This window comes from Aedes albopictus, chromosome 2 (assembly GCF_035046485.1).
Source record: "Aedes albopictus strain Foshan chromosome 2, AalbF5, whole genome shotgun sequence".
Lineage (NCBI taxonomy): Eukaryota > Metazoa > Arthropoda > Insecta > Diptera > Culicidae > Aedes > Aedes albopictus.
This window is the reverse complement of record NC_085137.1, coordinates 111,197,207-111,341,385: the sequence shown is the minus strand read 5'-3', so window position 1 is coordinate 111,341,385 and position 144,179 is coordinate 111,197,207. Positions and strand designations below refer to the sequence as shown.

At 38.1% G+C, this 144,179-nt stretch overlaps 3 protein-coding genes and 1 long non-coding RNA gene across 8 annotated transcripts; 3 read left to right on the top strand and 1 right to left on the bottom strand.

The window, feature by feature from the left end:
* Positions 1–3,228: 3,228 nt before the first annotated feature.
* On the top strand, positions 3,229–4,426 carry LOC109423992 (uncharacterized). The gene is made up of 3 exons (XR_009998228.1): positions 3,229–3,426; positions 3,487–3,711; positions 3,768–4,426. It is a non-coding gene; the product is annotated as an uncharacterized LOC109423992 (long non-coding RNA).
* A 6,771-nt stretch (positions 4,427–11,197) lies between these two features.
* On the top strand, positions 11,198–25,183 carry LOC109420672 (cytokine receptor). The gene is made up of 5 exons (XM_019695096.3): positions 11,198–11,653; positions 11,724–11,878; positions 22,784–24,425; positions 24,483–24,634; positions 24,692–25,183. Exons 1-5 carry the CDS (start codon positions 11,578–11,580, stop codon positions 25,028–25,030), a joined length of 2,364 nt encoding a protein of 787 aa, XP_019550641.2. The 5' UTR covers positions 11,198–11,577; the 3' UTR covers positions 25,031–25,183.
* A 13,091-nt stretch (positions 25,184–38,274) lies between these two features.
* LOC109420670 (uncharacterized) lies at positions 38,275–123,109 on the top strand. Of its 5 annotated transcripts, none has more exons than XM_019695093.3 (4): positions 38,275–38,687; positions 113,779–114,633; positions 120,556–120,856; positions 121,181–123,109. In XM_019695093.3, exons 2-4 carry the CDS (start codon positions 113,825–113,827, stop codon positions 121,295–121,297), a joined length of 1,227 nt encoding a protein of 408 aa, XP_019550638.2. In that variant the 5' UTR covers positions 38,275–38,687; positions 113,779–113,824; the 3' UTR covers positions 121,298–123,109. The 5 variants fall into 5 exon arrangements, with proteins under 5 accessions (XP_019550638.2, XP_029708746.1, XP_019550639.2 ...); XM_029852886.2 differs by lacking the exon at positions 38,275–38,687 and adding an exon at positions 44,142–44,701; XM_019695094.3 differs by lacking the exon at positions 38,275–38,687 and adding an exon at positions 44,715–45,024.
* Positions 123,110–129,281: 6,172 nt separating this feature from the next.
* LOC109420591 (trans-1,2-dihydrobenzene-1,2-diol dehydrogenase) lies at positions 129,282–136,012 on the bottom strand. The gene is made up of 3 exons (XM_019694954.3): positions 135,511–136,012; positions 129,880–130,418; positions 129,282–129,815 (listed from the first exon to the last, which is right to left on the bottom strand). Exons 1-3 carry the CDS (start codon positions 135,713–135,715, stop codon positions 129,528–129,530), a joined length of 1,032 nt encoding a protein of 343 aa, XP_019550499.2. The 5' UTR covers positions 135,716–136,012; the 3' UTR covers positions 129,282–129,527.
* Positions 136,013–144,179: the final 8,167 nt, after the last annotated feature.

Genomic DNA, 144,179 nt, shown 5'->3' with positions numbered 1-144,179 from the left:
AACAGTCAGCGAAACCGAATTGTCGTTGTAATTACTGTGGTGCCCTGTAAGTGCGGACCTGGGCCTGAGGGTATATACATCTTGGCAATGGGTAAATAGTTGAACATGTTACCTGTTTGAGTATAAGAGTGTTGTTGTGACACTCAGTCCGAGAGTGAGCAGCATAAGGGTGGAGAAGCAGTGAAGTGAACGGTAAGGCACAGGAACCGGCAGAAGCCGTAAAATATCCGTATTCCGTATCGGTCAACTTCCGGAACCATAATGGAGGATCCCACAGTGGCGACGAGGATCAGTGATTTTGGTGACTTTTTATTGGTAAGGAAGATAGTACACGTTTGAGCATCTTTGCCGAAATTGTGTTACTGCTGGAGAATCAAATGAACAGGTTGGCTCCTGTTTTGGCAACGGCAGTTAGTTTGGACACCGACAAAGGTCAAAACGGGATGCGCCCCAAGGTTGAAGTTTGGGAGCTTTTTCGGACAGAGTTTTGTGAGATTTTTGGCACAAACAAGAAATGGTATAGAAACGAGTAGTGGTCCCGGAGACCGTAACAATTGAATTTCAGCGTAGTGCGCAGTGCTGCTCCCGGAGGGCCGGAGAGCGAAATGTTGGTCCTGGAGACCGTATGGTATCGCTATTGAGAATCACAGCACTAGTCACAGCATTGCTCCCGGAGAGCGAAATGCGAAAAACAAACATCTTGGTCCCGGAGACCGTACTGGCTGGTGCAAGGCACAGCGTTGCTCCCGGAGAGCGTTTTTAGGAGGGTGGTGGTTTTGAGGACAAGGTTAAGCGAATCTGACATGATTCGCAAAAGGGACGAAGAACGAATTGCGGAAGGAAATTGGGATACTTTGGAGCAGACACACCTACAGTTGAGTGCAGACTAGTGGTTTCTGCTTTTAGTAGTGTTGCGTGTACGTACACGCTGCATTACACGAACACCACTTGAGTTACTGGTTGAAAATAGTCAACAAAGATCAGCTGTTCCCAGCAAAATCAAATGGGCATATTTTCAACCAGTAGATTTGCATTAGGTTCGTGAAACCGCGCTGCGAAACCACTCTGGAAGATGCACTGGATGCAAAAGGAGCTTTGAGGTCATCTGTTTGCATGTGAAGCTGTGGCGCTATTGACTATTAGAGAAAACATGTTTTTCATACATTTGTCCGCATAGACGGACGCAAAATGGTTTTTTCGAAGAGAACGCGGTGATTGGAGAGTGATGGCGTGGTATGGCGAAATTAAGTAAGAGTTTTGATCTGAGGAGGAAGTGATGCATTTCAAAGCGGCATAGGCGAAACTACCGGGGTACGGGGGGGGTGCCAGGCACTCCCTAGAATGCTGTGAGACATGGGGCGATCAATGATGAATGGATGAACTAATGAACATTTGTTGTGGTGCACCCGCTGGAAAAAAAATCCGTAGTTTCGCCCATGAAAAGCGGCTGATTGAAAGACTGCCACGATTACTATTTGATAGGCTACAAAATGGCTAGCTGTTTTCGGTATTGCAAAATATGAGATGTTCGTGCGTTGTACATGGAAAATGACCATAATCACTAAACACTGTGGAGTTGCGAGAGATATTTTGTATTCGTTTGAGATGGACAAGGTGGATATGATGTAGCTGTGAACAAAGTGATGAAGGCGACATCCGATGTCACTCTGTCTGATATCAGAATTGATTCGAAGATGGTCATTGAATTGTGATGCGTTGGGATGGAAACAACGATTGACGGTGAAACAGGGGTAGTTGAAATTGTGTCTAGTAAAACTTTTGTGAAATTGGAAGATTCCGAAGAATTCCGGAGAAAAGTGTGCATTAAGGCAATGTAACCATATCAATAAGTATAGTAAGAGTCGATGAAAGGCTTGGATGATTATGTTTTGAGATGATTAGCGATTTTCGATGGGGAGGGAAGAGGTGATTACAATCTCCTGCCCACTTCAGGCCGTTGAGTCCCCTGCGCCTGCACAAGGTCATGTGGATGTCTGAGTATTGTTGGGAAACGATTATTTGGCAGAGGGTTCACGCATTGAAGCGTAGATGCCAGGCGTTAAGTGATAGATCGTGCGAAGATTACTGTGAAGATGATGCGACACAGTTCGTTTGGTTGCACAACTTGTAGGCGAACGAATTATGCGCGGTCCCACAAATGCCACTGCATTTTTATATATAGGATTGACACTGCTGTGAAAGTTGGGACGAAGGGAAACGACTTTTTCAAGCCATTTCTGGTTCTAGCGATTTCTAGGAACATACAAATTGACATGCGAATTTACATGAGAGAGGAGATAGAAAAATACAAAGTAGGAGGAAAAGGACGAGCCAGGGATTGAACCCAGGACCTTCTGCATATGAATCAAAAGCGGTAGGCACTAGACCACCAAGCCCAAGAGTCTCTCGAGAAGATCAATAGCATTGAAATTATATGCACATGCATATGCCGCATTGTATGCATGGCGCGGGTGGTAAAGACGGTAATGCCGTAGTGTTGAAACCCTACACCGCAGATTGGACATTTAAGGTGGAACAGGGCTTCGTTGAAGCGATTGTAAATTGGAATGTGGCCGGAAGACTTCCAACGAAGACTTCAGAGAAAAAGAATGATAGTTCCAGCCACGCGATGGCGATGTTAATCGTCACAAAGCGACGCTAGCGGTAAAATGCCAAAACGATGAATTCGAGAAACATAAATGACGCCATGCCACTGAAAGTGTTAGGGTAATGTCGCAGATTTGAAAACGGGCCTTAAGGACAAGAATGTGGGATATGAGAAATCTTACATTTTGTAGAAAAAGGGAGATGTGGTGCCCTGTAAGTGCGGACCTGGGCCTGAGGGTATATACATCTTGGCAATGGGTAAATAGTTGAACATGTTACCTGTTTGAGTATAAGAGTGTTGTTGTGACACTCAGTCCGAGAGTGAGCAGCATAAGGGTGGAGAAGCAGTGAAGTGAACGGTAAGGCACAGGAACCGGCAGAAGCCGTAAAATATCCGTATTCCGTATCGGTCAACTTCCGGAACCATAATGGAGGATCCCACAATTACTATGCTCTACATGAATTTAGCACTAGTAATTTCCACCATACCTCACAGTTAAACTAACCGCAACGAGAGTACTGCTTTTGTGGTAGCAATAACCATGCGCGTTAATGTCACTGAAATTGCCGTACTTTTTTACCATGTTTATGGTCATCTCAACCGTTCTGTACCGACAAATTTCAGCTGATCATGCTTTGCGCTCGATTTTACTACAAGCATGGTAATTTCGTTTAGAACTTGATGTATACGAGGCGGCGCCATGTTGATTCAGATGCGAATTCTTTCGGTCGCGGATTTGTTGTTTAGTTTCATTCTTAAAGAGTTTATTGATAAAAAAGACCAGGAAACTTCACAAAATACGAATTGAATTGTTGCAGGTAAGTCTGTGGAATCTATTGCGTTAAAGCAGTTCTAAATTATTTACAACATACTTCCAGTTTAAAAATCGACCTGCTAGAGCAGACCGCTAGATCAGCAGATGCCGGGAGAGTTTCGGGAAGTGGAAAAGTTCTCACAACAACCCAAAACAGCGACAATCAGGATCAATTAGAGTCAGCTGTGTAGGATTCTCGATCGCTCCGGTAAATTCTATCCACCGAAACTTATGGCATCGATCGAGACGCTAGAATGTCTGCTGAACATTTACAAGATGCTGGTGATAGGTAAGTTATTGGACTGATACGAACTGAACGCATAACATTAATTTGATTGATTCTAGGTGCTGGTGGCCTGTGAACTGTTGAAATATCTGGCCCCAATTAGTCAATGTTTTTCGATGCTGAAGTACTAAGAGGACGGATCGGTCGATAAAACTTTCATGATACCGCAGATGGATGGCAGAACCGAAGGATTCATGGCAGAACCGGACTGCGGAAATGACGACACTCGATAGACGCTGGATTTGTTTTCTCCGCAGGTTTGTTTTTGTGGGACATTTGATTCTTGCAATTAATTATCCTCTTATATTTCAAATTTACAGATAACTAAGACTGTTCTTCCACTTTTCCAAAACACTTCGTCACCGGAATATTGCATCAAGCATTCATCTATGCCAGTCGTCCTGTGGCCTAATGAAAATGCCTTTGGAAGGGACATCGGACTGTAAAATTAGAGTCTATGACATGCAGAACCTGTTCAGACTACAACGTGTCAATCGAAATCAATCAAATACGGTTCTCTAGCGGCAGAAAAACTATGAATAAATTATGGTGGATTACAAGTTTAAGTTTTAAAAAATTCAGATGCTCTACTTGTTAAAATAGCAGACAAAGTGTACTAAATAAGTATATCAATTAATGTTTTCAAATGACACAACATAGAAATATGCTTGTTTAATATACTTGTTTTATTTTATCAAGTGGAGCATTTACTCTATGTTATTGCTATGCATCTAATACAGTACAGTAAAAGATACACTGGGCATGGTTAAAATTACTATGACCGCAAAATACTATGGTAACACAGAGTTCGTTGATTTTACTATTTCTGTAGTAGAAAAAAATGCTACAAACATGGTAAAAACAACTGAAAGCCGGACATGGTAAAAATGACTGCTCATGTAGTTGTGATAATACCATAATATAGTCTGCTGAAAAACGCTGGTACGTTGCGATCAATTTAACCCCTTGAAATGGTATTTTCGACCGCAACATTTTTTTGTGTGTATACACACGGTGTCAAAATTTCGATTATTATCGTACTTTTATGTACCTCGGATTTTTCTTCATAGAATTTCAGATTCAGACTTTTGACCATATAGTGAAAATGGAAAGTTTGAAAATATTCCATCGAGGAAATTTTGAGTTAGCTGAGTTTTTGGTTATTTTCCATACTAAAATTCAATAAATACTGTTTTAGCCCAAAATACGCCCCATACAAAGTGTATGTAAAAATTTTCGCCGATGAAATATTTTCTAGTCTTTCGATTATGAATATGTGGCCCAAATACTAATCATTTTTGAAGAAAAATACGAGGTACATGCAAGTTCGATAATAATCGAGATTTTGACACCGTGATACACTGCCGTGAATCGCATATCTGTCCCATTTGCATAAGAAAACAATTGTCCGTACAGCATTTTTTTCTAAATAATTTATCATTCAAATGTTCATAACTTTTTTATAGGTACGTCAAAAAAAAAAACGCTGAAATTTCGACCAATCATGAACCATATATTGAAGCTCCATTGGTAAAATTTTGAGGGAGATCGAGTAAGTTTTCTGAAAGTTATAGAACTTTTTGTAAAACTGAAATTTTTGATATTTGAAATTTTTTTCATTTTTTTTTTGTGTTACAGCTTATTCCTAAGGCTTTCATATGCAGCTTTGTTTGTGGTTGGGCTAAAAATCTCGTTAAAACAAATAAAAAAAATCTGAAAGAAAAACAGGATTATTTTAAGAATCTGTAGATGAATTGTCTGAAGAAATTCCAGGAGCAATATCTGAAGAAACACCTGGAAACCGCTGGTGGAATACCTAACAAACTCCATTTGAGATGTTTTTTGAAAAAAAAACGTAAAAATCCTAAACATTTTTTTTTCAAACTCCTGGAGGAATTCATAGAGAAATTTCTAAGGGTGCGCTAGAAGGAAATTCTGGAGGAATTTTTGAGAAAATACAAAGAGTAATATCCGCCGGATTTTTTGATGAAATATATGTGTGAATTCTGCAGGAATCTCTGCAAGAATGTCTTCCAGCCTTTCCGTAAGAATCCTTATAAAAATCTCTGAAAGAATAGAAAAGGAAAGAAAAGAAAAATTTCTTAAGAAATCCTCTGAGCAACTTCTGGAAGGGCAATATCTTGAAGGAATATCTAAAGGAATGTGACAATATCTTTGGAATTTCTTTAATAATCTCTTGTAAAATTTCTGATGCAAACCTTGGAGAAAATTCTTTAGAAAGCTTCTGAAAAAAGTTTGAAGGAATTCTGAAAAACATTTTCTAAACAAAAATTCATGGAATATTTTTGAGAAAGTTTATGGAAGGTTTTCTAGATGAATCTTTGAAAAATTTCCTAAAATTTTTGTTCCATTTTCTATTTATTCTATTCTACAAAAAAAAATCTGAAAAAATTTGCCAATGAATTTCTAGAACATTCTATGCAAGATTTTTTGAAAGGAATTCTTAAAGCATTTTCTAAAAAAACCGTGCAACATTTTTGCAAGCTATCCGTGCAAGATTTTCTTAAGGTGTTCTTGAAGGAATTTCTGGAGGACATTCTAAAGGAAGCCTTAGAAAAGTTTTTTTTCGAAAATACCGTAATCCGGGGTAACATTGATCAGAATTCTCGATCTTTTTTGAATAATTCTCTTGTTAGTGCAAACGTTACATGTTTTATATTTTTAAAATAAATCCTGGCCCACTGCGTATGTGTTAAGCTACTCGAAAAACTATTGTGAAACTTTAAATCATATTAAAATAAGCTTTCTAAAACCTAATTTTTGATTTTGTAGATTTGGGGTAACAATAATCATGTCAGTGATCAATGTTCGTTTTCGTTGAAAATATCATACTTACTAAATTTAGGGGCTCTGACAACATATCCAAATTCTTACAAGTTATGTACTTTTCGAGTTATTTAAGGACAAGGTATTTGCAGTACATTGCTCGAAATTTCTAGAGCACTGTTTTTTTAGAACCGTCGAACGGATTTGGATTAAAATGCATCACGCTGTTGACAACCACTGAACAATTAGCGTGATGCATTTTCATCCAAATCCGTTCAACGGTTCTAAAAAACGGTGCTCTAGAAATTTTGAGCTATGTACTCCAAATACCTTGTCCTTAAGGATTAAAATCCTCTAAACCGCGAATAATGCCTAAATATAGGCAATTGCTTAAGAATTGATAACTTACTTTGAATAAATCGTATACTTTCCTGAAAAAGAGCATTTTCATAAAGGTTTCGTTTATTGAATCTTACTAAAGGATTTCATGTTGAAGTTATACAGTGATTTCTAAACTTATATTGTATCTAGTATTCATATACCATGAATATATAGCATGAATGTTTGACATGCATCTCATTGCGTTACGAAACACGGTTAGGAAAAAATCGATTCATTTCAATGTCTATGAAATTTAATTTTCTTGAATTCTATGTCATATAATAGCAATAGCTGAATAACAACAGATTACGAAATACACCGTTCATGAACAGAAACTGTTTCAATTAACAATACCGTGATAGAAAAAAGTGGAAATTAAAAGTTTGAACAGCTCGTTCTCAGCCGTCTGTGATCCAATTTAATTTTTTTTCAGGGATCTTCTACCCAACTCTTCTACTATTATGTTTCGCAAAAAAATATTTTTAGGGATGCTCATTTTTCCCCCAGACTAGCGTGATTAAGGAACTTTTTTTTTAGGTCGTAATTTTTTATTTGCATGACTAGAAATGACTAGAAATTGGTATATTTGATAAAAAGGCATAATGTAGAGGTAGTATACGATTTGCGTATCTATCTTGAACATTCCTTGCTACAAATGAACTCGATTCCCGCCCGGCAGGTATTCTAGTGCTCTTGATAAGCATCATAGAAGGTTCGAGTCTTCAGCCAAGTGTTTTATATTGATTGGTACTACACTCTCACGTATTCTATATTGATCTAGATCTGCAGTAACTAAAATCTATAAAAGTTTAATTATATGTATGACTCTCTAGAATAATCAAAATGCATCCTAGAAGGTTGCAGTCTTCGGCAAAGTTATTTGGATTGAGTAGTACTTCACTTTCACGTCTTCAGTGTTGATCTAGATCAGCTGTAATTAATATAGCTAAGTTTTATTTTTGCCGGGGCCCGTGGCGCAGTTGGTCACACGTTTGCTTCATAAGCAGATGGTCATGGGTTCGATCCCAGCCCCGGCACTTTCGTCAGTTGCTCTTTCCCCCTGAGAGCAGCTAACACTAACCCTCTTCTGAGCCCCCTTGGCTCAAATGGACCCGGATAGTTGGACATCGGTGAACTGCAACCCATAATGGGCCCCAATCGGACTGGAAACAGGAACAATCAACAGCAACACATCAACATCCTCGTGCTCATCATTCTACCATGATATGATAGAAAGTTAAAGCAGCGCAACGGCAACCAGTTCGATATATGTAGTACAATTAGAATAGAATTCATTTAGGCGCTGTACAAAGTGTAAGTACAGCGTCCAATTGGAATCGCTCACGCAGTGCCCTAGTGGACAATAGAGCTGTGAATTAGGTTAAGTGATTGAAGAATAAAAAATAGTCTTATTTTTCTATATGATTTTCTAGAATCCACGATAAGCATCCTATAGAGTTTACAGTTTTCGGCAAAGTTCTCTGGATTGGTTATTACTTCACTTTTACGTCTGTGGTTTTGACCTAGATTTGCTGTAATAGATAAATATTAGATAAGTTTTATTTTTCTACATGACTATCTGGAGCACAATTTTGCAAATTTTGCTGTCCAAATTTGACTTGGACGCACTTGTTTTTTTTGTCGCGTCCGGATGAGTCTTTCAGCACAGACAAACAGACGTAACACTCTTCAAAACGGCTTGGCACATGCATTTAACGATCAGTTCAAATTTCATTTGATTTACGCGATCTTTCCACCAGATGCGCTAGTGCTTGATCGCTTTGACGTTTGCCAGTGTACACGTTGCTGAATGATGCAAACGTATATTAAAGGTAATTTGTGTAGTAGTGTGCGTGTCAGCAAAACGTCAAATCCAAATCCATCATGGCCGAAAGTGTCGCGCGCGGTTCTACCAACAGGTGGCAGTGTGCTCATGAAAATGACATCGGGCAAGTTTTTGATGAATTTCCTCTAAGAGTTACGTCTGTTTGTCTGTGCTATCAGTGTGTTATGCATACCGAATCGTTTGATAGCATTTTGGACAACAAAAACCCTAACACATTCAATTTTTGCTAATTTTCTTAGCGATGATCATTTTTCATTGCAGTGCCTGGTCACAATCGATTTTCGCTTCTCCTCCGTAAACCCTCGCATTGTTCCACTTGAGGAAAAACTTTAACTTTTAATAAAGGTTATCGTTTGTTTACAACGTTAGCAACACATAGACACAGAGCAGTTGTCAAAATAAGGCACAGAGAACAGACATTTAAGCTCGAACAAAAATACGTCGAAATCGTGTGTAAAGGATTTAAGTGTACCTCAACGCCACCAACGGAGACTGCCCCACATAATAAGTCGAATTGACCCCACGATGGCAGTGTTCGTCGTTAAAATACACTAGCCCACAAAGCGACACGAGCGCCAAACGGCCTAAAACGACGAGCACTGGAAACAAATATGACAACACAACAATGTAAGTGATGGGACGCTAGCGCCGCGCAACGGGAGCATAACCACATACTCCGATATGACCGTTACAAAGTTTTACACAAGGCAGAAAGCGAAGATAGACGTCTGTTCTCTGTGGGCATAGTCTTTTTAATATAGAGCCTCAAAGGTGTACTCATAATTAACGATATAGTCCTTAATGCAGTTTTTATATGTTTCGGTACATTTTGTACAATTTAAAAGAAAATAAATAAAAAAAAAATCTTCGATTTTATGCTAAACTGTGAGTTCTCTTTTTTTGATTTGTTTTTTTTATTTTTTTTTTTTATAAAACAAATATTGAATACAACAGTTCAAACAACATGAAATTACAAGAGCATTGCAAAGTTTTAGGCATTTTTGATGTGCAGATATGTATGTCTCAATTTACAAAAATACATTTCGTTAAGAGATTCAAAACTAGATTTGAATTCTGCAATGATCGATCTACTGAGAATAAAAGACGATTTATTGGACAAATAGTCGAACCGAAGTTGTACAGCAGATTGTTTAAAGGGATTGGCAAATAACAAAAATATCCCCAACTTTTTGCCCAAAAAGAAAAATATAAACTCGGTTTCAATGGAAATACGTCTAAGATGGACGCTCATATGTATATTTTAGATCTACCTTTTTCTCTTTCTTAACTGTTTGAAGGAATCATACTGGTGAGATAAACTATACAACGCCTGACGCACTATCAAAGTTACCCCGTTTTACGGTACTCTAAATGCTGCAAATAGGAAATATCTCACGATCTCGTTCCTCGAATAGTATATTTTTACATATAATAATGAGTGTACTTTTTATAGTACTTCCCCGAATTTTGTTATCTGCCGCTCTGTTTTGTTTTTTTTTTATTTTCTTTAGCAATGTGTTTTAAATTTTATGCCGAACAAGCCCGTAAGTAAAGCAATGCCGACACTGAGGAGAAAACGATTCAAAACGAACCAAAACTTCAAGGGGAATGTTTGACTGCCATTTTTTTAAATTTCGATAGTGGTAATGAATGGCATTGACGTATCTGTTGATTAAATTTTTGAAAATGTGTTTCAATTTACATATGAGCAGTATTTGATTTGCATTATGTGTAACTTTACAGATTCTTAGTGTTGCTATCTACAGAGACTAGGCGTCAATCCAAGCTCATATAATTGCGCTGAATAAAATCTTCTTCTACTATACTTCTTCTTCTTGGCCGTCCAAATGTCCCAACAAGGACAAAGCCTTTATTTCAGCTTAGTGCTCTATGAGCACTTCCACAGTCATTTACTGAGAATTTCCTCTGCCAATGACATTTTGCATGTGTATATCGTAAGCCATGTATGCAGATACCCTAAAAAAGTCATGGGCATTGCCATTAGCTACGAAACGTTTATGAACCAAAGAAGCTCTCAATTTATAGCTGTTTAAGTGCTCAAAAACCCCCAAGTTGAGACTTCTTACCACGAAGAAGAGAACAGCGCTGAGATGTTAATGAAATTTTGTTGACGGGAGCATATTGGTGCTTTCTCCCCTCTAGCTAAAACAATATATTCGAGTAGTTGTCACCACGATATTTCCGTTATCGAATTGTTGTTTTCACTTTGCTGCGCCGCCATCACATCTCGAGCGATCTACTCTACATATGCCCAAAACAGCATCTGTTCGGTGCCATAACTATACATACGAGTAGGTACAGTGAGTGAGAGGTGTCGTTCAATTGGCATCGATCGGGCCTACCCACCGAGAGTCTGCAATTGGCGAATAATAATAATATGAGTTAAATGCTAATTTTATTTATAAAAACCCCTACCGACGACTGCATTTCAATTAGTGTAAAAACAGCGGCAGTAGCCGAACGGCATCCACTACTAGGCAGTTAGTCATTTCGACTAGCGCGAGAAGAGAAGTCGCAAGAGCATTGAAACAACTGGGGAAAATAACTCACTATCGCAAACGAATTACACACAAGAGATTACGGCCTGAAGTACTGAGTGGTTTTCGTATTTGCAAATGAAAGGTCTTGATCGGTTGTAGTCAGTCACAGCTGGTTTGCCGGTGCATACACGTGGTTTTTCGAATCAAACTTGTTGTTGGTTCTTTGTGTGAGATCAAAACGTGTGCCATCATTGAAGATCGATTACGAACGATATATCACGCGTCTCCATGGCCGTTCGATGGGTACATAGTGCCACGAGGAGTGAATGTTGGTCCATCAGAAGTTCGAAGTGAATGACAATGTTAGTTGTTTGGTTCGTGCTGGTGATTTTGATGCGGCTGGCGAAAGCTGATGAACGGCCGACTGGATGTAATTTCGACGCAGTATTCCAACAGCATCTCGTGTGTTCATAATAACTAGTTCTGAGTGTCTTTTGTAGATTTGTTCTATACATCGGACGTGATAAATTTGGATCTGAACTATACGTCATACACAGTGGGATGTACGGTGAATACTACTGGAAGCGTTGGAGCAGATGCGAGCATCCACAATCTCATGATCCTTGATACGAAAAGTAACCCATATTCGACAGAGGTATGTAAGACTTGCAATTTAGCTTGAAAAAGTCGTCTCTGATAGCATCATTATCATTGAAGTTTGGAAAGCAGTTTTTTATTCAAAACATAAATGTTTATAGTGATAATTACTCGAATGTAGTGAATACATGTTCATTGCAAAAAATTAAGTTTCGAACTAGAAAACTGCTATCGAAGTCTCTTCAACCTTAAACCTTATCAAAGATTTCGATCTTTGTGTTTGTTGTTATGTTGCATGCTGTGCTATTCGTACACATTAACAAGAATTGAGGTTGATAACATTGTTTTAAAACATTTTTGTGCTCAGTAAACTTCTAAGAATTTCTAGTTCTGATGAAAATAGAATAAAGCGGGCATTTCACTTAAATGAGGGATTCCAACAATCTCAACTGGGCTTGTTTTGTCCACTAATAGCCCCCACATTTTTTATTCATATATGCCGTTGTCTTTCTTTTTCAATTCATCATTTTTATTTCTATTCGCATATCGTACGACGTAAAAAAGTTATTCTATGTCGAAGAAAGTCAAAGAAATCTCCATTATGAATAGAAAATCTTGAAAGAGTTTCTTAAGAACTACTAACAGCCTAGAGCAGTAATCCTTAGGCCCATTTTTTCAACTGCTCGTATTGCAACACCTGGGTCGATTTGTGAAACATTCAACACGTTATTCTTGATTATTTCTGGAGTAGAACAGCTTCCATAAGGAACATTGCAAGGAATTCTACGGCAACATAGAGAACTGGACATCACGTACGACCCGCGGGCCGCTCTTTAATAACTGAATATGATAATCCTATGAAGGAAAAGTTATTTTTAAATCCATGGTAGGAATACAAACAGATTTTTCTAGCAAAATTTATGGAGAACATCTTGGAAAACACTCTCAAATGTTGCCCAAATTTCGATCTCATTATTGAGGATTATTTTTAGTGGGATTTCTTAAATATCTGCAGGATAAATTCACTAATGACCCCTTTTTAAAGTTGTAATAAAATTCTTAAAATCTTTGCATTGGTGTTTATTTCCAAATTCCGAGAATGCTTCAAACTTCGAAGTTCGAAGTATGTATTTTTCGTCGTGGAACCAAAACCAATGTGTGAGTTGTATTTTCTATCCCTTCTTTGGTCAAGAATCCAACCTTGCTCCAGAGTAGCATTCTCTCAAGGACTAGCACCAGGCGCACCAACTTGGCCAAACTATTGGGGGGCAAAACCTGTTTAAATGTTTTGTTTCGTATGGGAAAATTTGTACAGTCAGGTTTTTTTTACGCGGAGGATACGTACTGCGTTGAAAAAAACACTCACTTCAAATTAAAAAAAAAAACGCGTAAAAAAGTCTCACAATTTCTCGATGAATCATGCAAAAATAAGACGATGAATTTTTTTTTCTATGGAGTTTTCATTCACGCGGCCGCGTAAAAGAAAACCGCGTAAAAAAAGATCTGACTGTAAATTATAAAATATTCGAAAGTCTCAGCGATCTTTATTTTTTTTTAATTTAAATGCCGCCCAAGCAGGAAATACGCAAAAAACTCCACGGCCCAATTGTGACATGGTCTACGCGCTGATTCTGAGGATATTTATTCCCGGACGACGTTAAGGCTGTCGACGTAAAACTTTAGGGACAATGGAAATTCGCGATTTCGCAGAAGCCGCGAAATCCGCGAAATTGGACTATGGCCACGAAATTTGAGAAATTGCGCGAATTGCCGCGAAATTTGGTAAAATTGTAAAAATACCCTGCAAATTTCGATCAATTATAAATATTTTAGCATAAATTGACTGATAACTGTAGACACTGTAAAGTTAGTTACGAGTTTATGACATATTAGACAGTATGCTTGGTTATACTTTTTATCAAATTTGTTGCTTTTTTGGGGGAATTTATGATTTCGCCTCACAAAACAAAGTAAATCATTCATATGACATGCAAATTTCGAGTTTTTTTCAACAAAACGGTCAAAAATATGAGACCGCGAAATTGCCACGAAATTCACAATAGTAGTCCGCGAAATTTAAGAAATTTTGCCGCGAATTTCCATTGTCCCTACGAGGGAGCTTTCTGGACTACCTCCGCATGTAAGGCATGCGGCGAAGCATCCGTCCTCCGGATAGTCCGTTCCTGCTCCGCGAAGTATCCTAGGGGTGTTTTACACTGAACAATTTGGTTCTTCAAACACTCTTCCTAGCATTCTTGACCCAAAATCTATACGTTCGGGTTGTTGGTGAGAACCTACAGTAGTGGGCTTGAAACCCTTGGAGGCTTACGTAGGTAGCTAGTCCAAGAAAATTTCTCAGCTCAGCTCGATTGCCGGAATCTTCGAATATACTTGATATTGAATTCGTTTTCACTAAGCTCGTGTCCCAGCCATCTAATCCAGGACTTGTCGAATTCACACTTGTCAAGGCTCAAGCTCAGATTTTTTTCACTTTTCTCGAGATCGTCATTACCTTAGAAACCGTTTTGTGCAGTGTGTAGGAAGTAAAATAAATAAATTAAATTACTCATATTATTTCCAACATCCTGGTCCAATTCTATGATGTTTAAATTGTTACGCGTTCAATGAGTCTTGCACTTTCTCTGAAAGCAGCAGGGACGTTGTAGTATACGGTTCTAGTAGGAGGTACACCAGGATTGACACCCAATTTCACCAAGACACCTGGTACTTTGAAGAAATTTCGTGTCTTGCCCCCTTTGTTCACATCTATTGATGTCTTAACCGACTTTCAACAGCTTTAGATCCCCAGCCGTAGAGCGGCTGAGCAGCGAACGAGACCCTTCATCAACAACATAAAATATCTTCACGACCGAAGGTTTGCAACCGTCAATACATCAATCTCAGCTTTAAATGCACATTGCACAGAGATTTGCTTGGTGGTCACATAAGAACTCAGATCACTGTTCGAAAGTTGGATAGGCTCGAAATGTGCGTTACCTGAATCGTACTCGTGTTTCAGATGTATCCAGTCGTTTTCGCTATCGTTTTAACAAATCTGAGCCAGAATTCTTGGCTCCGAATTGGATTTTCATAGCAATAGAAATTCCCACGAATTGCATTGCTCATGTTCGCGATGTAACCGCCATTGACAATGTTGGCATACACGCAACTTAACTTACCGATGTTAATTTCTTGATTTTTTCTTTGGCTAACCAAGCCATGCGGAAATTATACTGTTGAAAATGCTTTGACATCCATGTGCACAACAGATACATGTGCTCGATGAACAAATTGAGATTTGAATTATGAAAAGAAATCTACATACTCCGGTGAGACTCGAACTCACGACTCCCAATTCGCTAGACGGGTGCTTCTATGCCTTCAAGCTACGGAGTCACTCGACTATCTCCGTGGAATCGAGTTTAAAGCCTGCGCACTTTAGAATCGGTACACTTTTAACCGGCTGCAGATCAAAAAACGGTTTAACCTAGAAAAAAATGTTGTAAGAAGCAAATGACGCTTATTTATTGTAGGGTATGTGTTCCATCAGTAATCTCACGCTCCCATTTTCATCTCATTCGAAAACCAGCGATTACGGCACCGATTGATTCCGTTCTTTTTGTTTTCATGGGTGCTCACTTCTAACAAAAAATACAAAAATAAGAAACAAAACAAACAGCGCTTCAATCCTTTGTTTTTCGTAGGATGAAAATGGGAGCCACATGCTTAACAAGGGAACCAATACCCTATTTTGTAGGAAAAATATGAAAAATTCAGTTTTTATTTCTTCAAGATAAAAATTTGACCTGATTGTAAAATTCATGCCATTCCATTCTGCACAAACAAATGATCGACAACATTTGCAAATTCCACAGCTTACGGGCTGATATTTCCACAAGAAACAAAATTATATTCATCAAAGATATGCTCAAAACAAGTTACGACATTAAACTCTTGACAAATATGGTTCACAAGACCGTCACAAACTTATATCCTTATTTCCCATTCACGCTATATTTAAAACATAATTTTACTCAAAGTATTTTTTTATGAAAAAATATTTCCAGGGATCGTTTTTTGGTTCTACAATTCCCCAATTCAAGTGGCCCAACTTGATTCATATCGAAACCTTTATTATTTTCGAAATTATAAGCAGTTTTCCCTCACAGTAGTCAGAAATTAACAGTCATAAGGCTAACTCCTCATAATAACCCTAAAATAAGATAGTTTTCATGGATAAAACACTGAAAATCATATAGATTATGGAACTACATATAGATGTGATTCTATGATCACAAATAAAAAACTTCTGAGTAGATTCAGTTTTTTTTTAAATCGTTAGATATGTCACGCCATCAAAACACATCCAATGAATTTCGTCAGCAATAGTCCATACAGCTTTCGAGCCACGATTATTTATATCGCTCTGCATAAAATCATTGGTTTCTTGTATACCAATACTATTCGTATAGTATCCTTCTCGTATGTGTATTTGCCGAACTAAAGTTTATGCGAAAATAACTTTTTTTAACTTAAATATCTATGCAAGCCTTTGATTTTCCATAAAACCTTTCAACGGCTTACCATAGCTATATTGGAAATTTTAAAACACTCATGGAATATTTTACCTCCCTTAATCAACAATCATAATACCAACAACTATTCTAAACTGCATAATTGATGGGTTTGGTAATTATATATTCCTACACAAATCTTGAATCTGACAATGATTAGTTTTTGCTCAATGTGTGCAGAAAAAACTGGCACTATTGGCACAATAGATACCCTTCAATTGCCTCTAACAACACTTTTTTCCAAGTTACGCCGTTTTAGAGCGGCAGCCGGTTAAAAGTGTACCAATTCTAAAGTGCGCAGGCTTTATAACTGCGAAGGACGGTATTTTCTCTTTGTACAGGCATCTACCCATGTGTTCCTATTGGTATTTCTTCAGTATTTTCTTAAAACGCTATCTATAAACTACTTAGACTCAATTCTGGCCATTTCACAACTATCCTCATAGACTTTGTCCATACAAAATTTTCGAAATTAGTATCAAATATTAAAAATCTTTGTTAGTATGAAGCTTAGATTGTGACCAGACCACCCTCCGCCCCCTAAGAGTCTACATAGTTCATGGACGGGCTCTAAAGTATTCTCCCTGGAGAATACTTATCTAAAGTTTAAGTTTCTTTCTAGAATGTCTGACTGGGCTTCTCCAGACATTACTTAAAAAAATCTCAGAGTAATTTCTAAGAATTACCCTTACCGTTTCATTCAGTTTTTGTTCAAGGATATTCTAGAGATACCTCCATGAATTTTTTAAAAGTTTTTTCTTTAAGGTTTTCCAATGTTTTCTTGGCTAGAAATTCACATAACTTTTTCGCAAATCTTGCAGTTTATTTTCCTGGACGACGGGTTCTGACCGATTTCTTCAAGAACGCTCTGTAGATTACTACAGCGATTTCACAAAAAAATCTTAAAGGAATATTGCTGAGAAAAACACATGAAATAGGGTTGGGACAAAACGTCTTCAAATTTCAGAAAGCTTAAAACATTTAAGATGAGCTGTGTTAATTTACGAATCAACAGTTCAGCTCCCACCCAGCAGTCAAATAGTTCATTCAAGTTGAAAGTGCCTTTTCTTCATACACTATTGTAGACTATTCAAATTCAATGTTTAATATACACGTAATGAAACTTTACTTTCGCACTCTCGCGGATTTGGCACGAATCCAATTTCACAATCGCGCGGATTTGGCACGGATTTAAATTCTTCTCGTGCGGATTTGGCGCGGATTTTTTCCCACGCTTCTCGTAACAACCCTGAAAATGATTTCTGATAAGATGGGGAAAATTGCTTAAAAATTGGGTATGACAGAAAAAAGATCCGCTTAGCAATTAATTCTGAAACTTCAAAATTTTACCAAATTTTTAAACGTTTTGCCTCTTGTTGTATATTATTGTGATGTTTTCGATACATAAAATTTATTTTGACATGAGTTTTATCAATTTTAGGGTGATATGGGGTGAGTTTGTTTTTCATGGTTAATATAATAGCACAGACAAACAGACGTAACACTCTGATAATTCCCATCGTACTTCGATTTAACGATCTTTTTCAAAATTTGATAGTTGGCCAACTACCCACCTGTGGCGTTCACATCGTTTTTGTTCGAGTTTGACGTTTGCTCACTACCGCCACCTAGTTGATGGTCGGCCAAATTTAGTCATTATAGCGTTGGGCGAATATGTTTCCGTGACTATGATTTGAATCGAAAAATGTTCGAAGTGTTACGTCTGTTTGTCTGTGATAATAGGTAAAATTTTCCATAAACTCCACAAACTATCTGTAAGCAAGAATTATCGCTTTTAATCTACTATACAACAATAATTCAGCTTGCAGACATACATGAATGTATTTTTTTGAACAATTTTTATAAGGTTTGGTCGACTAATGCAAAGAAATGCACATGTTGTGAAGATTTTTAAGGATTACTTGATTTTACTTGATAACTCAAAACACTCTCATGTGTGTGTATCGCAATGATCACCTCCATCTGCTTGTACTAAAGCATGCTGGAGGTATATTCTATCATATACACATTGATAATTCCAAAATTTCAATGTATTGTAAGTGGTACACACGGGTGTTCAATCATAATGTTATCTTTTAACATCAAAATCCACTGTCGTATTGAAGTACCCATTTTCAGTATCAAAAGTATACAAAAAATAAAGCGTCAGATCATCTAGCTGTCTTCTGCAATATTTTTCGTTGGAATGCAAGGAATATATGTACTGAAGACACCAACATGATTTGACGTTCAGGGCTGTTACACGTGGCGCGGATTTTGCGTATTTCGCGGTTTTTGCGTTTCGCGCGGATTTCGCGCGTTTTTGCTCATTTCGGCGCGGATTTTGCGGAAATCGTTTTCAAATGCACTTACAATAAATATTTAGACATGACGCTCAGCACAATCAGTAAGAAATAATGAACATTTTTAAGTTAGAGTTATGGGGCTGGGTGATCCTGAAAGCTGTTTTTATGGAAGTTGTAAAAAAATGCCTACCGGAAATTTCGGAGGAACATTTGTTTAAATTTTGTTGTCACATTTATTAGTATCTCATAAAGAAAATCATTGGTTTTCTAGACTGTATGTGTCGTGAGAAATCAATCTGATTGGTTTTCTGACACAGTATGTCGTAAAAATTTAAAAAAATTCTTGAAAAAAGATACAGGTAAGACGTCCTGAAGATTTTCATGATTGCATTCTTTGAAAATTCCATGGAAAAAGCTTTGGAAAAACTAGCGTTTTTTTTTAAATTCAGAATTTCTTCAATTCACAATGGATGAAATTAAAGAAATTCACGAAATTCCTGAATCAGTTATTTGTGGAATTTTTGTGGAATCGATTTTTTTTGCTACAATTCTAATAGAATTATCCTTAAAATACGTAGACTTCTGTTGTAAAATTTCTTTTTGATTTCCAGTCGAAGCACTCGTTGTGAGGGGAGTTCTTAAAAGAATTTTTGGAAGATATTGCAGAATACTTTTAAGCTTTCGGAATCCTAAGACTGAGGACATTCTTGCTAAAATAGTCACTAAATTTCCAAGGGTGCGGTGTGGCCAGAAGCTGTTATCATAAGTTTCTCTTGGATTAATACTTTTTTATATTTGTATCTTCATAAAATAAGCTTCTGTAGAAAGTAATCCATGAAATTCGCAAGAAGTTTCTGATATTTTTTTTTCAATTCTCTCGAACGATCTTTTGGTATTTACTACAGATTTTATTTCAGAATTTCTACCATAACGTTGGTTATGAATCGTTTCAAAAGAATCGCCAAGAATGCTCTTTTATCGAAGTTGTTTCAAGGATCAGGAAAACTTATTCTCGTAAAATAGCAGACAAACTGATTGATAAACAATCAAACAACTATCGATTCAAAACTTTTTATTCCAAATAAAAAAGACTAGCCTGTTTGCAACATTTTCCAATTCTTGTTTGAAGTACAAAGTTTTTATCTAAAGTCATAGATTAGGAATAGGAATGGTTAAACCACAGAGAACAGACATCCAAGTCAAGTTCCGAAACTGTGTAAGGAATTTAACGGCCATTTGAAATCGGCAACACATGTGGCAATAGCGTGGCGCTGCAATCGGTTAATTTGCCATACTAATTTAATTCACCTCTTGAAATGTTTCAATTCACCACTGACTGTGGCAATATGGTGTTTGGTGGCGTTGGTGTTGTCATCGTGTATTGGTTTGTAACCTTACTACAGTAAAGATTCAAATCCTTACACAACCTTCCGAATGAAATTTGTTCTAGCCTGGATGTCTGTTCTCTGTGGTTAAACATTAATTTATCGTTAGAAATGCTCTTCATCCAGAGTGCAACACAAGTCTGGCTTTTTATGAGCTTCAGACATCAAAACCATATGTTTTTGTACTGGCGCGGATTTGATGACCTCGGCGCGGATTTCAAATGGCTTGGCGCGGATTTTGCGGTTTCTAAATCGACACTTTTGTAACAGCCCTGGACGTTAGTCTCTCTTGCAATCACTCATTTCATGTGTGCGCATAATTTAACACCAGTGTAATTTTATTTTGAAAGTTACCATTATAAGTGAGCACCATGTGTACTACTTGTATTTCTTTGAAAATTTGTTATTATCAATGTGTATATGATAGAAAATACCTCCAGCAAGCTTTAGTACAAGCAGATAGAGGTGATCATTGCGATACAAAAACGTGAGAGTGTTTTGAGTTATCAAATAATATCAAATAATCATTAATAATCTTCACATTTTATGCATTTCTTTGCATTAGTCGACCAAAACTCATAAAAAATGTTCAAATAAGTACATTCCTGTATGTCTGCAAGCTGAATTATTGATGAATTATATTTTAATAGCATCCATTCTTGCTAACAGATAGCTTCTGTTGTTTAGGGAAAATTTTACTTATTATAATACTCATGAAAAATAAACCCGCCCCATATCACCCTGAAATTGATGAAACTCATGTCAAAATAAATATCACAAGTCAAAAACATCACAACAGCATACACAAAGAAGCAAAACGTGTGAAATTTTGGCGAAATTTTGAAGTTTCAGAATTAATTTCTAAGTGGATCTGTTTTTCTGTCATACCCAATTTTTAAGCAATTTTCCCAATCTTATCAGAAATCATTTTATTCCTTAAAAACCAAATATTTACCAACACAGATCACTAAAACAATGTAAAATGGATGTAGTGCATTTATTGAAAGATATATTTTATCATATTTGCATGTAGTTTTCACTAGAAACTGCAATCACTATATGGTGGATCTTTTTCTGTGCCGGTCACTGTAGTAACGCCACCTTCGGTGCCTGCAACGTGACCATTGAGGTGCTCATAGTAATGCTGCTGCTGCCACCTCTCGAGCACCTCATGCACCTCTTCCTGCTGGCACTTCTTCCTCCGGTAGACTGAGCTCTGCCTGTTCCGCACCTGTCTATAACGTGCCTCATTCGCTCTCATACGGTGTTTGCCACATTCTCGCCCATGCTGCATTCTTCTCGTTTTTCAATTGTTCACATTCGCCGTCGTACCAGTCGTTTCTGTGATTCGGAGTCGCGAAGCCTAGTGCTGTAGTCGAGGTCGCACCACCTATGGCGGATCGGATGTCCCTCCAGCCATCTTCAAGTGTAGCTGCGCCAGGCTGCTCTTCCGTTGGTAGGACCACCGCTAACTGCTGCGCGTAGTCTTGAGCCTTCTACGTTGCGCAGTCGATCGATTTTGAGTCGCGGCGTTCGACTTCGACGCGTGGTAAAAAGCGCATTCATACAGCGACTAGGTAGTTATCCGAATATTCTACCCGCGCTTTTATGCCGCCGGCAACGATTTTCACGTCACGCGGCGAGCAACCATCGTATATTTGCTCCAATTTTCTCGTCATCAGCTCTCCCTTCATTCATATTGACAGTGAACGTTGATAATGCTGTAGTTGAAGAAACGGCCCTTTACTCTCAACATGCAGATCTTTGCGTTGCCGAATTTTGCCCAACTCTATAAATCCTATTCCCAGTTCATTGGTTGTGCCACAGCTTTTGTCCAGTCCAACAAAGTTCCTGCAACTCTACGATGTCGAAATTATAGGGATGTAGTTCGTCGTAGACTATCCTGTCACATCCTGCGAAACCAAGTGACTTGCAATTCCATGCTATAAGTTTCAAATCGTAGTCCTTTTTTCGTTGTGTATGTCTGCCGATTGTATCAAGTCGTATTTTCTCCTATGTTTTTCGTAATAGAAAGTTTTACGGGTGGCTTATTGGGCCTACGGCAACACTTCTGTCTCGCTGGAGGGCCATCGTGCCAGTCCTGTTTAATGTCCCAACCAACACTGCAGTGCACTGGGACGACCACGCTGATAGGATCTAGCTGGGCGTGATGTAGCATTTCTTACTCAGCCGCTGGATACCAGAACAGACGCTGTTTGAGCCGCACCACCTTGATGAACAAACGCTCGGGGCATACCTCCTCAATCTAGCTGAAATCAGAAGGACAACGGTGCCCAGGCTCCACTACCAGCTAAGCACACAATTCTTAGCTGGCGGTCTTTGTCATCGCTTGACCCGTGGAAGCATGAGATAGGAACTTGTGAGGATATGAGCAATGTTGGACGCTCTCCTTATCGACTCAACTTTTTGCAGCCCAAATTGATCATCATTAGAACATCCGAAATCAGTCCCAATGGATCAAATACACTCATCACTGTTTCGCTCTGCTATCGTTAAATAGTGCCGCGTCAAACCTGGTCCAACAGATCCTTAAAACATTATTAGAATGCTGTTTGGGAAAATACATGTTATGGGAGAAATAAACACTAATAAATTCATCAGAAGCCGTAACTAACCAATATTTACAAGCCAGTAAAATTGTTTCACCAGTTTATCTCACCTTGTTCTTGAATTCCAGATCGTCAACGAAACGACAATAATCCACGAAGTGGACCTTCGACACAACAATGAATCGACCATTTGTGGCGTTAAGACCTACATTTGTCGCTTCAAACGTTCCATGTTAGCGATGCGTACCATCCGCGTTGCGAGGCCTCCGCCGGCAATCAAACCGACTGACTTCAAATGCATTTCCTACAACCGAAAACGATTGGTTTGTCAGTTTGAGCGTCAAAATAGTTGCGGTCTTTTTACGGAGTACAGTTTGTCCATGATTCGGCTGAGCGGTCATAGTGTGTGTAATCTCAACGATACCGGAACCATGCTAAGCTTCGACAGTGTTTCGGATTCGTGCGTATTCTCGTCGGGACATTCGATGTTTTCTTTCAGGATCGAGGGTAAGAATATAATAGGAAAGGCGGAGTCCACATTTGAGGTGGATCATTATGATATTGTGCAACCAGAAGCACCGAGTAATTTGCAGGTGTTGTCCTTGAACGAGACTGATGCAGAGATAACGTGGGATTTGAGCTATATGTTGTACAACTTAAACCGTTCATTCGAAGTACAATTTCATTTAATTACAAAGTATGATGTAACAGAGACATTCGCAACCATGAATCTCACAAAGGGCGAGCAAATGAAGTACCAGTTTTATGATCTCTATGCTTATACAAGCTATGAGCTAAAAATGAGAGTCCGAGTTGTTCCCAAATCATTGCGGCATTTTGAAGAAGAATATTGGTCTGAGTGGTCTGTGATTGAATTTCAAACTTTAGGCTGCAGGCCTTACGATGCTCCACGAATTTTACCCGGAGCTTACAATTTCAAGGAAAGGAGAGATAATCTAGTGGCAATTGATGTTTATTGGGAACAAGTTCCTGAGTATAGATATAATGGTCCAGGATTTGGATATGGAATATATGCCCTGTCGCAAACAGGCCACAGCCTAACGACAAACAGTTCGAACAATGGAGTTGCTACATTTCAAAAAGCAAGGATCGATGAGCAGTATACAGTGTACTTGTATTCGTACAACGATGAAGGTCGATCAGAAAATATGAATACGATAAACGTCTATCCTCTCAAAGCTGAGTATCAACCTAAAATAAAAAGAATGCTTTACAACGAAAGTTACCATTTACAGTGGTTTTCGCCCGACGATAGTGAAAGCCTTTCCAACTATACGCTCATGTATTGTACTTATAGTACTACGGGAACATGTCATGGCTCCGTAACTTTTGATACTATACCTGCAAATGCAACATCTTATTTCTTGAATTTGGCCAAACCACTTACTTTCGCTATATCGGCAAATTATCGTGAGTATTCAACAGAGCTCTCTTGGCAGTTGTGTACGGTTTCCCCGGCAATGAGCATTAGTCAACTGGCCTTCAAAGTAACCGACGTGTCCGAACACTCCTTTACGCTGCGCTTGCAGCTGTCATGTATGGATCAATCCTTGATCGAGAGATTCGATGTCCGCTATTGGGCCGCACTGGATGCTAACATGGTGGTAAATAAGACCTTTCGGCCTTATGACACGATCATTCCAATCGAAAATCTGTCGATCGACACTGACTATGCGGTGATCGTCACTGTATACGACGAACGAGGGAATACATTTGAAGCGAGAAGCTCAGTGCGCACCAAGGACAAAGGTTGTTTTATTAGGATAAATTTATTAGCAATTTACTTAGTTGAATCAAAATTTTCAGATATCCTCATGCAACTGGTGCCCTTCCTCCTCTTAGGAATACTAGTAATGGGTATTGTGACTACGACAGCCACGCGTAAAGTGAAGAGGATAATGGATATAAAAGTCGAAATACCAATCGGATTACTCGGAATCCATGAAATGCCAATCCAGGTAACAACCTTATAAATATATCTATTGCAACACTTAAAAATGTATCTTCCACTGTAGATCGAATCATCACACGAAGAACACGAACCCATACCAGAGCATTTCGGCGATGCAATAGAATTAGAAGAGCTTTCACCCAACGAAGATCAACCATTTGTCAAAGTGAAATCCATTCTCAAAAAGCCGGAACAGTTTGCTTCTCCGACGAATCCAGAACAAACTGACCACTCCATTAAACCTAAACCAACAGTACAGATTGTTACCGGGGACAATTATATTATGCCATCGCAAATGATGGATCCGGCGAAAACAATGCCATCCATTATTGCAATTGGAGGAGCCCAGTCGTCCGGTTATGTGGATGTTAAACTAATGATGAACCAACAGCGGGTGGTTTGATGATCGCGGTTGAACCGATCCGAGTAGAACCTATTCCTAACTCAAGTACAAACCGTAACTCTTAGTTTATAACTGATTCATAATTCATTAGCAGTTTTCCTTACTGACGTTTGTGATAAATATTACTATAAAGTGAGTCTCTTTTGTTTGTTAGCTCTTCGAAGAATCGAGTATTTATGTACAGGCTTGACCTGTGTTGATGACTGCCCTGCCGGAGTTTCAAATAATTCAGTCGACCATTTCAGAATGATAAAGAAGAAGCGTCGTGCGAAAGATTTCCTTCCTGGGTGATTGCTCCAGACGTCATCGACCAGTTGACCCAGACTTAGCTATAGTTGACCCAGCAAACTTTGTAGGGAAACCTGGGGCAAAATGCCTCTACTCTATTTCGATATATAAATTTCCTTCAAACACAACCAGACGTAAAATTTAGCTTGTCAAGCCCAAGAATAACTACAATATTCGAATGAAAAACTTGGAAAACGATGATTTTCTACATCTGGAAAGATTGTCTAAATTGAAGCGCACGGAATTTAAGGCAAAACTTGAAGCATTTCCTCACTTTTTGGTTTTTGATTTTTTATTAAATAACGAAGCAATATTTTCAAAATCGGTTTTCGTGCACATGTAGAGTATGGATCAAGGTATCTTCTGATTTTTTTTGTGGTGGAAAATATTTTTCGTTTTTTCAGAAACCATTTTTGAACGAAATTTCACAAAAAAATGGTTTCTGCAAAAATGGAAAACATTTTCCACCTCAGAAAAATTCAGTAGATACCTTGATCCATACTCTACATGTGTACGAAAACCGATTTTGAAAATATTGCTTCGTTATTTAATAAAAAATCAAAAACTAAAAAAACGAGGAAATGCTTCTAGTTTCGCCTTAAGCGATGCGCGCTCATTATATGGAAACAAACCATTAACTACCATCCGCCTCCTGCACCCTCTATTGCTATCGTTAATAGTCAAATGGAGCCTCCTGGTATTTCATTCAAATTCGAAGCGGGAAATGCCAAAGATCGTATTGCTCCACCTTAAGTTGCTTTTTGCACCCAACAGTTTTTCAGTACCTAAAACGTAACACTTTTTTGAATTGTTTATTTGAAGTGGTAAACTTAGCGTCTCTTAGTCAAATTAGAAAACTATCTTTTAAAACGCAAGACACTTATAAAATCATCTTAATGCTAGTTATGCTTAGTAATCGATTCATTTATTCGTTAGTTATAGGGCAACAGAATGAATGTGCTTGTATTTGTAAATATCAAAAGGCAGGTTTCAGAGGCACATTGTTCTTCATTTGGGACATTTGTTCCCATCTGTTCCCGCTATACTCCCCATAACGTCAGTGTAGCATAAAAGAAGGGCAAAGCTCCCATAGAGTTAACAGTTTGACCGACTCAAACTTCTTATCAGAGCCACTCGGAAGAAAGATGTTGGATAGGAAGAAGGAAAAATTTCTGATGAATGTTTTTTGCAGGTTGGCCACCAAAAGAACACGAAGAACAATCTCTTTTTGAAAGAAGGAAAAATCTCAGATGAGTGAGCAATATATACCCTACCTGTAATACCGTAAACCGGGGTCAAATTGATCTCCGAGTCGAAATTGATCAGACGTTTTTCAGTTAGATGAACCATACTTTGGAGAGTTTCCTTTCAAGTATCGTGCTGTTGGAATCTGATACTAATCGATATTCGTAAGGACGATATTTAAATCGGGCTTTTTCTAACAGAAAACCGTCTGATCAATTTCGACCCGGAGATCAATTTGACCCCGGTTTACGGTACCTGTAATTGCAATTCCTACCAAAAGGATATTCTGATTATTTGGCTTGATGACTTTTCGGTTCAATGATCATTTGGCTCAATGCCAATTCAACCTAATGACCATTCGGCCTTATGGTCATCAGCTCGACACCATTCCTAAATTATGCAAAAGTTTCTGTTTTATTTGTATGAGAGCAACCCCTTCCCAAGGAGTGAGGTTGTACCACGGGTCTCACAGGGGTTCATCTTTTTATAGCTCTACTTTTCCACTGGAACTTGGCCTGCCTCTCTTCAACTTAGTGTTCTCCGAGCACTTCCATAGTTATTAATTGAAGAATTTACCTGCCATTGCATGAATTTGCATATTGTGAGGCAAGCACAATGATACACCACAGACAAACAGATGTCTCACTCTACTCACTTCTCATCGCTACACTTTTTAACGGTTAGTTTAAGTGTTTTGTAGTTCGCAAATTGCTCGGTCACGGCGCTCGCATCGTTTTTGCTCCCGTTTGGCGTTTGCTCACTACCGCCACCTACTGAGTGGTTTGCGTAACACAGCCTGGTTAGCATTGGGCGATTATGTTTTCGTGACGATGATTTTTATCGCAATTTGTTCCAAGTGATACGTCTGTTTGTCTGTGGATACACACTATGCCCAGGGAGTCGAGAAAATTTTCCCGACCGGAACGGGAATCGAATTCGCCGTCTTCGGATTGGCGATCCTTAGCCTTAACCTCTAGACTAACTGTAGACCCCACAGGGTTTTTTCCTCAGAAACCTCCACGTGAAATATTGGGTTCCATTTGCTTGATTAGTTCTCGAGCTATGCAAACGTTTTTTACGAGTTCTATTTATATGGAAGCTCTCTAAAATTGGACATTCAACTTTTTCAGCTCAATGTAGTAGTTTTCACGTGAATATGCCTAAACTGAGTCTATATTTTCCGAATTTAATGTTTTTTTATTACAACAATCAAGCTAAAATACACGCTTCGCAGTTTCGGATACTTTCGGTCACCTTACCTCGCCAGAGAGAACGTTGCAATCAACTGTGGTAACGTTACTGCATGTAGGTGGTAGCGTTACTGCATATAGAGGTGGTAACGCTGTGAAATACTCACCACACGTTCCAGTTCACCACTAGGGCACAAATATTCATCAACTCACAAGCTTAAATTTAAACTTGAACAGATTATTTAAATTATGTCGAACGTATTTGAGCCGGAGGGCCTGCTTTGTTCATTTTCACAACTCAGTGAAAATTATTGCAATTGACTTTTTTTATGTACCTATACATGTGTGCGCACCTAACTTTGCGCAGGTCCAAACTTTGCGCATTCTTGTAAAATAACGAAGAAATTAACTGAATGTCAACATTTTTACCAGTTTAATCATTGCAGTAGCATTGTGCAAACATAAACATTATTAGACGAATAATTAATTGCCATATAATCTTTGTTTATGTTGAATAATAAACAAAAAATACACAAAAACGTCAAAATTTGCCTCGCCTTAACACGGTTGCCAAGAAGAAAATCTACTAAAAATCAACATTTTCCTCGATAAAACTGTACAACGATGATTAATTTTGCAGTTAATTGTTAAAAAGGTGATATTCTAGTAATATCAATCACAGTTCGTAATATTTTTTTCAATTCAATTAGGAAATAGTGGTGCGCAATGTTTGGAACCATTATTTGCACTGTGTTCCTAATTTTTGCGCACTTTTAGTAAATGCATGTTGAACGTGAATACATGACTTACGAACCATTTAAATATTATGTAACACTAGAACTGACAATTTCAGGCCTGCCTATGTAGCAGATTTTGTATAGAAATTAGTAGAAAATTGTATGAACTGTAGCACTACGGCAGGCATTCTCCGTCTGTCTACAATGTAACGTGGTTTGTGAACAGTCCTTCATTTGGCTTTCCCGGCGATCAATGTTAGGGACGATTCAAATATGACGCCTATCATTCTTTTTTTTCAAAATTTTAGAACCCCCTTCTCCCTCGAGCCGCTCCGTCACGCTTCATAGTATACCTAATACATGACATATCACACTTTTTAAACAACCCCAACCCCCTCCCCCAAAAGGTGGACGTCATATTTAAATGACCCCTTATTGTTCCTATCCGTAATGGTCACTTCAATTATCAGAAAGCTTTTACCTTTGATCTCTAGCCACTGGAAAACCTCTCATGAAGTTTGGATTGTCCACACGGTAGGTGGCTAGTACGAACCGCAGACGAATCCAAGAACTCCGGAGGTCTCCGTTCCCCCTGCCTCGTAGGACAAAGTATTTCAACAAAGATCAGTTAACCCTTTATAAGGCAGTGGCAACTATATTGCCACCTTATACACATATTTTTTTCTGTTCGTTTAGAACATTTTTACAATTTCTGTTTTAACTGATGGACACATTAGGCCTTTGTGAGCACTCATGATTGTTTTGAGCCATAACAAATATGAATTGGCTTTTTTAGAACAAAATGTCTCTCCAAAAACCGCCATTTTTGAGTGCATAAAGGTTTATAAGCTCGAACTTCTGTTGTGGTGAGCGAAATGAAAATCGAATGATGGAAAATAAAAGGCCTATGTTCCTTTTACTTGTGGACAAAATTTCAACTTGATTGCTTCATTACTTTTATAAACTCGGCCTTTTAAAAAAATGTACTATAATAAATGGACATGTACTAAAATTTTCATATCGTCCAAAAAAATTGACCAATCGAGTTCAAATCCACACAAGTAACTCATGAATATGAGGGCAATAACCTGTCAAAAATCAGCATGATTGATAAACGCATAACAAAATAACAACATTTTAAGCTTTGTTGACAAAAAGTTGAAATTTAGACCAATATTTTTCATACAAAATTGACCATCGAATTTTTTGAAAATAAAAACGTTTTTGTTCATTACACCACATGTACTTATGACACATTCCACGCACTTCTACGCCAAGGGTGTGAAATTTCAAAGTGATTGTTTTGCTCCAAGCTTTCCAGAATATGAAAAAGGGTAGATTCAATCTTAGGAAAACAATTTGTTTTACTTAAAATTTGACTGGTAACGTATTTAAATAGTTAGGTGAAGTAATAGCATTTTATGTAAGAAAAATGAAATTTTTCATCGATAAGTTTTAAATATGCCTGCTTGCATATGACACATTCCACGCACTTCTACGCCAAGGGTGTGAAATTTCAAAGTGATTGTTTTGCTCCAAGCTTTCCAGAATATGAAAAAGGGTAGATTCAATCTTAGGAAAACAATTTGTTTTACTTAAAATTTGACTGGTAACGTATTTAAATAGTTAGGTGAAGTAATAGCATTTTATGTAAGAAAAATGAAATTTTTCATCGATAAGTTTCAAATATGCCTGCTTGCATATGAAAGTTCAAAAACATTATACCTATTTTTTTGTAAATGTAGTATAATAATGTATATTTTATACACCCAAAGGCAACTTTTCATCAAAATGGGTTTAGATATGTTTTAAGCACTTTTTGCAATAGCCGCAATTTAATGGTGTCCCGTTACGAAAATAGCACATTTGTTGTAATTACTAATTTATTACGAACTTTAGAAAAATGATTTTCAAGATTCTCTTAGTACTCGTGGAGACCTTTCTTCCAACATATGGGTTACCTCGATCGACGCTTTATCTTAGGCGTTACAATGGGTACGTAGACATGGTGTCCCGTTACGAAAATTTTAAAGACATTCATAAGTGGATAAATAAGTTTGGTTTGATCAAATATTTAACCAAAAAACTGTAACCATGAAGAAATGATATTGTAGGTGGTATATATTTACATTATCCTTCTTGGTGTAACGGCCCTACTGGAACAAAGCCCACTTCTCAGCTCACGAAAACTACGTAAAGGAATGGCAGGTATTCTGATGAATCAGTATAACAAGTGATATTTTATTAAGTTTTATTGTGACAGCATACTCTTTGAATGCTATAACCTTATCAACATGTCCTATGAATTACCATTGATTGATTGATTTGTCTTTATTAAAGAGACTTTCTGAATGAATTACCACCATGATGTATAAAAAGGCTTATAGAATCAGACAACGTTCAAAACATGAAAATCCCGAAGTGATAGTTGGCATTCCTTTTTTACCCCATTAATCACCGTATAATTTACTTTTATGACGACCCAGCTAACACAAAGTCTTAAATGATGTTGAATAGGATGCTAAAGTGGAGGCCATATGCGTACCTGCTTCCATTTAAACGCGTGTATGGTGTGCGTATATCGCCTCCACTTTTGCATCCTATCCAACATCATATGCGATCGTGTGTTGACAGGGGACAAACATATTTTGAAGCTTATATTCTTATAGAAAATAAAAAAATGTAAAATTCATCACAAAAATGGCATTGCATTACTTTTTGTGACTATTTAAATTAGTAACCATTGATTAAAAGTCTAGCGACCTCCCTCTTGTCGTTTTGGTTGTCAACCTTTTTTTCTTCTCGAAATCCGTTTGTTTGTATTGTTACTGGTTGTCGTTAGCTAAATATCAACGGAAGGCCCCCATAATCCCATCGCTTCCAAAATAAAACATTGTTTTCTCTAACCTCGACCAAACCGCGAGTTTAACGGTTTCCTAAAACTAACATAGTATAAAAGCAAAATCCCCTTTAAAATGTAAAATTTATTTCAAATAAAATTGGTTCCTTTATTGCCAAGGCACACAGCCTTCAAATAAAGGATTAAAGCAACATGCGACATATGCTTGAAAAGACTTTGTTGGAAGATTGTACTATAGATATCATTAAATCTTCTTCGGATCATTATAATGTAGAATGTGGAAAAACCGCGAAGATAGATACGTCGCACAACCATAGTTTTGAAGATACAATTAAACTTCACGTACCCGACCCCCGATAACTCATTTTCAAAATACTGGCGTTTCGTCAATTTTCATCCGATTTTTTTTAAGTCGTTCTTGATCGATCATAAATTGGTGCTTATTTATTACACTCAAGTGGCGATGTATTATCCGGAACCATTTCGGAGATATTCCGGGTTGTACTGTGGTCAGACGGTGGGGAAGGGATCTGTTTTACCAAATGGCTAAAAGTGATTATTTCGTGTGTGTTATTGTGTTTTAGAGGCCCCCGTGGAACCTGCTCCAGGTGTTACGGAGCGGCCATATTAGTTGATACATACTTAAGTCATTTTTTTCTATCCCATTGTTTCGAAATCATGAAGATTGACACGTCGCTCAGCATGTTTTGGTTGCCAACTAGAAATGTCCCCGATGACATCCCTGTGGCACCTGTGCTATATGTTCCGGGGTGGCCAAACTAGTTGATACATACTTCAGTCTATGGTTTCTGACTCAGTCATTCGAAATCATGAAGATTGATATGTCGCACGGCATGTTTAGGTTGAAAACCAGAAGTGTCCCCAATGAGGCCCCGCGGAACCTGTCACGGGGATTCGGATGGGCCAACTTATTCTGCACTTATTCACTGCACTGTTCGCAACAAAAATTTCGCTGAAAATCGATGGTTCAAACGCAACAATACTCGAAATAATCACTTTTAGCCATTTTAACAACCCCCTGACCCCTGCACAATCCGGAATATCGCCGGAATGGTTCGGATATTGCACGGCCACTTGAGTAATATAAACTCGCACCAATTTATGATCAATTGACGGCGACTTCAAAAAAATCTGATGAAAATTGACGATATGCCAGCATTTTGAAAATGAGTTGTCGGGAATCGGGTACGTGAAGGTTAAATAAACCCCGAAACAGGTTCCCCAGGGCCCATTCCGATGGCCACCATAGAGCCAGAGCGGGTTTGAAGGCCTATTTGTGTCCTATCGGACAGCTACCATCTGTCTGAAAAACATTGCCGAAGACACCAACATTCTATCTAGCAAATCATTTGATCTACAACTAGATGTCTTTAGCCGTAACGGGACACCATTAGCAAAACACTGTTTTCACGCGAGCGTAACGCTGCGCTTCCAAAACTAAATCAAGAATATTTCCTAAACTATACATTTCTCAGCAAAACTCACTTCGGCAATCTTGTTCACATCAATCCAAAGAAGAAATGTCTAGAGGACTCTATTATTCAAAACCTCATAACAGAGCTGATATACGCATTTCAGTTTGAAAATTTTGAAAAGAAGATTTCTGCGATGGTGTCCCGTTACGAAATGTAACATGTTATATTATGTAAATTGGAACCAAAACCCCATAGAACAAGTATTGCATCAGGAAGTACATCTAATAAGCTTGTTATAAAACCAATTAAACCATATGGTCATGAACATTGCATTCGATTGCAGACGTCATTTGTTCACGAAAGTTAGTTCCTCGCGGTGTCCCGTTACGCTGGAATGTGTCATTCCAATGTAGAACGAGTGGATACCATGCCTGGTTCTCTCGGCCTTATAAGGGTTAAGGGCACACTACCTCCTACCTGAATAACTTTAGTTTAAAAGAAAAACATTAAATAATAGTATTTTTGATGACTTTTCGAGCAATTCATAGCATGCGCAAAGTTAGGCACACCATGTGCAAAGTTAGGAGCAATCGAAGATTTTGTGCGCAAAGTTAGGCAATGAAATAGTTTTTCTATTTCAAGTATTTTTTGGTTAATATTATATTTTTTTTTTAAATTGCAGGCTCAAAGAAGGATCATTAATCTATCGTATGAGCATGTTGTTCATGATATATTTTTTTGTTTTGTATTTTTTATAACGATTAGAAATTAGATTTTTCTTAACTGCGCAAAGTTTGGTGCACACACGGTACTTTGAAATTCGTATAGTATCTAGTCGTCTACAAAAAATTGGTCGATTGATGTCTAAATTATAGCGTAAAGTGCCTAAAATGGGATCCACTGCGCAAGTGAAAACACAACCAGTGAATCAAAATTCAACCATCGCGCAACAATAATGACAATGTCGCAACCTGTATTTGTTGCGACAAACAAACCCATGCGACATAAGTTTGTCCCAACCTGAAAATAATGGGATTAACATCGTACACCACGAGTTTAGAGATTTTTAAGCCTTGCATTGCGATTTTCGAACGGTAACTTCGAGTCGGTAAACACTGCAACCCTGGTGAAGCTTTATCATCAAACAGTTTCGACTTTGGGTTAGCAATAATTGATTATTCACGAGTTGAAAAGTACGCAACAAATTCATCTTCCGTTTTGTCTGCAACAAAAAAAATCGAGATCATGTCATTATCTGTTACCAGTAGGGATAAAGAGTAATCGTCGCACCTTCTTTGTTGCTTGTTTTGTGCCTCTTTTGTCTGACAATTCTCTTCACTGAACACAACCAATTTTCTACAAGCTGAAGCAGAGTAGATTGCTCTTACTGATCTGATGTTTTATATTATTGTTATGTTATTGTCAGCTTTTTTTAATACCGTGCGGTTGTTATGGTGAAGTGAATGTGTGTCCCTCCAATTAGTTTTTCATTTATTTATTTATTAAATTGATGTAACTTAAACATAACATATTTATTTTATTTATCGCAACCAGCCTCTAAGTTTGGCTGATTTTACCCTTCAGGACGCGCGCCGTTGTTAAAAGTACAACACTCTCAAAAAACCTCGCTCATCGTATACAGCGCAGATCTTCTATGCATATAATGCGTCTCTATGGAGCAATATTCAATTCAATATGGGTACATTTTTTATGAAGTATTTGCGTTTTATTGTGGAGCATTTGTATTTTTATGTGGCATTTGAGTATTTTTATTGATGAAAAACTTTAATTTTTTTACCGGTACATTTTCTATAAAGTTTGGAACGTTTTCAATTATTTATACGAAAATGGAAACATCTTTATACGAAAGTGGAACCATCTCGACAGGGCTCCCATTTTGGACACAATTTTTAGAACACGATGAGATTACGTAACGTATAGTGATTAGCCATGTATAAAATTTCAAGTCAATTAATTTGGAATTGACTGAGTTATAGCCAAAAGTGCCCAAAATATCAGCCACCGTCGGGCAGCTCGCATTCTTTATGGAGCACTTTTTGATTTTCTAAAGAGCATTTGCAATTTGCTATGGTCCCAATAACATTTTGCCATATTTTATTTTTTTAACGAAACTTTAACTATTTTTATCTGGCATATCGAAAATTTAGAAATTTTCTTCAAACCGTTTTTAGCTGCGTTTTATTTTTTAACTTTCCACGTTTGTGCTCTTATATGTATGTAATGACCATGAATCTCCATCTCTTCAAAATAGTCGTTTATTTTATTTGTTATTTTTATTTATTTATTTTCATATATACAACCATGGGTTACTGGCTGAAATTCAGTTAATAAAAAAATGCCAGCGAGTTCGCCTGCTGCCGAGTAATAATCCTCCATGAATTCCTTAACCATTCCGGATGCGCGCCTGTTTGACCCTAAAACTGCATCGCGCTCACGTTTTATACGACGAGCGAGGTTTTTTGGTTCCTTCTAAACTCATCCATACTACTTATTTTCCTACGAAAGTTTTATCTCAGATTCCTCCTAGAGTTTTCTTGTGTGATTCATTCAGCTTCATTTTGCTTCTGGAATTCCTCTAGGAGTGCCTTCAGATATATACTAGTTTTTTTTTCAGATTTCTCCAGAGACCCCTGTCGTGACCGCAGCAGCTTTTCTTGTACCACTTCAGGACTACCTATAAATTACTGCAGCAGTTTCTTCCGGTGTTCCTCCAGGAATAATTTCTGGGAATCCTCCAGAAGTTTCTTCTTGGATTCATCAAGAAGTTAATTCCTTTTTTGAGAATTTCTCCAGCAGTTCTTTCTGTGATTTTTTCTAAAGTTTCGTCTGTGATTTTTTGAGGAGCTCTTCCTTAGATTCCTCAAGGAGTTTCTTGGAGTTTTTCTTGGATTCCTCCAGAAGCGAGGATTCATTCAGGTGTTCTTCTACAGATACCTACTGGAGTCCCTTCTGGGTTTCCTCCAAGATTTTCCAAGATTGATCAGGAGTTGCTGCTGGAATGTATCTCAGAGTCCCTTCAAAGATTCCACCTTCTGAGAATTTCAACCGTGATTTCTACCGGTATTCCTCCACAAGATCCTTTCGTAATTCACTTCCTTACTTTTGGGATGCCTTCAAGAGTCTCTTAATATTTTTCATTAAGTTTTTTTTCAGGAATTCCGTCTTTTAAAAATTCCGAGACTCCTCCAAGAGTTCGTTCTGGAATTCTTCCAGAAAGATTTTTCTAGGAGTTCCTTCTATGATTCCTCAAAGAGTTCCTTCTGGAAATGATCCAGCAGATCTTGCCTGGATTCTGTCTAGAATTTCTTGCGGGTTCTTTTTCATTAACTTTTATCAGGTTTCCTTTTTCGAGAATTCCTTCATGAATTTCTGCCATACTTTCTTCTGCAATTCCTTCCGGATTTACTCCGGAGATTGCACCACAAGTTCCTTGTCGGATCCTTTCGGAAATATCATCCGGGATACATATTCCAGAATTCTATTAGGAACTCCTTCCAAGATAACTTATGGAATGTCTTCTGGCGTTCCTTCTCCATTTCCCAACATTTCCTTTATGGAATTTATACAACAGTTTTGTGTAAGTTCCTCCAAGTGTTCGTTCTGAGTTTCCAGCAAAAACTCCTTCTGAGATTACATTTCTCCAGAAATTTCTTCTGGGAATCCCGGAAACAGTATTTCTGAAGACATTTCAAAAAGAATCCCATTCCCTTAAGGAACCTTTATAGAAATCTCAGAAAGAATTCCTGAAGGAATCACAAAAATAATTCCTGGTACTCCTGGATTCATGCTAGGAATCTCAGAAAAAAAATCTCCTGGAAGAATAACAGAGGGAACTTCTGAAGGAATCCTTGAAAAAAATAATTGAATCGCCTATATAAAATCGCCTTGGAGTTTTCCAGAATCACTCCGGAATTTCTCCGGATTCTCATAAGAAACTCCTTTAAAAGTTCCAGAAGACTCTTGAAGAAATTTTAAAAGGAAGGAATGGGTTCCTGGTATTCTTCTGAAAGAATACCAGAAGAAATCACGGTTTAAATTTCCAGAAGGAGTAAGCTTTGGAGGAACTATTGAATAAATCCCAGAAGTAACTCCTGGTCAATCTTGGAAAATCTAGAAGGAATCCCAGAAGGAGCTCCAGGAGGTATCCGTAAAGGGGCTCTTGGGTAAATCCTCGAAGAAGCTTCTGGTGGAATCTAAGAAAGACTCCAAGAAACTCCTTGAGAGTCACCGAAAGAACCGTCTCCTTGAAAATCCTTGAAAAATCACAGAAGAAACTTTTTAAGAACTTCCAGAAGGAACTGCTGAAGGAATTCTTCAAAGAATAGAAATCCTTAAAGGAACTTCAAGTTAGGCTAGTTGAAAAAAATGTATTTCTTACACACGTGATGAAAAATAAAGTCTGCAAAAGATCTAAACTTATGATGATAGTGTGTAACAAGGGGCCGCGCACAAATAACGTCGCGCTTTTAGGGGATAGGAGGGGTTTTGCAGAGCGTGACGATCCATACAAAAAATATTGAGGTCCCATACAAAAAGTGTGACATAGGAAGGAGGAGAGGGGGGGGGGGTTTAAAATGGTCGATTTTTGCGTGACATAATTTGTGTATCACCCCCAATACACAGAACGTCTAGTTTAGGTTGTGAATGTAAAAATTGATTGAGGTACCAATAAAAATAACAAAAAAAAACATATTTTTAAAGAAGAATTCCAGCATTCCAGTTTTGTGAAGTCCAGTTGTCAAAATTACAAGTTTTATGCTTGTCAGGCTGTATTTTCAATGTAAGACAAATCACTTGAATTCATAAACTGTTGTTTTAGTAGTGTACTAAGAAGCATTTTTTATAACATCAATGATGTTTTATAGGCGTCTATTTTTTGTACTTTTTCGGCTCGATTTTAAGTTGTGCTTATAAGAAATGTACTTGAGAAACTATTCATAAATTAATTTGGTCACCCTAGTAGCACGCATGTTCGAAAATATTACAGGTAATCACGTGCTTTCCATATACACGTTGCACACTAATGAATCGGTTATGCAGAAGCCTGTAAAAGTTTAAGCTGAACAGTTTTCAGAATGATTGGTAAATAAATACATTCTTGAATAAAATCATTTAAACGGGATGGTTGGAGTCATGGGCAAAATATGTAGTATCACCGTTGAAATAAGATCATCTTTCAAAAAAAAATGCTGGAGGTCCTAATTTCCAATTTTCCTAACAAGTTCGAATCAAATATCAACAAAACATAACGATAAATCATCGGGGTTCGAAACGTGACACCAACCAACACCAGCGAACACCCAATGGAAAATCATGCGCACCATGGCCCAACCATTTTCCAGCCGAATCATGCGTACTGCCCTCGAACGGCTGTCATCTTCATCTGTCTCCGGCTATTTCTCTCGCGGGTTTTCCTTTCCCTTCGAAGGTTGGATTCCAAAACCGAAATCGATGACCTCTTCAATGCCCCCGCGTACGGACTAGACTACAGTCGGTATTTGTGCTTGCTCTTCGGACCGTTTCCATTGCGGAGTGTGTCAACTTTACCTTTACATCAAAGTGCGAATCATTGGAAGATTGTCCACTTGGGAAAAAGGCTGTAGTTCCATTCCAGAGGAATTAGGGATTTTATTTGCAAGATCGGGTTGGTCTGGAATTGGTGCAAGATTTGAATACTGTGCTGAAAAGGTGTTTTATTGTGAAACAATATTCTGAGGTCTATTGATAGTGCCTAGTGTCCATTTTTGTGACGAGCATCGTACAGCCAAGAGTTTTCGGCGAATTCTTCCCGGATCTGTTTCAGTGGAACAATAGACCAGCGGCCACGATCCAAATTCCCAGTGTAACCTAACTCCTAAGGCCTTGATCAGTCGCCCCTAAGTAAGTGAAAAGTTCTTCATTTGACTTCTACTGTGACCTTGGAATGTCAGTTTGGTGTTAACCGTTTGGTCGTTGGTTGTTGCATTGGACCTATAAGAAAAAGCACGTAAACACTGAATGTTGTAGCTTCGAGACACTGACATCACAAATTGGAATAGGAGGACCGACTATAATTGGCGCATAAAATCAAATATACGGATCGGCTTATCGGAAAAATTGCTGTAAATAACTAATAAAAACCGCTTTACTAATCATCAGTAGCACTCACATCTAGCTGTAGTTTGTGTTCGCTATAAACACTACATACAAAAAAACTCATTCAGTTACTAGACGCAGTCAATATGGAGAAACAGCAAGCAGTGTAAGTCCCTTTCGAATGTTTACTTCCTTTCCCTTCCCACGAAATGTTTCCTGAAGTTATGCAACTTGCCACGCAGTGTCGGAATGATTGTCGGCATGACGCAATTGTTGTTGCTTTTGAACCGAAAAAAAAAACGTCTGAAACGCTGGTGATGACATGATGTTGCTTGTGGCTTGAATCTGTGTATTAATTAATGATCAAATAAATATAATAGAATGATGTAATTGGACTGATTAGAGATGGGTTTGATGCCATTTTTCAACCACGTTTCCAACTGTCTTCGATTTCAATGATAAACGTCAAACAGTCTTAATTTACTGGAACTTGAAATGTTAATGAAAAACAAACAATATTCGCTTGATACAATTATGGAATTATTTTGAAAACTAATTTGAGAAAGGAAATTGGTGCAAAATGCCGTGTGCTATGGAATTGATAGCAAGGCATCAACAACCATGCACCTCCATGCGTTTCTCTATCTTCTTGAAAAAACCTGAAAACCACCTGAAAACCTTACCAAAAAGCAAGAAGAACCAGAAGCTGTCAATTAAAGAAGTACAACACGCTAACGCCGCTCAGCACTAAATTGAATAATTTCCAGACTACACCAAAAATGTGTAACCCTTGCACGTTTACAAAATCAGCTCCAGTGTCCGCAAAATCGTTAAATTCGCAAAAATTTTTGTACGCAAATCTAGCTAGGTTTACCAGTGACCTTGGAAAACAAAAAAAAAATCAACATATCGCATCTAGACGAGTGTACGAGCTGTTTTTTGAGAATGTGTAACTGTTACACATTTTTGTGTGGTCTGGAAATTGTACGTGAACCTACTCTGTGATTGACCAGAACATTCAAAATTACACAAGAAATTCCAAACTTTATTGAGTCAATTATAGCGCCAGACACCTTCTTATGGTCATCGATGAAAAGAAGGAATTTGAGAACGGCTTGCGTTGCCACTAGATACCGAGATCACCTCTGCTTCTCCACGATTGTCACGAGAGGGAGTTTTTGTTAGTGGGTTAGTCACATGTTGTGGATTCACTTTGATAAGTGATGTTAGCAATGCTATTTGAATCTAAACTTATACTTTTCTATAACTAAACATAACACATGTCGACCTGAAGATGACGAATCATTCAAATTATTTTGTAAATCGGGAGTTTAGATCGGCACTTGAAGTTACGAACCGTTTATTTATTTTTTTTTTTTGGGTTAATGCACGCATCATACACCGTGTCCAATAAGTTCTCATACAAAATCAAATTGAATTAATTTCACATCTGTAATTAGGATTATCAAAGTGAATATATTAATTGAAAGGCAAACTAACACTGACCAAATGCAGCATATGTTTTGGAATTAACTGTCCTTTATCCTTCTCTGCTGATCGCTTATGTGTCGTAAGTCCATTTCAGCTGGCACGCACGCAATTTCTTTGATATTTCGTCACATTTTAACGAGTAATGGTTTAAAGTTGAAACAAATTAGGCTCCTGTCCTCACCATTGCTAGTAGTAACTATGACCAAAAGAGATAAAATATGAGACTCTGTATTGGTGGAGTTCGAAGCCATTTTATTTTGTACAAAATAAAACGTAAATCAAACAAAAATGTCCATTTACCTGTTTGAATGAGATTTGTTGTGTTAATGAAGCAAGGCTGTATCTTATCTTGTTGATTCACAAAATTCTCACTTATAAAACGTACTTGTATCCCTTTTGCGGTAAATGTTATCAAAAATTTACGTTTTATGATGTTTATCTTCAATATAACGATCATTTTCAAGGAAATCAGCTCAAGTGAAGCTTACTAGTAAATTTCTTACCATATCATCACCAAAGTTGTATTGTTTCATCTTTAGTACATCCATTTGGTACAATACTTGGGATAAAAACTCAAAATTTAACCTTATAGACTCTATTTAACTACCGTAGAATGAAAATCTTTTCGAACATTTTTCTTGCGTGCCGGAGCAAACGGATTTCAGAAAACGGATGTGAACTGCTAGGCTTATAAAAACAAATAGAAAATAATGTCATTTTAAACCTTATGCTTTATTCAATCAGTATTATGTGGCCCTTCAATACATGCATTCATTTTGAAAATAAGAATCACAGGTGTGAAATAAAATTTTATTTTCTAAATTTGTATTTTGTATGAGAACTTATTGGACACGGTGTAATTTCAATAATATGGAGCGAGCTCACCACTAAATATCCATCCAAGCTGCATGTTTCGTGCAACTGGCTGGCATCACCACCACTAATTTTTCTAAACTGCTCAAACTACACACGGGGAACGGCGACGCTCACAAGCAAAGCAACGACTACGATGCGACTCAACAAAAATTCTTTGAAAAATATCCTTTTAGAACACTACTGGTAATACTACTTAAACCTTTTTATTATTCATCTCCAAGGAGGCGATATCTTCGAAAAGTTAAGGAAACACTGTCCTTTGGCAATCAACACTTTTTATATGATTCAGCTAAACTTTCATGCAGAAATCACCTCAACACTAGGATCTCTCTATTCTGGAAAACATCTTACATAGAAGAATTCTTCGGAAATTACGTTTGGTAGGCAAGGTTTTTCAACCAGCACTTCGAAGAATTTCTCCAGTCCAGAAATTTCCAGTCAACACATGATCGCATATGATGTTGAATAGGATGCTAAAGTGAAGGCGATATGCGTACACTTTACACGCGGTGAAATGGGAACATGTACGCATATGGCCTCCACTTTAGCACCCTATTCAACACCATATATAAGACTTCGTGTTAGGGTTTTCGGAAGCATTGCAGAGAGTTTCAGAGGACTTCCGACGGGCTTTAGAGGCGTTACGCGTACGTTTTCGAGAGTTTCCGAGGGTCTCACGTACGTTGTAGGTGTCCGAGTGGCTCTCAAGGGGATCTCGTAGGCATTTCAAGGAGTCTCTGAGCTTTTTTAGGTTGCTTTCAGAGGCGTTGCGGAGGTGTTTTTGGGGGGGGGGGGGGGGGGGGGTTCCGGAGGGTCTCATGTGCGTTACATGGGATCCGAGGGGTTTTTTGGAAGCATTTCAGGAAGTTTCATAGCGGAAGCTTCATTTCAGGCTTTTCAGAGCCTTCTCGGCGGGATTCAGAGGTATTAAGAAGGACTTTTCAGGGGTTTCGAAGGGTCTCAAGTGATAATCTAGAAAATCATTTGAAGGCGCAGAATGCATCTTTCCTCGTAAATCTGTTTCGTGGACCATTGTGCACTGATACCTAGCAATGGGTATAACTTTTTTCATATGTGTTCATATTGCTTTGGAGTCTTAGACAAAGTTTTTAGGTAGCTAACAAGCCTATGTAGTCATTCAACTATACTGAAAAAATCAGCTTCATAGCTGGACAAATCGAGAAAATGCAAATGCAATTGCATTATGTAATATTTTTTTACAAATATCGTCGGCATAGAAATGCATTTTCCAAATTTATGTAATATTTTCGATTGGAGCTTATGATTATGATGCCGCTGGAGCTCCTAATACAAAAACTATTCCAGTTTTGTCTAAAATAACACAGATGTTGACCAAAATATAATACATAAGTGACGCAGTGACGATATGTATTAACCTTCACATACCCGACCCCCGACATCTCATTTCAAAATGCTGGCATTTCATCAATTTTCATCCGATTATTTTGAAGTCACCCTCAATCGATCATAAATTAGTGCTAGTTTATTACACTCAAGTGGCCATGAAAAATCCGGAACCATTCCGGGGATATTCCGGATTGTACTGGGGTCAGGGGGTTGCCAAAATGGCTAAAAGTGATTATTTCACGTGTTATTGTGTTTGAATCTTTGCTTTTCGGCGAATTTTTTGTTGAGAATAGTGAAACACAACTGCGATAACCAGATTTGAATAAGTTGACCCATCCGGATCACCGTGACAGGTTCCGCGGGGCCTCATTGGGGACACTTCTGGCTTTCAACCTAAACATGCCGTGCGACATACCAATCTTCATGATTTCGAGTGGCTGAGTCAGAAATGATAGACTGAAGTCAGTATCAACTAATATGGCCACCCGGGAACATCTAGCACAGGTTGCACAGTAGTGTCATCGGGGACATTTATGGTTTGCAAGTAAAACATGCCGTACAACGTATCAATCTTCATGATTCCGAGAGAATGGGGCAGAAGAAAATAGACTGATGTATGTATCAACTGATATGGATGCTCCGGAACACCTGGAACAGGCTCCGCAGAGGCCTCTCAAATACAATAACACACGAAATAATCACTTTTAGCTATTTGGCAAAACAGACCCCACCCCCACCTCCTGACCCCAATACAATCCGGAATATCTCCGGAATGGTCCTGGATATTACATGGCCACTTTAGTGTAATAAACTAGCACCAATTTATGTTCGATTGAGGGCGACTAAAAAAAATCGAATGAAAATTGACAAAATGAAAAAAAAATTGAAAATGAGTTGTCGGGGTTCGGGTACGTGAAGGTTAATGCTCATAAAAACGCAAGTCAACACCTGGACGCACTTCCGTTTCACCTTAAGGACAATCCGAAAAAATATTGTTCACTATCTTTGACTGTTTCAATTTTTTTGGGTTACAAAAACTATAGACATACGTGGACAAAACTGTACAATAACTCTTGGAACGGTTAAGCTAGACCATACTCAGGGTGTATGAGTTCGATTTCCGGTACAGCCCAGGATTTTCTCTTGATTCGATCTAAATTGACTTCTCTGGACATAGAGAAATGTCTGTTACTGGACAATAAATGAAAAATAGCCAAATTAAGTAACAATTGTCTCAGTTATTTACTTGGGGAAAAGTTCAAAGAATTCTTAGCTGCAAAGAACAATGTTATTCACACCATCAACGCATCATACTCAACGACCCTTCACTGAAACGTAATTCACTGCATCGCAGAACATGCACAATAAGCAAGTAACTAGAGAAAGCCTTTGTTATCGCTCCGCCACGTGAACGATAACAATACTCAAGTATCGAATATCGGTCCACCTAGTATAACCGCTGCACTGCACTCACTGGTAGTAGGTAGCAGGTATTAAGTTAGTATACAACCATTCCCCGACCACATCCAGTCGAAAAAGTTTGTCACCAGAAAAACCATCCGATTTGTCAACGTCAAGCTGGTTGCTCATCTAAAGTAGTGCTGCATACTAAAACTCACATCAGTTTGGCCCGAGTAAAGAGTGAACCAGACTCGTTTTATCCCTCCAAGAGCTGGTGCATGCTCTTGACATTAGACGACGCGACACCAAATTGAAACTAGCTAGTTCGACGTTCGATATCGCCGCCGTCATCACACTAAGTTTAGTATAGTTTCGGAATAGCAATCGAATCGAGTACACACTACTACTGGCAGTGGCTCCACAGTCTACGAGTAGATAAACCCGGAGCTAGTTTGGCTTATTTAGTGCAGTTTCGGTTTTCGCTTATCGGAGCAAATATTTCGCGATTATCGGAGACGTGTGATTTCGGGAAGTAACCTGTTGCAGCAATTGCCCCAGTTGAGAGTATTTTTACCATTCTGTATCGAAGTGAATTGAAAAGTGACACGTTAACAGTGGATACCTTTTGCGTTTTAAAATAGCAGCAGTGACGGCACGAGGAATTTGCCCTTCAAACTTCCAAAGTAAGTGCGAGAAAGTGCGGGGTACAAAATAAGGCATTCAAAATTAAGTTCAAAGTCAATATCCCTGAACTTCACACCGCTTTTGCTGGCGCGTGCTCTACGTAGGATCGTTCGATTTTGAATCGCTTTGGGTTACATAAAGACTTGTACTTAGCCATATACGATACAGCCACAGCTAGATTGCCAGCCAACTATAGAAGCGGTAGTGAGCGGTGTGATCGAGTAATTGACCGAAAACAACATCGGCTGAGTGACCAAAACACGTAACGAGCAATTTGACGCGGTCTCGTGAGATCGGGACAATAATAGAACCGCCCAGAAGTGTAAGTCTGTACATCTCGTAATACATTCATTGTTGGGAATAAAACAGAAGTTATCATCTTTTTGAATGATTCGGGTTGATTATATTTATATCAGAGCTTTAAATCTGGGTGGTTTGCATGAATTTTATATGTAGCCCAAAGTTTTATGCTCAATCTTCAGTGGAATTTGAAAAACAAAATGTTGGTTCTTTGTTACAATCATCAATTTTACGGTATATGAACAGTTGAGTCACAAGAGTGGCGTTCTTCCAGCACAACACCTCACTAAATACCAATTCTTTGCACAGTTCAAAAGGTTATATTCATTTACTACGTGGCTTCGACGTTATTTCATCGTTAATTAGACGACTACGAAGGTGACAGCCTTCTATAACCTTGTGGTCATGAGTTTCAGGAATAACATGGTGTAGTCGGAGGTGGTTGCCTACACCTTTCCTCCGCACCATTATGGGTCGGTACCGGCTCGGGCATATTAATCAAGCTTCCGTTCCACGAAACTGGAAACCCAAACAACAACAACGTCACAATTTGTTATCGTCATGTTTGGTGAATTTGAAGTGAAAGACTTTCACTGATGTGATGCTGGAAGGATAATTTTTTGCTGACCTATTTATACTAGAGAAGAAATAATGCCCATAATGCCCCTGCAAACGTTTTTTATTTATTTTTTATTTTTGGAAAATTGGATGGAAGGATAGAGTCCACAAGCCACTTTTAGTAGGACTAGGAATGAATGAAGATCTAGATTTTTCAATAACTATTGCTAGTATTCTTTGACAAAATGCTTATGGAAGTGTACCAGGAATTGAACAGACAGTAAGGTTTCTCATTGAACATGAAAAAACATCAGGATTCCAAAGAATTTTACTCCAACTTCCTCACCATATCCACCAATGTTTCTCCTTGATTTTTCTCCTTACATAAACTATATAATCAATGTGAATTTCCACCGTTTTCTACTTGTGATTGAGTAGCATGATCTCACTCATGCTTTTACAATCTAACGTGATTAATTATTTCATACATTATTACGTTTAGCGTGGAGCAGTGAAGAAGTGCCCCGAGCAAAGGCGGATAACAAAATGATAACAAGCTCTGTTACCTGGTTATCATTCGTTTGATAATTGAGTTTGTTATCATTTAGGTTGAATTAAGAGCCAACATAACAAAAATGATAACTCATATTTACTTCTCGAATACCAAAATGATAAGAAGTTAGGTTATCATTGAGTTCAAGTTGATAACTAATTGTGTTACACAATATTTTGTTCAACATTTCATTTAGTTATCAACATGAAAAAATACATGTGACTGATAACTGGTTTTGTTATCAATTAGTTATCATTTAGAGCTATTTTATCGACCAAAATAGTAAAAATCTACTTTACCGACATCGTCACCTATTGAAAAAAGTTTCTTATAATTTACAACCAATATTTTCAACTATTGCGCCCAGGCGGGTCTCGAACCCTGTTCGAGTGATTGTCGGTCGCAGCCGATAGCCCCTATACCAATGGGACTCATTGAGAATGAGAGTAATAAAAGGCTACGCTTTCGTACTGCAGTCGCATTGTGGGTGGAAAGCGGAATCTATTTTTAGATTCGAGGTTCATCAGACTCTCAGTTTTGGGAAAGCTTTGAAATGTGCGTTTGGACACAGATAACATATTTTGTTATCATTTAGTATTTTTATGTTATCGCGATAGACCAAAATTATCGATAACTAAATTTGTTATCATCTGGTTATCATCAATTGAAAAAGATGATAACAAAAATAACAAAATGATAACACCGATAACACAGTTTATTATCAAAGTGATATCACTTTGTTATCCGCCTTTGCTCGGGTGGACAGCCATAACGACGCAGTTAGTACCTACCCACAGAGACTCTTGGTCAGCGCGATCTGAGCGTTTGTTCTGCTGTGTTGTTTTGATTACATGCTAAGCGGTGGTGGTAGCAAAGAGTGGTGAGCTCGTTTCATTCTGCTTCTTCTATTGGTTTTACATTTCAGGATGCTTTTCCCGAGCAAAGGCGGATAACAAAGTGATATCACTTTGATAATAAACTGTGTTATCGGTGTTATCATTTTGTTATTTTTGTTATCATCTTTTTCAATTGATGATAACCAGATGATAACAAATTTAGTTATCGATAATTTTGGTCTATCGCGATAACATAAAAATACTAAATGATAACAAAATATGTTATCTGTGTCCAAACGCACATTTCAAAGCTTTCCCAAAACTGAGAGTCTGATGAACCTCGAATCTAAAAATAGATTCCGCTTTCCACCCACAATGCGACTGCAGTACGAAAGCGTAGCCTTTTATTACTCTCATTCTCAATGAGTCCCATTGGTATAGGGGCTATCGGCTGCGACCGACAATCACTCGAACAGGGTTCGAGACCCGCCTGGGCGCAATAGTTGAAAATATTGGTTGTAAATTATAAGAAACTTTTTTCAATAGGTGACGATGTCGGTAAAGTAGATTTTTACTATTTTGGTCGATAAAATAGCTCTAAATGATAACTAATTGATAACAAAACCAGTTATCAGTCACATGTATTTTTTCATGTTGATAACTAAATGAAATGTTGAACAAAATATTGTGTAACACAATTAGTTATCAACTTGAACTCAATGATAACCTAACTTCTTATCATTTTGGTATTCGAGAAGTAAATATGAGTTATCATTTTTGTTATGTTGGCTCTTAATTCAACCTAAATGATAACAAACTCAATTATCAAACGAATGATAACCAGGTAACAGAGCTTGTTATCATTTTGTTATCCGCCTTTGCTCGGGTTCTGAGTATGACAGTTTTTCAATGATTGTTTCAATACAAAATTATAAATTTCGATTCGTTCTCCACTGGCGTATCATAAAAACTGCCCGAAAGCTTAATTTTTACTCTATCCTATACTCAGTTTTGAATAATCTTTGAATATTTGCACAATCATTAACTGGAAGCTTCGTTTGCCAATTATCATTCTCCTTTTCGTAGATTCATTATTAGATAACAACCCAACTAACATTTATTGTGAATGTAAACGTCAACAAAGCGTCCTCAATACGGCTTGATGCTGAGTTACTGTGTTGTACAAATGGATGGAAGCTTCTATGCAAGCCCTATACCAATGAATCTGGCGAACTTAAACCACATGTTTTTGTTGTGCGAGCAGCTTCTATACCACGCAGCAGTGTGTAAAAAAATCGAAGGCTGAAAGTGAAGATTGACATTCTCATTTTTTCATTCGTGCTTGGCCACAATCATTGTCAGCTGAATGCCTCTCTTTTTTCATTCAATTCTCTGTCACGAATATTTTTTCGCACGTCGTAAAATGTCCAATTTCTGTTAACAAACGCAAAATCCGACTTAATGGACAAATAGAGCAGTTAATTAGTATTGTAATTAACTACTATACACAAGTTTTGAGGCGATTGGAAGAGTAATCGGGAGTTACGGTCAGGTTATATTTCTCAGTGAAAATTGTCAGTGACAGAAAAATGAATGAATAAGTGAGAAAATTCATTCACCAAAATGAATTTTATGTTGATCCCTCAGTTGAGATTCTTCAAAATTCACGTTGAATTTCACTCACTGAAAATGAAAATTTTAAACTCTGCCACGCAGTCATAGCTTTTTTCTCGGCTCCTATGTGATGATGATGATGATGATGATGATGATGATGATTGTGTACCCACCATCAGCGCATCAAATTTACCTCAAATAATAAATATTATTATTATGATATATAGAATTTTAATTGACCTACATTACAATTACAACTTTATTTACCTGAACAGCGCTGGAACAAATAGTTATTATAGTTATTAGTTATAGTTAAAATAGGTTAAAATCAAGCAAATAACACTGAAACAAATGGGGTATTTGTAGTGAAAAAAAAAAAAACAAAATACAAAAACAAAACCAAAAAGTAAACCAAATTTTGATCTAATAATTTTCCTGCTTTTAAATTAACTAAGCTGGAGAATAACAAAATCAAAATTTGTTGTGGTAGATCTTACGCCGTAACGCACCATTATGAGGTGATCTACCCACGTTACGGGTTAGCTTTTTTCTCGGCTCCTATGTAACCACTAACTGAATAACATCTTGAGAAGGCGCTTTTTCAGCCTTTTCACAGTTGCTAAATAATAATTATACGGCATACACAAATTAATCGATTAAATACAATTAGGTTACGGATACCGTGACGCAATACATGTGGGTCTGGAATTATCGCTTTTAAAATTGAATAATTAAAGTACTTGCCGCTACTTGGAATCGAACTCCGGATCTCCATATCCACTGGTCCCGATGGTGTCCTCGCTGCCACACTGCTATTTATAAATAGCATAGAAAATAGCCCGTTTTGTTTTACTCCAGACAAGGCTTCATAATTGTGCCACAAGAAACCTTACCCAACTTAATCTTGCTGCAAAAGCTTGTGAAACGTCAAACGCAATAATGTTTACATTGAACAAGCTGTGTGATTGCGCCAACAGATTCTTCTTCACAGCTTCTAGCTGAAAGAGTGCTCTTTAAACGGCTACGAAGCGCTGCTGTTTTGTGTTTTGGCAACATTACAAAACGTACTGTATAAAAGCAGCTGTTGTAGTGGCTGGGACTCTTACTCGATTTACACATCTTCCGGCAAATGTTCCGGCATTGAATTAAAGTGCTATAAAAGCAACCCAAATAATTTCACAGCACAGAGATGGATAGCTGTAAAAAAATTGTGTAGTAGCCATGGTAGTAGCTATATATCCCACTTTAAGTTTGTTTTGACAATAATGTTTACATCCGACAAGCCGTGTTGGTAAACCAACAGTTTCTTTATTACAGCTTCTAGCTGTAATGAAATCGCATAACGGCCTTTAAAGCGCTGCTGGTTTGGGGATTTGTCAGTATAACAAATTGTACTGTATAGTAGCAGCTGTTTTGTTAGTGGAGACTCCTATTCGATTTGTTCAAGTTTTCACATCTTCCGGGAAATCTCCCGGAGTTGGAATAGAGTGGAGTAAAGGCAGCCCCAGTGACAAGCAATGGATTTCTGAAAACCGAGTTTGGTAGCTGTATGGTACTTGTTTTGCAGTCGTGTATTAGCTTATGATTTATATTTGACTAGCTGCCCTTTTATTCAGCGTTGACTGCTTTTATTCGATGGTAACACAACAGAAAGCAAATGACTGAAGCTTATAGCGCTGAAAATATTAGTTGGGAAGCACAAAAGTACTATGTGCCTAAAAATGTCAAAGAAATTTCTTTTGCCAAATAATCCTGAATGAAAACTCATGACATTTGCGCCCTCGAGCAGTAGAGTTTAAAAAAAATCTAAAAAGTGTCCCCAGTGCCAATACGCTTTCAGGCTTCAATATTTAAGAACTGGATCAATGGTCCCTAGATTATATCTAAATTGGCCGGGTCTCCAAGCTCCACATTTTAGGACCTTATACAAAATATTACTACACGAATGAAAATAAGAAACAAGAAAAAGGAATAAGTGCTAATTAGCACTATTTGTTTTGCTTTTTTTATATTTTTTGTTAGGAGTAACCATGTATGTTAACAAAAATAACGGAACTAATCGCTGCTTAAATCGTCTGTGTTTGAGATATTATGAACATAGGAGCATAGGCTGAAGATGGGCACTCTGTGGTTGTGCTTATAATTGTGAAGCACGCTGTCAAAATCTCGTTTATTATCGAACTTTCATGTACCTCGTATTTTTCATCGAAAAATTTTAGTATTTGGGCAAAATATTCATAATCGGAAGACTTGAAAATATTTCATCGGCGAAAATTTTTCCATACATTTTGTATGTTTTTTGGGCTAAAATAGTATTTATTGTATTTTATTATGGAAAATAGCCAAAAACTTAGTAAAATCGAAATTTCTCCGATGGAATATTTTCAAACTTTCCATTTATACTATATAGCCAAAATTCTGACAATCTTTGAAGAAAAATCCGAGGTACATGAAAGTTCAATAATAATCAAAATTTTGACACCGTGTGAAGCAACTCCTACAACATACAGCTACTCACATATTTTCAAAATACCTCCAACATTTGCCAACATTTTTTCGTTTGTATTAGTAGTCGTATTCAATTTAGTAAGACAGTTTCCAGGGCAGGAAAAAATATTCGCCTTGACCATCTTCAAAACAAAGAATGAAGAACCAATAAGTTTCTACTAAATGTTCGTGTTTATTTCTGTTGAAAAAACCTTCAAAATATAAAGACCTTCAAGAAATAAAAGGATTTCTGGAATACTCTTATTTATATCTGCCGGATCTCGTCCGCGAATAATTCTCAAGCATTGTCATATCAAATGTGATTAGAAATGAATGTTCATGGGTTCAATTCACAGCCTGCCAATCAAAAAGTGGTATTTTTCTGAAATATAAATTGAATTTAAAGCAATGACTCTGGAAATTTGATTCACCAGAATTTATTATCAGAGCAGTATTATAACTTATTTTTTATTAGCTTTTCGCAGAGCTTAGCACAAAACTATTAACTTTTACAGTTTATGCTAACGTAAGAACTTCACGACACATACGAGACGCGAAATGAGACAAGACATAACACTTATCGTTCTAACAATCGTCAAGAAAAGGTTAAAATTACCTTGACGTCGACCGGTTTCGGGCGTGATCTAGCCCATCTACAGGACAATGTCCGACTGACTGCGTTGGTTTTCGTACGTTGTTCGTACACGTCCAAAAACGAAGAGATGCTACTGTATTGTCAGGTCAGTTAGGCCGAAGAGGCACGATACGATTGGGGGATCATCCTCATTCATCAATGGCTCTTTGCTGTTTGTGATGATCATGGACTCCCACGCATTCAAATGTGAAATCTTTTGAACACATTTTATCAGTTTTGCTTCTTCCCAATTTATGTTGTGGTTGTTGTTTGAGGTATGGACAGCGACGCTGGATTCGTTGGGCTTGTTTGCGTCTACAGCATTCTTGTGTTCTTTTATTCTTGTTTTTATCTTCCGGCGCGTTTGACCTATGTAGACTGCGGAGCAGTCTCGGAATGGGATCTGATAAATCCCTGACTGCTCATCTGGGGGTACTTTATCCTTTAGATTGCAGAGTAGTTCACGTAACGTATTATCGCTTCTATGTACTACGTGCAATCCATGTTGTCGAAGTGTTGTTTTTATTTGGTTGGTCACTTTGGGGTAGAACGGTAAACTGATTCTTTTGGTTTCTTCGGCTCCTGGCTCCAACGTCGTTATGTTTTGGCGGTGCTTTTTTCGCTTAGGTATGTTTTTGCAGAATTTTCTCCACAAACGTTCTCACACACACACACACACACACACACACACACACACACACACACACACACACACACACACACACACACACACACACACACACACACACACACACACACACACACACACACACACACACACACACACACACACACACACACACACACACACACACACCGATCAGGCTAAGGCCGGGGTGGCCTCTGCTGTACATAGTAGCCGCCTCCATTCCACTCGGTCCATGGCTGTTTGTCTCCAGTTCCGCACTCTGCGTAGGGTCCGCAGATCGTCCTCCACTTGGTCGACCCACCTAGCTCGCTGCGCTCCACGTCTTCTTGTACCGGTCGGATGACTCTCGAGAACCATTTTAGTCGGGTTGCTATCCGACATCCTGATGACGTGACCCGCCCACCGTAGCCTCCCGATTTTCGCGGTATGGACGATGGTTGGTTCTCCCAGCAGCTGATGCAGCTCGTGGTTCATTCGCCTTCTCCAAGTCCCGTCTTCCATCTGCACTCCGCCGTAGATGGTACGCAACACCTTCCGTTCGAAAACTCCAAGGGCGCGTTGGTCCTCTGCACGTAGGGTCCATGTTTCGTGCCCATAGAGGACGACCGGTCTAATCAGCGTTTTGTAGATGGCTAACTTCGTGTTACGGCGAACTTTATTCGATCGTAGAGTTCTGCGGAGTCCAAAGTAAGCACGATTTCCTGCCACAATGCGCCTCTGAATTTCACTGCTGGTGTCGTTGTCGGCGGTCATCAGTGAGCCAAATTCTTCAACCGCCTCGATTTCATCACCGTCGATATAAATTCGGGGTGGCGGGCGCGCTGATTCCTCCCTGGAGCCCTTTGCCATCATGTACTTTGTCTTCGACACATTAATGACTAATCCTATTCGTCTGGCTTCACTCTTTAGTCGGATGTACGTTTCCGCCATCGTCTCAAATTTACGAGCAATAATACCAATATCATCAGCGAAACCAAGCAGCTGAACGGACTTCGTGAAAATCGTTCCACTCGTGTTTATCCCCGCTCTCCTAATTACACCCTCTAAAGCAATGTTGAACAGCAAGCACGAAAGACAAACGCTCCTGAAATCCCCTTAACCCCTTCGAAATACCCCTGACCATCCTTTAACTCCTGAGACCCTTAAAAAAACGCTCGAAATCCCTTGAAATGCTTTGTAACGCCCTTGAGACCTCCAAAATACCATTGAAACGCTCTTGAAATCCCCGAAATAAATTTGAAATGCCCCTGAAACGCCTTTAAAAAGCTCCAGAGACTCTGTGAAACTGTAAACTGCAAAACCCCCCTAAATACCTCTCGTAACGCACTTAAAATGAATTATATTATATAGAACAGCATTTGAACCGATTCAAATTGGATCATATATTTATATGAGGAATTATTTTTGATGATGAATGATTGATGATTGATTAATTTTGTTTCTTATGATTAAGATTATTGATTGATGATTTAATTGTGAAAAGATTTTTGATTTATTTTAATCCTTTATCATCATTAAATTTATTATTAGTCATTAACGCTCTGCCATTTGCATTATTTAGTGGACTTGAGTTCAGTTCTGTGCCTTCAGGCCACGGAGATGGTCAAGTGGCTCGTGGGAGTTGTGGGTTCGATTTCCACCGGAGCACGTGGATTTCTCTTCATAATTAAAATCTCAATTTGTTCATCAAACACGTGTTTCTGTTGGATACATAAATGAGGGGGTTAGAATCAAAGGGATGTAAGTGACGAAAAACTACTTTCGAGTAAGGGAACGTCTACAAATTACGTCACGCTTTGAGGGAGGAGGGGGTTCAGCAAAATGTGACGACCCATACAAAAATTTGAGAGGTCTCATACAAAAAGTGTGACATAGGGGGGAGGGGGGTTGAAAATGGTAGATTTTTGCGTGACGTAATTTATGGACGTTCCCTAAATGAGTTTTGAAGTTTTTCACTAATATTTCATCCCATACAAAATGTATGGAGTTTCAAAATCGACCCAATTTTGTACGATTTATTGTAATTTTTCTAATCATCGTAAAAATAATCTATAAAAAAGTTCCTGAAAGCTTGAAATCTGAAGAATTTTTTTATATGCTCAGCTCAAAATCAACAAAATGATCACTTATACCCCTTTGATTCTGGGCCCCTCAAATGTCAGAGTAATCAAACGTTAGCGGATAAATTTCGATATCAAATCTGTTTGAACACGTTGCTTATTTTTATCTCTAGCATCGGGTAATGAATCATCATTCCATATGATTTTATTTCTTCTAGTTCTAACGTAATGTTTGAACAAACAATCGGATTCACATTCGAATGCATCAATTTGATAAGAAGAACTCCACTATGTTATACCGTAACCACGCTGACATCCGCTGTGTAGGGCAATCGCTCGTTCATGGCGTAGGTAGTGTTCGAGGCCGTAAAGCTATCACGAGCCCATTGAGTGATATCCTACGCTACTGCAGTGTATCCCCATCGCATCGTTCATTCAGCCGACAGTGATTTCCCCACCAGGCAGCACAGGAGGGTTCCCGTGTGTCTGCTGCAAGTCATTTTCAAAGGTCATCACGAGCTACTTTTGGATCGGTGTAAAATTTGCTCCTTCGTCGTGCATTGGGTGTAAATATACCCGGCTCTGTTCATTCCCCGTGGGAACAGCCAATGCAATGTTGAGCAAGGTGATATTTTTGATTGCCGTCGTCAACGGCCTGTGAATTCACTGCCAGACACGGTGTCTGTTGCGGTTTTCCTTCGACTGCTGGGAAGCTTCTCCTTAACCACGTAACGGGATGATGGCTGTGTGGTTATGGTGACTGGGTTCCCAACTGTTAATCTTATCGCTGATCATGATGTGTAACATGTGAGTTTATTGTCGTACGATTACTCTTCAACTGGGATGATGATGAAATTGATTCGGTGAACAAATGCAATGGTAGGAAATCTACAATGGACAGCAGGTACTTCAGTCATCTGTTTCACATGCATCACGTTATTGATTCGTGACGAGCATGGACTCGTGCCTCCCACTATCGAACATACGCGAACAAACTGATCCACTAACTCGGTTTGTAGTCCGCATGGAAAATCTCGCGTGTAGTCCATTGGCGTAACTAGAGGGGGGGCCAGGGGGGCCAGGCCCCCCCCAGAATCCGCTAGGCCCCCCCCAGAATTTTTTCATGACTTTATAAATGGAAATTAGAAAAAATCTGAAAGCCACTGTCGTGGTGACAAACATTGATCTATAATAGACATTTATTTGGCATAATATGTGTTTAAATTAACAGTTATTGGAGACAATTCTCAACTTGTTACTCTTTACAAGATCATTGTCTAAAATGGTCTATGTAATTAGTTAGTTTTGTTTGGAAATATTATATAACCAGAATTATATAAAAAGCAATACTTTCTACATCTTTTTTTTAAATCGCTGAGAAATTAAAACTAAATGATAATTTCCAGGAATTCCATGAAGAGTATCTTTAAGAATCTTTAAATTTTCAGCAGCATTACCGCAAAATATGGCGAGTTCTTCTTTATGGAATTCAAGTATCATGTGGGAAAAAAATCTGGTTGAATTTGCAATGGAATTCCAGCAAAAGTTTTTCAATTCCTAGTGAGAATAGATGTCACATAATAAGAAATGATCCATGTAGCTGAAGCGTAAACGCGAGTGTATTCATTAAAACCATGCTGGAGGTGATTTCTAGTCGGTCACTATTATTTTTTTTTATTTCGTGGGCCAGGGGTATTTTTGCGTCTATCAAACAACGCACAAATTGAAATGGTCATTGAGGAAGCTAGTGCTGCAATGGATAATCTTGAAGGTATTTATGATTGGACTTGTGAAAGACTTGGTATTCATGAGATAATTGTGAAAGAATTCCTAGATGACTTTTTGAGAAATTCTTGGCTTCTGTGTCCCTCTAAAAGTATCTAATAGAATTTCAATACAAATCGCTGGAGGAATTCCTCTAAAAATCCTTCAAATTATTCAAAAAATCTTCAAGTAATCCTAAAAACAACGCTGGGGTGAATCCCTGAAAAACATTATGAACGGACTACTGATTTTTTTTTTAACTTACCGCTGAATAAATTTTTGAAAAAATCCCTAGTGAAATTTCGGAAGAAATCATTACAAGAATTCTCGGAGCAATACCTGCAGGAATCCCTGGAGTAATTTCTGAAAATATACCTGGAGGAATCCCTGGATGAATTCCTGGAGGAATCCGTAGAGCAATTATGCGAGGAATTTCAGGAAAAAAAATCTGAAGAATCCGCATCAGAAATCTCTGTAGAAATTACTAGAAATTTTTTAGATGAATCTTTGGAGGAATTTCTGGATGCATTCCTGGAGGAGTTCTTCGAGAAATCGCAGGAAGAATTCCTAGATGTATTTCTGGAGGAAATCTTCCCGGAAAAATTCCATGCGGAATCTCTGGAATAGTTCCTGGACTAATGTCTGAAGCATTAGGGGATTTTTTGACGTAGGACTACGTCTCTCTTTTCTATACCGGGTGTCATTCTAAATTTTCAGAAATCGGACGCGTTACGTTTGAAGTGGAGATTTTGAGCGTTATTAACTCAGCAATTTCTTGTTGAATTTTCAAAATTTTGGCACCAATCGATTGCAAATCTTTACACCAATTATGTCCAATAATAATATTTGCTGTTTTTCAATAACAAACTATTGAAAAATTGGGAAAAGTGCACCCATGTTTATTCCAGCCAATCACGATCGAGCACATTTTGGAGCACTCCCGTCGAATATAAAAGCTACTGCTTCTTCGCATCTTCCCTCATTTGTCTTTGTCGTCTCGAGGTGAACGCAGCTGCCCACGAGAGCTGCCCACTTTCTTCGTTTGCGTTTTCGCTCATTCTTCTTTTGACGGCCGTGTCAGCTCGGCGTTGGTGGTTGTCGACAAGGGAGCTGTTGCACATTCGCCTTCTAACCGTCTAACGCGGCAGACCAAGGAAGGAATACTTTTCATCGATTGCTCGGCGGTGGTGGCAGAGGCAGCAGCAAAACCCACCAAAGAAAGATCCGCCACAACGAATTTGCGAGTTGCGTCGCTTTTCCTCGGGGCTCGGTCTTTTCATGGATTGATTGACGACGGCGCATTGCTGATAGCATCAAGAAGAACATCCAGGTCAGCAAGCGGCGGGCCAATTCTCAACGGCTTCCAGCATTCAGCGCGAATAAAATCAATGCGCATTGGGTGGCATGACGAATTGATTTCAATTTCTTCCTAAAACCGTTCATAATTCAAACGGTTCTTTTCAGAACCATCGAAAATGCTTCCTAGAGAGTTAATTGGATGAATTTCCTGCATCGACCGAGAAAGTGTAGTTTAACCAAATAGTGAAAGATTGAATTCTTGATGGTGATTCAGCAACAGTGAAGGCGATCAGTAATCTCATCCACGGCAGCAAGCGGCGGGCTAATTTTCGACGGCGTTCAGCATTCAGCACGGAGAAATCTAACACGCATTGTTTGGCATGATTAATTCATGTCAATTTTCTGTCTGAAATCGTTCAATATTCAAACAGTTTCAGAACCATAGAAAATTATTCCTCAAGAGTTGTGAATCAGATAATTATTTCATTCCATCGTTCGGTAAAAGTGTGGTGCAACCGAAAAGTGAAAGATTGTATGTTTTGTGGCCCCGCAACAATAATGATGCCGGCCACTAATGGTTCAACCAGGAATTTAGCAACGCTTTATCCCATCCAGACCACTTTTCGTGAAACATTGTTTAATTAAACCATTTTTCGAATTAAAATGATCTAAATTTTCCAATATTTTGGTTACTTATTCGTTAGATGAAAATTTTCTCATTTCTCGGTTGATTAACCGTTTCAAGCGTCTGGTGCATGCGGGGCGGAACATGCAAACGAAATAAACTGGAAAGCCAGTCGAATGAGAGGAGCTTCACCTGCCAATTTAGGGACATAAAAGCTGTTCCCTCTGATTTCTTTCGTCATTTTCGTTGGATCAGTCAAGGATGGTGGATATCACCTCCACAGCTGAGCAGTAGCACATTAACCCAGTCGCGACTCTCGGCTATCGTGCGGATAGCACCAGGAATCTCATTCATGGCAGAAAGCGGCGTACCAGTTTTCGGTCGCATCCTGTATTTAGCAAGGAGAAAACCAACACGCATTGCATGACATGATGTTTTCATGCCATTTCCTTCCTCATTTCGTTAATTGATCAAATTTTAGGACCACCGGAAATTATTCCTCAAGCGTTGTAAATCAGATAATTTCATTCCATCAATCGAGAAAAGTGTGGTTTAATCGAAAAATGAAAGATTGAATTCAGGACACTAATTGTTTCACCCAGAATTTAGCAACGCATTGTCCTATCAGAACCATTTTTCGTGAAACATTGGGGAGCGTTTATAAATTACGCCACGTTTAATGGGGAGGGGTGATGGATAGGGATGAGAAAGGGTTGAACATTACTATTTTTGCGTGCCGTAATTATGGGACGATCCCTTGTTTAATTCTAGCATTTTTCAAACTAAAATGTTCTAAATCTTTCTATATTTTGGTTACTTTATTTGTTTAATGAAAATTTTTCTCATTTATTGGTTGAAAATCGTTTGAAGCGTCTGAAGCATGCGGGGCGGGGCCTGCAATCGAAATAAACTGGAAAGCCAGCTGAATGGGAGGAGCTTCATCTGCTAATCTAGGGGCATAAAAGCTGTTCCCTCTGATTTCATTCGTCATTTTCGTTGGATCAGTCAGGGAGGGTGGAGGTGGATGTCACCTCCACGGCTGCGCAACAGCACGTCAACTGTGACGAGTGATAACACCAGGAGAGATTCCACTGAGAGATGAGATATCCACTGACCACGGCTGTAAGCGGTGGGCCCAGCAAGGATAATGGAAGTTCCTCCACAGCTGGGTAGCTGCGCACCAACCCAGCGACAACTCTCGACTATCTATCTGATAGAATCAGGAATCTCATTCTCGGCAGCAGGCGGCGGCAGGTTTCGATGACTTCCCGCATTCAGTGCGGATAATTTACAATTATCTTTTTAAAATCAACCGTTATTTGAACGGACCTTTTCAGGACCAGAGAAATTATTCCTTAGGAGTTATGAATCGGATAATTTTCGGATATATTGCAGCGATCGGTAAAAATGTAGTGCATTTGAAAAGTGAATGGTTGAATGCTTGGTGGCTCAGCAACAGCAAAATCGATCACTATTCTTTCTACACGAAATTTCTGACACAATGTGAGCGGGTCATGCAAACGGAATAAACTGGAAAGCCCGCCGAATGGGAGGAGCTTCATCTGCTAATCTAGAGGCATAACAGCTGTTTTCTCTGTTATCTTCCGTCATTTTCCTTGGATCAGTCAAGCAGAAGGGAGATGTCACCTCCCAGCTAGGCAATTGCACACAAACTCATCGGCTATCGTGGTGGCAGCACCAGGAATCTCATCCACGACAGCAAACGGCCGCATTCAGTATGGGTAAAATCAACTCGCATTGCGTGATGAATTCATGCAATTGCTTGCCAAAAATCTTCCGTTTTAAAAACGGTCTTATCCAGGATCAGTGAAAATGATTCCTCTAGAGTCTAGAGATATGATTCGGATAATTAAAAGCGACAGACTCGGCCACTAATATGTTCTTCCCAGATGAAAACAACGTATTGTCGAATGAGTTTCTCGTTAAACTTTAATTAAAAGGATCTATCTAACGCCGTTCAATTATCTAATAATTTTATCCGCTCGATGAAAATTCTCTCGTAGAAGAGTAAATTGATCATTTCTCTTCAAAACGAAATAACTTTTGAACTAGTCAACATCTTTCCAAGTAACCGAGCCAGCTGAATAAAAGCTTCTTGAGCTAAAGTTAGCTTAAAGCAAAAATGTTTGTTGGGTTATGAATGCGTTCAGCGAAATCGATCACACAACAACTTTACTCAACACACCAGTTCACCCATTTGTATTATCATAACAACAAACATTGTATTATGAGAATATAAAAGTCGGAATCTCGTTCCAGCCTTTGTCCTACGTCAACATTGCGGTTATGCCTCAGACATTACCCACTCCTAGTTTTTGTGAAGTCATAAGCAAATTTTCTATGCAATTCCAAGATGTATTTCTGGAGGAAATCCTAGAAAATTTTCTGGACAAATTCCTGGCGGATTCCCTGGAGAAGTTAATGGAGAAATTTCTGAAGGAGGCATCCCTGGAGAAGTTCCTGGAGTAATGCCTGGAGCATTAGAGAAATTTCTGATGAAATTCCAAGATAAATTTCTGGAAGAATTAACAGAGGAATTTCTGGAGAAATTCCAGGAGGAATTTTTGGAGAAGTTGGTACGTAGAGCCATAAAGAAGAAGAATAAGCAGAGGAATCCCTGGAGTTGAAATTCATGGATTAATTCCTGGAGGAAACCTGCAAAAATTTCCAGAGGAATCTCTTGGAAAAATTTCTATAGAATTTCCTAAAGAATATCCTGAAAGAATATCGGAAGCAATCTCTGAAGGATTTCCTGCAGAAATTCCTGGAGGAATGCTGTAGGAATTTCCGAAGAAATTTCTGGAGAGATTCCTTGATCAATTTCTGAAGAATTTCCTGCAGGAATTTCTGAAGAAATACCTGCAATCTTGGCAGAATTTCTGGAGGAGCCCCTGGAGACATTGCGGTAGTAATTTCTGAGGAATTCCTATATGCATTCCTGATGGACTTTCTGAAGGAATTCCTGGGGTATTTCTGAAGAAACATCTTGAGGAATTCCCACAAAAACTCTTAGAGAAATTTCTACAGAAATGCTTGGAAAGAACCCTGGAGACATCCCTGAAACAAATTTCTGGAGGAACCTTAGGAGAAAATCCTGGAGGAACTTCCGGACAAGTTCCAGGCGGAACCTCAGGAGGAATTTCTGGACAAATCTCTATAGGAAATCTTGGGGAATTTCCATGGAACTATTCATGGAAGAATTCCACGAGGAATCCCTTAATCAATTCTTTGAGGGATCCTTCAATGAATTCCTGGAATAATCTCTTGAGGAATTCTGGAAGGAATCCATGGAGAAATTTCTGAATAAATTCCTAAAGAAATTCCTAGAGAAATTCCTAGAGGAATTCTATTAGGAATTTCTAATGGAGTTCCAGGAGAAATTTCCAGAGGAATTTCTGGAGGAATAACAGGAGAAATTTCAGAAGGAATTTCTGGAAGAATTACTGGAGGAATCATCGGTGGAATTTCTGGAGGAATCCATGAAAAAAATCCTGGGGGAATGTGTAGAGGAAATCGTGGAGAAGAAATTCTTGGATTAATTCTTGGAGGAAACCCTGGAAGGTTTTCTGGAGGGACTCCTGGAAGTATTCCTGACGGAATTGCTGTACGAATTTCCGAAGAAATTCCTGGAGGAATTCCTGGATCCATTCCTGAATAAATTCCCGGAGGTATTCCTGAAGAAATACCTGGGGTAATTTTTGGTGAAATTCGTGGTAGAACTCCTGGAGGAGTCCCTGGAGAAATGCCTGGATGAAATCCTGGAAGAATGCTAGGAGGAATACCTGGAATAATTCTTGAATAAATTCCGGAAATAATTTCTGGGGAAATAAATCCCTTGAAAAATATTTGAAGGAATTCCTAGAGAAATCTCAGGAGGAATTCATTCAGGAATCCCAGAAAGAATTATTGGAATATTTCTTGGATAAACTCCGGGAGGAATTCTTGGGGTTATTTCTTAATGAATCCCTGGAGGATTTTCTAGTTAAATTCTTGGAGAAATTGCGGTAGTAATTTCTGAAGGAATCCTGGATGAATGCCTGGAGGAATCTCTATAGAAATCTCTGAAGGAACTCCTGGAGGATTGCCTGGAGGAATCCCTGGATAAATTCCTGGAGACATGCCTGTATCAATTCCTGGAGGAATCTCTCGAGAAATTCCTTAAGAAATCCCTGGAGAAATTGGACTAATGCCTGGAGTAATCGCTAGATAAATTTCTAGATGAGTTCCTGGTGGAGTTTTTAAGAAGAATTCTGGGAGGGACCTTTTGAAGAACTTCCGGAGCAATCTCGAGATGAATTCCTGGAGAAATCCCGGGATAAGTCCACGGATAAACTCCCAGGAGAAATTTCTGAAGAAACCTCTTGAAAAATTCCTAGAGGAATCCTTAGAGAAATTTCTAGAGAAATTCTTGGAAGAATCCCTGGGAAAATTCTTGGAAAAATCCCTGGAGGAATCCCTGAAGCAATTTCTGGAGAAACCTCAAGAGGAATGCCTGGAAAGTTCTGGACAAATTTCTGTAGCAAGTTCTGGACAAATTTCTTGCGGAACACCAGGAAGAATTCCTGGATTAATTTGTAAAGGATTTTTTTGGGAAATTCCATGAAACTATCCCTGGAAGAATTCTTGAATGAATTTCTGGGGGAATCTCTAGAGAAATTCTGGAAGCAATCAATGGAGGAATTTCTGAAGAAATTCCAAAAGAAATTTCTGAAGAACTTCCAAGAGAAATTTCTGAAGAAACTCCAAGAGAAATTTCTGAAGAAATTCCAAGAGAAATTTCTAGAGGAATCCCCAGAGGAATTTTTGGAGGAATTCCAGAAGGAATTTTTGAAGGAATTGCGGTAGTAATTTCTGATGGAATTCCTATGGGAGTTCCTGGATCAATTCCTGGAGGACTTTCTGAAGGGATTCTTGGGGTAATTCTTAAGAAACCTCTTGAGGAATTCCTGGAGGCATCCTTAGAGGAATTTCTAGAGAATTACTTGAAAGAATCCCTGGGGGAATTCTTGGAAAGAAACCTGGAGGAATCCCTGAAACAATTTCTGGGAGAACCTCAGGAGGAATTCCTGGACAAATCTCTAAAGGAAATCTTGGGAAAATTTCGTGGAACTATTCATGGAAGAACTCCAGGAGGAATCCCTAAATGAATACCTTGAGAATTCCTGAATGAATTCCTGGAAGAATCTCTAGAGGAATTCTGGAAGGAAACCACGGAGATATTTCTGAAGGAATTCCTGGAGAAATTTTTAGATGAATTCAGAAAGGAATTTCTGGTGGAGTTCCTGGAGGATTTTCTGCAGGAATCATCGGTGGAATTTCTGGAGGGATCCATGAAATAAATCCTGGAGGAATGTGCAGAGGAAACCCTAGAGAAGAAATTCCTGGATTAATTCTTGGAGGAAACCCTGGAAGAATTTTCGGAGGAATTCATGGAAGAATTCCTGGATCCATTCCTGAATAAATTCCTGGAGTAATTCCTGAGGAATTACCTGGGGTCATTCCTGGAGAAATTCTTGGTAGAACTCTTGCAGGAGTCTCTGGAGAAATGCCTGAATGAAATCCTAGAGGAATGCCAGGAGGAATACCTGGAATAATTCTTGAAAAAAATCCGGGAGGAATTTCCGAAGGAATCCCTTAAGGAGTTCCTGGAGGAATCTCAAGATTCATTCCTGATGAAATACAAAGTTCGATTTCTGAGGGAATTCCAGGAGAAGTTTCTGAAGAATTCTCAGGGGAAATACTGAAGAAACCGCTGAAATTCTTGAGGAAATCCTGAAATCCTGGATTAATTCCAGCAGGAGTTTCTGAAGGAATCCCAACAAAAGTTCTTGCAAAAATGTTTAAAATAATCTCGGAATTCGTTTTTGAAAGAATAACAGAAGAAATTTGCGGTGAATCCCAGGAGGAACTCTTGAAGTATTTTCTGAAGAAACCCGATGAGGAATCCCGGAAGTAACCCCATGAGGAACTCTTTATGGAATCTCAGGCGAGCCTCAGGCGAATACCTGGAAGAATTTTTGCAGGAATATTCCTGGATAAAAAAATTGAAGAAATCAATGTCTGCAGTAATTGTTGAAGGAATACTAGGATCCATAAAGGTTTTTTGTACAACTTTTTCAAGCAAATCTTGGAGTATTTTTTAAGAATTTGTAAGTAAAATTTTCTAAAAGAATTTCTGGAATACATTCCTGCAGAAATACTTCGAATCATTCCAGATGTAATTATTGGAGCAATCTCTAGTGGAATTCTGGAAGGCATATATGTAGAAATCTCTGAATTCCTGCAGAAATACCCTTAAGGATCTCTGGAGAAATTCCTGAAGGAAACTTCAAAAAAGCACTGGAACAATTACTGGAGGAACCTCTAAAGATATTCCAGGACAAATCCCCAAAAAATGTCTAGTAGAATCCCTAGATGAATTCTTGATTGAATTTCTGGAAGAAGCCAAGATGGAATCACTAAAGCAAGCTATGGAAAAAAAAATTTGGAGGAATTGTTCGTACTCATATAGTTTACGAAACTATGAACAAATCTGAAACAATCATTTTGATTACTCAAAACTACAATACCGATTTGCATATTCACATATCGGGCGCCCATCCCGCTTAAAATTCATCTCAAGTCAGGCCCCCCCTGGGCCCCCTCCAGGAAAAAATCCTAGTTACGCCAATGGTGTAGTCTGATAAACAACAGGTTAGCAATCCTGGTTGAACACAATAAACACGTGATTTGCGTGAATCATAATGACATACGGAAGATCCGAAGATCGGATTGAGATTTTTTATTTATTTTTTAGCATGTTAGGGAACGTTCAAAAATTACGTCCAAGATTTGGGGGAGGGGGGGGGGGTCTAGAAAAGTGTGACAGTACGTGTATTAGGTATAGAAAAATAGCGTGACAGAGGGGGGAGGGGGGGTCTAGAAATCCCAAAAAAATGATGGACGTAATATTTGAATCTTCCCTTATGTCAATCTATAAATAGTACGTAATTAATAAAGAATTCAATCAAAACTCACTATCAGCGTTGTTTACGTCCCCAAATCATAGACATGTGAGGTTCACATGTCTGGGATTTCGGTGAAAAACATCACTATTTGCGATTTTATATTTTGAAATCTGTTTACCAAGAGAGTAGTGTCATCCATCGTTCGCGTGATTCTGTTTTGTAGAACAAAACCATTACTACGCGAACAGTGTCACGCATTAAGTAACCAGTCAATTGAAAATCCATGTCATTGCATTGAACGACTCGGTCAATACGTATATGCTTTCTCAGGGAAAGGATTGACGTCACGGATAAGGAGATTCCCTTACACTTTCTTTCATCCGCCATCCGGACGAGTTCGTGTGGTGCAATCCCAGCTGATAACCCCGGCGATCTCATACATTGAGCTCATACTAGCTTAACCTAGTCAGCTACGTAGCACGCAGCTGTTCTCTGCGGTTATCTGTGGTTGTAAACTGCAGCTAGGTCAGTCATCCCGCGGTGCGCGGCTAGGAGCAGATCAGCCGGAATTGTTTACTATTGACACGATGAAGGCGAAACGTTACGACTGATTGGGTATGTAGTACGATCACGGCAACGTGACGAGGACCACGCCATTCTGATGGTATGCAGTGCAAAGTTATACAGGAATATTTACATGACATAAACGTCATCTAATTTGTTTACCATTATTTGAAATTGTCGATGGGTTTATGTAGTTTTTTTGTGGTAAAAAAGATATTAAACCGACATTTTGTAGTAGAAATACGAGAGTCTCTATGAGTGGTGAGCGAAACATCTAATTATAATTTTTCTGTTGGATGTTACTCTTTGTGTTTCTGTATTCTTGCCATCATCCTTCTAGGGTGTCCACAGTTAAATTGCATCACGGAAAATAGTGTATAACTTTTGATTGCATGCATCAAAACGGCTGATTTTTCAACCAGCAACAGTATATTATGTGTAGACGATGCCATCAAAATTTCATCGGTATAGGTTAAGTATTGTTGGAGATATCTACGACGCGAGAAATTTAGATTTTGGAATTTGAAATGTAACTGTGGACACCCTTCAATATACAATTGTAAACATATTTATGGAAACGTTAGTTCGTTTAGTTACCCGGGTAGATCAAATTGTTATACTTGTCTAATCGACATAATAGATAAAAGATATGAAAATATTATCCAAAATGTACTTCTGAAATATTTAAATGTCAAATTTGGCAATTGATCGATGTTTCAGCAACAATTTTAAGAAATTATATTTATTTATTTTTATCTCTTATATCTCAAATCTCAGTCAAATATCTCGATTTGATCGTCAGTACTCTACCTTTATTCTGGTATTTACTTAATGTAAACTTTAGTCTCTTATAGCGCCCTTTTTACGCTCATCGTAATGCACACCGTCGTCCTCCAACGAATTCAGACTATTTTCAAATTACACCCAAAAACTAAGCTCATCCGGATGAAAGATAGCCGATAAGCCGATGCGGTGGACATTAGGGTAAATGGGTATAATGCGCCCCACCGTGGCAAAACGCCCCCCCCCTTCATTTTCTAGCGATTTCAGCGCTTTTCGCATGCGTGATCGATTACATATCTTAAATATTGAAGAATAATTGCCAACAAGCTCGTTGATTGGTACAGAAAAGCAATAAAAATATCAAAAAGTCTGAAAACGAGGGTTTTGGCGTAATGCTCTGCCTCTTGTAAGCAGTCTTCATTGTAAACGAAGCTAGTTCTGCCCCCTCGTGTTATTTTGCAATTTTTATGCCGTTAAACAGTTGTTGAAAGACCCTCCTAGGATAAGCATGTGGTGGAATTATCCCCTGGGACAGTTTTATCACGGGGCTGGACGTGTTTCCCTTGATGGGACGTATTGCCCCAGTTGTTTTGAAACGGCAAAATTTGGAACGTTTTCGAAAAACGTTTTAAAGCTTCCATAGCCGCCCCTGCAAAGGCATAGTTCGTATGCAACACTTCATTAACTTTATGAACAACGATTTGCCGTGGACAATAGATGTACTCAGGCGCTAGCTTCAGAGGTATTGTCGCTTCTGCTTAAGAGGGGCATATTATACCTGTTTACCCTAAGTGGTTGACGGGGCGTTATGAAAGTCACAGCAGTACATATTTTAGAATTTTCGCTACCGTGCGTCTCCACTGCACAGTGGGCCAGGACCCAGATTCACAAGAAAAGATGCATTCAGCTTCTCGTTTAGCGCACATAATTCGCCCAAATCTTTTTTTATGGTGGCAGCGATAGCCTTCTTAATCCATGCTAACCTTGGACGACCAGCGGGCACCTTCGGGAATAGTTGCCCTTGCCATTTTAGGTCTAAGACTGTTTCACGGTCCACCTGAACACTCCTGAAACCAATACATTTTGTGTGCAGGTGATATGGGAACCTTATTTGTACGATGGTGCAAACATTATCACGCATACGGTTGCTTGAATGCGTGTTTTTTTAACAGAAATCCCAATCTAAGCATTCTAAAGGGAATCTTACTGACAATGAACTCTCTTAGAAGGAATGGTTTCTATCTGGGGACTGCGAATAGGAACGGTTTTATTTTTCAAGCTACCTAACGCACACCAACGCACTTTTGACGCTCGGTTTGAAAACACGCAAGAGTGTTTAATTTTCATGCCACCGCCACCGTCAGCGCAATTGTCAAACACGCCGTCGCGACGCTGTTTGAAAAAGGTAAACATGATTAATCTCCCCATGACTCCAAAATGTTTCTCTTGTTCTAAGTTTATCCATTTCTAATTTGCGGTGGACATTTTAATGTTTCGTCGTTTCAAAATAAACTACAATGCACTAATAACAGTTTTTATTATTTGCCTTGCTTTCCACGTGACCCAGAGCACTTTGCGAGGCACTTTGTCATGTCGTGTCTGACTTGATCAGAAAAAATATTGTTGCAATACTTTTCTGACGGGTGGAATCGCATAAGAACAGTAGCGGTTGGAGCTGTGACAGTTCAACGGAGATATTTTGACAGCAGTCCATGGAGATATTTTGACAACCGTTTTGATTCTATTCGCATCCAATGAGAGTATATTACAGGTGGGGAAGAAGAAGAGATGGCTATGTATTAGTAAGCAAAGAAAAATGTAAACACAAATAGTGACGTTACTATTCTTATGGGAGCTCGCTTTGCTTGTAGTGGTGACATGTTTTGCACCAGACACGGATCTCACGCACACGAAGTATCTTCTTCCCCACCTCTATTAGACTCTCATTGATTCGCATCCCTCAGGTTTCTATCATATATGTTTTCAGTGGTTGATTTTTCATTTTTGAATTCTTTGTTATTAACATTTTTTGAACATATCATTTTCTGACAAACGCAACAAACTCGCATCTCTTAAATAAAAATATATTATTTTCAAAATTCAATTAAACGCTTGAAACAAAATTCACTTTTAAGTTTTTTTTTCATCATTGAAAGTATAAGGCGACAACTTTTTTTTCCCTGCTGTTGCAGGAATTAAGCCACTCAGGCCTGGTAGCGAATCACTACTTAGTGCCTTGATCATTATTTTCGAGTCAGTCACTATAAAGCCCCTATTTTAAAGGCGTTTCAACTGAAGTCACTTTTCCTGGCGAATAGTCACTACGTTTTTTTTGCCAAATAAGCGAGTAAAATAAAGTTTGTGCGCTAAAAAGTGAATATCAAGCTTTGCTTTACTAAATATATTAACATGTTTAGTGTGGGTAAATTCATCAATCACCATTATAGATTGACTTTGATAAGTAGTGTTTTGTATATAATATATCGGCGTTAAGTCAGAGGGGTTCAAGTGTCTTTTTCTTAATTTCGAGAAAACTACTTTAAAGTTAACTACTCTGTAAATGTTGAATTTTTCAGTGAATTTTCTTGAAATTTTCACATAAATCGTGATTATTTTCTATCAATGCATCACTCTGCAATGATAACAGAAACACATAATATGAAGCTTGAAACCGAGCGATTTCTTAAAAAATGATTATACATGGTCCACTCTGACTGAACCAATTTCGAAAAAAAAATCCAATTACATTATACCCATAAGTTCATATATATGTGTTGGAAAAAAATTCAGAATAAGAATTAAAATCAATAGGTTTGTTGAATATGTAAACGAGTTTTGTAAATCTGTGACTTTATTTTGCTTTCTGATTATAATGGAGATTACATTTTCCATTTTTTATGTTCAGTCAGAGCGAACCAAGTACAACAGTTCAATATCCCATGAATGGTAGTTATCAACTGATGTATTAAGAAACACATCACTAGAAAATATATCAGCAAAGAATTAAAAAAAGAAGGGAAAATCGTCTTCAGCCAGAGGCTGTATAGACTGAATGAAACTTAACACTAGACAAGGGACACACGGAGCATGCACCAGTGGATTACAGAGAAAGAACTATTCTCACGAAAAGTTTCATTGCCCGGAGCGGGAATCGAATACTCGCCCCATAGCATGGTGCGATTAGAAGCTTGATGACCCTAATCGCACGACTACGAGGCTTCACAATTTAGGATGTATATTCATAGTTCAGTGTTTTTTTTTGAATAATATACCACAGACAAACAGACGTAACAGCTTGAACAATTTTCATGGAAATCCATCGCTCAGTCTACACTACCATCACCTGGTGGAAAAGTTGCACGAATCACTTTGTTGTGCAATATCGTCAACAGAAGGCGCTAGTGTGAAACGTCAAACGCATAGAAAAACGATGCGCGCGCCTCTGGTTGTGAAAGCCACAACTATGAAAATTTAAAATGATAGTTAAAAGCGTGGTCGATGGAAATTTCGCAAGTGTTACGTCTGTTTGTCTGTGAATATACACAGTTTATTATAATTTGTTCAGACGAATGGTGTTTCCTAAAAAATCGTTTAGTCATAATTAATCAAGTACTATCATTCAACTGCCGGTAAAATAAACAAAGATATTCAATAAAGATAGGACTACGAAAAAATAGGAAATTTCAACTTTTCATTCTCCGCAACACTTGGTCCACTCTGTCTACAAAAAAATTCCGTAATATGCGTTCAACACTTTAAGCTCTAAAATGCGATGTTATTCAGAAAGATGAGGATTTTCACGTGCTGAGTTCTTCAATACAATATCCATTAAATAATGCGTTTAGGAGTCATCCGATGCGGTAACATAATAATATTTTCTGTAATTTATTTTGGCTGTTGAATTTTATCAGAATCACATTTTTCCAATTCTCTTGACATCAAGCATTTGGTCCACTCTCACTGAACATTATTTTTAACTTTTGCAGATCAATCAAAATAAAAATATGCTATATCTCTCGTTGTGTGTAAAATTGCACAAATTCTTGATCACATGCCTTAAAAATAACATTTTCATCTATATTGTTGCTTGGTCCACTCTGACTTAACGCCGACCATGTATGGCGACTACAATTCGAATAAAAAAATCCTTGAGATGAATCTTTGCCATAGAAGTTTCAAGTCAAAAACTTTGCCGTAAAGAATGTTTTTTTGAATAATTTTTGAAGGAAGTATTACTAAATAACCTTGAAGAAATTCTGTGAGTATCCTAAAAATAAGGAAAATACGTGCAGAACTCTTGAAGAGGCTCTTGGCGGAGTTTACTGGAAGTGCGTTTCTGTGCAGAATAATTTCTGTGTGAGTTTCCTGCAGCATTTTGGCAATAACGACGGAAAATTGTTTTAGGGTTTTTTTGGTCTAGCAAAAAGGCGCAAGGTTTCTGTTAATTTCTTAAGGATTCCTTGTGAAAAATTTCACAACAACTCGTCTTTGGGGTTGGCAGCACCCTCTCAGAATCTAATGAAACTTTGTTATTCTGAAGGCTTTGTATTTTAAAACAACTATGCAATTAGTTTTTCCTCATTCTTCTAGACTAACATTTGAAAAGAGTTTAACTTTTTTTTAATCAGTGTACTGCCGTGGGCAGCATAGTTGTCCCATGTTCTATGGCAATCCCTATTAACGTGGGACAACTATGCTGCACACGGCAGTGTAACTCATGGGCAAGATCTAGAAAAAGTGATGTATGGGAAGTGACTCTTAGGAATTTTTTTTTATCTGTATTTCCGAGATTTTTAGCCCTAGGCTAGTTCATCTCGGGACCCACGCTTTACTTCCCCTCCGAAGGAAGAACTCACATTTTTGCGAGTTTGTCGAGACGTGAAATTCGATCCCAGGTCCTCGGCGTGATAGTCAAGTGTTCTAGTCATCACACCAGGTCCGCTCCACATTTTAGGAAATTGACTGAATTGAAGAATCGATTCCTACACAAAAAAAAAGTCAACTTGCAATTTTTTTTTATTGACTATTTTTTTCCCGAAGAAAGACAATATAATTGTCTAAAAGTTCGCCATATATGGCAAGATGGGCACTTTAAAGGAAGAAAAGTTTCTCTTACAACAATATTTTCATGTCATCTTTCTTTATCGTGTTTCTCGCAAACCCATACAGTAATCGTCCCAGCAGCCCTCCATAATCCAATTAACGTTTAAAAAAAATACTCTTGTAGAATTCCTGAAAAATTCAACACATTTTTTCACGTGTTGCAGGCGTACTTTTTCTACTCGTTTTAGCGAGCCTGCAAGAGACTGGTGCGCCACGAAAACAGAGTTTGGGAAGTGCGGAACTAGTTAACTAAATAAACGAAACGAGCAAAAATTTTGATGTATAATTATGTGCTGATATTAAGACCATGCTTCAAAACATTTTAAGTAGAACAGTTTTTGAGTTTTACTTGAAAATCGAGTTCTACAGTTTTTTTAAATATGGAATTGACTTAAATTCGAATATCTTGCGTTGCAGTTAAGCAATTTTCAATCTTTTTGCAGTAATAGACAGCTGAATATAATATGTTTCGATCATCTACTTTTTAATTAGGACATCTTGTCTCATAGTTATATGTAACCTACAAAGTCTACGCTTCACAATAATTTCAAAATTTTTGTATGAACAAAAGCTCACGATGAGAGAGAGGGTTCTGCGATGACCAAAAGCTTGGACTATGTGGTTTATGAACGACCCTTAACTAAATTTCAATGATTACAGGTCTGTTGCATATGCCACTTACCATGAGCACAACACCTCTCATCATTGTTTTATGAAGTAAAATCATCGTACATCTAGCCACATTCGAAATGTTGTCACGTATCGCGGTTAGTTTGTTTGCCTTTGTTCGAATAAATTGACCAAGGCGTATTAAAAACATTCAAAATATTTTAAAAATAGCTTTCGCTCTTAACGGAGTCGACTTCGCGGCGATGAAGAAAATCCGCAACAGAGAAATACGCGATGGAAAACTCGGTCAGTATGGTTCAATGGGGGTCAAACATTACGTATCGCTTTCCTTTGCGATCATGAGGACCTTCACTTTTCAAGTAAAAACCTTGTTTGCTTTTGTTTTTAGTTTAGCTGTTTATGATTTTTATGATTCTACATTGTTACTTTCCTTTATAGCTTAGTTTTGTCTGCCTTAAACATCAAATGTGATATAGCCAATGCCGGGAATTGGTATTATCTCCCTATCAACATCACGTTATGCATTGCGTTGTCCAATAGATGATTGGTTGGGAAATTTATCATTCTGTTTTTCGATGAAAGTGTTTGACCTCCAGCCACTTTGTTTCAGTACACTCAGGCCTACTGGCGCAACAAAATCCAGTAAACAACCCCTTCGTGAGAAACGCTTCAGTAAACTCGTTTCGCGATGTATACATTTTCACTCGGGATCAAGAACGAGCTACTAATTGAATTTCTGATGTGTCACAGTAGCGGGATCGAAGTGCAGCTGTCGCATAAAGCAACAACAGTAGAAATAATGTGAGGTCTGCGAACTCGTCGAGGGAATGTGCATTGTACACAGATGATGCCGCCACGAGAAGGTCTTCCGACTTGCCGAGATACGTGCAGTGGACAGTGAACGGATAATCCCTTGGTTGCGGAAGTTTTTACGCAAAGTTCATCAGCATCAGCAGTTGAGAATAACAAACTTGTGTGTGTTGTTTATTATTTGTTATTTTGTTCCTTAGTATTATATGAGTGCTTTCTATTAAACATTTTCTATTTTGTTTTACTACTGAAATTTAGATTGATACTAAGTCAAGTGAAAATAATAATATCTCCCTTCGAAACATTCCTCTCACGTATCTATCACTCGCCCATCATTCGCAAATCACATAGCAATAACGTATGACACGGGCGAGCTATTATCAATATAAATAAGTCCTTCAACGCTCTACATCTCCTTTGCTTGGAAATCAATGTCATTCGCAATCTTCCCATCAAAGCAATTCTTTTTAAATTCTGTGGGAAATCTTCCAACAACTGATTAATGGCAAACGCTGCAATTTCAATTCTCTTGTCTCAGAGCTTGCTTCTCAGTTTGATGTTCCACAAAAACCTCGATAGTTATGAGCTGTGATTTTTTTAAATTAGTAGTTTTTCGGTTGCATATTGTCTGACATTCATAATAATACTCAATTCCCAGAAAAGCCGAATTATGTTTTTTTTTTTCTTTATTCTAAAAGTTCTCAGCCCGCGACTGGAGGAAAGCCGAAAAAACCTAATGTGAAAATATTCTGGTCCAGACCGAGTCTTCAACCCGCGAGGATAATGATCAGTAATGTTTTCGATTTTAACAAAAACATATTTCATTAGTACCAATTAGTAAATAAATCAACCTGAAAAGCATAAATTTGAAAAATTACTTATTTTTAAACTTAGTATGCCTTATAATGCCTTTGGACTGCTCTTTACGGAAATATACAACAATTATTTCAGGCAAAAAGTACAGTGATCCTAACCAGTATGATCAAATCTATTTCCCAAACATTGACAAAACTGGTTTGTTCATTATTGTTTTGCTTTCTACTGCTTCATTACCTCTTCGTCAAAATATCAGTCGGTGGAAAATCTCACGAATTCTTGAACTGCCATTCGTTATAGCACTTTATTCTGGCGGCTGTTGTACGAATCGAATGTCCACTTATCTGTACACATTGGCGTATGAGTAATATGTATCGCGCAACCGGTGACAATCATTCATACTGCATTCAGTCGAGGCGTGCCAGTTCATTAGATATTCTCACATTAGATGCCGATTGCAAACCGCCTGTTTGTCTGTCATCGGAGTGCCGACCCTGTATGCATCCAATTTGAACTTTCAAACGAGAGTGAATTGAATTCCTGTTTCTGCGAGAAGAAATCAGCTACCGGCAAGTTGACGACATTCTGTCCACGTCAGACAACTCTTGTCATACGAATACTCATTTTAAACCTACTACAGGGTGCGGCAGGAAAAAATGCGAAAAGTTCAAAGCACTATTACACGCTAAATATGGGATATATATGACTATTTTTTCATGACAGTGTATCAGTCAATGTCTATATTCTAGCACTGAAAAATAAAAATGAACACATTTGATGTTTAACATGTGATAATGTAGGCCTAATTAGCGGATATCAATAAACTGCGCGCCCAATGGTCATTAAACAAAATGACTATAACAGTAACAAAATTAGCTCAAATTCGATGAACAACCAGACCACACTGATCCAGAGTCATGTAGTTTCACATACCAGATGAAATAAGTACATATATTTGATGATATTGTAGAGAAAATCAAAAATTTTGTTTTATCAGATGCGAAATTTAGCGACCTGTGCGATTTTCTGCGGTTTGAAAATTCTGGTTGTCTTCATCTTCAGGCGCCGCCCTGTAAAGGTTAGTGACCAAAATGGGAAATTTTTTAATTAACTTTCCAGAAAACTAGCCTATTATAGATCATGGAACGTTGAAACATAGATTGGTTAATGTCAAATGGACGAAAATGAGGTTGAAGTTGAAAAACACTTTCGCATTTTTTCCTGCCGCATACTGTATCTGCAGTGTTGAGAATACTCACTTGCAAGAGTGTTACTCACTTGCTTCTATCTCAGTCCAGAAGCATGCTATCAAAAATATTGTTTGAAGAGCTTTTAGATTGTAGTTTAATCTAAAAGTTTGCCGAATAAAGATAAGATCGCAGACGCATACCAAAGTTGTGAGAGAGCTGTGAGTACGAGGTGAGTAAAATTCGTGTAATTCATACTCACCTTGTGCTCACAGCTCTCTCACGGTTTTGGTATGCATCTGCGACCTTTACTTTATTCGACAAACTTTTAGATCAAAACTCTAATACCCAATTTTTTGATTTTGATCTAAATATCATTTTTCGTCATCTAAAATCGATTTAAGCATGTTTTGGAAGATGATTCTTTTCAATTCTCGCTTTCGTGAATTTTAGTTTTTGATTTTTCTAATTTTTATTTTTGAACATTTTAAGGAAAATAATTTTAGAGTGTATTCGATTCCCTTAAACTATTAAACAAGGATAGAATGATTTGGGAAAAATTTAAAATATGTTAATTGTAGCTATTAATACAAAATAAACAATGATTTCTAAAAGGTGACTAAAACAGCAGTTTTTCAAAGATTTTTAAAAAATGTAAATACGCTTTAAAATACACCAAATACCATTTTGAGATATACAGAACAGTCCTAAATATCAGCCAAAAATATAAAAAAAAGATTTTCCACGAAACAAAAATTACAAAAATGCTCAAACTATACCCCGTCTAAAGGCGGGATTGGGTATTAGAGGGTTAAACTACAATCTAAAAGTCCTTCAAACATCATTTTTTGATAGCATGCCTCTGGACTGTAGTAGAAGCAAGTGAGTATAAGTTTTCGCAAGTGAGTATTCCCAACACTGACTATCTGCCCATGGGGAAAGGTGGATCAAAATGAACTAGATGATGATGATGAACCTGGGCGTGTTAGTTAGAATACCTGTAAGTAAAAAGAAAATCGGGTTAAGTACTGTTCCTTTTAATTCCACTAAGAATTTGCATCCTTTGACAGATACGTATTTCGACCTCAACTGTAAGGTCGTCTTCAGTGTCTCGTACTTGACTCGACTCAAGTTTGTTCGTATCTGTCAAAGGATGCAAATTATTCATGGGATTGAAAGGAACAGTACTCAACCTGATTTTTCTTTTACTTGAACTAGATGAGTTAGATTTTTCAATATGGACAAGAATGCCCCAAATTGCCGGGGCGCGTGGCGCAGTGGTTACACGTTCGCTTCATAAGCGGATAGTCATGGGTTCCCCGGCACTTCGTCAGTTGCTCTTCCCCCCGAGAGCGGCTGGCACATGACCCTCTTCTGAGCTCTCATAGCTCAAACGGACTGGAAAAGGAACAACAGCCACACATCATTTCATCATCGTGCTCATCATTCTATTAAGGACAGGGTAGAAAAGTGAAAGCAGCACAAAGGCAAACCAGTTCGATATAGTAGAATACATTTAGGCGCTGTACGTAGGTGCAGCCGCCAATTGGAATCGCTCACGTAGTGCCCTAGTGGACAAAAGAGCTGTAAAATAGGTTAAGTGGTTGAGAATAAAAAAAAATGCTCCAAAATGCAGAGTTGTTACAACTATGCAGATTTCGCGGATTTCGTGATGTTCGTGGATTTGGTGTGGACTTGCTCATAGGATGTAGCGCTCGCGTGGATTTGGCGTGAAATTGTGTTTTTGCTGATTCGCATCAGCGTGGGATTGTCTTCTTTTCATTCACCAACTTAGAATCTCTTCTGAATAATTTTGAGATCCTTGTGAATGAATTACCATATTTTTTTCTGAAATAATTTCATTATTTCATCTATACAGGATTCACAAGATTTCTTTCGAAATGCTTGATTTTTTTTAAACTCCTGTAATAACATCGAAAGAAATTTACAAAAGTGTTTTGGAAAAGAAAACTTTGGGAATTATTAAGCTGAATTCTATCCTTGTACTGACTTTTCGAACCTCTAAGCAGAATACCCTCTTCGAATGAGTGTAATTAGTTTTGTACCTTTTAATTCCGCCCTTTTTCGCTTATCCTTTGATAGATACGCGTATTTCGACTACCACTTGTAATCTTCCTCAGTGTCATGTCAGTGGATAACTGACACTGAGGAAGATTACAAGTGGTAGTCGAAATACGCGTATCTATCAAAGGATAAGCAAAATAGGGCGGAATTGAAAGGTACAAAACTGATTGAATTCTAATGTAATGCACTGGTTGATTACTGAAGGAAACCCTTCTTCTTCTCTTAAGAAATTCTGCAACAATTCCTGCGATATTTCCATTACGGATATGAAGTGGTATCAACTTGTCTGTAACTGATCTGAAAAAGGTCGTATTTAAAATTAGTCTAAATTGAAACTTTTAAAATTTCAAAATGGTCCAATCAGTTATAACATGATCTTAATATTGGAAAAAATACTTAGCTAAATGCTGGCTTTATATGATAAAGTTAGATAAAACAAATTGTTAGGATTAGATGTCAAACACTGTTTCCTAAGGCCCAAATTTGCGATCGAAATTATTTTGGGCCCAAAGATTTTATTTCAGAGTGATCGTGTCTTCGAATACGTTGTTTGGTATTTTAGAGCACATCTTTTGAAAGTATCATGTATGAATGGGATAAAAGATCGGTATTTGCATAGCTGTATACAGTAGACCGGCTCACATTTGTATGGCGAGAAAAAAAAAGTAGTCAACATTCATGGGGCAACCCTAGGATTGATTCTATAGGTGAGAAAAAAAAGGCTAAATATATGGTAAATTGGATGACCTCTAGTCCTTCGTTCAGCACGTCGGTTCGTCACGCTCGATTTGGCTCAGAATGTAATAGATGGCATTCGATACTCTCAGGGTGTGGCTTGTTCGTTTAACTTTTAGTTAAAATTTGACACCTCCATTATTTTGCATCCGGTTAAATATAACCCTACTCCGAGCAGGGTTAATTTGACAGTTCGATAGTTAATTTTTGTTCTCAATGATTTGACTGCGTAGTGTATTTTGTTCCAAATTACTACTCATCTGTCAAATTTCAAATGGGCCGTCCTCGTAGTTTTTTTAACCATCCGATGGAAAATAACTACCGAAGTGTCAAGTTTTAACTAATAATTCATCGAATAAGCGAAATGGATCACACCCTAAAAAAATTTGTAGAATATAATAGACCATATAAATAAAACTGAGTAAATACTCTTTACTCAGATCTCTGTGAAGATTCACAGAGATTTGTTCCACGGCTTCACATAGATTTAGTAAAGAGTGTTCACTCAACTTTATTCATATGGCCTAATACCACAGTAAAACTTGGAGATCGTAGCAGGCTGTGCGCGCGAGCGGCTACGTTTTCAAAACTGTCACGCGTTTTTTTTTTTTTTTTGCTCCGCGTTGTTTTGATTATGGCCGGCCGAATTGAAAAACGGCTGGTGGTGCTATGCCTTTCGCAAATTTTGCCACGGAAAATGCTTCGGATGATTCGCGATTGTTGTGAGGATTTGTTTTTATTTTCGCGTCATTCCCGTGTCATTTTTAGTGATATTGCTACTGGATGCGGGAGACGCAAATGGAAGTCAACAACTTCTTCTACAGGGCGCTTCAGGAAAAAATGCGAAAAGTTCAAGGCACTATCACACGCTAAATATGGGATGTATTCGACTATTTTTTCATGACAGCGTATCAGTCAATGTCTATATTCTAGCACTACAAAATAAAAATGAACATATTTAATTTTTAACATGTTATAATGTAATTCTTAAAAGTGGGCATCAATAAACTGCGCGCCCAATGGTCATAAGACAAAATGGCTAAAATTGAAAAAAGTTTAGCTTTAATTCGATGAAAAACCAGACCATACTAATCCAGAGCCATGTAGTTTCACTAGTATGTATGAAATATGCACATACACTCCCGATCAAAAGTTTGGGGTCACCCCCTCAAAAACATGTCATTTTTTTACGCCCAATTGGCGGAGAAATTTGCGTCCAATTTCAAAACCCTAGGTTTCATTCAAAAGATAATAAGTCAAAGAAACTTTGAACATGATTTAAAAGAAACTTTTCAAAGAATTTTGTATGTAAACTTAACCCAAAGTTGCCAAATTTTCTAAAAAAAATGAAAATAAACTTACGGCAGTGTCGCTGGAAATTGGGTCGACCAAATTTGAAGACCAAAGCGGTAATATAACCCATTTTCTATTAGCTTTCAACTGCTTTTTACAGAACTTAGCTAAAAAATCTATAAAAAAAGTTATTGAGTAAATTAACTCTTCATGTCATCGACCAAAAGTTTGGGGTCACCCCTCAATATGATGTATCAGCCAAAAGTTTGGGGTCACTTTCGTAAAACATGGAAAAGTGATTTGCTGATATCTTTGTCATCTATAGTTCAATTTTAATTCTTTTTGGCTCATTTCAAAGATAATTACCGAAATTTACGTTTGATGTCTTTAAGTTAACGTATTTAACGATTTAACGTATATAAAAATGTTATGTAAAGTTAACACATTTCACCACACTTCAAAAAATGAGGCAACTTTACGTTAAGTTTTAGTATGTAAATTTCAACAAATATGTGTGGTTCAATGTCTATGCAGTAAGAATCATTCATTTTGTTTCAAATAAACCAAGAAGAATTAAAATTGAATGAAAGATGACAAACATATCAACAAATCACTTTTCTATGTATTTTGAGGGGTGACCCCAAACTTTTGGCCGATACATCATTTTGAGGGGTGACCCCAAACTTTTAGTCGATGACATCAAGGATTAATTTACTTAATAACTTTTTTTCTAGATTTTTTAGCTATGTTCTGTAAAAAGCAGTTGAAAGCTAATAGAAAATGGGTTATATTACCGCTCTCATCTTAAAATTTGGTCGACCCAATTTCCAGCGACACTGCCGTAAGTTTATTTTCATTTTTTAGAAAATTTGGCAACTTTGGGTTAAGTTTACATACAAAATTCTTTGAAAAAATTTCTTTTAAATCATGTTCAAAGTTTCTTTGACTTATTATCTTTGAATGAAACCTAGAGTTTTGAAATCGGACGCAAATTGGCGAAGATATGGGCCTAAAAAAATGACATGTTTCTGAGGGGGTGACCCCAAACTTTTGATCGGGAGTGTATAGGGTGACAGTGGGTATTATCGGCAGGTTTGTTCTCTTCGTCATGGGGGGTTTTTGTGAGCCAAATTGCCTAAAACTTGGCCATATAATTCAGCTTAGTTGGGAAGGATTTGAGGCCAACTCTGAGTTCCATAGGTTTCAAAAACCCCCCAAAGACGAAGAGAACAAAACGGCCGAGAATAGGTAATTTCCCCTATATGATGATATAGTAGATAAAATTAAAAAAAAAAAAGTTTTATTAGATGTTTAATTTTGCGACCCATGTACTTTTTAGTAGTTTGAAAATTCTGATGGTCTTCAGCTTCAGGCACCGTCTTGTAAAGGTTAGTGACCTGTGCTAGATGGTCCGAGGTGGCCATATTAGTTGATACAGACTTCAGCCTATTGTTTCTGACTCAGTCTTTCGAAATCATGAATATTGATATGTCACACGGCATGTTTAGGTTGAAAACCAGAAGTGTCCCCAATGAGGCCCCGCGAAACCTGTCACGGAGATCCGGATGGATCAACTTATTAAAATCTGGCTATCGCAGTTGTGTTTCACTGCTGGCATCAAAATTTTCGCTGAAAATCGATGGTTCAAACACAATAACACATGAAATAATCACTTTTAGCCGGTTTGACAACCTCCTGATCCCAGCACATTCCGGAATATCCCAGGAATGGTTCCAGATATTGCATAGCCACTTGAGTATAATAAACTAGTACCAATTTATGGTCGATTGAGGGTGACTTCAGAAAAATCGGATGAGAATTGACGAAATACCAGCATTTTGAAAATGAGTTGTCGGGGGTCGGGTACGTGAAGGTTAATATAGCCAGGATTTTCATCGAATTATAGGACATATTCTACCACCCGTGACGTTACAGTATAAATTACACTCACGTCGTGGTGAGTCGCCTTGAAAGCTCTTTCACGACTTTGTGTGAATGGCGACTTTGTGTTGATGAAGCTACAATGTAAAAGTCCTTCATACATCGTTTTTTGATAGCATGCTTCTGAACTTAGATAGTTGAAATTGAGTATAACTCTAAGCAAGTGAGTATTCCCAACACTGTTTTCAGGTATAGAAGGCAGAACAAGATCATTTCTGGCATTTCTATGGTATTTTCCAAGCGTTTTTTTTTTAGACAGAGTTCATGCTGCAATTTGTAGGTAGTATTAGACTGCAAACGCATGTATTAATTTTTTTGGAACAAATTTGTCGACTAAATCTTGCTGAGATCTTGGAGATAATTGTGGGTTATTCCAGGTTTACTTTCAGAAAAAGAAATTGAGCAACAATACTTACCAAGTAGTATTTATCAAGGTAATCTTGTTGGAATCAAGAGACGAAGCTGGGAATGCCTCGTTGAATTAAGGCACGACTCGTGCGGAAACTAGTTTAATTTTGAGTTGAATATATTCTAGCATTTTGAAAAATCGTATCTATACTCAACTGTGCGGTAGCAAATGAACCAGAAAATGTAATAACCTTCTAAGACAAACTACGCTTTCCGCACATATTCATAAGATGACGTATGTAATTACATTTTGCGATCTAAAAAAGTTAATTCGAAAATCGAAACAGAATGAATCAATACGCAATTTGTAACACAGATATGCTATTACGCAGGTATATGTTACACCTGGCTAAATTTATGATACACCCTTTAAAATCGCAATATTGCGTATTATTTCGATTAAATTTTCAACGTTTTGCAAGATATGCTAATCAGGATTTGACATAAGGACCATTTTGGCATCCCTATTGGCTTACACCCAACTCCTACAAAGCAGATCTCTTCATCCCAAACGCGAGTATGAGAGTTGCCGCATAGTGCCCGTATACGAACCCGTATACGATATTATCAACAAAGAAATCCACGAGAGGACCGGAGAGCATGACTTTCGTTTGTTGATGAGAGTGCTGAGCAAGAAAAACATTATGCTGAACACCCACATCAAGCAACGTCACAACATAACTTATACCATCGCAACCGAAGAGACTAGTGTAAACCCAATGTAAACCAACCGTGAGGAGAGAAGGAAAAGTTTTCCCTCACTAACACCAAAACGCCGGCAATAAAAATAACAAGAACAGAGAGCGGCATACACGGTGGCAAGAACCGTATTACAAACCACCCACCCGCGACCGACCCCATCCCAGAGAGGTGGCTGATCACGCGGCCAGCGAGTGATCGGTGCGTGAACAGCAGCAAGCGAGCACACAGCTGCTTTGTTGTTGGTTGGATCGGATGGATGGTGGATGGTGGTGTGTTGCTTTTTTTCCTTTCTTCGAACCAACATCATGCAGCTTCGGTATTCGGCTTGCGGCGGCGGTGGGTGGACATGGAGGGTGAAGGGAGCTCAGGTGTGAGTACAGTTTGGCGTGCTCCTCTTCCGCGAGGCCCCACTCAGACTGTCGCTGGCAGGTTTTCCACAGTTTGGGAACTTTTTTTTAGCTTGCATTTGTTTGGCGTGATGTGAAGGCATGATTATGTTCTGCTCTTCAATGGATTCATAGGCAAATTAAAGATAAGCCCATATCGATCTGCTTCACTAACTCGTTTGTTTTCGTTAATGCTTGCACCCTTGTCAATGAACCTTGTCTTTACCTACAATAGTCAGCGTTTATCTGGGAGGTCTTGTCAATCAGATTTTATCGATTTTTTCTCAGATTCATCGCGAGTTCCACTACACTGGTGGAAATAACTACATAATAAAGTCAGCAAGCCAATTTTCATAAAAAATAGTCATGTTAGGAGCTCAAAATCTCAGTTTCTAGCAATTTAATTACAACGGAAATTGGGATGTAACCTTAAAATGACTTCCAAACAAATAGATTCTTTATTTATATCAATCTGAAAAATGCGAATAGACATTTGTATGGATGATGGTTTGTAATTGGTGCTAGTCTAAATTCGATTGTAAAAACCCTATAAGATGCCAAGTCGTGACTTTTTGGAATTTCTCTAGAAACTTTCATCGGAATTCCTCCAGAAGTATTTTCCAGATTCTTTTGCTTTCAGAAATACCTTTAAAAGCAATAGGAAAAATATCTTAAGATTCCAACAATTGATTGATTTGTCTTTATTAGAGAGACTTTCAGCCCTTGGCTGGTTCCCCAGTAAACCACAGATCGTAATGGGAAGTGCATTCAAAATTGTATATCTCGCGGTCAGAAATCAAAATCGTAAAAACCGTTGAATCTTGTGATAAATAATGTCAAGCCCAATTGTATATAAATCGTGTCTGCGATTTGTTTTGGAGTAAGTTTGTTATGTATAGAGCAAGTCATAAATAGCGCTAATTGAAGTCGTCGCTGCTTGCCTACGCTTACAAGTCATATATAATGTTAGTAAGGTTTGGTTGGGAATCGTAACGACTTAATGAATTTCGGCACCGCGACGAGGTGATTAGGTGGTGTTGGATGCAAAACGAAAAAAGCATCCCACTTGCCTTGCTCATCATCGCCTGGCCGCTGATTATGTTTTGGGACTGGAAATATTCTGTCTGATATTCGGGCAATCTCTGGGAGTGTTCATAGTTACCGAATGAAGTCATTTGTTTCACATTTATTCCTACATGAGCAGTAAATTTTTCCCGCGACGACGACGACGACGGCGACGACGACGACAACGACGTCGTCGAAACGTACGCTCGATGCGGGACTAATGTTGTAAACAAAACATGTCGTAATGAGTGCAAATCCAACTCGCTACGAGCTGTATATAAATTGACAACTCATCATTAGGTATGCTATATATCAGTACAGCATTGTTATAAATGGAATCGCAATGACTTAGAAAAAAATTGTAGCAGTCATATTTCATGGGTGGTTTAGAAAGCTTAAGTTTATATTGGCCAAAATTTGCACTCTTCTCAAGGCATATCAGTTAGTACAATGGTATGGGCTTAGACTCACAATCTCGAGGTGCCGTGTTCTAGGCTATGTGTCAACTTTTTTTATAGCTAATTTCGGACATCGTAATACATATCACCCGGAGTCGTATTTTATGTTTTCGATCGATTATTTGGGACATCGTAATGATGATCATATGAAATCGCGAAATGTCGTCTGAAGTATGTATATGGCCTCCACTTTGGTACGTATATAGGGGCCATCCATTAAGTACGTCACGGTCTTAGGGGGGAGGGGGGGTTTGTGAAAGTGTGACAAGCAATGTATTAAGTATAGGAAAAACCTGTACGAAGGGGGGAGGGGGGGTTTAAAATTCCCAATTTTAGCGTGACGTACTTAATGGATGCTCCCATAGCAGTTTTGTGCAGTTTATACGATTAAAAAGGTTCTTATATAGTAGTGTATAACACAAATTATACAGACCAAAATGTTTACTGGGTACTTTCTTCTTCTCCTTCTTCTTCTTCTTCTTCTTCTTCTTCTTCTTCTTCGTCTTCTATTTCCTCATTATGTAAAATCTCGACAATCGTTTTTTTTTACAGAAAGATTGTTTCGGCGATAAAGTTGCTATATTATTGAAAGAGGACTCAAAAGATATATTAGACAATGTTCAGGCTGAACTACTGAGATGTTAACGATTGGGCTGGAACAAGTTTTGATTTTTTCCTATGTATCATTATGATTATAAAATTCAAACATTTGTATGGATCGTACACTTTGACCTTCTCCTGAAAAGTCTACGTGATTCATGAACTATTCCATTTCTTATGGAATTTTACTGGCATAGTATACAGGGTGTTAGGTTCGTGAGTGCAAACATTTTAAAGGGCGATAGACGATCATAAATGGTGATAAAAATTGTTCTGCGCATATGGTCAAATCTCAACCGTTACGTAGTTATTGAACTCTCCATGTTTTTTACTATGCTTGCCTTAAACTGGCTATAACTTGAACATTGTCAAACTTATCTCAATTTTTTTAAACCCTAATTCGAAAGATTATTACATTTTCTATAAAATAAGATCTTTGAACCATTTGGTTTCATTATAAAACTTATTTTTCGGGAGCGAGGAAGCTCGAAAGTAGTGTCTCTGCGCTTGTTTTTGACAATTATCTTCGAAAAATGCGTGAAAAAATAAAATTCTTGGTTAGGCAATGTTGTGCTCCCTTTTTCGCTCTACAATTTGATCTTTGACACCAAACTTCTAGCTGTTGTCGTTGTCTTACAATTTTGATTTAAACATCGCAAACGCCGTATTAATTTTCCTATCTTCCCTCTCTTTTTAACAATTTGCCTCGCGATTTTGAAGATGGTAATCTCGATTTCTATCGCACAGAAGAGGCTGAAAAAATAATCAGCATGTAAGTAAGAATAGACAATGATAAGTTTTTGTTCCATAATATGAAGTAGAATCTGAGATTACCATCTTAGTAGCAACAGAGCAATGGCGGATATTTCCTCGACCGTCCCGTTCGCCCTTAATCAGAATAATCTTTAAACAGCGGTTTGCGCTGTTCAGTGAATCCCCCTATTATGTTTTACCAAATTAAACTTTATAGTTTTAGCTATTTTATGTTAGCACGCAACTTCGAGGCTGACTTGTATGGCAAATATTGCACCTAAAAATGCTATATAGTTTGAATTGGTATAACGAAATAGGGTAGTTGTGCCCTTATTAAGCATGTGACTCCCATTTTCATCCTACGATAAACAAAGGATTGAAGCTTGTTTGTTATTTTTTTTATTTTGTATTATACGAATCAAAATAAAATCTACTTTGGCGACTACTTTTACCCGCAATCAAAGATACGCGCGAGATTGTCTCCTAAGGAAACACACCAGTTTTCAAATTTTACATCACAGCGCTCTTTGATAATTCTTGAAAAAGGGTCGCCACATGGCCGGGTGATGCGATTACTGCTGCGACTGCACGTGCTATTTGCACCGCGATTGAATAAGGCCTTAGAAAGTAGTCGCCATAATTGTGTTTTTCGTGCAACGCGCAATATTTTGTTTCTTATTTTTGTATTTAAAAGCATTAACTCGCATATTGTTCCATATAAACTGAGGATAACTCAAAATGGTGACGTGCTGGAGCAAATCTGAGTCCGGATTCGGGTTCAGCGTACAAAAATCTGTCAGAGGCACATCCGTTTGCTTTTGAGAGAGACCAAAAGCAAATTTTTGTTTTGCCGTGTTTTCGGCCAAGCGTAAACTAAAGACAAAAGCCCGTTTTCATCGGGTTTTCATTGAATAAATGTTCAAATATGGTATTTTGATCGCAATGGTACTTTTCCCAAACTCGAAAAAGGGGAGCATAATGAATGAACTCGAAATTAGTAAAATGGTAAACAGATCTAGTTTGACGTTTGAGGTCGACCTTGACGTGATGGAATGCGATAAATTCCCCACTGGGGATTCAAAACTTTTTCCATCTGACGCAAACGGTAAAAAAAACACTCAAAGCATGAGATCTTTAGGGAGCATCCATTAATAATACAGCATTATTTGGCCGTTTTCTGACCCTCGTAGCCTATTTCCCCATATCTAATACATGGTTCGTAGCTAAATCAGAAACTCCCCCCTCTCCCCTAAAACGCTACACGCAAATAAAAAGTTACTCAAAAATGAGCAAGATTCGCACAAATCTGTTCTAAACTGGGACAGATCAAAAACTGAGTAAACCGCATTTTCAGGGCTTGGAGCTGTAATCTAATCAGTTTAACCATCTGGGGCCGCAGGGGTCACATATGATCCCGAAGATGAAACCGAGCATAACAAACGTGTTGAACAAAGAGGTCGTTCAATGAAAGGTTTGTCAAGTCCCAGGCAACTTTTCTGGTGCATTGAAGGTCTCTATATCGACAGCCACCCCAGGATGTGTACGGTCGGCCAGAGCGTTAATGATTAATCATAAATTTAATCATGATTAATGATTAATGATTAAGATTAATCAAAAATCAGTAATCATAATCACCAAAATTTCTCATTTAATCATTAATCATTAAACTTAATCACACTGATTTCGCAATTTAATCATTAATCAGTAATCATAATCATAAGAAAAAAAATTAATCAATCTTTAATCATTCATCACCAAAAATTTTTCACCATATAAAATATATGATCCAATTTGAATTGGTTCAAATGCTGTTCTTCTTGATAATTTTTTCAATAATCTCCCAGACAGAGTCACCTTTTACTTTTGGAACTTCAAAAATATTTTAAACAATAATTATATTTTAATCATTTCCTGTTTTTTGTGATTGATTAATCATGATTAATCATGATTTTTAATCAATGGGCCATTTTTAATCATTAATCATAATCAATAATCACAGATAAAATCAATTTTAATCATTAATCATAATCATTAATCATCCCAAAAATCAAATTAATCATTAATCATAATCAATAATCACCGAAATTTGAATTTTAATCACCAATGATTAATCATGATTAATGTGATTGGTTAATCATGAACGCTCTGCGGTCGGCTATGCTATCCCAGTGAACATTTTGGTCTGTATAATTTGTGTTATACACTACTATATAAGAAACTTTTTAATCGTATAAACTGCACAAAACTGCTATATACGTACCAAAGTGGAGGCCATATACATACTTCAGACGACATTTCGCGATTTCATATGATCATCATTACGATGTCCCAAATAATCGATCGAAAACATAAAATACGACTCCGGGTGATATGTATTACGATGTCCGAAATTAGCTATAAAAAAAAGTTGACACATAGCCTAGAACACGGCACCTCGAGATTGTGAGTCTAAGCCCAGACCATTGTACTAACTGATCTGCCTTGAGAAGTGCGCAAATTTTGGCCAATATAAACTTAAGCTTTAAACCACCCATGAAATATGCCTTTGCTGCAATTTTTTTCTAAGTCATTGCGATTCCATTTATAACAATGCTGTACTGATATATAGCATACCTAATGATGAGTTGTCAATTTATATACAGCTCGTAGTGAGTTGGATTTGCACTCATTACGACATGTTTTGTTTACAACATTAGTCCCGCATCGAGTGTACGTTTCGACGACGTCGTTGTCGTCGTCGTCGCCGTCGTCGTCGTCGTCGCGGGAAAAATTTACTGCTCATGTAGGAATAATTGTGAAACAAGTGTCTTCATTCGGTAACTATGAACACTCCGAAAGATTGCCCGAATATAATTTTTGGTAGACAGAATATTTCCAGTCCCAAAACATAATCAGCGGCCAGGCGATGATGAGCAAGGCAAGTGGGATACTTTTTTCGTTTTGCATCCAACACCACCGAATCACCTCGTCGCGGTGCCGAAATTCATTAAGTCGTTACGATTCCTAACCAAACCTTACTAACATTATATATGACTTGTAAGCGTAGGCAAGCAGCGACGACTTCAATTAGCGCTATTTATGACTTGCTCTATATACAACAAACTTACTCCAAAACAAATCGCAGCAGCGATTTATATACAATTGGGCTTGACATTATTTATCACAAGATTCAACGGTTTTTACGATTTTGATTTCTGACCGCGAGATATACGATTTTGAATGCACTTCCCATTACGATCTGTGGTTTACTGGGATGGTATCCCTTAGGACCCTATTCAATCGTAAATGTAGAAGAATTAGACTTCAACGATTGAATTCATTGGATGACCATTGGCCAATGAATGGGGTTCAATAATTGTTTTGTTAAAGCGCCCAAAACCAGGTTCATTGAAGATATCCGCCTGCTTACCTCAGCAACAAACTCATGGAGACGCTTGGTTGTTCATTTTCGTGAAACTTAGATGCTCCGAGCATATTTGGATGACATCCATGGAAAATCAACAGCGTCACAATAGACTCATCTAACGAAACATGTGAATGAGTGTAATCAGTTTTGTACCTTTTAATTCCACTGGTAGTGGATAACTGACACTGAGGAAGATTACAAGTGGTAGTCGAAATACGCGTATCTGTCAAAGGATAAGCAAAATATGGCGGAATTAAAAGGTACAAAACTGATTACACTCATTCGAAGAGGGTATTCTGCTTAGAGGGTTCGAAAAGTCGGTACAAGAAACATGTGAGATTTGCTCCTAGCTTATAAAATAAAGAATGATTTTCAAATGTGCTTCAGTAAGGAGAAATTTCCTGGAAAGCTCTTAAAAGGTGTGTAGGAGCACCCTTTCCTATTTATGAAGATTGATTAGTTATGCATAAACCATGAATGAACGAAAGTATGTTTGGAAAGCAAACTTTCTGATCTAAATGTGTATTTTTGATCACAAATTGCAATCACATTTTCGAGCCTTGGTTCAAAAGAAATCGTCTCGAAATGAACCATTCGGTAATGCTAATCGTATATAGAATTTAAAATCATTCATAGATATGAATGCTTGCCATGCTAGCAACCCTTTTTTCATGTTGTATCGGCCAAACCCAGCATCTTTGTTTATAAAGTTTCGCTGTTACAGAGACATTGAAAACTCTGCTGTTTGTAACTCCCTTCTAACAAGCTCTCAAGCAGCACCATATTTACGTCTCTCACTCACTTCTACGACTTATATCGTAGATGTGAAGCATTTTCCAAATAGGATACGGCTCATTCTCTCCATGTCTCGCAAGTTGTTCAAAACCACTAACACAAACGCCTTGTCCAATGCCCTATACACTACGACGACATCATCGCTCGCAGTAGCAGCAGCAGCAGCAACAAGAGAATCGAAGCGCTTCGAATCTAAAATATTTTACGATTATTATTACGACTCGAAGCGGTGTGGCGCGGCTCGCCGTTGTTGTATTGTATATGCTATGCATGAAAATTACCCAGCCGGACCTCGCTGAGGCGCATTACGTCTAGTGAACGCAACGAGTCAAGTCGTTCGGGAAGAGACCAAGCAGTGACTTACCTCAAATATTAAACTAAAGCTTAAGTGCATTTGGCAGAATTAAAACAGTTTCCGCTCACACGCCCAAGCAGCCGTGAAAGTGAAGAAAGAAGCAGTGAAAGTGCTATTACAACGACTGGAACCCGATTGTGGTTGAGTTGTAGACAGAGAGTTCAACTCCAAATAGGGGAAGATATGTTGGAGTGATTGAACCTATGGGAGGAATACCTTTGGTGGAATCTAAGTTTTCAAAGCGCAATAGTGATTATTTGTAAATGGTTTGAGCAAAGTTAGAAGGGAAGTGAGTGAAAGGTGATCCAAATTGTATAAACGAAGCAATTACTTTTGTGATATATAGTTTAAACAAAACGAATTAGCAGTAAAGTTATACGCTTCAGTGCTAGTCAAAGTGAAGCGTATTGAAGGTTGATTCAATAGAGTGAAGGTTTACTTGAATAAAAGTGTAAACAGTTTCGACGCACAACTGACACAATTGTGAAGTAATTATAAGCAAGAAATTTGTTCGAAGAATATCGCACAAAGAGTTGAAGACTAGCAGAAATGGCTGTTCAAGTGGATAATTTGCTGTTATCAGAAATTGGGTAAATATCAGTTGAAGCACAATAATCGAGAACTCGGCTTCCATCGTGTGGAGTCTGGTTTTGCCTTAGGGTGGAGAAAACTGATTGATAAACATTCGCGAAACTAGGAAGTCGTATGACCTTGAGAATGTACCCTCAAGGAGAGTCGGTTTCATTCGAGTCTACACGGTATAGATAAACAACAGCGTCGAGCACATGGTTGCCTTGCAATAATCGAGTACATATTAGATATGAAGGGAATAATATTGCTTTTTGCTTTTCCAGTTACTAATTGGTTCTGATCAGTGCTCGCCAGATTAACGGTATTTGTTCGAAGCTAAAGAAGCAAAAAGTTTGCTCAGTCGCGCACCGAAGACAGCCGTTTTCTACTAAGTAGCTTCTACATACGTCTGCTTTGTGCGGTTAAGTTGGTGACCTACATTAGCGATGCAGTGAGCTCTTGCTTGTCGAGCGACGCGACGTTCACTAATCATTTGAAACAGTTTCGATTTTGCCCTGTGCTCAAAATAACCACGAAAAAACTGACCCTACGAATCAATCATCGCATATATATATCTGGGCGACCGGTCCCTTAGGGGAGAGTGTTATAGAACCGCACCGAGTGAGCTTCTCCGAGAGCTTTCCTTTGTCACCTTAAATAATAACTACGCATTTTTTTGCCCTGATTTATGTAAGGGGCAGTTCATTAACCACGTAAACTTTGGGGGGGGGGGGGGGGGGGGTTGAGGAAGGTGGCGGTTCTGGTCAATGTCTACGCTCCACAAAAAAATCAAAATTTTTGTATGGACAAAAGTCTACGAAGGGGGAGGGGGGGGGGAGGTTTCTGAGATGGCCAAATTTTGGTCTACGTGGTTTATGAACAGCCCCTAATGTTACGTTTGTAATACCTATATACAGTAGCTATGCTTGTCAAACACGGACAAGCACTTCTCATATAAATGCTGATAACATTTATACTTGCACAAATCATGGAAGGAATTAGATGACTATAAGCCTGGGACAGGAAAAGCATTGCGCTCCTGTACACTGTTTGGGTTCCATTTTGGTCCCTTATCTATCATGAAAAATTTCAGCTCGATCGGTGAAACTAAATTTGAGCACCAGCCGTTCTAACTTTTCATACGATTTACTATAGGAAAAATTACTTTTAAATAAATCGCCACATGTTGCCCCTTAACTCCTAAAAATTAAGTCGATGAATAATTTCTGTTGGAAATTTTACGAGGAACCAACCTTTGGAAGACCGCAAAGCGATCTGACGCATGTGAAAAAAGTTTATTGAAACCAGAATATCAAGGCACCGCTTATATGTTTATAAGGAATAAGGGCCTGTCCATAAACTACGTAGACTCTTAGGGGGGGACGGGGGGTCTGGCCAAAGTCTACGCTTCATACAAATTTCGAAAAATTTGTATGAACAAAAGTCTACGAGGGGGGAGGGGGGGTTCTGAGATGGCCAAAAATGAGTCTACGTAGTTTATGGACAGCGCCTAACTATAAATATTAAAATCTCATCATTATATCGATTATGGCTTAATAACTTCTTCCACAAACGTCGCATGGCTTTGCGGTCTTCGCAGGTCTGATTTCTGGTGCAGTTTCCGACAAATGTAATTCATCGACTTATTTTTAAGGATCAGGGGGTGAGCCCAGGCGATTTTTCTTCGAAAAAAGTAATTCTACCCATAGTAAATCGTATGAAAATTTTGAATGGCGGGCGCTAAAATATAGTTTTTCTCGATCGAGCTGAAATCGAGCACAGTTGATACGGCACCAAAATGAACTCAAAATGTATGTATACAGGAACGAGAATTTATATTTTTATTTGTTTCCACATAACTGTGTCCCAGGCTAATGAGTATACCAATTGCCATTGCAGATTTCTTTATTTTTTTATATGTATTAACGAGATTTTTAGCCCTGGGCTAGTTCATCTCGGGACCCACGCTTTGCTTCCCTTCCAAAGGAAGAACTCACATTTTGCGAGTTTGTCGGGAGTGGGATTCGATCCCAGGTCCTCGGCGTGATAGTCGCGTGCTTTAACCATCACACCAGGTCCGCACCGCGCTGATTTCTTTGCCAACATAGACCCACTCAACTTCCACACTGGGCCAAATTGTTGCCAATATTTTTATTTCACAAGTCTCATAATTAACTTAAAGCGTCCATGCCTAAAAAAGAAATAACAAACATAAAAGGTGAAGCCCTCAAAACAAAGATGATTTATTTTAGTTTCATGGAAAAATTACATTGAAATTATTTATTTTTATTTTAAATGCTTTTTCTCACCTTTTCCGTGTTAACCTCCTTAAAAATCTGCACAATGGTGGTAAATTTTCGGCATGTTAGTCCAACAATCAGGTCGTCTATGTAATTTCCTGAGTGCCTTGATTAGTCTGATTAAGATTCCGAAGAAAACATTCCAAAAGTTGTTCTTATTGCGAAATGAGGGGCAATTTGGTGAATCGAGTGAACGCGAAATTTGAGTGTATTTTCGTAGATAAACACTACCCATCTATGACGATACCACTGAACGGCTCCGGCTGCCGTGACAGACCATCAACATAGGTAAAACCTCTATAGATCCCTTGTGTGCGTTTTTGAAAAGCAGCACGCGGTTATTGAGGCTGTCATCATTGTGTAAATTTATTCTCATCGTCTTGTTTTTTAAAAAAAAAACGATGTTCGAACTTCTTGCCAAATCTTCGAATTCCAAGTAGACTAATCAATGAACCCAAGCTTTAATCTTCTGAGAACACTTATTTATGCCATGATAAACAACATCTGTGCACAAAACACATAATGGTTTTGGAGATATTAATAATTTTTGCGACTGTCGTATCTGACCACGCTAAATTTTCAACGTGTTTGTGCAAGATTTTGTTCCTTCTCTTGTCCTCAATCTGAAATAACTTTTCACTCGTTGCAAGAAAATCGATGAAACTTTCACCATTAAAAGAGGACTAGTGTAGGATCAGACTGCTGTAAAAGAATGAAGATGGTGATCATTGAGAGCGTCCCTAGAAAATATACCATGCGTCCGGATTCCAAGTGGACAATGCTTTAAACGCATAAAGAACTAATCGGAAAGATCTACTCTTAAGATGCCAGTATACAGGGTCAAACATTTGACCAAAAAGAAACCAATGCTCAAACATCTTGTTTGACTCAATAGAATTTTCATTAGTGTCAAACAGATTCTTAAGTTCTTAAGTTCCTCCTTGTTATATTTGACCCTGTATACTTACAACCTTAAGTAAACTTTCTGATCAAAGTTTTTTAAATTCAAAAGCTGATTTGTCCCTCAAATGGTCAGCCGATCTGACTGAGCCGTTCAAAGTACCAACATTTTACAAACAAAAAAACAACCATGCGTCTCCATAGGGCTATCTGGAAGTGAAGGAGGCACCATCAGTGTTGCGAATACTCACTTGCGAAAAGTTATACTCACTTGCTTCTATCTCAGTCCAGAAGCACGCTATCAAAAAATGATGTTTGAAGGGCTTTTAAATTGTAGTTTAATCTAAAAGTTTGCCGAATAAAGTAAAGGTCGCAAACGCATACCAAAGTTGTGAGAGAGCTGTGAGTACGAGGTGAGTAAAATTCGTGTAATTTATACTCACCTTGTGCTCACAGCTCTCTCACGGTTTTGGTATGCGTCTGCGACCTTTACTTTATTCGGCAAACTTTTAGATTAAACTACAAATCAAATATCATTTTTGATAGCATGCTTCTGGACTGAGATAGAAGCAAGTGAGTATAACTTTTCGCAAGTGAGTACTCGCAACCCAGTAAACATTTTGGTCTGTATAATTTGTGTTATACACTACTATATAAGAACCTTTTTAATCGTATAAACTGCACAAAACTGCTATATACGTACCAAAGTGGAGGCCATATACATACTTCAGACGACATTTCGCGATTTCATATGATCATCATTACGATGTCCCAAATAATCGATCGAAAACATAAAATACGACTCCGGGTGATATGTATTACGATGTCCGAAATTAGCTATAAAAAAAGTTGACACATAGCCTAGAACACGGCACCTCGAGATTGTGAGTCTAAGCCCATACCATTGTACTAACTGATATGCCTTGAGAAGAGTGCAAATTTTGGCCAATATAAACTTAAGCTTTCTAAACCACCCATGAAATATGACTGCTGCAATTTTTTTCTAAGTCATTGCGATTCCATTTATAACAATGCTGTACTGATATATAGCATACCTAATGATGAGTTGTCAATTTATATACAGCTCGTAGCGAGTTGGATTTGCACTCATTACGACATGTTTTGTTTACAACATTAGTCCCGCATCGAGCGTACGTTTCGACGACGTCGTTGTCGTCGTCGTCGCCGTCGTCGTCGTCGTCGCGGGAAAAATTTACTGCTCATGTAGGAATAAATGTGAAACAAATGACTTCATTCGGTAACTATGAACACTCCCAGAGATTGCCCGAATATCAGACAGAATATTTCCAGTCCCAAAACATAATCAGCGGCCAGGCGATGATGAGCAAGGCAAGTGGGATGCTTTTTTCGTTTTGCATCCAACACCACCTAATCACCTCGTCGCGGTGCCGAAATTCATTAAGTCGTTACGATTCCCAACCAAACCTTACTAACATTATATATGACTTGTAAGCGTAGGCAAGCAGCGACGACTTCAATTAGCGCTATTTATGACTTGCTCTATACATAACAAACTTACTCCAAAACAAATCGCAGACACGATTTATATACAATTGGGCTTGACATTATTTATCACAAGATTCAACGGTTTTTACGATTTTGATTTCTGACCGCGAGATATACAATTTTGAATGCACTTCCCATTACGATCTGTGGTTTACTGGGAACACTGGGCACCATACAAGCACTACAAGGAGGCTCTGCGACAGTTAAAACACCAATATAACGTATTTTCGGTTTATTATTTTTTTTTCTACAACCTATTAAAAGGTTTACTTGAAATTGAAGCTGTAGCAATAGACTATATCTATTTTTGTAAAACTTTGAAATCCAATAAGTTTACCGTTTCAAAATGATCGTTAAGAGATTGCTGTAAAAATTTAAATGACGTATCTTAACGCTAAGTATCCCCCGAAGTGCCTGTGGCCAAAATGTTTGGGATAGGCAACTTTTTATTTCTCTCACAGAAAAGTTCATCATGCTGTGACTTTTCATAGAGTGCGTCAAAAATTCTCTAATATGTGCATCATTGGTACAAATTTGAGCTCAATTGATTAATCTTTCGCGAAACTAGAACCGCTCTCGTAAAACACTGTTTTTTGGACAACTAATTTTTGAACTGTCATATCTCGGAAACCAGTGAACCGAATTGAGTGAAATTCTGAACGTTTATCAACAATATATAAATGCTTGAAAAGTCTTTAAAACATAGGTACTTTATGAACGTTGAAAAAAGTTATCATGGATTGACACTTTTTGAATCTTTCTCGAAAAATTGTATTTATTTTGCATCAATGTCATTAAACTTAAGTATTGATATCGAAAGATTTTCTACTTCTGTTTTCAAGGTAATATGTTATTATAATATTTTAGAGCCTATTTGGATTGAACGATATAATATATTGTCGATAAACGTTCAAAATTTCATTAAATTCACTGGTTTCCGAGATAAGACAATTCAAAAATAAGTTGTCTAAAAAATAGTGTTTTACGAGAACGGTTCTAGCTTCGCGAAACATTAACCAATCGAGCTCAAATTTGTACCAATGATGCACATATAACAGGTTGACAAACAGTCAAAATTAGAGAATTTTTTATGCACTCTATGAAAAGTTACAGCATGTTGAACTTTTTTGTTAGAGAAAAAAAAGTTGCCTATCCCAATGTATGTAGTACGAGGACATACAAATGTGCGCCAACATTTAATAAGAGCGTAATTATATCCACTTTCTTACACAGCTGTGGTCAGTATTTCAGCTCTCCCTCGAAGTATATGTTCAGTCTGTGCAACCTCGAGTTGAAGACGGTAAGCTTGGCCACTTTTTAGAATAAATGCAAATAAAGTTTGCATGGATTTTTTTTCGGTTAAAGCCAAGAGTGCACCTGTAAGTTTGTCGATAAAAGTATCAATTAAATTGTTTTTTTTTTTTTAATTTGGATATCAAATAAAAGTAATTGAAACTGGCACAAATTACCTACAAATTAAGGTCGATAATTGATTCTTAAAAATAAAAACTGGAAATTTCGTATTTTCCCTACAAAACTCAGTAGATATGTTTCATTTGCTTCGAATATTTATTTCATAGTCTAACCGTTTTTGATCTGCAGATGATTGTAAGTATACCGATTCTAAAGTGCGCAGGCCTTAATTTGTCTCTTTAGATTTTCCTTCAAGAATTTTGATAACAATTTCCTGAAGGATACGTTTAGAAAATATTCTAGAAATTTTTTCAGAGATTTTTACAAACATCAGACTTCGTAAATGAATCATCTCAAAAAATCAAGAGAATTTGCGGCATGAGTTTCACTATATTATTATTTGATATTTATTTCTTAAAGTTAATCTCAAATGTCATGTCATGATGTCCATATTTTATCTTTTTAATGGTAAACAGAATAAGAGACTTTCATTTATACCTACAACAGATGGAGATAATAATTTTGATGTGAATATTCTACCAACCAGTTTATTTTATGTTACACTTCCCTACTTTTTTACGAGTTTCTTGCTTCTCGCTGCTCTCAGACGAGATGGGCGACTTCCCACGGCATGGCATTCGCTGATCAGCTGCTCGGTGCGTGATCAGCAGCGTCCAAGCAAAGTCCACACCACCGTTCGCGAAGGAATTATATATCCATCATCCCACCTACCAACCAACAACGGTAGCAGCTACCAACAACAACCGGGCCGTCGAAAATATTGCTCGCCATTATTTTCCCCAAAGCCAGCGACCGGCTTTGAGTTTCGTTGAATGCTATGCGGACTGCTTGCTGACTTTCTTCGATTTGCTTGCATGTTTGTGTTGTTGTTGGTCGGCTCGCTGCGAGGTGCGGCACAAGGTGCGAGAAGCGAACAGGAAGAAGCTAAAAACGGAACGTCGTCGCATCACGAATCCCCCTTTGTACCATCAGAGAGCAGCGAAAGGCTGTTGGTTGTCGGCTGCGAATAAGTTGTTCTGCTTGATGTTGTTGTAAACAACAACAACACAACGCACTCGCGGTCGGAAATCAGTTCGGTGCGGAACCAGAAGTGTTCTAGACGGTACGACGATGTGCGTGCGATGCCTAGTCTGGTTAAATGCGGGCCCTAGGATAGTTGGAGGAGAGGGGTTGTTGTAGTACTGGTGGAAGGGATGAAATTTTTTGAGCATGTCAACTCGATTTGAGATTTTACCAAATTCTCGTGTGTGTTTGGGTTTTGAGTTTCTAAATGAGGCTTATTCCACGTTTCACAAATTTTCGTTCACATTTTTTTGTTGGAACTTTTTGTGTTTCTTTCACAACGACTGGAATTCTTTCTAATTGAAATAAGCTGTCATTATCTCTCCACGTTCCTGAACATAGAGACTCAGAAGGTCAATTATCTAAGCTTTGCTTCCACATAAAAGATAACTCTACAAGTCTGAGTCATCGATGTATTTGATTCAGTTTCAGGATTGTACTACATATGTGATACAGTACAATCTGTACGTAAGTTGATCACGTTTGAGGGAAGTGATCAAGCCTTAACGGAAGCTAATGATAATTTTGTATTATGTGTGAATATGAACATGCGTAAACAAGTTTGCCGAGGACTCATTATTGCGATTCTATTTGAATCAGTAAGTTTTGAGTTTCCATCTAAAACTGTGTTCGGTTCAATAGAAAAATGGATGAGGTGTCAGTTGGCGTAATTTACGATTGCTATGCATTATGCTTTTCCAACAAGATTGTGAAGCAAACGGAGACGCTTGGTTGTTGATGCATATGCCATCAATATTAGCTCAAGCATTAACAACCAAGCGTCTCCATTTAGGTTTCAATCTAACTTTTGACTAACAGATGGTGCATATCAAAATCCTTAGAAACTCTTTCGAGCAAGTTAGTAAACCCCAGAAATGCCAATTTACTGTAACTCGTTTAGCCCCAGATGATCGTCAACAACACATTTCTCAACCGAATTCCACCAAATTTTGAACCATAATTCGCATAACCCCCTAGTTTTAAAAATATGTTAGATCAAATTTGGACTTCTAGACGGAGTAAGGCCGGTGGGTCACTGGGTCAGGTCGGATAAAAAAGTGACGAAGTACGATTTGCACCCTCAAGCCTTTCTTATAAACTAAGTATTCCAATAGAAGTTTGCATATTTAGTTTTTAAATGATTGTTGGAGTTGCCATCGGTTCGATGATTCGAATTTCCAAGATGGTTTCATTGAGTTCGTGGGATATTCAACACTTCTGAACTATCGAAGTCTACGTTAAAGAGTGTTATTTGCAAATGATTTGAAACACGATATATAGTTCGCCTATAGCCATCTTCAGAACATCTGTTGCCTTTTCACCAGTCTTCATAATTCCCGAATACTTTGATATATTGTCCGAATCAGTCCTTACAGAACATGTGAGATCGAATTAATCATCACAGCTCTTTTCTGGCACCAATACTTAAAAATATGGCCAATGTTTGTAGAGCAGAAATCTTGACAACCTGACTGAAGTCAGGCCTTGACTTCAGAGAACCGTAGATGGTCAACAATTAGAGTTATTTTTACGTAAAAATGTATGTTAGCTACAGAAACCAATATTACATCGTCATGCCTTGACTTCAGAGAACTGTAGATAGAAAAAACGAGAGTAACTTGTACACGAAAAACTTCTGTTAACTACAGCAACTAATGTTATTTCACGTAGTTGCAAACAAGCAATAGTTATGAGAATAGAATAGGGAATAGTTATTAGAAACCTTCTTATTGACACATGATTCAGTATAAGTTTATGTGGCTCATAGGAATTCTACGTAAAGCAAAAATCATGCATTTACAGTTCGTCCTAAGTTTATTGAACTCAAGGACGTCCTTCAACTAGGTCATCCCAGATACTCAGGAATCTTGACGAGGAACTCACTTCAACCGGTTCGATGTTTGAACAACAGAATTTGTTTGCGTAAAAATAACTCTAATTGTTGTCCATCTAAGGTTCTCTGAAGCCAAGGCCTGACTTCAGTCAGGTCGTCAAGATTTCTGCTATACTCGTTGATACACACATGTTCTGTAAGGTCAAATTCGGGCAATCTATCGAGATATTCAGGAATTATGAAGACTGGTAAAAAACCTTAAGCGTCTGAGATGAATGAGCGAACTATATATCGTGTTTCAAATCATTTGAAAAAATAACACTCATTAACGTACACTTCAATAGTTCAGAAATAATGAATATCCCAAGAACTTAAAGAAACCATCTTGGAAATTCAAAACTTCGAACGAATAGCAACTTCAACAACCATTTACTTAGCCACTAAATATGCAAACTTCCATTGGAAAACGAAAACTTAGTTTATAAGATAAACTTGAGGGTGCAAATCGTACTTGGTCATTTTTTTACCTTTGCTCCGTCAAGAAGTTCATGATATTGAAAGTAACCGTATGGATGTGTACCTTGTAACACAAAACTGAACAGTTTTGTAGTAACTTTAATATTTTTCACAGATATGTATTCAGGTGCAAAGCAATCTGTGAAAATTTCGAGATGATCGAAATATTTTTTTAATTATTTACGATTTTTCAAAATTTTATATGTCAACAATTTTTTAAAGTTCAAATGCCGTTCCCTCAATCCTACTATTTTTATCTACTAATGAGACTATTATGCGAGAGGGGGAAGAGTAGGTTTCAAGGTGTCACAAGGATATCGACGGGGCTTCATGAGACTTACAGGCTTGCTTACAAGCTTTCAAGAGGGTTCAAGCTTGGTTTCAAAAACTTTCTGGAGGTTCAGGAGATTCCAGGGGGTTTCAATGCGATTTCAGCAGGACTTTTTAGGTTTTTAAGGGGCGCTATAGAAGGTTTCTAGGCACTTTAGGATGTTTCTGAAGGCTATTTAGATCATTTCAAGGTGTTTTGAGGAAAATTCATGAAGGTTCCAGGAAATTTTCATGAGTATTTCCGGGTGTTTACGTGATTTTTATGGGCCTTCATGGGTATTATGTGAGTTTTCAGGGGTCTTAGGCAAGTTTCAGAGGGTTTTCCGATGCATTTGACTTGTAACCAAAAATCGTTGCAACTAACGGATTGGCGACGATCGAACGAACGATGAATAATCAAATTTTAAAACCAAATTTAAAAACCTACCATGCGTCTCCATTTTTTCGAACACAGTTTTCACCAAAAGTGGAAATTAAATTCCATGCTAAAAGCAATTTATCATGGAAAAATCGGTTTCTCACAATGGAGGAAATCAACAAATTTTGGTATTATGTTTTTAAATCTTCTGAAAAGTACTTCTTATAGATTCATCTCCGGTGGAATTCATTGCATTATTTGTTAGATAATTAAGAGAATTTGAAGTCATCAATATGGTGGAAAATCTAATAAAACGCATTAGAAATATGTCGGGATTTCTGGAAAATCATTGGGGAGTTTTCAAAAAAAAAAATCAGAGAGAAAATTTGCGAAAACTTTATTAAGATACTGAAATTGAATCCTTGAGAGATAAATTCCTTCTTTTTATTCAAATATACGGACATGTTCAATGCTTCCAGTGAGCTAATCGCTCTTTGAAGGAAGCACGACACTAGACAACGGACTAGCATGCAACGCACAGTGGCACAGCCGAAAATTTTTCCTGTCAGCTGCGGCGGGAATCGAACCCACCCTCCTCAGCACGATGTGACTAAATGCTTGGTGACACTAGCCATACGACCACGAAGCCAGGACTGACAGATTTTTAGAGAAAATTAACCTTCCAGGACGCGCGCCATCAACCAACCGAAACTGCACCGCGCTCGCGCTGTATACGACAAGCGAGGTTTTTTAGTAGTGTTGTACTTTTTACAACAGCGCGCGTGCTGAAGGGTTAAATAGTTTTCAATAAAACATAGAGCGAAAAGGATGAAATTCTGGTAGAACATTGCACTATTTGATGGATTTTTTTTTCTAAATTGAAATTCTAAGTTGAAATTCGCAGTACCTGCTTACCAGTTTAGTGCTCTATGAGCACTGCCACAGTTATTAACTGAGAGCTTCCCCAGTCAATGACCGTTTTGCATACAAATAAACTTGCGGGAGACACCCCACTGCCGTAATTCTGCAAAGTGACGAAAGCGCCATTCCAAATTTCGACGACTTTTGGTATATATCTGGTGAAACAATAACACTGTGGTATGCTTGCTATATTAGAATGCAAGATCTAGTCGTAAGCTAGCATCCATGGAAGAAAACTTAGTGACCGACCAGATATTTGATGCACAACAACCAAAAATGTGCCGAAATTGTCAATGTCGCTTACGTCACTTTGCAGAATTACGGCAGTATGGAGATGTTTGTCAAAAACACAGAAAGCAGGCAGTACGCAGTTTGCCAGAACAGCTAGTTATATCTAAAATGTTCCTGGAACATCTGAATAGTATCAAAATTTGATATTACAAGATCAAACGATAGCTCGCTGCTATGGGTTAACTCTCACAAGAGCTAAACATGATATGACGGTGATGTTTCAGGAGTAAATTTGAGATATTATCTATGTTTATATAGACCTTTTATCTCCTATTTTAATAAAAAATATCACTTTTTGATCGCCATATCAAAATATAATCACTTTTTGATCGTCATATTAAAATATACTATTTGAGATCTTTTCCTCTATTCGGGTAGGGGCCCTCCCAAGCAACACACATGTTATATAAGAGTTACGACAGCGCAAGTTTTGGTTGTATAGAAGTTAATTTTACGTAATTCTAACATTGTGTTGGAAAAACGTCAAATAAACTTCTATACAACCAAAACTTGCGCTGCCGTAACTAATATATAACATTTGTGTTGCTTGGGCTATTATAACCTGTTTTTTTCTATTGAATGCAGCAAGCTTAAGGTGCAGATATGACGAAGCCACTCTTAGAATTTTCTAGAGCACAAATCTAAAGATAATGACGGATTGCACTGAAAGCTTGATCGATTGGTCACCACCAGCGGCTAACCAATCGATCAACTTTTCAGCGCGGTGCGACATGTGGTTCTTCAGCTTTGTGCTTTTGAAAATTCAGGCTTCGTTCTATAATCACATTAAAAAACCTATGTCTTCTCGTGTAAATCTTCAACGCGCCAATGTAGATTTCATTTTGATCTCCATAGCAATAAACACCAGTGAACCAGATATGAATTCATCAATCACCTAATCGTCGCTCAACAGGCATGTCACCCATGGCGACCTTATTTGTCACATTCAATTGGTTTTAATTCAATTTGCATCTGTACCCCTTATCTGGAGAATGATTCAAGCCAATAATGGTTGAATTTTGTTTTCTTCCATCTGTCTACATGTGAATAGGTTTCTCTGAGAATCGTCATCGGACAATAACAGAGAACACCCAACGCTCGAAGTCTCGCTCCATAACTAGTTGCGTGACCGGCCTCCTTTATTTGGTTTCTAGCACTACCTGGCCAACACACGTCTTCTAAAACTTGGGAAGTAGACAAGACTGACATCTCCGGGTGTTCAAAGTCCAACCAATTTAGTACGATGTTGAAGTCTCTCTCAGATAGCTTTTAAGCCGTGTGTATTGGAACCGGCTAGTTTCCGCATGTGCGCATCTTAACCGCTAATCTGACGAATCATTGTTGTTTTGTTTGGTGCCGGTCGCGTTATAAAACCCGTTCTGGAATATGATGAATAACTGATAATCTGGTTTTTCTTATGCGGAAGGTTTTATCTTCTCGTCCTCTTTGTAGAAGGTTGATAATGTATATTTTGAATTTAGTATAATAGGATACGTGAGCAGATGCGTTTGATCAAACCATTAGCATTGAAAAGCGATAGTTGAGGTTACAAAAATAGCTCGGAATCTTGCGTCAGTGAAATCCATAAATATTTACTTGAAGCTTAAACAAGCTTAAGCTCGAGACAGGCGAGTAGAGCACTTCATATTCGATTGCTATTGAACTGGTTTTCTTCGATCGCCATCAAGCGCATGCCAATGTCTAAAGCTTTGTAGATTTTTTGCAGGTCGAATGGCAAATCAGTAGTGCAAATAATTAGAATGTCTCAAGCTCACGTTTTGCGTGACCACAGCGCTGACAAACATCAGTTTACCGAACAAATTGGTATGTGCATGTAAATAAACAAAAATGAGCACATTCTCACCAGCGGAAAAAGTAAAACTGTCAACGTTTCGATTGGCGTAGCGATCTTTTTCAAAGTATTTAATTCCCACGGAAACATTTATTAGCCTTCATCACAAAATATCAGTCAGCTTACTCCCTTGAACGAGGCCATCATTTATACACAGCTCTGTTTTCCGATTCAAGCTGAAAAATAACAAAGTCGCTGCTAGCTTCAAACTTATTTATAAACAGAAGCTGAAATACACACTTTTTCTCGTTCCACCCCCTGCTGTTTGGCACGTTACGCCGCGCCATGGCTTTAGGTTTCTAGCAGAAAATCGAACGAATTCGGATTTATTTTTGTCAAATCAAGCTCAAGTGTTTTTCGTTGCTAGCACCTTTTTGCCTTTCTCGTACACCAAGGTGTACCGAAAGGCTATATGTTCACTCCAAAAACGAAAATTTGATAGAGCCCCCGGAGGGGTCAAGTGTTATATACCAATCGACTCAGCTCGACGAGTTGAGATGATGTCTGTGTGTATGTATGTGTGTGTGTATGTATGTGTGTGCGTGTGTATGTGTGTGTGTGTACAAAAAGGTCACCTCATTTTTAGATAGTAAATATGAACCGATTTCAACGACCGATGGTTCATTCGACGGGGTACATTGTCCCATTGTTTCCTATTGAAAATGGTTCAGATCGGTCCAGCCGTTCCGGAGTTATGGCCATTTAGGTGTTCCGGACCGGTACCCCAGGAAGGGGCCAGATATGAAAACGCAACAAACCCATGCATGCGACACATCAAACCACGGCATTTTCGATTATCTGTTGAACGGGATGAAGGAAAATAGTCTCTGACTATATCTGAACCGGTAGTGTTCCGGAACCGGTTCCGGGTGTCCCGCCGGAAGTGGCCAAATAAGAAAGTGATCATAACCCATGCATGCGACACGTCAAATAGCGGATTTTTTGATAACCAGTTGAATGATAAGCAGGAAAATAGTTTCAGGCCATGTTTGAACCGGTAGTATTTCGGAACCGGTTCCGGATGTCCTGCCGGAAGTGGCCAATTATAAATGTGAACCAAACCCAGGCATGCGACACATCAAAGAGCGGCTTTTTCGATAACCAGATGAACGGTAAGCAGGAAAATAGTTTCAAACCTCGTTTGAACCGGTAGTGTTCCGGAACCGGTTCTGGATGTCCTGCCGGAATTGGACAATTAAAAAAGTGAACCAAACCCAGGCATGTGACACATCAAACAGCGGCTTTTTCGATAACCAAATGAACGGTAAGCAGGAAAATAGTTTCAGACCATGTTTGAACCGGTAGTATTCCGGAACCGGTTCCGGATGTCCTGTCGGAAGTGACCAATTAAAAAAGTGATCCAAACCCAGGCATGCGACACATCAAAGAGCGGCTTTTTCGATAACCAGATGAACGGTAAGCAGAAACATAGTTTCAAACCTAGTTTGAACCGGTAGTGTTCCGGAACCGGTTCCGGACGTCCTGCCGGAATTGACCAATTAAAAAAGTGAACCAAACCCGGGCATGCGACGCATCAAACAGCGGCTTTTTCGATAACTAGATGAACGGTAAGCAGGAAAATAGTTTCAGACTATGTTTGAACCAGTAGTACTCCGGAACCGGTTCCGGATGTCCTGCCGGAAGTGGCCAGATAAAAAAGTGAACCAAACCCAGGCATGCGACACATCAAAGAGCGGCTTTTTCAATAACCAGATGAACGGTAAGCAGGAAAATAGTTTCAGACTATATCTGAACCAGTTGTGTTCCGGAACCGGTTCCAGGTGTCCCGTCGGAAGTGACCAATTAAAAAAACAAAACCAAACCCATGCATGCGAAACATCAAATTATCAAAAATGTTCGTTAACCAGTTACACGGGCAGCTAGAAAATAGTCTCTGGCCACACTTAAGGTTACCGGCAGTGTTGCAGAATCAGTGGATCCATTGCTGAAATTACGCAGGTGAACAAAATCGATGCAAGCGTTTAATATGTGTAAAATAACAAAATCTTGAAAAAAATTTAAGCGATCTTGTCAAATTACATCCTTTTAGATTCCTGAGGCGTCATTTTACAGTAGGATGGATCAAATTTGTATGGAAAAAATTAAATTTTATTGCACCAATCCCCTTCTACGTCTGAAATTACTGCGAACAATTTTGATGCGACTGGTTGAGTCCTCGCGCTCTGTAACACGGTAGAAATGTGAATAAGCTTTAACAGGGGAAACTTCGATTGCTTGCACTTTTTTTTTTGTCAAATTTTACATGAATCTTATAACTAATGATAATAAAATATAGGCTAAAGTGCGCAGAAAAAAATTGCCGAAATGTCTTGATAATGATCGGCATCCAGTGCTAGTGAAGGTGGTCAAGCAGTCAACTGAGAGATTTGATATTTTGCAGCTCGCCCTATACGTTTAACATAGCGTCGGAATATGAGCCATCAATCAGTTTCCAAATTCAATTATGGCTTTGATAAAATTCTTGCTTTTCTGAATAAGGCTGACACAAATTTCGATTTTCTCTTGAGTCCAGAGGGGTCCCCCCTTGGAAATTTTGGTCGGAATTCAACATCTTGAAGAATAGCACAAATAAATAAACCAATAGATTTATCAATTTTAAAGTGAAATTAGAATCTTCCAGAAGTTTTTTTTTATCAAAACCGATGAGTTAAGGCGAAACTGGAAGCCTTTCCTCATTTTTTGGTTTTTGATGTACTATTAAATGACGAAGCAATATTTTCAAAATCGGGTTTCGTGCACATGTAGAGTGTGGATCACTTGAATCAGGGTATCTTCTGATTTTTTTACGCGGTATAAAATGTTTTTCGTTTTTGCAGAAACGATGTTTAAACAAAATTTCACAAAAAATGGTTTCTGCAAAAACGAAAAACATTTTATGCCACGTAACAAAATCAGAATATACCCTGATACACACTCTACATGTGCACGAAAACCGATTTTGAAAATATTGCTTCGTTATTTTATAAAAAATTAAAAACCAAAAAAAAAAAAATAGGAAATGCTTCCAGTTTCGCCTTAAGCGGTTTTGCTTAATTTTTTTAAGAATTTTTTCATCAAAAACATTTATTATTTATCAACTCCACCCCTCATTGACGAGTCAACGAGCACTGTGACAAAAGAAGAAAATGAGATTTATTCCGTTCTAGAGTATTCTCAGGATTCAGGAACACTTCGGCTTATGGCCGGAAAAAATGTTGAGTACATATTCGACGAGAAAGGCACTATCACCACTAGGTGGATTAAGCTGGGTTTTTCTCATTACAACAGCTTGATAACAAAACCAAAGTGTGCAGGCAGTTATCAACCGGGGTTGATGTCTCTCGGTTGTTTGTTGATGTCCCCATGTGCTTAGATCTGACCTAGATTCCGGCTGATACGCACAACGTATGTGACCTCCTTCACACTCTACGATTAGAATCGATGCGCAGTCAGTGGGAGGCTTGATCGAGAAGAATCGTCTTCTTTGCGGACTAGAAATTTTTAAGTTTGTAAACACATTTGCCGACTGCCTTAAACTGGTGGTGGTTTGTCACACGAAACCTGCTATAAATAGCCAGTCGGTACTCGGTAGCCAGTGTATTCATAGTAAAGTGGAAGTAAATGAGCAACTTTCCAACCGGCCATCAGAGTTTGGTTAATAACGTGTCGTGAATACGTGACCATTTACATAGACAGTAGTTGGTCATAGTTAACCATGGGTTGTCACACGGGACGCCTTGAATTGACTGATAAGGATAAGAAAATAGTTGTGGCCTGATGTCTCGCCGATCATCATGGTTACCTAGATTGGTGGCTGTTGTCAAGCGGCAATTATGAAAAGCGGCACGTGCAGTCACTGTACCGGCGTGTGGTTAGGTATGTTGAAGGCACGGCCTGCTTTTCAGCACGTTTAATTTTTTTGTTTGATACTTTCAGACGTACCCATTAGAGTGTTACTTTACTACAATATTTGTACAATTAGGATAAAATAGTTATTTTTAGAGTTTTGCAACGAGTTGCATACAATTTTTTTTTGCAATTACTGAAAAGTGCTGTGAAATTTGATGTTCTCTAGCTACACAAGTGATTTCCTAGAGGATGATCACGTGGACGTCCAAGCTTATTATCGAAGTAATCAAGTAGGCGATTCAATACGAACTCCAATGACTGTCACACAACACTTTTCAAAACTCGTCGTCCCGGCCGCCGCTTCTTTATTGACTCTTGTTGGATTTAATCACCGTTAACTAGTATATTTCTTTATTGTTGATATTTCTCGGTGAACGAATAATTAACGCCTGCGCACTTTAGAATCGGTACGCTTTCTACCGGCTGCAGATCAAAAACGGGTTAACCTAGAAAAAAATGTTGTAAGAAGCAAATGAAGCTTATTTATTGTGTTTTGTAGGAAAAATATGAAAAAATCAGTTTTTATTTGTTCAAGATAAAATTTTGACCTGATTGTAAAATTCATGCTTAAGCCCATGCGTGATTTTATAAAGGCTTCTATTAGATAGATATCGTTATGCAAACGAAAAGTGTTGCATAATGTGCTACATTATACAACCGAAAAGTGTTGCATAATGTGGTACATTATGCAACACTTTTCTGATGCGTAATGAAATGAGGAAAAGTAGGCCTTTATGTTACACTGCCATGTGGTGTAAACTTGCCTATTACGATTGAGTAACGCAAAAATATCTTTAAACATGTATGTTGAAGTATGCAAAACAAATGCAAGTTTAGCATAACTTTCAGCTGGGCAAATATTCGAGGAAATCAAAATTTTCTGATAGATTTCCAAATGGATTTTTATTTTTGCAAATTTTTAATACGAATTTCTGCAGAACTTTAATTTTTTCTCTGATAATTTATGCTAAAATTCATAATGCAAAGTACTACAGAAATCTCAACGTGACGTATTGGCCACACACGCGAAAAAAACAGCAAAATTACGAAAAAAAAAGTTGATGAATGCGAATGAAATTTGGCAATCATTTCAAAACACGTCTGCTCGCGGCAACGCTTACTGTGCGTTCTCTCGAAAGATATCATTTCATCTAAATCAGTACACAATTGATTGCCACAAAAGTTCCCATGATTGAGATTGTTTATAAATTACTAACCAACCCGATATTCAATAAGACAAGTGAGATTTACGCTGACATTATGCGTGCTATCGGATTATTTTTGGCCAGGTTTTGAGCTTTCTCATAATCGGTTAACATTATTTTGTTATCCTCTTTTAGTGCAGGAATAGGCCTTTGAGTTTTTTTTGTTTTTTAACAAATCTCTGTCCACAAACCATGAAAACTTAAAAAAAAAAACAAATACAAATATTAAAAAAAAAATAATACACCGTCTTCAACCAGAGGTTGCACAGACTGAACGAACACTAACATGAGACAACGGACAACACACGCCACACCCAGTGGTCCAGTGGAGAATTTTACGTTTGACGAGAAGTTTTTTCCGACTGGAGCGGGTATCGAACCCACACTCCGAGGCTTACGAAACGGCTAGACAACTGATGCCTCTATCCAAACGGCCACAAAGCCCAAAAAATATGTTTTTTTATACCACTATATTGCACCAATTATTTGTAAATAGCTTTCTACTGATTCAAAGAAATTTAAAATCGGTCAAGTGGTTCGAAAGTTACGAATAATCATTTTTGACAAAAAAAAAGATTTTTTACACCACCTTGCCATGGAAATGGTAATTTTAATGACAAAACAAATAGGATCTAATATTTTGCGATAAAAAACAATTTAGAACAAAAATAAAAGAATTAATCGATTTTACCATGGACATGGAAACGGTAAAAAACACGCACGCAGAGAAATAAATTGTAAACACAAGAAAATTCTAGTTCAAATCAATCGATTTTTCAGTTTATCATAGCAACAAACTGATTTCTAGCTTGAACTGAACTGATCCATTGCTTGTTAGTACAACTATTTTCATTTGTCCAAATTTTTGACAGTTTGTTAGAACAAACAGAAATTCGGTAGTTTCAACATAAAATGATGGATTGTTTTAAACGACTGCACTTTTGTCACTAACAATGCCGGAATGTGATTGTGTTGGTGACGGCAGTTTCTGCGGCAGCTCGGAAATCTATTTTTGGACACTCGGCAAGCGGATGGAAAGGAGAGCAGCGTTTCTATAACGATTTTTAGTGGATCGCGAAGGATTTGGCGATGTACTTCTAACCCAGCAAACATTTTTGTTGTATGTAAGTTGAACAAACCACACTGAAGCAAACTTTAGCTTAAGAAACTGCTTTCAGCTTGTTCTATTACTTGGGAAGGTCTTTTATAACTTATGCCGACCCCTTAAAAATTTAGAAATGCCTTCTTGTAGAATCAGCAGAATTATATTAGAAAATATCCAATTCTATCCAATCTTTCACGAGTCTTAGTCCGAAGCGTACTAATGGCTTGAAAAAAAAAAAAGATTTTTCATACGGTGTGTTCAAGTTGTTGCTTGCAGTTTTCATTATTTTAATTTCAGGAATTAAATTATTATAATTTCAGGAACAAAAAATATCAAAATACGGAAAATCATAAAAAAAATCAAATTTTGCTGAACTTTAATAATCCGAATCGATAAAAAAACAGCTCAAAAACATGTATTCCATACAAAAATCAATCTGTATGAATGCTCGAAAATTTGTATAATGCAGACAAATCTGTATGAATAGCATCAATAGTTTTGAGATCCATCTTAAAATCAAATTTATTGCATTTCAGTTTAATGGGAAACGGAAACTATTGCGAACCTATTTAATTTGGGAACGCTACTTGGAATTTCTATATCCCAGGTTGAAATGATTGTACAATGAACACGTCTACAAAAACAGTTTTCGCCAATAACTTGATGCCAATAGCTAATTGATGAAAGAAACAATTGCTGAGTAACTGAGTAGCTTCAATTCAGCTTCCATATGTTATCGGCCCATCACAATTGGCAGAATCTAAATTGCCCTTCAATCAGCCAACCGAGCAATCAAACATCCAGCAGTCTTCTGTTGAGTGTGGTTGATGAGGCCAATAACTTCCAGGCAATGCTTCCTGCAGGCAATTCCCTGAAGAAGGCCAGCCGGCTACTGATTACGTACAGTAAACCTAATCACTCAACAGCACATTATTGGAATACGCCGAAAGCTCAAGCGCACAATGGCGAATTACTGCACCAATAAAATCTCGTCTCCAATAATGATAAATCGAGGTGATGATCGTTACATCAACTTTTGGTTGGTCGCCCGACTTTTTGTTTGATGAGAATCGCCCTGATGCGAAAGTTTATCTTATCGGACGAGTCACTTCAAAACGAGGCAAACAGTCGATACTACACACACAACCAGTGGATGTTGTTGCTTGCCCGTCAAGGCTAATGATTGGGGAATTGGTAATTTCGTTTGGGTGCATCCCAGTTCCGAAAATCAATAGTCATTTGGAGTAATGAATTTGGCTAATTGCTCAAAGTCATAACTGTGAGATTTCATTACATGTCGGGTAGAGTGATGCGCTTGTTACTGTGTAGCAGCAAACACCCACATTTGAGAGAACTTTTTTAAAAGACACGGACACCGTCTTCAGCCAGAGGCTATACAGACTGAAACATAACACTATACAACGGACACGGCCATAGTTTTGGGGTTGGGGGGAAGGCTCTCCCAAATTTGTCAATAATCAACTTTTTTTTTAGCTCAATGTGCTACTTTTCAAGTGAATATGCCTAAATAAGATGAACTGATTCGATATTTTCCGAATTCCATTGATTTTGAGATGCCTTGTCTGAAATAAATTTCTACCTTTGAATTATTTTAAATGTTCGCTAGGACGAGGTACTAGGGGGCTCGTCAATTGTTCAACACTCCGAATGTTAAACAGTTTCTGAAATTCTTATTATAAATTGAACTTAGCAAAAGTTTATCTCAACCATTTGGAAGAATTACTCTTTATCTGTCGATTTCAAGCTAAGTCTATCTAGAATCTAAGTCCTAGATGAATAAAAAAATAAAAAAAAAAACGACAGATACAACTTTTTATGATTTTTTGTGTTCACCTTTTGTTAACAAAAAAATTACGCACACTCACAACACAAGTTAAAGTGATGACTCAATAATTAAAATGGTTTAAAACTAAGGCTGAACAGATGAAACAAACAGCACTAAATATGTTCATTGAAGTTAGTATATTACAAGTTTTATTTTTGTGCTAAATATGCTATTTTAACTTGTAAATATTCCCCTAGTATTAATTAATGCACATTTATAGGGCTCTGGCAGAATAGAGGCCCGCAATCCTATTTCGATTGCCAACATTCAGGCCATTTCGGGCCGTGATCAAGTACTAGAGATGTAAACCTTTCCCTGGCACAGACTTCAAGTTATACAACTCTAGTGATGAAACCCGAATCGGGATGCCCCCTTAGGATTAGAAATTCCTAGACAAAACTCAAGCTATGAAAGCAACCAATGCTGCAAACAAAAGGCAACCTGCCAGAGAAAATACGATTACAGGATTGACTGATGGACCAATAACATTTATGAAACCTCGTCATCCTGGGTTCGGAAATTGTTATCCACTAGGGTAACAGGGCAAAGTTTATGTTATGTGTCGTGTATGTTCGTATGTGAGTTTTAATTTATTACGCATTTGTGCAATATGCTGCAATATGTTATATTTTAATATGCATTTGTAGTGCTTCATTATTTTTTGTAATAAGTACAAGTTTGTGAACTAAAAGTATGGCTTCAGTATTTTTCCCAATAAAAAGAGGAAACTTTCAAACTCGATGTTGTACATCGAGTTTGAAAGTTTTCATTTTAATTTGATTTTTTGAAAGAACTTCCAATTTCAACTTCCTAAAAAACGTTTCAACTTGCCCAGGTGTACCTCAACACATTACAAATTTTAAGATTGTTTATTTAATTCGGTAAATTTGGTATCAGGTGGGTACACTCCAAAACGTAAAACACCCGTAATTCGACTAAATTTTAATTATATATCCACTTTTGCTTAGATGGTGCGTTATGCCCCTCTTCCCCTATGTTAAAAAAAAGGACACAACACCGTCTTCAACCAGAGGTTGCACAGACTGAACGTTTACAAACATAAGACAACGGACAACACACGAACCACCCAGTGGACCAGTGGAGAATTTTTCGTTTGACGAAAAGTTTTCACCGACTGGAGCGGGAATCGAACGCGTACTCCGAGGCTTACGAAACGGCTAGACGACTTACGACCCCAACCGCACGGCCACGACGTTTTTGTGATCCAGTTTTGTGCAGAAGGTGTTTAGAAGTTTTGGCGTGATTAAAGAAACTTTGTTAAGTTATGATCTTTTAAGGTTATGATTAACTATGCATCTCCATTAAGATGTGCTATGAATTTTCATTACGAACGCATGGCTGCATCTTTTGAAACAGATTACAGAATTGTTGCTATGCGTACTTGAACCCTTTGCTATAACTTTACTTTATAACATCAATAGCTCCATAATATCTGAAACCCAACAAGCGAACAGGCAAATCATAGGTATTCTTTAAGCCGGTCAAAAGAAATACGCGATGTCTTTGCGCAGTAGCTGTCGCGGTACATACCTACTTCATCAGCTCACCCAAACACTCATCCTCTCACTAAACCGCGCCCATTGCTAGCAGTTCATACTACCTACTACCCAACAGCGTCAACCAAAGTTTTCAAGGTCCTTTAAGGTCAAGCAACTATTACCGCAACGCGATCAGTTATAACTACACACAAGCTCTATTACTCAACCGCTCCGACCTACTCTAGTTTCGCTAGTAGCACGATCAGTCTTACGAGATAACTGTTTCCAATATTACACAGCTTTACTGGATGCGTTTGTGTCTTTAATATCAAATTACAATTATACCAGGTGTTCTAATCGTGTTCTCCCGTTTTTCTCTCCTCTCCACCCCGCAGACGTTCTATATCGTTGGACACAGCGACACGCCTGAGAGAAGCCGCCATGAGTAAGCTCATCCGCCAGGTATCGATCGAAACCCCAGCGCCGAAGATCAAAGATTGCGTGTTCAATCTGGTCGTTCCGGTGCCGGACACACCGCCCTCCGGGGCCCGCATCCTAGTCGTCTACGCCGGGGCATGTTACCGCAAGAATCAGTCCTCCTCGATCTCGTCGATTAGCAGCCAGCTGTCGGATACGGGCGACATTACCACATCGCTGCACATGCTGGCCAAACAGATGCAGGGCGGCAACTTCTCCAGTATTAGCGAGGAAGGTCCGGACAACACATCGGCTCAGGCCCACCAGACTTCGGTCGCCATCCAGCACAATCCGGCCGCACACCACGGCGTCCGGGATGGTGCTCTGTTTCCAGGTTTCGAAGTGGCCGGCGTCATCGAATCGCTCGGCTGCGAACACAAAGAAGACTGCTGCTTCAAAGTGGGCCAACGGGTGGTGCTCTATCCGTATGAGGGTGTCCCCTGCGGATACAGCGAACTGATGGTGGTTCCCGATCTGAAGTATCTGATTCCTATTCCGGACTCGCTGCCGCTCAGTGTGGCCGCCACATTGCCGACCGGCGCCCTGCTTGCCCAGAGTGCCATCATCTCCGCTCACAAAATCGTCGACGATCTGCTGAAGAAGCGACCGAACGAGAAGGTGAAGATCCTGATTGTCGGCACCGGAGGGCTAGCGCTGTGGGCCATCCGAATTGCGGCGCAACACTTCTACACACCTGCCACCAAGGACAAAATTCAGATTACGGTGGCCAGCCTGCGGGACGAGGGCTTCGTTATGGCGAAGAAGTGTGAAAAGTGAGTATTGATTCCTGCGTTAGAGGTTTGCATTTGAAACGTTGGCCGCGAGAGAAGGGGAACTTTTACATATTTTGATTTTACGACTCTGATAGCCCCAATCATTCACATAACTTGTTTAAACGGAACTAGATGATTAAAAAGGCTCATCACGGTTGTTAAAATAATGATAGTTCACTGACAAATTCTTGTAAATATGTAACAACTCAAGCAAGTCAACTTTCCCGTTGTGATGGTACACATTTTATTAGTTTTGAAAGAGTTATATTCATCTCATGTGAGCTGATAACTAAATGGGTCAATCAGTAAACGATTGAAGACCTACAGGCTAATCATAACGTAGAATATCCGTTTCTATTTTAAACATTTATCCTACAAATTTCAAAATTGTCATTGTTAAGATTAATATCGATTAAACAATTCACTAAAGAAATTCCTGCATGATTTCTAAAATTCTCCTCCACGAACCTCCAGTGACATTCATGTAGAGGTTTATGATATAATTCATTTGAATTTGTAATTTTTAAGTTATATCTATTTGAAAATAAAAGATCACATATTTTCAATGGATTCTGAAAAAGAACTACCGAACTCTGGATACCTTAGGACCCATCAACTAAGAACGTAAAATGATTCTGTCCTCTTGCTGGAAAATGAAGCACTAATTTTATTTTGAATGACTACAGCAATTTGTCAAACTTTGTTTGCCATATTTTAAGCGGCATTTATGACTTTATTTCTGGTGTTTTTGTGGAAAATTTAAATAGCAATCTCTCAAGAATCTTCTACAGAAATTTCAGAAATTGTTCTTAAACTTTCAAGAATTTCGTTTGATTTTTCTTCAGATTGTTTACCTAGAGCCTGTGCTCCATATGAAATTCTTTTGATTCTATGTGCTCATATTCATCACATTTTAATAACAAACGAAGTAGTCATCTATTGTTCCGTTCTGTTTGTCAAAAAGTACAAAAATAGAAACATAGCAAATTACGAACTATTTGTTTTAAGTAGAATGAAAAGGGGAGAACTATACTTAAGGTAGGTACGATTCCGCTACCCAAGTAAAGAATGTACTCGAAAAAAATATGCATCGCAAATAGTGTTTAATTTTTGATTGTGTTAAAAAAGTGACTGATTTTTTTTTACCAATAATACTATAATGTATATAGCTAACACCACAAACATTTCATCAAACTCAGTTAAGTACTGGCAAATATACAGGGTGTTAGGTTCGTGAGTGCAATCTTTTTAAAGAATGATAGAGGACCATAAATGGTGAAAAAAATTGTTCTACGCATATGGTCAAATCTCAACCGTTACGTAGTTATTGAACTTTCCATGTTTTTGACTCCTATTGCCTTAACTGCCTATAACTATAAAATGGTCAAACTTATCGCCGTTTTATGACCCTTATACGAAAGATTATTGAATTTTCTATCAAATGACTTCTTTGAATCGATTGGTTAACTTAAATAACTAAGTTTTCTAGAGCAAATAGCTCAAAAGTAGTGTGTTTTAATTTGTTTTTGTCAATTATCTTTGAAACATGCGTAATAAACTAAAATTCTTTTTTCTGCAAAGTTGTGGCCTCTGTTTCACTCTACAATTCGTTCTTTGACATCAAATTTCTAGCTCTTATCGTTTTCTTGCAATTTCGATTTAAATGTGCGGCACAGTGCGCAAAAAAGTGCTTACCATGACAGTTGCAAATTTATGATCTGTAATGCGATGTTTAAATCGAAATTGCAAGAAAACGATAAAAGATAGAAGTTTGATGTCAAAAAACGAATTGTAGAGTGGAACAGGGACCAAAACTTTGCCTAAGAAGAAATTTTAATTTAATACGCATTTTTCAAAGATAATTGACAAAAACAAATTAAAACACACTACTTTTGAGCTATTTGCTCTAGAAAACTTAGTTATTTAACTAAACCAATCGATTCAAAGATGCCATGTGATAGAAAATTCAATAATCTTTCGAATAAGGGCCAAAAAACTTCGATAAGTTTGACCATTTTCAAGTGATAGCCAGTTAAGGCAATAAGAGTCATAAACATGGGAAGTTCAATAACTACGTAACGGTTGAGATTTGACCATATGAGCAGAACAATTTTTTTCACCATTTATGGTCCTCTATCACCCTTTAAAAAGTTTGCACTCAGGAACCTAACACCCTGTATAGTTGAAACAAGAGGAATGACGTTTGAAAATCTTGTGCACCCATTAGGAAACATTGTTTTGGTTAATCTTAGTTAGTTTGTCAAAACATCTAAAAATTTGGATGTAAGTTTCCAACATAAATTTGATGGTGAAACTTTCATGAAAATCGGCCCAGTACTTTGTTTTCTAAAATTTAAAATTAAAACCGCTTCAACGCACTAGAACTGACTGTAGAACTGTCAATACTGCTCCGATTCCTATTTAAATTTCACAGCATTAAACTATTATAATAATATGTTTTTAGTAAAATGATGAGCTACACAGTAAGAAAAAATCACTGAATTCAGTAATTGTTCACCGAAATCTCAACCGTTGAGCGTTTACTGATTTTACTGATGTTTTCCGATAATAATGTTAACCGAACGCTCAGCGGTTGAGATTTCGGTGAACCATTACCGAAGTCGTTGATTTTTTCTAGCTGTGTATATTTCTTGAAAACATTCAAAGTAGTATTGTCGGACCGCCACCAAACCGGACTTCGCACAATCAAGTCGCGACGCGACCCAGCTCACGATATTTTTGAATCAAGTCAAAAGTAGTGCGCATCCTTCCCGTTGTTGTCAGCAACACAGCGCACTAGATGCGATACAGTTGCGACACTCGTGGACCAAGAAAATGACAATTTTTGATTGAATGTCTGTCTTGATTCCAACCGGATAGACAATACAAAAACTATTTTTGCTTATTGCGACTTTGTGCCACAAATACGACTACAAAATTTTCACGGTTGAGTAAAACTGAATGAAATTTCTACATAGTATGTCTGTCTATATGTATACTTTACATACAGATTTTACAAATTTACATTGAAATTGATTTAGTATTTCTGGCTCTATAGTTAAAACTTATTGTTTTTTTTTTTTCAATTATTGATTTCACACGATTATTAAAAGTGATTTCTCTTGCTTCTTCGCCAATAAAGCCTGTATCCGCAATAATCGGGACACAGAAATACAGCTATAACTCTGCAATAGATAAATTAAAAATTCTAAAATTTGGCCCAATAACATCTTAGGATATGTTCATTTCACCTACAAAATTGCATGTGAATCAGTTCAGCACTTTTTGTTGTAGCAATGAAAGAGTAGAATGTGCGCCATTGTACAGCCCCTAGTTTTGCTTGCCAGCGCTGTAACTTTTGAATTTGGCAAAGGAAATGGCTGAAATTTTGAACAGAAACCTCCCAATCTACATTTGTTGCATAGGCAAAATTTCAAAAAAATCGATGCACTATCAACAATTTTATAGTCGAAGCATGTATTGGGACTAAACGTGATTTTAGTCCCTCAGACATCAGTCAGCACTCTTTAATGTTTCGATTGTACTATTTAAATTACTATACCAACTATCATCAAATTTTGCAGGCATAATATACACATAATCAACTAACTTCTGTGAAAATTTCATGAAAATTTGCAGAGAAATTCAAAAGTTATGAATAGACACACATCGCACATGAAAACACGAAAAATTTTCACTAGCACTCACCCCTATCAACACCAGTAGCTTTCAAACCAATTGATCAAAGTTGATTAAATTTTGTAAGAAAGTGTCTCTACAAGTATCATAATTGCTAACGAAATTTCATGATTATCATCACAGAACTTTGAACTGTAGCGTAAAACAACCATCTATTATGCGAATGAAAATTGGTCATGATTGAACAAAATGCCAAAAACCACGTCTGTTTGTTTTTCATCCACAGTTAAAAGTAATTTGACTCAAATAATAAACATACACCAAAGCAGTGGTGCTCAGGCTGAGGGATACCGCGGGCCAAATTTATAATTCGAGATCGACCTGCGGGCCGCAAATAATATCGCTGCACAAAAACAACTAAAAGAACAACACATTTATTGAAATTTTGAACTGTAAGGGACAAACTTTATAACCTACTCCCATTTGGAGTTTCTATTTATCTTAAAGTGACAACAATTGACTCATAAGCTGTGGATTTTCCTGGTTCTACTATATATTTTGCAGAACTTTAAGTTTTTTTTGTATTTCAAGGAAAAAATCAACTTAGATTCATAAGTTTGGTTTAGAAAAATGTTTGAGTTTTAACTTTGAATTTCAATATTTCAAACTTAAATAAACAATTTTGGAGTCGTCCCTGAAATTTCCTGAAGCCACTTCAGGAATTTCTCATGCAACTTTTATATGAATGTCTTCTGAATGGCTCCAAAAATGTATGCTGAAATTTCTTCTGGAGTTGCTTCAAAAGCTTCTCTTGAAACTGCTTTTCCAATTTTTTCTTGGAGATTCTTTTAGTATTACTAGAAATCTCATGGAACACCCCCAAGAACTTTTCTTGGATTTGCCTTTGGAATTGCCCTGAAGTTACTTCAGGAATCTTTTCCAAGCATTTCTCCTAGAATGATTTCGGAATTTTTCCTGAAATTTTTCCTTGTCATTTTCCTGGAGTTTCTTGAATATTTTAGTGAAGTAATTCCATAAGTTTCTTATGGAGTTGCTCACGAAGGAGTTCATTAAATTTCTTCTAAAAATTTTTCTGAAGTTTTCTATGATCTTCTACAAAAACCAGCATTTTTCATAAATATTTCCCAAAGTTCCTCTAGGAATGTCCTCAGAATTCCTTCAAGTTTTTATTCAAGGCTTCTCCCGTAATTTATCCTAAAGCTGCTCCAGATTTTTTCTCCTTGAGATTCTTCACAATTAAGGAGAAACATCAGAGAATACAAACATGGCTGCCACAATGGACAGAAGTATAGGTTTCCAAACTTGACCATTTTGTATGAAGAATGATTAGTGTTTACTTTATTCTTGCCAGAACTGTAGGTGGTTTCAAGTGGAGAGCAATCGAGGGTCTCTCAGGAGAGGGGTTTCAGAGGTGTTCCAGGAGATCTCAGGGGGCTTCAGGGGGGGTTTCAAGGGCGCTCTGAAATTTTAGCTGAAGTTCAGAACTAACATGAAATTTCCTTGGCGGAAAACTTATAGAATTATATTTAAAAACTTCGAAGCTTTTAAAAAATTACCATTCTACAAAAAAAAGGTGAAAAATTGATTCAGAAATAATTTGTAAACAATCAATTTCAGAGATTAGGTTCATTTTTCAAAGTTAAATGTATTAGTAAAGTAAATAATTTTATGGAAGCATAGATTGCCTTAAACATTCGCATTTCGAAATAATTTCCATATTTTTTGTTTTTTTTTTTCAATAGCGGTTTTAGAATAACTTTTAAATAATTATATAGAAATACATACATTTTACAGATATTAAATTGCAAGCAACAATGGCGTAGCCAGCTTTTCCATTTTCTCCATTCATTACGCTCTTTCTGGTATGTTTAGGAGAGTGAAAAAAAAAGAAAAAGCTGGTTGCGCCAATGTCAATTTATTTCAGAGCTGCAGTTAGAATTCTACTTAGGGCGATCAGTGCTCAAGGAGCCTAGATACAGTCTTCCGAAGTAATCTTCATTAGCATTATCTTCAGAATATTGCGTTATTTGAAAACATGTTACATAGATCGCATCACTTACCAATGTCACTATAGTTTATATAACTTTCCATTCCTTCTCACTAATAAAAACTTCTTCCAACGACAACTGTGGACACCAACCCATGATCATCTGTGCCACAGGCCCCGGCCATTATACCCCTTCACCTTACGAAGTTTTATGTTATTCTATACAAAATGCAATTTTACTGATCATCATCCACCGATGTCCCTATCTCCACCAGAGTCAACGTGGTCCAGTGGAACGAGGATCTGTACGAGAAGCAGCTGATCGAGCGCACACACGACGCCTGCGACGGACTGGTGGACATTGTGATCGACTTCGGCACGACGTCGCGCAGCTTGCACCGATCGATGCAGTGTCTAACCAAGGGCGGCCACGTGTTCATCAGTGACGAGATTGCCGAAAAGCTAATGGCTCGGTTCGCCAAGCGGGCAGAGGAGCGCGGAGTGTTCGTGGAGGTGGTCCCTACCGGTACCATCGAGCAGCTGCACGAACTGGTTAAGCTGGTGGATTCCGGCGAGGTTTGTATTCAGGGGAGGGCAATTGAATAAGAGAGAGTTTTAAGACACAGTATACAGTAAACACATGTAATTGTAAACCAACGAAGATAAAAACCGTTGCGGGATTAGATCCCACAACTCTATTTGATTAACTGGCGCTCTTACCAACTAAACCACAATCTGTAGAAGCGTTAGATAAACATGCAACATTGAGTTTTATACGATTTTATATCCTTGTATACTCGTGAATTGGACACTGTGTCTTATGATTGAAATTTCTCCGACACTCTCATCTGATATTAGTCAGAAAAGAGTGTTAATAGCTGTTCTTTTCCATTTTTTCAGATTGAACCTCCACCACACACAGTATTCCCCTCGGACCAGGCCGCAGAAGTGGTACGGAAATTGGCCAGCTCAGAGATTCCTGGACGTGCCATATTGAAGTTCCACGACGTCGAGTAAGCGGGTCCCACCTTAAGTAAAGTGCAAGAGCAAACAACTTTCTCCTCGTGAGCCCCATCCTCACTTTACAGTTAAGAAAAAAAACACACACACATTACTTATACAAAAGTAATTCTACGAGAAATAAAACAATTAGAGATGAAATTACAAGTTTAAATTGAAACTGTTAGCAGTATCCGGCAGAGTGGAGTATCGTAGTAGGCTAACTCATTCTCATTGGATGGTAATCTCTAAGCTGCAGGAAGCGTCATCACCGGCAACTAGCCTACTTAGCCGAAGAGAGATGAAGTGAACGAGAAAAGCATACTCCAGCTGACTAACTAAACCAGATGATTGCTTATCATAGATTCGAACGAAGAAAAAACAAAATTACATTAAAATCTATAAATGTATAATTTAACTTTAAACGGAACCTAAGCAGTAAGTAAGAATCCTAATGATTGCAATTAATCGAACCCCCGATTGGAGTATTAATTTTTGTTTTGATTCATTTAATCTCAATTTGGTTATGCGAGATGACGTGACGGAAAAATTCCAGTGTTCATGCTGATGAATGACGTGCATGTTCAACATGTCTCAGTGGTTTGCTTGCTTGGAAAATGTTCGCTGGTTCATTGCAGATGAACATGTTGTATTTGAAATTACCACTTGTAGTTATCGAACGATATCCATTCAGTTCATCATGCGAGGTAATGTAAGATTGATGGAAAGCTTAATTCATGTTAAGTTAGTCGATATCGTTGTCTTTCCTTATTACCAAATAAAAATACGCGTCCGCCATTATCCTTGACACTTTTCATTCATTCAAAAGTACCATATTTTATACTTTACTGGTAAAGTAAACTAGACGACGAGAAGCTGCTACGCAAACACGAACCGGTGATCAATTTTCAGGACACGTCCATAAGCGACTAAACTGTAACTAAATTATCACAAACTATACCTATGCAATGGACAAGCACTGAATCAATTAACGAAAGTGAGCACAGAGTGGGTCAGGACTAGTTTTAGACATGACAGTTTCTAATTCGTTTTTCTTGGACATGTCATATGTCGAAAGCTAAGAACTTGATTTGCCGCCTAGAAGTAAACACATTTTATGTACAAAGAACTTAATAAATTTAAACGTAAAACTACTCAAGATAGGGTTTGGTCTATCAGGGATTTACAGACACTTTCACAAAAACACAATACAAAAAAACAGAAAATTCAAATGCCTATCCGTAGTGAATAATTAATGCAAAACTTATGGAAAGCTATCGGTTTTCTAACCCTCTCTAAACTCTAAACATATGCAAATACCAAACCACACTGCAACAACTGAAATGCAACCAAACAAACTTCGATCGATCGAAATGGGAACGATGAAACGAGAAAAAATGAAACTTTGTTTGTGATTGAGTTTTCCCTCAACAGACATCCATTGATTGTGTGTCGTAGGAGGGTGGAAAACCGTTTGATTTAGTCTATCATCTTAATTTTGGTAAGCAACCCCATTGACTATTGGTTCTTCATTTAGGGACGATGATAGCGCAGAGCTATAAAACATATAAATTTAATATATAAACAAAGTTATTTAAAGTTGTATTGAATTAAATCATGATGGAAATCCGCGCGGAGGAACGCAAACAATGATGGAGCGATGTGTTTAGGATTAAAAGAGTACACTTAATAAAAAAAATAGCTTAAACAGTGTAGGAAACACTGATAACCGATAAGAGAATGAAGGAGATGAAATATAAAATGAAAAAAGCAACATGTGTATTATTGAATAATAATAAAGAACTGTATAGGAGTTTCAAGAAAATCAAACCAATTTGTTGTTGCGAGGTTTGCTTTTATCCGAAAGCCTGTATGATGGTGGTCAATAGTGGTCTGATCAAAACCTATTAGGGTGCCTGTACCAGTTATCGCACTACCTAAGGAAAACTATTTCTACAAAAATAAGAAGAAGACCGACGAATGTCATCGATATGTCAAATGATGCATTAGTTGTCAAGCTTTACAGGAAAAATGTAGAAACTGAGCCAAATCTAATTTAAGTATTTATTACGGCGTGTGCCAATGATAGGAACCCTGTACCAGTTATGGACACATTTGTTAATTTGGGCTCCACTTCGCACTATTTACATGCATTCCTTATGGGATTAGCCAACACGCAAAAAAATATTCCCGTTAGATGTACGTGATTCATCACTTGAATTGAAATTTGCTTTCCTTATTCCTAGTTTATCGGATTCCGATAAAAGCCTCTAATTCATTGGTAATCTCTACGTGATATTCTCATTCGAGCTACATTTTATCATATTCATGCTACGTGATTGGTCACGTAGCACTCCAGCTTTAAGTGACTTTCCTGTGTGAAAACTACCAAAATCAACATGGCGCCGGACATCCTCGCAGACCTCTGGACATTAGTCGCATTTTTCGGAGATTATCAAACGTAAGTAATCGAAATAAATAATAAATGTACTTTTCAAACAATTACATCAATTATTCCAGAGTGTGATATTGGACTTAATAATCTGTTGACGCTGTCCCTGCAGGATTTGGAAGTACTTGGAGCGAACGGGTACGGATTGATCGTACGAGATACTTTTTGCGCGTATCAGCTCGCGGAGAAAACTAAACGTAAGTTCTCGTGCGTAAAATATTTGGTTTTCAAATAAATTAATTATTCATTAATTCTATTTTTAGACAACCCAGAATGCACAACTGATGCTCAACGGAAGTACGCTTCAAGACTTATTGGAAGCGGTGGCGTCCGGTTTGTTACATGCAGAAAAAGCGATAAGAATTTGTGATTAGAATAAGTGTTTATTTATTTTGATTTCTTTTTATTTATAAACTGCTCAATAAACTGAATGCGTTTATTTATCAAGTGTATTAATCCGGGTGAAATCAATAACAAAATACTCCATGATGATAAATAATATCAGTAAAATCCAGTGGTAATTATTGGAGGTTCATGTTATGATAATCTGGCAGCTGTTTAAGATAAACTGGAAAATCACGTATTTGTTATCTGACAACTTTTTACATTGAACTAGGATCTGGCTGGCTTTGCATTACCGGACCCCCAAGTTGATTTTACGTGAAAAATACAGTGGAAAAAATCTATGTATGCTTTCACGTAAACCTAAGGTGAATATTATTTTGGGTGAACACTATGGCGAAATAGGGTGCAAGGAAGCCGAAAAGTTAAGGAAAATTATTTATTTCTAACATAATTTGAGCAAATTGTGAAGTTTGAATGATTGCAACCATCTTTTGTGAACGTTGTTCACGATTTTTTTCTTGTTGATTTTAATCATTAAAGGTTGAACATCAACTAGGGCAGTGGTGCTCATCCTGCGGCCCGCGGGCCGCATGCGGCCCTCCAAGCCTTAAGATGCGGCCCGCGGAGTACTTTAAGACGAATCGAAATTTTTGAACGATTATTTGAAATAACTCGTTAAATTTATTAAGAAATCAAACAAAAAAAATGCTGATCAATTTTTATAGTGTTGAACACAAATTAAATGATAAATAAACAAAAAGAACAATCCGTTCTGGTAGGATTCGAAATCGCAACTCCGAAATATTTCGGCATTTCAGCTAAGTCACGAAGCCAGCTTATAGTTATTTATAAGTGGTACGAATCAAATGAAAGTTTGTTAAAAATGTAATCTTGAATCATTTAAAAATTTGTTGCAGTTTCTAAGCGCAGTCAATGCAACGCTGAGCAAATATTTCACATTTCGCCTTTCTCAAGAACATAAAAACACAAAGCCCGAACTTTTTGACAAAATTCTCAACAAATCTCAACTAGGTTGCCAATATTGTTTAATTTTCACTGTTTGTTTAAATTTCTATTATAAGACTCACACATTTTTCGAAACAAAACTTACGAATCCAATTTGAATTGTCCAAGCGAAACTCCTGAACGAACTCAAAGAAAAAAAATCTCAGGCGAGATTCATAAAGCGACTCCTGTGCCCTTTTGGAGAAACTTTTGGATACATTTTTGGAGAAAGTCCGGGAAACATTATTGGAGAAATATTTATACAACTCTTAGCGAAATATATGGAGAGAACTCAATGAGAAAGTTGTGGCGATACTGCATGGAAATTATATGAGCATTTCCTAGAAAAATGATCCGGAGCCACTCTAACAGAAATTTCTTAAACAACTTTAGAATAAATTCCTCGAAGAACAAAAAAAGAATTTTTGCACCAAGACACAAAAGATGCCTAGAACGCCTGAGGAAAATTTGAATAATAAATTTGAAGCAACTTATGCAGCAGCTTTAGAAGATTATGTTGAAGAAATTTCCGGGAACAATTGTTAAAAATCTAATGTTAGAAGAAATTTAATGATGAAGTGTTTCATCAACTTTAGAAGAGACTTATGGAAAGAATTTATTAAAATCTTGAAGAAACTCCTGGAAAATTTTCGGAAAATTCCGGAAGCTATTCTAGGAGAAATTCTTGGAAACGATTAATGAAGAATTCCTGAAGTAACTCCAGGGCAGTTCCAAAGGCAAATCTAAGAGGAGTTCTTGGAGGTGTTCCAAGAGAATTCTAGAAAAACTAAACAAAACTTCAAGAAATTTCTGGAAATCCTTCTGGAGCAACTCCACAAGAAATTTCAGGAGAAAATCCAGCAAACCTTGTTGGAGCGATTCAAAAGAAATTCTTGTAAAAGCTGTTTGACAAGTTCTTGAAGTGGCTTCAAGGCAATTCTAGGGGCAACTGCAAAATTGTTTGTTTGAATTTCAATTTGAAGCTCAAACGTTTTTCTCAACCAAACTTATGAATCTAAATTGAACAGTTCAGATTTTTAATAAATATGCTTTAGAATTGTTTTTTTTTTTGTTGTTTTTGTGCATCGATGGTTTGTGCGGCCCGCAAATCGATCCCGAATTGCAAATTTGGCCCGCGGTATCCTCCAGCCTGAGCACCACTGAACTAGGGTATCGCGCCACTTGGGCGGTGGCTTCTATATTCGTCTGTTTTCCACTATAACTCAGTCAATTTTGAACCAATTGACTTGAAATGTTGTACACGGGTAGATACTATACCTATCTCACCACATTCCAAAAGTTGTGTCAATTGGTTCAAATTTGACTGAGTTATAGTGGAAAACAGACGAATATAGAAGCCACCGCCCAAGTGGCGCGATTCCCTATGGCGAATTTGAGGTGCTATAGCCATAACTGGTACACTGAGCCTAAATCGTATTATGTTGAACTGATTGAGACCGCTTGTGGAGGATTTCTTTGTCGGCCAAGCAAGCTTTCATGCTGGTCAGTTGTCCAAAGGCTGCTTCTGCAAGCTTGGCGTCTGTTCCCTAGGATGACCGGCCCAAAACAGCGTCTGTTTTTCATGTTATGAGCGGCAGATCAACGTTCGAATGCCAGTGAAGGACTCTAAGCTAAACTGTGAAGCATGGTCCTCCGGAATGTTAGGAGGTTGGTGTCTGGCCCTGCAAGCCAGCCGTAAAAAAATCCAAACTGAGGCTAATGGTATCGACCCCTGCGAGCAAAAAGGCTTGGAAGCTCGGTTCATGCCACTGCCGATCTCTCAACTTCATTGGGAGCACCCGCATACTCACCGATATACTGAAGGAATGTGGGTTCGGTATCGAACAGCATGCGGACGAAAGAATGTGCAGGCTGAGGATCAAGGGCCGATTCTTCAACTTCAGTATAATCAACGTGCACAGTCTTCTATCATGGTAAAATCAGAGCTGATTACTCAAGGTTTCCAAATTTTAGGGTCCCTATACAACACGTCCTACGCACAATATATTTGTACAGCAATCCCTGTAAGAATTTTTGAAATAACCATTTGAAGAATTCCTGAAGACAACTCTGGAAAAATTTGTAAATGAATGCCTGGAAGCATTTCTGAAGTAATTATTGGAAGATTTTATAAAGGAAGGTTGAGTGTAAAATTAGCATATGATCGAAATCTTCTAAATTTCTGAAGTATTTGTGCATTTCTAATTTTCTGATTAAAACGCTGGATGAATTTTTGAACGAATCATCGGAGGAATTTTTGCTAGAGTTCTTGGAGAAATTTTTGAAGGAATTTCAACAGGAAATTGTAAAGGAAAATCTGCACGAATTTTTGAAGAAAACTTAAGAAATTTCTCATGTAGTCCATGGAAGATATTCTAATATAATTCATGGATAAATTCCCCTAAAAATCTATGGAGGATATTCATGAGGAATCCATGGAAGAATCTCTTAAAAAGAAACTTTGAAACAATTTTTCAAGTAATCTATGAAAGGTTTTGTAAAGGAATCTTTGGTATAATTTCTGAAGAAATTTGTGGAAGAATTTCTTAATGAATCTATGTAAGGAATTTTGTAGGAATCACTCTGCAGGAGTTTTTGAAGGTACCCTTGAATGATTTTCTTACGAAATCAGTGAAGGTTTTCCAACGGTATCCTTGAAGAAATATCTGCAGGAATCTCTAGAGGAATTTTTGAAGAAAATTCTAGAGGAATTCCTGTAAAAAGTCATTGAGGAATTGTGGTAAGCAATCTATGCGAGATTTTCTATAAGATACCTTTAAGAAATTTTATGTAGAACCCTGAATTCCCTGAAAGAGTTTCTGGAAAAATACCTGGAGAATGTTTCCGGGAAAAATTCTAAGGGAATCCAAAGATGATTTTGTAAAGAAATCTTTGGACTAATTTCTGAAAAAAAACAAAGGAAATTTCTTGAGGAATCTATAAAAGGAATCGTCAGAGGAATTTCTGAACAAACCCCTTGGGAATTTCTGAAGGTATCCTTAGTGGGTTTCCCAAAGGAGCTCGTGGCCTCCTTTGAGAATCTTCTTACAGAAAACTGGAAAAGTTTTATAAAGGATCCCTGAAGATTTTGTGATTTTCTGAAGGAATCGCTGGAGGAATTTCCTGAAGTAATCCGTGAAGATTTCCCGAAAGAATCTTCGGAGGACGTTTTCAAGAATCCATGGAGAAACTAATCAGGAACACTCCATGAAAGGCTTTCCAGGGGAACCAATGGAGAGACGTGTGGAGGAATCTAAAGTAAGTTTACATTACAAGAGGAATTTATAAAAAGCATACTCTGGAGGATTTTTTGTAAAAAATTCGGAGAAATGGAAAGAAATTCTTGGACACATCTAGGAGCAGGTTTAGGAGGAATATGTGTAAGATTTTCTGAAGGAGTTGGAGAAATTTCTGGAGGAATTTATAGAGAAATTTCCAAAGGATGATTAGTCATTAGGCTCCCTGAAGATTTTTATAACGGAATCCCTAAAGTAATTTCTTAGTGAAACTTATTACAAGTTTTATTTTTGTGTTAAATGTGTTATTTTAACTTGTAAATATTCCCCTAGTATTAATGCACATTTATAGGGCTCTGACAAAATAGAGGCCCGCAATCCTATTTCGATTGCCAACATTCAGGCCATTTCGGACCATGACTAAGTACTAGAGATGGAAACCTTTCCCTGGCACAGACTTCAAGTTATAGAACTCTAGTGAGGAAACCCGAATCGGGATGCCCCCTTAGGATTATAAATTCCTAGACAAAACTCAAGCTATGAAAGCAACCAATGCTGCGAACGAAAGGCAACCTGCCAGACAAAATACGATAACAGGATTGACTGATGGACCAAAACATTTATGAAACCTCGTCATCCTGTCATCGGAAATTGTTATCCAGTAGGGTAACAGGGCAAAATTCATGTTCTGTGTTGTGTTTGTCCAAGTGTGATGTCCTAATTTATTACGCATTTGTAATGTTCCACTATAATATGTTATATTTTAATGAGCATTTGTAGTGCTTCATTATTTTTTCTTAATAAACTTTGGTGAAATTTCTGGAAGATTTTGTAAAGGAATTCCTGTACGAATTTCTGAAGGAATCTCTGGTCGAATCTCTGGACTATTGAAATTATTGGTCCTCCAAATATCAAAAAGAAGTTATGTGAAATAAATGAAGGAACCTTGGTAGGACCCCAAGTATTTTAGGTATAGTAAACATTATCATTTTATTAACTATCTCAATCACAACTCGAACAGGTACAAACACATATGTCACATGTATTAAAATAAATATTTTAGGGTGTTAAATCAAACAATAAGTATTCTTTAATTTGATCCGAAGTTTCAAGTTCCTTCATTGCAGATTTTGACCAGTTGGCGTTTGAGTAGAACCTAACTTTGTTAACATACGATTGGAAAACTAAAAAAAAATCACAAAATTCCTATTCACTTCAAGCTATCTCTTTTCGGCTTAAAGATAAAATCTTCGGCATATTCGATTCCGATTTGCTTCCGAATGTTGTCCAGTACCCGAGCCACGTCCAAACTATCCTTATGCGCCATTATTGGTGACTCCAGCTCACCGGTCATAATACGCTTTCTACATTCCTCCGCTTCGTAACGTAATCCTACACTGTTCTTGAGAATACATTCAATCTTCGAGTTCGCTAGGGGGTATGATCGCACCGTTCCGTCGATGTCGGTCAGCTCGATCGGACACCAGAAATCGTAGAGCTGCAAAAAAGATGGATTTCAGAAAAGAATCAGAACAATACGTCATCCATTGCAGTCATCTTACCGTAATCTTCCCCTCGGTTCCAGTGATGATCGCCTCGTTAGACAGTTGTTTCACACCGCTAGTTTTCATATGGGCAACTCCTCCACAAGGAAATCGAAGTTTAACGTTCATTTCGGTGTCAACATTTTCCTCGTTCAGCTTCCCTTCGGCCACGATCTCATCCGGGAACTTCTGAAAGACCCACAAGGCCAGCTGGATGTTGTAAACCCCTAGATCGAGCACCGTTCCTCCGCCCAGATGACCCATTCGGATCCGTTCCACCTTGCTGATAGGGAAACCCAGCTCCATCTTGATCTCCTTGATGTCTCCTAGGTCGTCTTTCTTGATTCGTTCCCGCAGATGGCTATAGGCTGGGAAGAACCTGGACCACATACCTTCCATGCAAAATAGCTTCTTCTCACGTGCATAGTCCAGCAGTGCCTTAGATTGTCCTTCATTCACGCATAGGAGTTTATCGCAGAGTACATGTTTGCCGGCATCCAGCATCATTATAGCGAGTTCATAGTGAACTGTGTTGACTGCACCTATGTAGACAATGTCTAGAAAGTAGAGAATACATTTATTTTTTGAACACAAAATTAGTCCATCAAATTAAAATTAATCAGGTTAGCTTTTTCTATTGTGACATAAAAAAATGTAGATTTCTTGTCTTCTAATAATTGATCTATGGATCATCCGTGTATAACTGTATAAGCTCAACATTCGCGTAGCTAGGGAATGTGTGCCAAGGTTATCAAAAAACAAAAATTCTTGAATTGGAGTACCTCATAGCATTGATTCGCTTATGCATTTTGCTGAGCACATATTTCCCCAGAGTCATGTTTATGGGATAATACTTCCAGGGAGATTTCAGAGAGTTTCAAGGGAGATTCAGATTTGTTTGAAGAAGGTTTTCAGTTCTTTCAGTCGCGTTTTATGGGGATTAAGAGCCATTTCAGAGGGATTTGGGAAGCACCAGCGCCACATCTAAACCCCCTGAAACTTCTTCTAAACTTATTGGAATCCGTGAGATCCCCTGGTTTCCCCTAAAACCTCCCGAGACACCCTAAAAGCCTCTGAACCCCTTAGACGACCCTGATCTCCTGAAGTTCCCAAAAATACCCTAAATCTTGATAAAACTTGAAATCCTGACAAACCTGAGAAACGTCTCTAAGACCCCCTGAAATCGTCAGAGATCCCTTGAAACCCATGAAAGCTTCGAGTTCCCAATGAAATGCATCTTAACCCTTTGGAGCCGGGGGTCATACATGATTCCAACATAGAAACTGAAATAAATTCACACATTTAATAACACAGAGCACTGTCTTCGGCAAAGCTGTTGCAAATTGAGTTCTTCATTAGGGAAAACTTTATGGAGACTTTATTGACAACCTAGTACATCCTGAACACCATCAAATTTGGAGAAACGAAATAATTGGCATGCCAGTTGTTTTAAAAGCTGAATTTGGATTTGAGTTACGTTCATATACAGGGTGTTAGGTTCCTGAGTGCAAACTTTTTAAAAGGTGATAGAGGACCATAAATGGTGAAAAAAATTGTTCTACGCATATGGTCAAATCTCAACCGTTACGCAGTTATTGAACTTTCCATGTTTTTACTATTATTGCCTTAACTGGCTATAACTTGAAAATGGTCTAACGTATCGCAGTTTTTTTTTACCTTTATCCGAAAGATTATTGGATATTCTATTAACTGGCATCTTTGAGTGGATTGGTTCAGTTAAATAACTAAGTTTTCTAGAGCAAATAGCTCATAAGTAGTGTGTTTTAAATTGGTTTTGTCAATGATCTTTGAAAAATGCGTAATAAATTAAAATTCTTTCTTGTTGTGGCCCCTGTTCTACTCTACAATTCGTTCTTTGACACCAAACTTCTAGCTCTTATCGTTTCCTTGCAATTTTGATTTAAACATCGCATTTCAGATCATAAATTTGCAACAGGTAAGCATTTTTTGCGCACTATGCCGCATATTTAAATCGAAATTGTAAGAAAACGATAAGAGCTAGAAGTTTGGTGTAAAAGAATGAATTGTAGAGTGGAACAGGGGCCACAACTTTGTCTAAAAAATAATTTTAATTTAATACGCATTTTTCAAAGATAATTGACAAACCAATTTAAAACACGCTATTTATGAGCTATTTGCTCTAGTAAACTTAGTTGTTTAACTAAACCAAATTCATTCAAAGGTGTTGATTGATAGAAAATTCAATAATCTTTCGGATAAGGGTAAAAAAACTGCGATAAAATTGACCATTTTAAAGTTATAGCCAGTTAAGGCAATAATAATCAAAAACATGGAATGTTCAATAACTACGTAACGGTTGAGATTTGACCATATGCGTAGAACAATTTTTTCACCATTTCTGGTCCTCTATCACCCTTTAAAAAGTTTGCACTCTCGAACCTAACACCCTGTATATTCATTCGTCAAGAATATCAAAAGGTATTTTATATTCTGGGATGTTCTAGGGGTTCCAAACTGTCCTACAGTGAAGTCTTTTAAATCTACAAGAATAATTTTATGTGGTTTTGACATGCAACAATAGCATTTTATAATCTACTGGGCTCTTGAAATCTATCATTCCATTTAGAGACACTATAGGGATATTCAGCCAAACTATCTTGGAGTTTTGAACTTCAGGTCTACACTCGTAACAGTAGTTATATCTGATAAACTGAGTAACGTTGCATAATCAACCGTGGTTACTGGACCAATCTGAAGTATACTAGATATTATTATAAATCTTTGAGACATTCAGGGTCGTCCAAACTGTCCTATAATGAAGTCCTTCAAATCTACAAGAACAATGTTGTGTTTTCGCCATAAATAATAGCATTACATACACAATCTACTGGGATTCGTGAAGCTCTTGAAATTTAAAATGTCATTTAGAAACACTATAAAGATATTCCAGATTAACCAAACTACCTTAGAGTTTAGAACTTCAGGTCTACACTCGTAACAGCAGCCATATCTGATAACCTATGTAACGTTGCATAATCAAACGCGGTTACTGGACAAATCAATATTACTATAAATCTATGGGACATTTAGGGTCGTCCAAACTGCCCTGAAGATTATCTCTTGAAACTAGCAGCAGTTATTCTCACAATGAACTATAACATTATATATCCAACTATAATCTATTACCCCCCTGACAATTCATGAGTAATTCTAAGATACTTTTGAGGTATTCCAGATCAGCCAAACTACTCCGGAGACCATAGCTTCAGGTCTACACTTGTGATAATAGCTTTTGCCACTACGTAAAGCAGTGTTACATAATCAACTGTATATACCAAAGTACTTCCAGGAACAATAAGCGAAAAAGGGCCGTGAGTTCAAATCTCACCTGAGCTGTCGGAATTTCACTAATAATTCATTCATCTTTTCATGTATATTATCAGTTTATTAAAACACCATTAATAAGCGTTGTTAAAGATCAGCTGAAACGGTCGCAGTAATCCGTGCGTGCGGGCGGTTGCTTCAAAATTTTCGCGTCACGTTTTTTCGCCTCCGCGTAAAGCCCAGTTTCGTGTTTGAAAGGAATCGCTCAAGAAACTTCTTGAGCGATTCATGGCAGAAACTTCCTACAGAGACTGCCATTTGAACTGTCATTTCTTCGGAACTGCGTACTGCGATCGAAGAAAAAGCGATTTCTTGAGCGATTCAGGCAAGGAATTCCCCATGCATCAAGATAGGCTGAGAAATTCCTTCTGAACTGCAAACAGCCCATAAAGTTCGATTCGGCCGATTTGGCAGTGAAATGGCTGACACAGCTGAGCCATCTAATCGGAATAGTGCTTAGTGGCAGCGTAGTCATGCTAAATAATTATTGTTCTGATGCGGTTTTAGAGTGTTTTTCTTTTTGTTGAAGTGATCGTGACGGAATACAGCCGGATAAGTGAAAAACCGTTTAATGAGGGGTAGAGGAACGATTGCAGCATGAGTGTCCTTACAGCGTAATAGAGTTTTGTTTTTCCTAAAAATGCCAATTATAAGAATGAGAAGTGATTTTAAGTGCAAGATGCGGAATATCCTCCGGACGGGCTTGGTGGTGGCTACCGCTTCTGATTTATATGCAGAAGGTCCAGGGTTCAATCCCTGGCCCGTCCCTTTCCTCCTACTTTGTATCTTTCTATATACTTTCTCTCTGCTCTCTACATATACAACTCATGTATATAAACATGTTCATAGCCGTCGCTACAACAGAAACGGGTTGAAAAAGCCGTTTCCCTTCCTTCCAAACTTTCACAGCACAGTGTCAGGGCGCCGTTATAGTTACGCGTGAGAGTGGGAGTGCGCGTGTGCGAAGCCGCAAAAAAGAATATCAACAACAGCAAATCCACGCAAATCCTTTGGACGCGCACTCTCACTCTCACTTTGACGCGGCACTATGGCAGTGCGGCAAATATGGATCCATCTTTTATCCATATTTGCCGCGCTGAAAATTAAAAAATAAACCCTTCTTTGGCATTACGGTCATTTTTTACCTAAACCGTACACTGCGTCAGCGAGCTGTTTCCAACGTGATGAAAAAGGAAGGTTAATCTGTTGAAATATGTACTCTTCAACTCGATTTTATGAAAGTACGCGTAATTTGCAATAAAAAGGTTAACATCGAAATTTTGCAAAATGCAACCGTTTCCGAGATACAACGATTTTGTAATAGAAATTACTGAACATTTTCAGCCTTTCGGTTGTTTTAGAATATTTTACAAGTCATAAATAACTTTTTTTCGTGAAGGAACAATATTTCTTATTGTACCCTGTAAAAAAGCGAAATGATGTACAAAAATTGGAATTACTTTAGCTAATAATGTTTTAAAAAATTCCATTGGATATAGTAGATTGCATATAGTGGCTTTTTATGTTGTGAAAAGTTACTATTACACCCGTAGTTTTTTTTTTAATGTATACTCCAAAGACAGATTAGAAAACTTGATACTCCCGAAAAAATAATCAGTTTCACAATTTATGGCTATTTTTTAGGTTATTTAGCACCAACAATATTGAAATGGGGGTATGATTTCCGCTGCAGCTGTAGCTGTCAGGGAAAGTTTTCGGCTGTGCCACTGGCCGTTGCATGCTATGCTAGTCCATTATGAAGTGTCGTGCTTCCTTCAAAGAGTGAATACCTCACTGGAAATGCTAAACGAGTCCGTGTTTTGCTTAAATAGACATCAGAGGATTAAACCACAGACAAACAGACGTAACACTTGCGAAATTTCCATCGACCACGCTTTTAACTATCATTTTAAATTTTCATAGTTGTGACTTTCACAACCAGAGGCGCGCGCATCGTTTTTCTATGCGTTTAACGTTTCACACTAGCGCCTTCTGTTGACGATATTGCACAACAAAGTGATTCGTGCAACTTTTCCACCAGGTGATGGTAGTGTAGACTGAGCGATGGATTTCCATGAAAATTGTTCAAGCTGTTACGTCTGTTTGTCTGTGATTAAACTATGCCTGATATTCTGATGCTGATTTGATAGTTCTATCATGTCCTATGGATATTTAAAAAAAATCCCTTTTACCAGAAACTTCCTAGAGCTTCAATGTTGTAATTATTTCGTATTTGTTCTATCATGTCACAATCAAAAAGGATCTCAATGTGCCCAGACTTACCAACATTGTGATCCCTAGCTAATGCCTCGTAACCAACATGGAACGCTGCAATCCCGTGTAATTCTGCAAACTTTTGTACATTATCTAGTCCTTTGGCTGCAACAGCAACCACCTTGTGATCCGACTCGGGCAACGTCGATACAGCACAGACGAAATCATGTGCAGTCGTCCCAGCACTAACGACTCCCCAACGCAATGGAGGCATTTTCTTCGCAATGGATATTCTCAGAACTCGAATCAAAATCCAAACAATTCACTAGCTTCTAGAAACGATATCTTATCTTCACTTTTACTTTCACCAGATACAACACTACACCTCAACGAATCTACCCTCGATCGCATCTAGATCGCAATTTGGGATACCCACACGACACTATCCGACCGAACCGAGCTGAGATAGTTCGGTTGGAGAGGCGCGCGAATGCATTTTTATTTATTGCCCAATCGGAGGCACCACACCAGTAGCATCTGCTCGTGCTTGCGCGAGCGATTCGATCGTTGTTCTTGGTGTGACACAGAAGAACCTTGCCGCCAATGGACATTGCATTGGAAGACAACGGATTGTCGTTGTTTCCGAACAGTAGCGCCCACATAGATTTGTAGAGATAGAGCGCGAGATATAGGCAGAAGAGCGCACGGTTCACTGAACCGGACGAAGGCACAAAATGTTCTGTTAGTCATCTGATGTATGCGGTGGTGTTGGGAAAATGAACAAAGCTAGTTTAACAGATAATTGCACATATGTAGATTTTTTAACATACAAAGAATTTTAATTGTAATACTATTGCTGACTGCACCCCAAATTGGACTGACACAATAGTGTGCACACACCTTTAAAGTGTGATTACAGCGCAGAGATACGTCGGATCGAATTGAGGTCTTCGGTGCACTTATTCCTTGTAAATGGAGGAATAAGTGCACCGAAGACGTCGAGACGATCCGAGGCAAATGTGCACTTCTATCACACTTTTTAGGCGTATCAAAAAAAGTGTGATAGTCCAATTTGAGATGTAGTCTGCAATATACAACTGTGAGGTATGGCTGGTTAAAGTAGGGTAAGTCATGTAGTTTGGACAGGCTGAGGACAACGCTTCCTTAGAAAGCAATAGATTATTTTGCAAAGTTACTAATACACTTATAATATGATTGTACTTTGCGTTCCTGGTGACAAAAACCCTAACGAAAGCATTTTAAGCTGAGAAAATCACAATTTCCAATCACCTGTTAGAATTGCATTTTGGACACCGAGTGTATGTTTTGGACACCCTCAAGTATATATAATTTGGTTTGGACAGGGCAATTATCTCAATGTTTAGCCATGATTACTGCTAAATCATGGAAGTAGCATAAGCTAACAAATATTTTTTTGCAAATAATAAACTAAATTTCTCGCTTAACAGGCATCTATTTTGATAACTATTACAGTTTTTATTAAAATCGAGGAAATATTGCCAGACCCACAGAATACGCCTCCAAGTATGCAATCGCACAGCATCCCCATGTAGTTCGTCAGATGACCAAAATATATTTACAGTAGAAAACTTGTAATGTATTTTGGACATGACCTATTTTAAGCTTTCTAGATGAATGTTAAGAGATTGGCTGCCTAATGCTTCTTTATTGAACATTTTTCATTGTAATAAGGTTTTTAAATTTCTTACAATTATTAATTTAACGATTTTGAGGTGAATATTGTATGTGACTGTGAAGTGTATGACGTCTTGCATACCTGTGCATTTGAGGGGTTTTAATGAAACAATTTACATTTTCAATCATTTTGAAGTATTGTTAGGCGTATTTTCAACGTACGTCATCAGAATCGGGTTTGTTCGATCCAATAATAGATATTGAGAAGTATCTACTTTTATTAGCTCTCCGGAACAAGACATACATCGCCGTGCATGTCCAAATTACACACATGTCCAAATTATATTTTTACCCTACATATAGGTTTTTTAAGCGTCGTAACGTCACCAAATGGTTTGGAAGCTGACTATCACCAGAAGCTGAACGAACGGATAAGTGAGATCAACGAGAGCGATAATCTCAACACTCTGTGGGAGTCTATCTACGGAGCGATGAGTACAGCAGCGCGGGAGGTACTGCTCAAAGACGACGTAGAAACGGGTGGTTCGACGAGGAGTGCCAGAGGGTAACGGACGAGAAGAATGTTGCCAGAAGCCGAATGCTGGTGTCGGGGACCCGGCAGAGCAGAGAGCGATGTAGGGAAGCAAGAGTAGCCGAAAAACGAATCCACCGCAAAAAGAAAAAAGAGCACGAGGGAAATGTGATTGCTCAGGCGCAAGAGAGTATGGAACAGAATGATATGCGGAGATTTTACGAAACTGTCAATGGCATGCGGAGAAAAACAGCGCCTTCTCCCGTCATGTGCAACGACCGTAATGGAAACTTGCTGACAGACAAGACAATGGTAGCTGCCAGGTGGAGAGAGCACTTCGAGGTATTGTTGAACGGTGGGAGTGGAAGAGCGATGGACAGAATTCGAATCGACGACGACGGACAAGCTGTGGAACCTTCAACGCTAGACGAGGTCAAGACAGCCATTAGGGGACTGCAGTTATAATTCCAAAGGCAGCACAGAACCATCTTCAAACGCATATATTTATTGAAATCATGTCTGATATAGTAAGTTAAAGAAAAATCCCCTCGGACGCCGACGCCACATGTAACCTGCAAGCTGAGACCGGGACCATCACCTACACGGGCGTGCTGACGTAAGCACTCGTGCGACTTGCGCCACCGCCGACGACGGACGGTGACGGACCGTTTGCACCTAACCAGCTGACAGGGCACATCGAAGACTTGGACTTCGCCTACCACCTGATCGTGGAATTTGCTGACACAGGAATAATGGAGCGTTAGGTAGGTTTCACTAGATTCAGAAATAGGAAATAAAGTTAGTCTTGATTGTGAACTCTTTTTAAAAACACCTTCTCGCTGAGAAAGAACATCATTAGTATACTACAGTATTGGTACAAAGTAGTTTTCTAAATAACCCTGGAATTTGAAATGCAATTTTGTTACAGATAAAAATGTCCAAAGTAGCCCCCATCCGGTTCTATATGACATGTGTCCGATTGGTGTATGAACAACTTTTTTGTTTATTGATGGATTTAGTTCAAATTTTGCATACATACTCACGATTATTATGTAGAAAAATTGTAGAAATCCATTCACTACTCTGGGAGTTATAATGTCACAAAGTTGAAAAACCATGAAAAAGTGTAAAAAGAAGCCCCGCACGACGGTAATATTTTATCCTACCATAATTCAAATCACTTCAGAATACTAAAAATTAAGTGTAATCCTCATTCTAGTAAAAGGCTTTGACTAAGTCACGTCGTCATAGGGGGGGGGGGGGGGGGCTGCGGTGCGGAATGAGGGAGGAGGGTGGGGGGTGATGGCCGCAGCTCCATTATTTTTTTTTGACAGAAAAACACAAGAAGGTAGGTGCTCCAGCTAAAAAACAGTGACCTGGAGAGGAGGGTAGTAATGACTAAGGATGATTAAGCCTTAATTTATTTAGACACCATCTACATTTTGCATTGATTGTAAAAGATGATGTTGCTTCATCAAATACAACTAACTCTTTTAACCTCAAATATAAAATAAAGGCAAAAACAACCGTGAAAAACATGTTACAATAACTGCAAACCATTGCTCACTAACTATTGGTTAATCATTGGTTTACTTAAACTGGTCATTTCTTCGATTCATCTCAATCATTAGAATTGCTCAAAAACCTTGGAAGCAATCTATTCACAAACATCTATCGAAGTTTCAATATATAGTGACACAAATTCATCGACATCTAAGCGTTTATTCTCCACACGCACATCGCTATAGTTCAAAGCAGCAGTTATCTATACAATATAAAATAAATCACTAAACAGCGTAAAATGATACGTTAAATGTTTTTCTGCGTCAACAATGATCACCAAGGCAATCTTTGATTATTTTGCAATATGTAATTATATGAAACGGACATTTTACGCTTTTTAATGAAATCCCTTATATTTTTTTCAAAAACTTGAGGTTTTATTTTATGTTATTCATGCGTTTTCGTAGAACATATTTCTATTAAACGACACACAGAGTGATAAAGATAAGGAACATATTTGCTGGAGCTCTACGTTTCATCAACATGATTATCGATCTCTGATGATCGTTTATCAATAATTCCCTGCAATATGCGAATATGTATTGCCAATTCATTTCAGGGCTGTTTTGGTTGCGACAAGTGATAACAGAGATAATTACAACTGCACATTACAACTCGAACTAGGACGGCATATATGAAGGCCCTTACTATGAGTGTCACTTCACGGTGAAAATCGATCACGGTGGCACATCCACGGTGAAAAAGTTGTGGGTTAATCAAAGGGTAATCACTTTCACCGTCCTTATTACCGGTGTCACTTTTTTGTTTTCACCGTGGAGTGACACTCGTAATCAGGCCCGAAGTCGTTGAAACGAGATTGATAAAAAGCAGTTCCAATTTTACGCAGTTTACTACTATATGAGACTATCTGACTCCATTTTAAATCGTTAACTTACATCCGTGTACCCACCGTAAAATGTCACGTGGTTTATGGACGGTCCCTAGACCACATCTTGTCAGCCAACATTGGTGTGTATCTGAATTGATCTCCATCGAAAAAAATAGGTGATCAAATTTTTCTAATGATTTATGTAGTTTAAAAGATTTTGGGCCACCCTAACATCAAAAAATATACAATTATAGTAAATTTCAATACAAATACATGATTTAAGAAGCAACAAAATAAAAGAGTAATCAAAATCTACGTTCAAAAACACATCGTGATAGCTTATTATCGATACCTTTTTACATGCTAGCCAAAATCAGCAGATTTCAAAATTTTGAACCACCCTAATATAGTAAAATAAAAATATTTGAAAAATTCCATATCAGAAAAAGATCCAGGGCACTAAAATCATCATAACCTGTGAATTTTATCCATTTCGGTTAACATTTGAGGTTTTGTCCGACCTTTGTATGGAGCCCCGCCACTGTGCGGTGGTGCAGAAGTTCAAACCAAGCGACTATTAAACTGAAAATCCATGATCTACCAAACAACTTTACCAAAGCAATTTGGTAATTTCTAATTCTTCAGGATCCAGAGATAAACGAAACTTAAAATGTGTTTGCCCTCTAGCGCCTCCTGTTGGACAAATTTGAAAGCATACGGCCCATCAATTGAATGTTCTTGATCAGCCAAACAACTTTGTCGTGCAAACTTTTTAGTAGTTATCGAACTTTCCATTATTTTGATTATTATTGCCTTAACTGGCTATTACTTTAAAAATGGTCAAACTTATCGCAGTTTTTTTTACCGCACTCAGTGGATAACTGACACTGAGGAAGATTACAAGTGGTAGTCGAAATACGCGTATCTGTCAAAGGATAAGCAATTAGGGCGGAATTAAAAGGTACGACACTGATTACACTCATTCGAAAAACATATGTATAGAACATTTTTTTCACCATTAATGGTCCTCTATCACCCTTTAAAAAGTTTGCACTCAGGGGCCTAACACCCTGTATAGGATGGATTAAAAAAAATATATAGGATGGATTGTCAGTGTTAGGTCTATTTGTCTCTGGGATCACAGAAGTTAATGTCCCTAAAAAGTATGCAGATTATCGGTTCAATAAATGTTCGCACTCATCTTAAAGCGTTTTTACTTGAATCGATGACATTGCATTGATTATTGAAGAAATGTTTATTTTGACGGCGTGATCAATTTTATGCTGGAAAATCAAAATATGTGGCGGTGCGAAATAATGAATCTCAACGGTCTAGTCTTTGGAACAAAATTAGATGAATATGAGTGGTACTACATATTTAGGCCAAAGATGGGTGCCATTAACCTTCATAAAAGAGTATTCATACCGCTATTTGGGAAAATGCTGATTATTCTGATTTCACCATGATGTGCATTTTCGTGACGCTACAACGCGAGCAAAACCCTGTTTGAAACTGAACGGGGTCATGAAATTTTATAGTCGATTACCCAAAAACGAATCCGAAATTTATATGTTTTATTTCACTAAATTGAAGAACAATCCAATAAATTGCAACGGTTGGAGAAATTTTCAGAATAACAGTTAAATCCGAGCAGGTTTTTTAAGATGTTGGTAGCGCGGTAGAGGGGGTCGATTTCTAACGCGTTGTAACGTCACACTTCAAATACAGTAAGGACCCAATTTTGACAGCCCATTTTGCGACGAAATTTTTGCTCTCATCATCTTACTGTCACATTTAAAGCAATTCATTTTTTTTTTGTCTTTATTAAAGAGATTTTCAGCCCTGGGCTGGTTCATCTCTGGAAGCAATTCATTTAAATATTAATCATCAAACTACAGCTGAGATGCAGAACATAAAGGAATATAAAGTTTAAAAAAAAAAAAAACTGTTTAAGTTTTTGAAGAGATCAAAAAATGTGTTCCGAAAAGGGGCTGACAAAATCGGGTCACTTATGTACTCACTTTAAACAAGTTTTTCTAATGAAAACAAAACTTTCAATAGGTCAAATATATCGGAAATTTTACAAGGAATCCGAACATGGAAAAAATATTATGAGGTGTATAATCGTTTTCATGAGTTCTAGTGGAAAATCTGACTAGGAATGCGTCGAAATGTCTGACGCGCCCTTCGTTTGGGCCATGGCTACTCTGTAGGCGTCACCCTAAGGGGTGGTCTGAGCTGCCTGGCAGAGTTTTTCGCAGCACGCCCGCTTACGTGCGGTGTGATATCTGAACAGCACCAGTAGGGTCAAGTGGGGTAAAATGCCATTTTTCAAACTTTCATCGTTTTCAATGATAATTAGCCTCATTTGTTAGGCTTTTGAAGTGGTAACAGCAACTAGACAATATTTGCTCGATACTTCAGCAAAACTATTCACTAAACTATTGCATTTTCATCGATTTTAGGCGATTTTAAAAACTGATTCGTAAAACGGAAGTGGTGCAAAACGACCATCTGCCATGGGGTAAGATGCCACTTCATGAAAACATTCAAAAATTACGTCCATCAGTTTTAGGGCATTTCCGACTCCTTTCTCCCCTCTGTCCCGCTTTTTTCGTATACTCAATAAATGGAGTTTTACCCCCCTCCCCGCAAAACGATGATCGTAATATTTGAATGACCCCCAACATGGAAAGCGTAGACATCAACAACCATGCGTCTCCATGTGTGCCTCAATCTCGTTGGAAACACTTGGCTGGTAATAAAATCACCAGAAAACCTTAATTGCAAGCACGAAAAACCGGAAGTTGCCTATTTTCATTGGGAAATCAAAAGATTTTTCGTGGGTTTGGTGGCCTAGCTTCTAGAAGAATGTTCGATGCAAACATATCTTGACACCATTCATCTATAGGGGTAGTCGGGGTAATTTGGCCAATGGGGCAATATGAGCACCTAATGGAAAACACATAAAATCTAGTAATTTCTACAAATTCACCTTGCAGATCTAACACCGCTTAGATATTGAAGCGATTGAGACGTTAGAACGATGTACTGGAAGTTCACATTAAATTAGAAAAATAATTTTCAAAAACATTGGCCAAATTACCCCGACGAGCGCAGACCAAAAACACTACATAAGACTCATCTTGTTTAAATACCTCAGATAGCTTTTAAACTTATTTATTTTCTATATATTTCAAGTTGATACTATAGGATTTGATGCACAATGATGCACATCAAGTTTGTGTTTCATTATGTGGGATGAATTCTTCATCAAAAATCGGGTGCCCATATTACCCCGTCGGTTCAAAATCGACCCAAAAACACAGCTTTTTTTCAAAAATCTTCCTTTGACATGTAAATTCAATTTAACTAAAATTTTCACATCAATATAGTTTAGTATTATCAAAATCATTATGGACATACGATGTGCGGAAGTTTAAACCTTGCTTTCTGCATTTTTTGTTGACTTTTCCTTAGGGTGGCCAAATTACCCCGATTTACCCTAGTAATGATCAAGTCCCATCCAGGAATGATTTTATGAGTTGGGCCATTTTACCCCATCTTGGCATTTTGGGCTTTGTTCCCCTATACTGATTTGCGTCCAATTCTGGGTAGGGATCGCCTTGACATTGCGGCGTCACATGCACGGCTTAGGGTTTCGATTAGATCATCGCTGGATGAATCTTTGGTGTTATCGTTCATAAGCAATCGCTCCACAAATGCCGGCTTATCTAATCGCGAGGTCAGTCATCCCCGATGACGGTCAATGACCTTCGGCTGAGGCCGCCTTCTTCCGTTTTCCATCCTGTATCGAATCGCCAGATGGTCAATGGGTCGACTCTCCAGCCCGAGCTAGGGTTTAGACCCGGGCTCCAGAAGGTCATATCAATGATGGACTTGTGGTGACACTATTTGTGCACCCCTAGTTTTATTCAATGTCACTGTCATTCATTGTTATGTCAAGGGAATAAAAGTCAGTAGTTGTTTTAGAGTTTTATTGATCCGACGTGTAATCGATTCTCGGTCCGAATTACGTCCCACATTGGTGACCCCGACGACGAAAAGTTACATAAATTTGTGTCCGAACGTTTTTATCATCGCGCGATGACGGATCCCGTCGTAAATAACGTTGCTGACGCCGCCGCGGTTGCAGCT

Bases quoted from the DNA above. Each gene is read 5' to 3' on its own strand.
- LOC109420670 (XM_062850239.1), top strand. From the start codon at position 90,474: ATGGCTGTTCAAGTGGATAATTTGCTGTTATCAGAAATTGG. The intron at 90,515-113,778 runs GTAAATATCAGT...TCCACCCCGCAG, and splicing joins TTGCTGTTATCAGAAATTGG to ACGTTCTATATCGTTGGACA. The intron at 114,634-120,555 runs GTGAGTATTGAT...TATCTCCACCAG, and splicing joins ATGGCGAAGAAGTGTGAAAA to AGTCAACGTGGTCCAGTGGA.
- LOC109420672 (XM_019695096.3), top strand. From the start codon at position 11,578: ATGACAATGTTAGTTGTTTGGTTCGTGCTGGTGATTTTGATGCGGCTG. The intron at 11,879-22,783 runs GTATGTAAGACT...CTTGAATTCCAG, and splicing joins GTAACCCATATTCGACAGAG to ATCGTCAACGAAACGACAAT. The intron at 24,635-24,691 runs GTAACAACCTTA...CTTCCACTGTAG, and splicing joins TCCATGAAATGCCAATCCAG to ATCGAATCATCACACGAAGA.
- LOC109420591 (XM_019694954.3), bottom strand. From the start codon at position 135,715: ATGCCTCCATTGCGTTGGGGAGTCGTTAGTGCTGGGACGACTGCACAT. The intron at 130,419-135,510 runs GTAAGTCTGGGC...TCTACTTTCTAG, and splicing joins AGCTAGGGATCACAATGTTG to ACATTGTCTACATAGGTGCA. The intron at 129,816-129,879 runs GTAAGATGACTG...TCTTTTTTGCAG, and splicing joins GAACCGAGGGGAAGATTACG to CTCTACGATTTCTGGTGTCC.